At 39.0% G+C, this 144,179-nt stretch overlaps 1 protein-coding gene across 5 annotated transcripts; it reads right to left on the bottom strand.

Annotated features, from left to right (window-relative positions):
* Positions 1 to 31,850: 31,850 nt before the first annotated feature.
* On the bottom strand, positions 31,851 to 142,699 carry VCAN (versican). 5 transcript variants are annotated; one of them, XM_059418192.1, is made up of 15 exons: positions 142,448 to 142,533; positions 130,474 to 130,549; positions 123,969 to 124,346; positions 120,199 to 120,373; positions 119,987 to 120,114; positions 102,177 to 102,470; positions 92,594 to 95,608; positions 69,547 to 74,763; positions 66,119 to 66,232; positions 64,460 to 64,573; positions 59,213 to 59,371; positions 57,866 to 57,948; positions 41,475 to 41,619; positions 33,970 to 34,152; positions 31,851 to 33,824 (listed from the first exon to the last, which is right to left on the bottom strand). In XM_059418192.1, the coding sequence occupies exons 2-15, from the start codon at positions 130,541 to 130,543 to the stop codon at positions 33,697 to 33,699; spliced, it is 10,203 nt and encodes a 3,400-aa protein (XP_059274175.1). In that variant the 5' UTR covers positions 130,544 to 130,549; positions 142,448 to 142,533; the 3' UTR covers positions 31,851 to 33,696. The 5 variants fall into 5 exon arrangements, with proteins under 5 accessions (XP_059274175.1, XP_059274176.1, XP_059274178.1 ...); XM_059418193.1 differs by lacking the exon at positions 142,448 to 142,533 and adding an exon at positions 141,839 to 142,295; XM_059418195.1 differs by lacking the exon at positions 69,547 to 74,763.
* Positions 142,700 to 144,179: the final 1,480 nt, after the last annotated feature.

Below are 144,179 nucleotides of genomic sequence, written 5' to 3'. Positions count from 1 at the left end.
ATGCTATTACTAACCCTAGTTTGCCGATGGGGGAAAAAAAAACTGGAAGTTCAGAAAAGTGTTATCTCTCTCAAGGTCAAACGGCTGATAAAATGCAAGGATGAAAGGATTTCCTCTTCCAACACTCATTTTCCTGGAAGGCAGTTGCAGACCTTAGCTAACTGGTTAGCTAGCTAGACTGAGACAGAGAGTCTGGAGTGTAAAATGATTTTTCTAACACTATGGCAGACAAAGAAAGCATCGTCCAGCAACCAAAAGAAATTTCAAATTAACTCAGAGTCTTTCTTTGAGCAATGCTTCTTAAAATCCCATGTCTTCCCTTTTTCCTTACTGACCACAACTTACCTGGTCCTTTCTCCCTCTAACCCCCCTAAAATCCTCTTTCCCCACTCTAGCCATTCTCGCTCTGTCCCCTTTCCTTCTGTCCTCTTGCCCAGACTTTTTAGGTTCTCCCAATTTTAAATCACAAAAACCAACTATGCAGGACTTTTGTGCCAGTAAAACAAACTTGCCATACACGATAAAGCTCCGGGCCACTCCCCACTGTCCCTGGTGCCTTTGGGCAGTTGCCGCACTGTATCACCAGTCAGCGGCTATGCACAAAACACTGAAGAACCTTCCTCAAGAGAAAAAGGGGAAGAAAACCCCAAACAGGGCAAAGCCAGATCACTCTTCAGTTGGCAGGGAGAAGAAAAAATTTGTGAGTTCCCTATATTAGTCATTTGGGTTCGAGGACATGTATTTGTATGTTTTTTTGCCTCAAGTAACCTTGAATGTCATGAGATTTGGGTTTACTTTATAGTAATAGGAAACCACTGATGACATTTGGTGAAGAAAGTGGTTTAAACCTATCCATGTACATACAAGGTAGTCTGGCTGAAAGCTAAAGGATAGATGGAAGAAATGAAGGGTTACACAGATGGCAAAAGAGACTTTTCTCTCCCTTTTTTCCTCTTCTAGTAATCCTAAGAAGGAGTCTTTGCAAAGAGTCATATACATCAGAGACTTGCTATGAAATAATGCATTAAAGTTTGCATTGTGGAGGCGCCTGGGTGGCTCAGTGGGTAAAGCCTCTGCCTTCGGCTCTTGTCATGATCCCAGGGTTCGGTCCGGGGATTGAGCCCTGCCTCAGGCTGTCTGCTCGGTGGGGAGCCTGCTTCCTCCTTTCTCTCTCTGCCTGCCTTTCTGCCTAACTCTGGTCTCTGTCTGTCAAATAAATAAATCTTAAAAAAAAATAAATAAATAAAGTTGCATTGTGGAAGAAAGTCACTCTTAGCAAGAGAAATGTGGGTTTTGCATCTACTCTGTTTGCAGTCATGGCTAAGACACTCACTTGGAGCTCTTAGACATACTTGGATGAGATTTCAGGGGTGCTAGCCCAGTGCCTGGCACATGGTTATCAATATCTATTCACTGTGAACAATTACCCATTGCAGGAGAGCATGCATGAATGCGTGGGGTTGGTAGTCCTGAGTAGCCAGGTAGGGACATGGACACGGATATCTAATTTATTACTGTTACCTGACTTCATCTGTTCCAATAAGTTGGTGGTTCCAGGAAAAGTGCAGTTTTGATTTAAGCATTAAAAAAAAGTATAAGAAAATCAGGTTTGAGAGGATGGTATTGATAGTGATTTTGGATGTTGGCTGGTTGGTTGTTAGCGTTAGGGCTAGAAGACTTCTATCTTTGTAATTGTCGGCAACTCCCACATGTAGATGAAGAACTGAACTACTATCTTTTACTTAGTCAACTAAATATTATTGGTGGTGACTTTGGTCAGGACCTAGAATAGGGATCGATACAGAGATGACAAAGAAGGAGCGAAATCATAAAGAACCCACAGTCTGGGGTGAACAGTGTAATACACGAGGTGACAGGTGCCATCATTGATGTAGAGACGGCGTCAGAGTAGGCCAAGGTGGGAAGGGGTATAAGAGATATGGCAGAGCACTTCTCAGGGAAGGAAGGAATCTTTAGTTACTGACATTGTTTAGAGTTGCCAGTGCATGGTGATAATAAAAAGCGGCTGACCCCTAGTCAGTTTTATTATTGTTTTTCAATTCTCCACAAACAACATATCCCCTTTTTTGCTTGCTCCCAGGGCAGTGGCTGTCCCCCTCCCACTTCTCCCAGCTTTAGTGTGGATGGCACTGATTCCCACTGCTGTGTGGGCAAAGTGAAAGAAGAGATTGACTTTTTCTGGGGAAGCGACAGAAAGAAGAGCAAGGCCGGTGACATTTACACTGAATTTGGAAAAGAACTAGGAGTTCCCCTAGTTACCTAGAATTAAATAATATGAAATAGGAATTCCCTGCTGGGTTTTGGAACCCATTGTTCTGTGTGGTGTATTACTATTCATTTACCAGTATTACCTTCAGCCGTAGTCAGCTAAGAAGGTAGTACCGTTGCTGGGGCGCCTGGGTCGACTCTTGGTTTAAGAGTCCAACTCTTGGTTTCAGCTGAAGTCATGATCTCAGAGCCGTGGGCTCAAGCCTGGTGTCTGGCTTTGCACTCAGCATGGAGCCTGCTTGAGACTCTCTTTTCCTCTGCCCTTCTCCCCATGCTCTTTCTTTTTTTTTTTTTTTTTTTTTTTTTTTAAGATTTTACTTATTTATTTGACAGAGAGAGATCACAAGTAGGCAGAGAGGCAGGCAGAGAGAGAGAGAGGAGGAAGCAGGCTCCCTGCTGAGCAGAGAGCCCGATGTGGGACTCGATCTCGGGAACTCGAGATCATGACCTGAGCCGAAGGCAGCGGCTTAACCCACTGAGCCACCCAGGTGCCCCTCCCCATGCTCTTTCTATGTCAAATGGGTAAATCTTTAAAAAAAAAAAAAAAAAAAAAAAAAGTACCGCTGCTATTCTTTAACATAACAAGTCAATTATTTGACTCACTCGGTTTTCTCACTCTTGGGAGAGGGAGGGAAAAGAACCCTGTTTTCCATGCGCACGGATGCGGCTTAGTTTCTCCGCGAAGCGGACTCTGAGGCAGAGGCTCACGCGTGGTAAGGATATGAGGAAGTGCCTGCCGAAAGGGGGAGAGAGGAGCAGGGTTCGTTGAGGGAGAACACGAGCTGTGACGTGGGCCTAAGACCAGCTCCAGCTGACCCTGTAGGAAATTCTAGAGTTAAAATGGTCTTTCACGGCAAATGACTGAGCCTTTATATATGACCTGATGGGAGTTGAATGGGAGCCTCCTCAGGGAAGTATGCCCTTGCGTAAGCAGCAACACTTACCTATAGCCAGCCCCAGCCCTGAAATGCTCTGTCCTTTCCCACCTTCTGCCCCATCATTCTAGCAAAAAGGGCCATTTGCCTTCATTTAACCAATTCTTGGCTTCTTAGCATTTGTTCCCTGTGAGAACCACACAGAACCACACTAGATAAAGAGCCAGGCTACCTATCCCCCACTGCCTGGGACTCCTTTGTTCTAGAGATCTTACTTGGTTTAGATAGCTGATCATTTGGACCAATTGTTTGTTTTTGTTTGTTTGCTTTTCCCTTCCTGTGATTTAAATTTCCTCTCTAACGGTTTAAAAATCAGAAATATAAAAAAAAGTGAGCTCTCAAAACCCTAAGTGTCAATCCTCTACCCTCCAATAAGCAGATCTCTTTCTCTCTATCCACAACCTCACGGTATGCTCGCAGTGTGCTGTATAATTTCCAGAAGTTAAAAGGAATGAGCATTTTTTTTTTTAAAGTTCCTGATGTGAGGCCCCTGGGGGCTCTGTTGATTAAGCATCTGACTCTTGATTTCAGCTTAAGTCCTGATCTCAGGGTCATGAGATGGAGCCCCACATTGGTCTCCACACTGGGTGTGGGGCCTGCTTAAGATTCTCTTTCCATCTCCCTCTAAACCCTCACCCTCATGCATGTGCGCTTTCTCACTCTTTACAAAAACAAACAAACAAACAAGTTTCCTGATGGTTATTGCTGAGGGTGTCTTGCAGTCGTAATGAGAACAGCAAGGGTGGGTCCAGCCACAACACTGCTTATGGACAGGCTGAGCCTGGCACAAAACACAAGAGGTCAGTTCTTCCCGAGTTGACCTAGAGATTCAGTGCAATCCCAGCCAAAATCCCAATAAGTTATCTTATGGACATAAACAAACTGATTCTAAAGTTTATATGGAGGGTGAAAGAGACAGAACAGCCAACCCAATATTGAAGGAGAAGAACAAAGTTAAACTGATGTCGCCCAACTTTAAGACTTAACTCTCCAGCTACAGTAATCGAGACAGCGTGGTGTTGCCAAGAGAATGGGAAGACAGACCAAGGAAACCGACTAGGGAGCCCAGAAATAAACATCTATAAATCTAGTCAACTGATCTTTAATTAAGGAGCAAAGGCGGTACAACAGCGCCCCCACCTAACCTGTTGGGGATATATTCCAAGACCTTAGTGGATGCCCAAGACCACAGAAATTACCAAACCCTGTATATGCTATGTTTTTTTCCTCTACATACATACCTGTGATAAAACTTAACTTATAAATTGGGAAAAAGTAAGAAATTAACAATAATGAATAATAAAATAGAATAATTATCATCATATACTATAATAAAAGTTATGTGAATGTGGTCTTTCTCTCTCTCTCTCTTCTGATTATATTCATTCATCTTCTTCTGATTATAATGTAGATGAAAAAATGCCTTTGTGATGAGATGAAGTGAGGTGAATGACATAAGCATTGTGATGTAGCATTAAGCTTCCAATGACCTTCTGACATCAGAAGAAAGATCATCTGTGTCCAGACTGTGTTTGACAGGTTGACTAGAACCACAGACTGTGAAACCATGGATATGGGGGAGGGGACTGATGTACAGTATAGCAAAGGTAATTTCTCCAACAAATGTTGCTGGAACCACTGAACATGCAAAAAATGAATTAGACACAGACATTATAGCCCTCACGAAAATTCACCCAAAATGGATCACAGTCCTAAATGTAAAATGCAAATCTATACAGCTCCTAATAGATCATATAGGAGAAAACCCAGATGACCTTTGGGACAGTGATGCCCTTTTAGAGGCAACAGCAAAGACGTGATCTGTGAAAGAAATAATTGCTAAGCTGGACTTCAATTACAAGTTAAAACTTTAGTTTGTGAAAGACAATGGCAGGAGAACGAGAACACAAGCCACCGAATGGAAAAATATTTACAAAGGATACATCTGATAAAGGACTTTTATTCAAAATATACAAGAACACTTATAATTCAATAAGAAACCAAACAACCTGACTTAAAAGTGGACCAAATTCCTTAACAGACTCCTCACCAAAGAAGATAGACGGATGGCAAATAAGCATAATGATGGATATATGTCACTACATATTTGTTCAAATCCATTGAATACACAACAAAAAGAGTAAACCTAAAGTAAACAATGGACTTTTGGTGATAATCATGTGTCAGTGTGGGTTCAACCCTGGCAAAAAATGTACCATTCTGGTGAGTGATGTTAATGCTGGGAGAGGCCACATGTGTGTGGGCCAGCGGAGAGTTGGGAAATTCTGTACCTTCCTCTCAATTTTTTTATAAACTTAGAAGTGGTCTGCAAAATTAAGTCTGTTTAAAATGTTTTGTTTTGATTTGTTTTATTTCTTCAAGAAGGATTATAGTACGTCACCATTTCTCCTTGCAGGAGAAACACAGTAACAGGGCAGAACACTTCCCCATTTGTGACATCTAGTGGCTCTGCATCTGAATGACAACCTCTTAAAGAAGGAAAATCTGGTAAAGTCAACAGTGGCTCTGCCTGGGTTTTACCAGTTCCTGGAAAAAAAACAGGAAAGCACTCCTAATTCCCCAGAAAAGTTCAGCAGTGTTCTAGTTCCACAGCAAAGTAGATGGAAATAGAAGGTGTTTGTCTATCTGCCGAGTATTTATCTGAATTTAAGAAAGTACAAAAGCAGAGGTGCACCAAAGGTAGGAAATAATAAGAATAGGGAAAAGTGGGAAACCCAGTTCCCATCCTCAGGCTACTTAGCACAAGAAAGGCCATGAAAGAGCCCGCAATCCTCCACAGCAGCATCTTGCCTAGTAGTGGGAGGAAATGCACAGACTGCAACTTCTGGTTAAATGGCTGAGGTATTCCTGGAGGCTGGCTTCCTGGGAGAGAACCGGGGAAACTGACCCAGTCTTCGGTCATTTCTGTGACCATGTTGACTTGGCTAGTTGATATCCTCTTTGTGCTTTTGCATAGGTGATCTCCCTAAATTTAGACCCCACAACAACTCTAGAAGGCAGGTGTTTTACTTCCTTGTTTTGGTAAGTGAGAACACAAAAAAATCTCAGAGAGTCTGTAACCTGCTCTAGTTACAGCTAGAAAGGAGCATTTTGTCGACAACTGATTCCATGTCTCTTTGGCTTCAGGAAGCCATTTTTCTTCCAAAGTGCATTCATCCAGATTATAGCTTTTATAAACTAGTATTCTTTGTTTTTCCACCAGTATTTTCCACTTTTCTAACTCCCCTGCCTTGTAAAAAATAATCTGGGTTTATTGGCTCAGGGGAGGGTTATGGGGAAACAGAAAGCTGTGAACATCAGCAAATATTTGGGAGCAAAAGTCTAAGTTAGGAAGTTAGAGGATTCAGGGCATACAGGAAGAGTGTAGGAAAAGTACCCAGAATTGAGGTGGAGGGAACTGGGTCTACTTCTTTTCTGGAAGGGGTGGGATAAATTTGAGAGAAGACAGGTATGCAATGGAAAGAGAGGCCCTGAGGCTTCTTCCTTGGCAGAGCCATCATGGTAGAAGCATTCATTGTGGAAATGTCCGTAGCATCTCAACTGGTGTATGTAAATATAAACCACCTGTCTGAGAGTCTCACACCCTGTGGTAGGTTGGAAGCTGCTAGAACCATCGGATTTGGAGAGGCCAAGGTCGCAGAGACAAGGCACGTCCCCGAGAGCTGCGTTAGCATGGAGCACAGTTAACACACAGCCCTGGGAGGTGTGGGGAATCTAACTGGACTGGGCTTAAGGGTTTACCCTGGGGAAGAACTGAAGGACTAAATAAATTTCATGTTGGATTACAGAGAAATAAAGGTATATTTAATAGCCACCTTGTATTAGCTTCCTAAGACTGCTGTAATGAATTACCATAAAGTGGGTGGCTTGAGAGGAAAGAAGTGTATTCTCTCGGTTCTGAAGGCTAGAAACACAAAATGACGGGGGCAGCAGGGCTATGCTCCCTCTAAAAACTATAGAGAAAGCTCCCTTTTGGACTCCTCTTGGCTTCTGGTGGTTACCAGTGTACGGGAGGAAAAATAATTTCCCCGGACGATTCTAGGTCTTAGCTGAGAGCCAAGGGTAATATGAGAGAATCACACGGAAGTTTAATAACATGTGCACATGGGAGATATCCCAGGAAAATTGAATAACTTCCCCAAATGGCCCAAGCCATGACCTTAAATCCCATCTCCAGCTCAAAACAGAAGATGTTGGCGGGGGGCCGTTATAAGAGGCGACCAGACAAAGCCCGGTAAGTGAAAGGAGCGAGTGTGGCTAAGCGGATTTGGATTTGCGTCCTTGCTTTCTCCACCGGTAAGAGTTTCTAGAGATTTGGTTATCCTCCTCTTCCTGGTACAGACAGGAAGACACTAGAAACAGAGATTGCCCTTGTAAATGTAAATGTCTCTTACAAAAGGGTAACTTTCACTCAGGCTTCAGAGCATTCCTGTGGCTGCTCCTGCTTAAAATTCATCAACCTAAAATAATCCTTGTGCTAAAGAAGCCTATTTCAGGGCTGTGTGTCCGGAGCCCCTTCACCAACAATCCCCGGCCGTCTCCTTCACACTGTCTCTTTCCCTCTGGGTGTGACCATTTGTGTCCTCTCTTCATCTCATAAGGACGCCAGTCATCAGATCTAGGGTTCCCCCAAACCAGTACGACCTTATCTTACTTCGATCGTGTCCCAAAAGACCCTATTTCTGAATAAATTCCTATCCACAGATTGCAGGAGGTAAGGCTAGAACATCTTTTTCAGGGGTCCACACACCTGAGTCTGTGATCTGGGGTTCCTACCTGCTACACATGTGAGTTTGGTGTGAAGGAGGTGACACCGTGCAGAGCCTTGAAGTCCAGGAGGCTGATCTAGCCAAGTTGATGAACATAGGACCTTGAGCAAGGCAATTAGCCTCTAGTGGTCTTGATAACCTCAACTCTATGGTTGAGATTCTTTCTAGCACTGACGGTTGATTCTACTGGCCCAGAGTGGAGAAGTAGATGAGTCCTCCCCTTGGCCCAGATACAGTGTGGTTTAAGAGGTTATCGCAAGACTCTGCTGGTCCCAGAACACTACCCTCCACCTTCTGATGCTTCCTTCCTCTCCTGTTTTTCTCATCATTAGGATCACAAAGGTAGTAAATGACAAATAAAGTAATACCTTGTGGATTTAGGGTCATCTAGATTCTGGAAAACCAATAGTTCTATTGACAACAGGATTCAGTCCTGAAATGCTGGAACTACAGGGAGAACTGCTTTGTGGGGGGTCAAGCTACATGGTTGCCAAGAGAAACGAGGACATGATTTAGAGAAAACTCTGGGCTTAGGGTCTGCACGATTCCTTTCTTATCATTGCAAATGCATTCCCAAAAGAAAGCAAAGACTGAGGAGAGCCAGAAGCCCAGGGGGAAGGCAGGCCAGCCCAGATTGCCCTACTCCACATCTCTGGGGAGAGCTGGTGAGCCGCTCAGGTGGGCTGGCCCCGAGCCTGCACCAGGAGGAGGCAATGGAGATGTCTCACTCTGTCCTGAAGAGACAGTCTCAAGGATTTCCACAGCCAAAGTCACAGACGTCTTCAGAGGCAGAGGCCTGGCTGAAATCTGGGCTGCTTTTCAATGCCTAAAAGCTCTGTAAGAAGCAAGCAGCACTGAGAAAGGAGGAGGCATCTGAGTGCTGTGGCCAGGAGCTTTGAGTTCTGCAATCAGAAAGGCTGCCTGCGGGCCATGTTTACTAGCTGTGTAACTTCAGGTAAGTTATCGTCTTCTCTAAGCCTCAGATAAAATAAAGATTATTATCCTACAGTCTATCTAGGTGTGCAGTTGTGACACGATATAGGTCAAGTGCTTCATAGAAGCATAAAGGAAGTAGCCAGTTAGTGTTATTATGTTCCAGACACAGAACAGGATACTAAAAATTAAGTGTACTAAGGCCACAAGGTTAAACATATACTTCCAAGGTGAGAATCCAGGGCTGCCGACTCCTTAGTTCTTCCACAAAATAATACAGAAATGAAAAAGGAAAAGCCAGGCACACTTTATTTACTAGTTATCATCATGTTTACCCTGTACCAGGTGCTATTCTAGGCACTTTATAAATACTAAATTACTTAAGCCTCAGAACAATCAATGTAGGCACGATTATTGCCAAGTTATAAATGAGGACAATAAAAACAGAGAAGGTGAGTGACTTGCCCAAGGTCACCCAGGGTCAGTGGGTACTGTGTTGTATCTCAGGGATCTGAGGCAAATTAAAAAAAAATAAATAAGAGTATCATTATATTTAGATCACCTCTCTAGAAACTCATTAACTAAAACATACTCTTTTTTTTAAAAGTATTTTAATTTTTTTGAGACATTTAGTAAACTCGATGGCATGCATAAATCTGAAACTCCCAGTTATCCATGAGTAAAAAAAAGCCTAAAATTCCAGCCTGTGGAACATAAATTGATACTCCACCCAGCTGGTAGAAGTTCCACAAATTGCAAATGCATTTCTGTAAGATAGCTTGTCTTCTGTAAAACAAGTCTTACAGAATTTACCTTATAAACCATATTGCAGGCTCCAAATTTCTAAGTTCCTTAGAAGTTATTTAAAAATTAATCTCAAATGTTCTAAACATCTAACACAAATCATAGCACACATAAATTAATCTATATTTGATGACTTTGGTCTTGCCTATGATTTTCTGTATCTGTCCTACAGTGTGATTTCAAGGCTCACAGCACCTGAAACCTCAAACTCCCTAACAAAAAAGACCCTGATGGGCTCCAGAACTGTGCACTTGGCCCAGAGAAGAGCAAAGCGAGGTTGTCATCCAGCAAAAAAGATGGACTCTCGTAAAGTTGAAAGACTAAGCAAAAGGTGAGCTATGGTACCCTGCTGTAATGCGAGGGAAGAATTCAGGTTATGCCCAAGTGCCTGGCAAGAACTACCAGGCGGAGCAGGGAGGCTGGGGAGAACCATGTCCTTTACTGAGACAAACAACCCGGGAAGAGGGGGAGGTCAGCACACAGCACAGAAATAATTCAGCTTTAGACATACTAAATTTGGAAACCCTATGAGTCATCCAAGTCGATCTAAGTTGCGAAGCTGAGAAATGGGGCCTGGCCTGAGACTACAGACTGAAAGTTTCCAGGATATTGTGGCAGTCATCGGATTTCAATGAGATCACCTACAAAAGGGTTATGGCGTGAGGAGAAGAGAGCAGCTATCGGAGGGTGTGAGGGGCCCCAACATGAAAACGTTGGATAAGGAAAATTAAGTCAACGTATAAGACTAAGAAAAAATGGTCACAGAGGTAGCAGGAATTCCAAGAGTGTATGGCAAGAAAGCCACAGACAGGAATCGGTCAACTGTGTCAAACGTTACTAAGAGAGAGAGTCGAATAAGGACTGAGAGTACCCACAGGAGAAACACCATGGAAGCCACGGGTGATCCCAGCAGGAAGCTTCACAGGAGGAGCGGAATGGAAATTACATGACAGTGAGTTGAAGAGTAATGGGGAGCTCATTCCCGCCATGGCAGTGTCTCATGTATGGGATTCTATGACTGGAACAGTCATAAGAACTGGATAAAAGGTACAAAACAACAGCTCGGGGGAGCCGGCAATATAGGTACTGTAAGCCTTGAGAAGAAAGCATAATATGTGAGCTCCACATTCCCCCCTGCCTTTTTCTCTGAGGTAGTTTTCTACCTTCAAGCATGGGGAAATAGGGCCCACGTAGAGAGTGTCTGTCTTGCAGGGGTGAGGCATGCCAGAAGCAATTTCTGGACAGTGAGAGAAATTCAGAAAAGGGGCCCAGAAACTGATGTACGTATTTCCCACAAGCTGTTGGGCTGTGTCTAAGCTGTGCAGGAGTCCAGTGAGATTCTGCCAAACCAGATGAAAACAGCAGCTGGACAGATAAAAATCTGATCATAGATTTCAGCAGCATGCTGTACAAAGAAAACAGAGTTTAGAATTTAAGCCTTACCAAGGAGGACATGCATTAGTAAACATTATAAAATTTTAGTCAAGGCTTCAGAAGGGGCATGCCTTAGTATAGCAAAGGGAACCCGCAAGAAATAAGGTCAAATAAGGTAAAAAAAAATTTAACAGTCTAGCCCTATGAAAGCCTAAAATCACACCTCAGCAGGATCTGTCTGCCTGCCAAAAACAAACAAAAACCAGCTCTTTTTGAAAGAAATAACAGAGCCTTGACAGTTCTTTTTTTAATCCACGATATCCAAACTTATGAGGCATGCTAATACATGGGACACATTAGGTTTGCTAAAAACCAAGAGAGGGCAAAGAAGATCCACAGGTAATTCATATATTAGAGGAAAAAGTTGGTCAAAGAATAGAAAAGACTGAGCATTAAGCAGAAAAAGTGGAATACATAAAAAAATCAAATGGACATTTTAGAGTCTGAAATTGGGAAAACACTGGGTGGGTTTTACAGCAGACAGAACACAATATGAGCCAGGGTTGGAGAACTGGAAGACAGGTAGATAAGAATATGCAAAACAGAGGCATAAAAAGAAAAAGGAAACAAGACAGAACGTAAGAGACATGTACGGCACAGGCAAAAGGGATAAATCTGTGTAACTGGTGTACTGGGAAGAGGGGGTAAGAGAAGGGGACAAAGGAAAAATTCGGAGGGAATAGTCTATCCCACCATCTTTGCTGCCTTATTTCCGAAGTCATCACTATATCCTGAAGTGATATGTTTTGCTCGAAGCCTGATATCTGGTAAATATCATATTGTAATTTTGAACACCTGCTCTCTTAGTCAGCATGGGTTGCTCTAAAACAAGGTCAGGATTGAGAGGCTTAAACAACACTCATTTATTTCTTACAGTTCTGGAGGCTGGAAAGTGCAAAATCAAGGTGCCGGCAGATTCAGTTCCTCCTAATTAATGATCCTTTCCCTGGTTTGTAAAGGCTGTCCTCTTGCTGTGTGCTCATGTGGTAAAGAGGAAAAAAGAAAGCTCTGGGTTCTCTTTCTCTTCTTATAAGGACACTAACTCCATCCTGGGGCCCCATCCTCATGACCTCATCTAAACCTAATTACCTCCTAAAGGCCCCACATTTATATACTATTGTACTGAGAGTTAGGCTTCAGCATATGAATTTGAGGCGGGGCGGGGGAGGGCACAAACATTCAGCCCGTAACACCTGCTGTGTGCACTCTGCACATGGAATTGAGCCTGAAGGACAGGTCCGTCTGATGCCAGAGTTTAATGATGGCTCCTTGCCAGCATCATCATGCAGCATCCCTCCTCACCCACTTGGCCCTACTCCAAAGCTAATATAGCCTCCATATTCTGTCATAAAGTCAAGCAGACTAGAGCCTGTGGCCCAAATCGAGCCTGCCATTGGGTTTTGTAAATAAATTTTTACTGGAGCCCAGCGGTGCTTCTGTATTTCCGCTCTATCTCTTGCTGCTCTCACACCACCACAGCGGTGCTGAGTATTTCCAAGAGACCGCCTATGGCCAGAGAGGCTAACGGTATTTACTCTGGGCTCCTTCGCAGAAGAAATGCTTGCTGACTCATGCCCTAGCTCACTGTAAAAAGGAATTTGACTGTGACAATGTATGAAACTATTACTGCTATTAATTTCTTCATTAACTAAGTACCATAAACTTATCACTCTTTAACATAAAGTGAGTGATGCTGCTGATTCTGTGGAAGAGAAGAAAGTGGTCGGTGCTCAGGATAGGACATGGTCCAACGTCGGCCATAATGACCAATGCACATAATTAATTTTCTTTTTTTTTTTTTAACATTTTTATTTATTTATTTGACAGAGATCGCAAGTAGGCAGAGAGGTAGGCAGAGAGAGAGGAGGAAGCAGACTCCTTGCTGAGCAGAGAGCCCGATGCGGGGCTTGATCCCAGGACCCTGAGATCATGACCCAAGCTGAAGGCAGAGGCTTTAACCCACTGAGCCACCCAGGCGCCCCCATAATTAATTTTCGACGGAGAGGGTGAAAAAGGTCTCCGAGCATAGAACCCTTTAAGAATGGGGAGGTGATTCGACAGACATCTCCACATTGTGGATCCACTATCTCTCTCAGGTCTACCTCTGTATTATCTCTATCTTTTTCCTCTCTCCCTTCTCTCTCCCACTGCTGTGCACATGGCCTTGCTGTTGTCCACTCGCAAGGAATCACCCATCTTAGAGCCTTTGTGCTGACCACTCCCTCAGCATGGAACACTATTTCCTCTGATATCACTGGAGTTGAATGCCTCATCTCCTTCAAGTTTTTGATCAAACCATTCTTTTTTCCATGTGATCTACCCAGATCCATTGACACAGCTGGCAGCTTGCCTGCCCCCACCACACTTCCTATTATTTTCCCCTAAAGTATTATCAGTTTCTCTACATTGTCATATACTCATTTATTATGTTTATTTGTATTGTGTGTCTACCCCATAATAGGACCTAAGCTCTATGAAGGCAGGAATTATAGGCATTTTTGGTTTTGTCTACTGATGCTTCCAAAAATCACCTAGAACAATGGTTGAAACATTGTTCCTGCCTATCGTATATTTACATATATCTTGAATGAATGAGTGTACATTCACATTTTGTTCTAGGGTCCCAGAAAAACTTTTAAGTCGATTTTTAAAAATAAGTTTATTTATTAATTAATTTATTTTTCAAGTGGGAGGGAGAGTGAGAGAGAGAGAGAGGAGGGAAAGAGAGAGAGAGAGAATCTTAAGTAGGCTCCATCCCCAACACAGAGCCCAATGTGGGGCTCGATCTCAGGACCTAGAGTCCAAGACCTGAGCCGAAATCAAAAGATGCTGAACCAACCGAATCATCCAGGTACCCCTAAGTGAATCTAGAACCAATAATTTAGGACTGGCCCATGGAAGCTTGACTGAGAAAACGATTTTTTCCTTTCCTTTCTTGTCATAATTCTCCCTTTATTTCCTGCTCAATAATAGCAAGTATCCAGAGATTTCTGATGAATGAGATTTTCACAGGTCAAGCCTTCTAAGCAGATTATTAACCAAAATACTTTAATGAAGCTTTTAATCCAATTTAGTACCTAAATGCTGGATGCCAATGCCAGGCCATTGTGGTTAACCTAGTAGTATGGAAGAGTACACTTTGTATTCTGTTAACATCTTTTTTTTAAATAATGATTTTTATTTTCATATATTTGAGAGAGAGAGAGACAGAGATAGCAAGAAAGAGCACCAGCTGAGAGGAGAAGCAGGGAAGAGATAGGGGGCTCATTCCTAGGACCCTGGGATCATGATCTAGCCCAAAGGCAGATGCTTACCTGACTGAGCCACCCAGGCACCCTGATATTCTGTTTACATCTAAAATTCAAATTATGTGATTAAAAAAAATCATTAGTTGATATCCTCCACTTATATTAGAACTAGTTGTTCAGTCTAAATTAGATTTTTTCCCCCTCCTTCCAGGGTATCATTATGTTCTTTATGCCTTACAAATATAATATTATAAATATAATAAAAAATACATTAAATGTATCTAACACAACTTCTTGGAGCCAGATTAGGTCTGACTGCAGAAACTGGCATCACATACTAGAACAATTACCGACAACAAGTTCTTTTTGTTCTTTATTTTGATGACACAAAGGATTAAATAACAAATAATTTTCTAGGCTATAATAATATTATCCATTTTCAGCCTTTTAACTGATGGAGAGGATTTTTTTTTTGTTCTAAATGAAAATAGAAAGTATAATGGCTAGTGGATGACTTCATATCTAATTATCCACATCTTAGTTTGTAGAAAGGCAATTCCAGGTTATTTAAGTTGAAATAGTTTGCCTAGAAATCAATGTAATAGAAGCCTGATTTTTCTATTAAAAAATACCTTCTTTTTTGTTTGTTTTGAACCATATTCAACACTCTAAGTACAGATCTAAGTATAGATTGGATAAATTTTCACATCTATTCAATTTTAGCATTTAAATCTATTTCCAGGGTGGGAGGTAGGGGCACTCTTTTTACAACAAAAACTTTAGTATTGACTGTCAGAACAATTAAATTCTTACTGAGATTACCTTAGCGTGTTTCATTTCTCGCACTCTCTGGTTTAGGGAAAGATTAACAAGAATTGTTCAAAGCACCATGTAGGGTCTAGACACAAGTTGGATTTGGGGTCTCCCAGAAGCATCTACTCTGGGATCTGCCCTAATTCTCCAACCAACTACATCTGAAATAACAAAGATGAGTGCTAGGAAGAGCACGGAAATGCTAAATAGACCCTTCTAAGTTTGCATCCGTACAACACCATGCATGGTATCCCAAGAAGGGAGCATTCTGACTTGGATATCAAGGATCTGGGATACAAATGGAGAGAAAACAAAATAATCTAAATGAATTGCCTTTATCGAGATGCTCTCCGTTTGTTAAAGTCCATACAGAGAACAGTCATTTGGAGCCATAAGGGTCACATATGTGGAATTATTTCATTTCCACCAAGACAGAGAAATGAGGACCAGATTTACTCTACATTTTTAAACAACAACAAAACAGAGAAAATCTATAAAATAAGCGTTTCCAGCACCTGACAAGAGCCCCTGAGAGAGGAGAGACAAATGAAACAACTAAAATGATGCCTTTCCACCTGTATGGCTGAAAGTGGAAATAATTCACAACCTCTGGGAAAACATCTTCAATCATTCTTCTTTCATTTTTCAGAATATGTAAAAGAATCCATTTATTCTACAATAGGCCTTGAGTCCCTTATAATCCTTATAGGCTGTCACAGCCAGTAAAGAAGACAAACAAGAAACAAGTAAACAATGAAATAAGTAACACAATTTCGCTGAGAAAGAGCCTAAAGCCAACAATAAAACAGTAAATGATTCATTGGGACTGAGGACAGAGTATGTGCCTGTTTAGGCATGATAATCCTAAAAGTCATTTTTTAAAAAAAAAAGATTTTATTTATTTATTTGACAGAGACATAGAGAGAGAGCACAAGTAAGCAGAGTGGCAGGCAGAAGGAGAGAGAGAAGCAGGCCCTTCGCCGAGCAGGGAGCCCAATGTGGGGCTCAATTCCAAGATCCTGGAATCATGACCTGAGCTGAAGGCAGCAACCAAGACCTGAGCTGCCTAACTGACTGAGCCACCCAGGCACCCCCTACAAGTCATTTTTAAGAGGGCATTTGAGCTGAGAGACCTGAGAAGTGATGAGCAGAGAGCTATAGAACATTCTGGATATGAAAAACATGACATCAGAAGACCATGAGAGGAGAATGAGACTGAGACAGAAGAACATGGTAATGACGGGAACCTGGTAGAAAATGATTCCAGAACGGCAGGCAAAAGCCCGATCATGCAGGGCCTTAAGGCCCATGGAAAAAGCTTGGTATTTTATTCTAAGTGGATTTACTTTAAATCTAAGAACGTTTTAAGCAAGTGAATGACATGATTAAATTTCAACAAAAAATAATTCACCCTGATTTCTGGGTGGAGAATGGATTATACTGGGTTTGGAGTGAATACTAAGAGCCAACATAGAAGGCAAATTGAAGGCAAGAAACAATGGTGGACCCGAGTGGCAGCTGTAGGTGTGATGAGAAGCAATTAAATTTGGAATACACGTTCAAATTTATATTAAAATATTTCCAACACTGCAGATATGGTTCTAAGTACTTTCATGCGATAGCTCATTTGATACTACAACGGCCATATGATGTGGGCACTATAAATATCCCAATTTTACAGATGAGCAAACGAAGGCACAGCGTAGTTAAGTAACTTGTTGAATATTACAGGTTAAGTAAGAGGTGAAGCCTCTCACAGGGGTCTGGCTCTAGAGTTCCAATCTCTTTACCATTACACAATGTCGTAGAACCCACAGGAACTGCCAATCTCTCACCTAAATCACATTAGCTTTCTTTTGGTTTCTCAGAAATGTCATAGTCTTTTTATTCCCCTGGGGACTTCATATGGGTTTGTGTTCTTTCCCTGAAATGCACCCCCACCAGATTTGATGTCCTGTTTTACTCATTCCTCCTCATCCTTCACACCTTCCCTCCGCTTCAGTGTCACCTCCCTACGGTGGACATTTCATCCTGTCTAGAGTTCCCTCCCTACACTCTTTTCCTTTTTATTACACTACTCTGTTTCTGCCCTCGTAATCTTTTAGTACAATCTATGGTTTACATGTATTTGTGTCCTTTTTCTTCCAGTGTCTTTCTCCAACAACCGTATGATAGACTCTATGACACCAGGGACAGCGTGTGTTTCATTACAGTATTTTTCGGCACCCAACACAGTGTTGAAAACATAGCCATCACTCAGTAAGCCATGGATGAGAAAACCTGAAAATGGAAGCCTAGTTTTTGGTAAAGATAACCGACAGATAACGAGGAATAGAGAGAAAGAGTATATTAAGAAATCGTTTTGTAAACCACGTCACACATTGCTCAAAAGTTTAGAAGAACCGCATATAAGAAGACAGTCATTCTTTCATTCAACGGGTATTATTGGCTAGTTCATAAAGGCCAGGTGTACTTGGTCACTGCAGTAGTAAACAAAACAGACAAAAATACCTGCCCTCCTGGACCATACAATCTAGAGGGAGGTAATAAACAAAATTGATAAACAAATGAAAGGCTAAAAATGAAAAATAAATCAAAGAAGGGAGCCAAGGAGTGTTGAACAAGGGAGTTGGGATTCAGTAGATGTCCAGTGAAGTCTTCACTGAGAAGGTGACATTTTAATACAGATCTGAAGGAGATGAAAGAACAAGCCAAGCAGGTATCTGGAGGCAGAGAGGTCCAGGCAAACAGAACAGCAAGTATAGAGCGCTAAGGTGGGAGCGGACTCAGTACGCTTTAAGGAACAGCAAGAAGACCAGTATGGCTGGAGCCGACTGAACATGAGGCAGAGCAGTAGAAAAAGGAATTAGAGAGGTATTATAGAGGCAGGTGTGCAAAGATCCTCCACAAATTTGGCCCATTTGTGGCCGCCTTTCCAAAAGCTATGGGGAGCCACTGGAGGATATTCAACAGTGGAAGAACATACTCTGACTTAGGTTTTCGTAGTCTAGCTGCTCTGATAAGATTAAACCAAAGTGGAGTCAGGATGGACCCGTGAATCCAGATAGTAAGCTATTGCTTAATCCTGACAAGAGATAACAGCGGCTTGGACCAGTATGTAGCAATGGAGGTGCTGAGCTAGGAAGACAGCGGAGAGATGAGACAGAAGGGAAGGGAAGGAGTTCGTATTGGAACATGTTACATTGGAGATGCCTAGTAACATTCAAGTGGAGATGTAAGATGGGCAACAGCCTTTGTGAGTCTGGAGTTCAAGGAAGACATCCGGGCTGAGTCATAAATATAAACCTGACGTTTACAGTCACAAGAGTCTGTATGAGATTAACAAAAGAAAGTATGTAAGCAGGAAAGATGTAGATGAACCAACAGGGAAAGGAGACACCCAAGGGGTAGAAGAAAAACGAGAAGGATGTGATTCCTGGAAGTGAAATGCAGACAGTGTTTACAGGTGAAGCGACAGTGAATAATCAACTGGATCAAATGTTACTGGCATAAAACACAACCGTTGTGTCCTCCTTGGCTGGGGTTCCTTTGGAAAGTCTTGTCTTTGTCAATTTTAGAACTGGATTTTGCTACCAATCCCCCAATGCAGATAGATGTCAGAGGAAGTTCGAGCTGTTATTTTCCCTGCAGCCTGGTGAATTTTACTGGAGAAGTGCACCCTACAGAATCTGGAATCTTTTCTGTAATTCCTAGACATATGTTTAGCAATAGTGATTACTTGGACTATACTTTTAGAAATCTGCACATTTTTCTGCTCTTCTACAAGATGTATCATTATAAATGATGCCATGCAGGGTCCGAGTTTTCAGGTGGACAATTTCAGAAGCAAAAATCCAGGATGAAAATTTATGGATACAGATATAGACATGGATAAATCATGTATATGCTATGCAAATATTTATTGTATAGTGTCTATTTTTATAGTTATATTTTTATTATATTTACTTTAGTGTGTACATCTCACTGTTCTAATTAGACATTTTTGCATTTAGAAAACAATCAAGTGTGGGGCACCTGGGTGGCTCAGTCAGCTAAGCATCTGACTCTTGATTTCAGCTCAGGTCATGATCTCAGAGTTGTGAGATCCAGCCCCGTGTTGGGCTTACTCACTGGGTGTGGAGCCTGCTTAAGATTCTCTCTCCCTCTGCTGCTCCCCCCCTCCAAATTTTAGAAAACAATCAAGCGATCACATTTTACAAGATAATAACATCCCATTTGAAACTAAAATGCAATTTCATATTCTTTTGAAAGAGTCACCATTTCCACTGAGGTTTGCATTGGCAACATAAGAGTATTAATTCAGTAAAGAAAATTAAATATTAATAAAAGTATGCGATAGATCATGTTCTTTATTTCTTGGATTCAGAGCTTTGTTCTGCTTTTTATTTCAAGTACATGAGGTGAGTGCCGATAAAATAAAATGAAACATAATTTTAAATAAAATTAATTTAAAATAAATGAAAATAGATATATTAGTATGCTCTAATTAATGCCAAATGACAAAAAATAATTTTTGCAGGCTAACTTGAAATGAGCTTTTTTGGATGCATGTAATTATCTGTAGTCTCAATTTTATTTTTAACCACTAACTGCTGGGGCTGACTTCAATTGGCTTCATTTGTGTTTTAAATAATTAGTATTTAATAATGTATTATGCATTACAGGGATAGTCACAGAGAACCCAAGTTTCAATTACCTGCCACTTCAAATTATAGACTCTCGGTAATTAGCTTCTGCCACATAACCCATAATGAAACAGACCAAAGTTAATAGAAAGCAGGAACAAAACTACATAGCCAGTTTGGCATGAGTAGATTTCAAAATAAACCAATTTGTGTGCCTTTTAATGTATTTCTCTGCAGGAATTAGAAAGCTGTCCGGCTAACCTTCCTGAGTCTCCCTAATTTATAATAAAAGAGATAATAATGAAGATAGTGTCTGCCTCGTGGGGGTGACTTATTCACCATGAGAGAGGCATGTAGTTTAGATGTCAGGATTTCATCAACTCCAGTACACAGTACTGTATTTGGAATCAAGTCTGAAGTCCTCGCATGACCTAGGAGGCCTTTTATCCAGGGTTCTCCCAGCCAACTGGAGGATCCAACAGGATCCGTGGGGCTGGAGGAGGGGATCAGATCAGATCTGTGAGGGCAGGGTATGGGGAGGTGGGAAGGCTGGGGAGGGCTGGAGGTGCCTAGCCTCAGCATGCTTTGTAAGTGTACCCAATGGGCAGGTTTGAGAACCCTTGTCCTACAAGATCATGTCCAGAGCTGCACTGCCTGCCAGCTTATAAGAAAGGCAAGTCATCAGGCCCCACACTAGACCAAGTGAATCAGAAGCTGAGAGCAGGACACAGTGCTTTAATAAACCCTCTGGCAGATTTTGATATGCCCTAAAGGATGAAAACCAGCGCTCTAAGCTCTTGCCATTCAGAGCATGTTTTACCTTCCTTCGAGTAACATCAGCACCACGTGGGGGCTTGTTGGACATGCAGAATCTCAGACCTATCCCAGACCTCCTGAAGTAGAGTCTGCATTAGAACAAAATCCCCAGGTGACAGGTAGGCACGTTAAAGTTTGAGAAGCACTACTCTGACATAATCGTTCTCAATCTTGGCTACAAATCGGAAGCATTTGGAGGAGCTGTAAAAATTACAGCTAGGCTGAGCAGGGAGCTCCTGGTTCTCCTATTTCAGCGCACAAAGCTCTACCTTCACCATTTTGCGATAAGCTCTTATTGTAATAAGGGCTCTACTGCAACGAAATGCTTTGGGCTTCATCTACCCTATTTTCACTAGAACAGCCTCATGATGGCTGAAATAACTAAATTAGTACAACTCTTGCTTCTGGCTATGCTCAGAGGGCCTCGCAGTATCCCTAGATCCCAAAGCAGCCTCTGGTTCTTTCTGGGAGTCTTGACACTCTCACAGACACTGTGGTATGTTCCCTAAAGTCCACACTCTGCCAGAGCCACTAGATTTGCTCTGCTCTTCTCCCCCTAACTATGGGTCACACGTCATTCCTTTTATCCCAAAGCCACAGCACTGCAAAAGCCTTGGTTTCAATGTCTCTCAAAAAAAAAAAAAAAAAAGTCCCTCAGCTTCAGTGGTGAGCATAGATGGGGTAGATCCTTGTCCTCCTCCTTCCTCACCAAGAACAGAAATGAAAAACCTTTCCCTTTAGTTTTCAGCGAAATGAGAATTCCCCATAGCAAGGTACATGATTTCCCAGAACTATCTCTTTGGATCTATCAGACACCACCAGATCCTAAACACCGGCTTAGGTCGTGGTAGGAGCAGTTATATTTTGGGAGCAAACTGAGTCCTATCGGAACCAAGGCTCAAGAAGCCCCTTCCAAATTCGATGGAGATGCTGGAGCCCACATTTCCACAGGTGCTGATCTCAGGCAGATCTGCTTCCTGCCACGCCTCACCTGCCACTATTTCCTGTGGTCTGACAATCCCTCCTCCCCTGCACCTTTTGGGGAGTTAACTTAGGATCTTTCCGTGGTGTTCCAGACACAAAGGGGGCTTCCCCATCCACTTGGAGCATTGAGTACACAGTTTCCAACTCCCAAGCAAGGAACTGGCAGACGTAAATACATCAAGTTGGGCCAAAATGTTGTTTGGCACGATGTCAGTATACTGTAAATCAACTTACAAGATGGCAGAAGACATGACTTTAAGAGAAATATTTGAGACAGTGTTTTCAAGAAGATTCTTATTTACCACAGAATTATCGCAAACTACATGCTGCTTGAAAACAAATCTTCCTTTCCACACTCAAACATTTATTTTCGTTCTGAACTCCCAGGCTATTTCTAGTTTCCAGCAAAGTCTGTTTTGTTCCAAAATGTCTTTAATCCTGAAGGAGATGATATATATTTTCAGTGTGTCACTGTAGATGTAGAATGTTCTCAAATTGTTTCGAGAATGCTGAAAACTTTCAAACTTTTCAGGAGCAACTACTGAAAAGCCAGAGGTACCTTGTTTTGTTGTCATAACCTTGTAATAAAGTCAGAAATGAATCAAAGAAAGTCAATAGAATCATTCCTGGGTTATAGTTCCAGCTCAAAAAATATTTGTTGAGTGAATGAAAAAACTGGTGTACAAATGAATCAATTTCTGCTTTTATGTTGGTAGCCTAAACCTAAAGAGATTTCTAAGGGTTATGAAAACTTGGAGCACATTACTTCCCTAATTATTTTCGTTATCTTTTCTTTGAAAGTAAAAAGTTGGATATTTTATTTGACCTCTATTTTCACTTCAAAAATTCGCCTATTCACATACTTAGATAAGCATTCTCAGGACACGTGGTAAAAGTGTATCAGGACTTTACTATTGTGCATGCTATGATATGGGTTATACTTGCAAATTTCCTCCAATACTTTCTTGATCTCTGGGATCAAGTTAAATGGCTATACGGAGATTTGCCCACATCTTTCTGGAAAGCAAATTCTGGTTCGGTTCTAATGACAAATATTTCCTTCGGTTTAACAGGCAAGAGTGGAAGTCACAACATACTGACCTCCAGCAAGAAAGGGCACTGATATTTACTCTGACAACATAGGCTTATTGAGACATGAATTGCACCTGTATTTTTCAAAACATTCACTTCTGTGATAGTCTACAAGTCCCAATAGTCCATATATCCTCATCTGCTAAACCATTCAGCCACTTACCTTAGGTGGCTGACAACCGTGGATGGCACATTCCTGGAGCAGAATGGTGGGAGACAGAGAGGCAAACAGCTTCACCTTTTTCTTCTTTTGTCCTCAGCTTCTGAAGCTACTGGTTAGTAGAGCTGCTCAGTGAATAAAACATAAGTTCTTGATGGCACCTGTGGCAAGGAGGTAACGAGTTTCTGTCTTAGTTTCGGTGTGCTGTTATTAACATCATCCCACTGACCTTAATTTCAACAGGCTCCCCCTTCACTCCCACACCTAAGGAGTAACAATCAAATGTATTAATGAGCTCCAGAGTCCAACTTCCTGGGTATCCCTCCTATCTTATGCACCAAGTGACTTGGGGCTGTCACTGTAAACTCCCTGCTCTTGTTCCTCTGTCAGTAAATAGGAATGACATAACATCAATGTGAATCTTAAGGAAGGTGGTTTGGTCATCCATTGAACAGATGTTTATCGAGTGCCCACTGCATGCCAGGCACTATGCTGGTGTTTGGAACAGAGTGATGATCAAGACAGAAAAGAAAGTCCCTGTGCTCATGGAGCTCACATTATTGTGAGAAGAAACAGTTGGAAATACACTTAGGAGAGTGACTGGTTCCCAATAAACAGTCCTTCTGCACTTAGTGACTGAGCGCTCTTCGGAGTCATGAGGGTTAAAAATAGTGATCTCAAGCAAATACGCTCTTGAACATTTTCTTTCCTAGTCGTGCTTTTCTGTATTTTCCAACACGTTTACAATGAGTGCTGGTTACTTAGGTAACAAAAAGAGCAATGACGTAATTTAACAAATACCTCATGGTGTATACTGGAGAGAGATATGGTTCTGGTAATGATTCCATGAATATCCACTGCCCAGGCTCTTTTCAGCCCTGCGAGCTTTTCTGTTATTTCAGCATCTCTCATCCTTTGGTCTAGTCTCTATCCTGAACCTTCTCCTTTGTGGATGGACAAGAATGTTATTTTTGTGTTTTGATCCTGCATTTAGTTAAAAAAAAAAAATCACTCCAAATTTTTTTCGTCCTTATACAACAAGAAAATCCCAGGCAACTATTTGCCCTATTGCTAGTGAGCTTCAACTATTTATTGTTTTTTCAGAGGAACTGTCTTATATCTTTAGCATAAATCCTTTGTAGTATTTATTTTCCTTAACTATGGATGCTAAATGTTACAATTAATATTTTTCTTCTTTCAGCCTTCATTAGAGCCTCACCAAACCACAACACCTTCTTTTTAATGACACGTTTTGGCTCTACCTAAATTAGTACAACCTTTAACAATCCCAGAAAATGATCTTCCTTTCCTAAATCTTTTCCCAAAACCATGACATTGTTGTGTTACTCTCATTCTGCAGAAATTACTTGGCTATTTATTTTCCTGGGTTACCTTTCTGCTTTGCTCATGACATTCCTTTTTAAATTCCCAAAGTACTCTTTTGTTCTACACATCCTTGTACAAAATAAAAGTATCTGTTAATTTCCACAATACTCTCGGGAGAAAAGACTCAAAGTTAAAAAAATCAAAAGTATTGCCACGTAGTAAGCATTGAAGATATTACTTATAAGAAAGCCTATGTCATACAGGTGTTTTTAAATGTAGGTTTTAAAAAAATTGCACCTCCTTTTAGCGCTAAAACAATATTCCTAAGACCACATGGTACTTGAAAAAAATACAGAAAAATTTTAGCAGTCTCCTTTCCCCCAACATTCAATGCACACCGGTATGTTTCATAAATCCACCTTGCATGTCACTCTGACCCCAGCAAGTCCGATACCATGCATACGCATCACACCATCCCTAGGTGGCGAACTGGAACTGGAGCTGATTTCTCCCTATTCCTCCCCAGTGAGGGAATGGCCCAACCTTTACTTCTGAGAAGGTCAGTTAAGCTTTAACAAAATTATGCTGAGGACTTGAGGGAACAGAAAGATTTCTGACCCAGCCAGGCAACACTTAAAACTGTGTATTTTACTGGACTACTTACAGAGTTTACAGGCTGTTCCAGTGAACTCCACTAGAGGTTTCTCTTCCTTTCAGCACATCTATCACCTCTGTTGAAGAGGGAAGCCCTTCTACCAATTATTTTCCACTCCTTGGAATCAAGACCCCAGAGAAAATGAACAGAATATTTCTTGGGGTTCCCGGTTGGCTCAGTTAGTTAAGTGGCTGCCTTCAGCTCAGATCATGATCCCGAGGTCCTGGGATGGAGCCCCGGATTGGGCTCCCTTCTCAGTGGGAAATCTGCTTCTCCTTCTCCCTCCGCCTGCCACACCCCATGCTTGTGCTCACTCACTCTCTCTTTGACAAGTAAAGGAACAAAATCTTAAAAAAAAAAAAAAAAAAAAAAGAATATTTCTTAAAGTAAAAATTTACTCTAAAAATACATTTTGTAAAAGAAAGTAATATCACCTTCTTAATGGAGACCAGCCCAGCTTTTCTTTTTTACCAATTCATTCCAAGGTAGGTGCTTATTCTTAAACTTGTAGAACTCAAAGACTTACTGAAATGGGTGTTCCAACAACAAAGGGGAAAAAGTCTTCTCTGAAGGATAAAGGCATGCCTCTATCCAGAGAAACAGGATGGGTTGGCAGCTTTAAAATAACCTCCCTTCCCTACTCTTCACACTTTCCCCATATATGGCCATAACACTTTCAAAAATATTGGGGTTTAGCCTCAGAGAAAGTTGTGACACACATGTGTAACTTGACTCCTACTCTTTTCTTCACTCCTAATTGTAAGACAAGCATTGAAAACCAAACCTGCTTATGATTTCAAGCTAAGGAGTGTCATACTTTATTTTGGAAATTTAAGGCAGAGAAAACAACCCCAGGACCAATCAGTTGCCATATGGCTATGTTTATGCACAGCTGGGGCCCGACTGAGAAGACTGGCAGTTACGACAATTACGTGGTTAGTGTTTAGTAGTTGTAAGGAAGGAACTAAAGATAACTAAAGATAAAAGCACACAATAGGAAGAAATCAAGAGGAACTCACACATAGTCTTCCAGACTGTAATGTAGCATGCCCATCCTATGATTGATATGAACTGGATTGCTGCCATAATTTCTCTAAAGAAATGCATCTAAAACACTCTGCCAGTCAGGAATCTAGTAGGAAACAGATGGCATAATCAAATTGGATAACTTAAAGATAGTTTAATAAAGGAACTATTTATAATGGTGGGCAGCTTAAGGAAACCACAATTGGTAGTGCAGTACTAGTGGGCCAATAGTGGTGAGGTCTTACTGCCTCAGTCTTGAAGGGTCAAGAAGAGAGAACAGTTGGAACCAGGGGGCAGAGAAGGTTATCTGGAGATGGGCACCTTGTAGAAGCTAATGACATTATTGCAGGGATAGGGCAGCCTATGAAAATCCCACAGTGTCGGGAAGAAGCCAAGAAGAAACACACGCTGATGTCAGCCTTCTTTCCCTGCGATCACCCACCATTGGTTCCCATGGCTGAACCTGATAGGAACAGTCTCACAGAGTCTCACAGGGCACAAAGCAGGAGGAGAAGGGTATAGAGCATATCTGGAGGGGCAAACGTATGTCTCCTTAAGTCAGATAGTTTTTCTGGTCTTCCACTTCTGCCTTGTACACAACTGGTACAAAGGGAGTCTGGCTTTTGATCAGAGAATGAACAGGAAGCCACGCTGGTCTAATAGAAAGAAAAAAATAAATTTAATGATTGATTTACTTACGATTTAAAAAAAAATCAATTCCTCCATTCTTCTTAGGCACATAACACCTAGAACAGGGTTTTTGGTTTTGTTTCTCCTAAAGCATTTTGGTATACTATGAAATTAGATTTTACTTTGTAGGTCATAGGTTCTGAAGAATTTTGAGCTGGAGAATGCCAAACTCTATTTGCATATTTTAAAGAATGCCTATAGTATTTAAAAGCTGATTTTGAAAGTGATGCGTCTAGAGATAGTAATACTCTTTGAGATATTGAGGACATTTGTGAGAAAGAGAAGGCAAGGGATATGAGAAATTTGCAGAGGTAACATTAATAGGATTCCATTCTTAACTGAATATGAGCATTAAATTATGAGTGCAGAGTGACTCTTAGACTCCTACTTTAAAAAACAACAAACGTGTAGATGGTTATTGGAAGAGGTGGATACTGATTCAATTAGGGACATATGCAGCTAATGTGCCTACAAAATCCAACCAACTGGATACAGACCCATCACACACAAGAAAGAGATATGGAAGTTATCATAATGTAGAAAGTCGTTACGGCAATGATGATGGTAGAATCAGGTAAAGATGGAGGGGAGCACAAAGAGACAGCCAAGAATGGAGGCTTTGGCCAACAACATTTTGAGAAATCAGACCTTTTCCTGTTTTAGTGCCATTGCAAATCTTTCCCATGACTCTAAGCCCCATCAGGGACAGAGACTTGGCCTGTTTTGTTTCTCCTGGAGATCTAGCACGGTGCCTGGCATATGGTTAAGTCCTCGCTACATATTATTGAACAGCTGGTGGGTTCAGCTTGGCTAATGGGCACAGGAGAGGGTGGTCTGATTTGGAACTGGAGTTATTCTGAGATTAATTCACTCCCAAGGATTCTCCCATTTCTGCATTTTTGGGGGGCTCCCCACAGAATCTGAATTTCTTTTCCTCAACTCAGTTGCTGGGAAGTTACAATATATCTTCTTTGCTTCTATTTTTCAATTTTTAACTTTTTCATCAGAATGATTCGTTGAATAATGTAGTTTTTAATTCCTGTATTTCAGACTTCGTTTCAGGCTTAGCCTTTAAGAAATAAATATTTTTAATCATGCTGCTTTATTCACTTCTTTTTGTTTTTGTTTTTTGTTTTCTGTAGAGAAAGATTATCTCACTTTTTTCTTGTAAAACCAGAGGTCCATTCAAAGTTTGGATAGTAATCATCACCAGACTGATAGGACGCATGCTCATAAATATGGAGAGATCATGTACCAAAAATCACAACTACTTTAAGGACTGTGTATCTTAAAGCAGTGGTCTCCAAACCAGGTTGCCTACCAAGATCCCAAGACACGCCCCCCCTCCCCCGCCCCGCCAAAGGGTACATGGGCACAAGAGGGAAGCAATTTCCAAAACTTCCAGTCTTACTTGGCCTCTTGCCTAAGACTCATCTGCCTAAGAAGGTGTCTGTTGTAGAGGCTGTTTGTTCTCTTTTTGCATCTTCTTTACCAGTTCTCATAAACTTCAGTAGGGATCCAAATCATCTGGAATTCTTGTGGAAACCCGGTTGCTCTCCCATTACCAGAATTTCTCTCATTACCAACAAGTAAGGTAGGGTAGGGTCTTGCATTTCTTTTAAGTTTCTAGGTGGTGCTAAAGCTGTTTTTTCAGGAACAAACTTTGAGAGTCAAAGGCTTCAGACAATCAGCCTTTTCCCACTTTACAAAAAACAACCACCACATCAAACACAGTTCCAATCCATCCTGAATCTTAGGAGGCATTTCCATGGAACATGAAAAACTATGAGCAAACAGAACAAACCAAAATTAATTATCCCAATGATAGTGTACAAATCAAATCTTTTTTTAAGGCAGGTGTTTGCAAAAATATTAAGAATGACTTCATTGAGTGGTCAGCTGAAAGATAATTGAAAACAACTTTCAGTACAATGCTATGGGATTTTTGGCACATAATTCAGAAAGAGGTAAAAAAGCTGAGTAACGTTGCACAATAAAACTATGATTTCCATAATTTCCTTGTATGTAAATAAGTTGTCTCAGTGTTTAAATCTGTAAAAACAAAACAGGAACAGAACTGAAGCTAAGCCATGATATATTTCTAGTTCTTAAGTAGTATTTACTCACAGAAATCTGAATTGGGAAAAACAATTCCAATCATCTCACTGAGATGTATTTCTCTATTTTAAAGATTTTATGTATTTATTTGAGAGAGAGTGAGAGCAGGAGAACATGAGCAGGGGGAAGGGTAAGGGGAGAGGTAGAGGGAGAGGGAGAAGCAGACTCCCTCCTGAGCAGGGAGCCAGAAACAGCTCCATCACAGGACCCTGAGCCAAAAGCAGACGCTTAACCCATTGAGCCACACAAGCACCCCTGAGATACATTTCTAATAAAATTTTACAATTTGTATAATTATCTTTCAAGTTCTGTAATAGTGTAATACTGTTTTGATCAATCATATAATCAGTAAATTACAATGATAATTCAGTATGAGAGAAGATTTTAAACTTTTACACTTTACATTCACAAGAATAATTAATTTTCATAAATTTAAGTTTTGATCTCTATATGTTTGATACCTAAATCAGTAGAAGACTTTCAGGCATATAAATGTATAACATTTGTATAAAATTCCATGGGGGGAACTGAAATTAAAAAACAAGTCTAGGGGCACCTGGGTGGCTCAGTGGGTTAAGCCTCTGCCTTCGGCTCAGGTCATGATCTCAGGGTCCTGGGATCAAGCCCCGCATCGGGCTCTCTGCTCAGTGGACAGCCTGCTTCCCCCTCTCTCTCTGCCTGCCTCTCTGCCTATTTGTGATCTCTGTCTGTCAAATAAATAAATAAAATCTTTTTTTTAAAAAGTCTAAAAATAAGAAAAGAAAAATAAAAAATGTCTGACTGTTAAAAGTCTTATTCTTCAAGCATTTTAAAAATGGATAATAGTAGGTATGAAACCACTATGGTATTTAGATTCCACTGAATATATTTAAGAATAATGTTACTTGTTTATTTTAGAATGTCAATATTTAAAATATGCTAAATATATCATCTTTTACAACTGTTTGACTTTATGATGAAAAATGTTTTTGTTGACAACTTAAAATGTGATGGGCATATAAGCTTTAAAATTTTATTTTAGAAGCAACACTACCAAAAATCATTTCAGACTTTCTGCTTTCAGGCAGTAAACTTTTAATCTTTGGCAGGGATCATGTGATAGGCTCAGGCAGAACTCTGAATTAAGTTTTAATTAAAACCCAAGCTTTGCTTATTCTGTAAACACCTCAACAAAAACCATTTCTGTTCTTGTTTGGCATTCGCTCTTTCTTGTCCAGCTGGGATCCAAACATACAGAAATGAGTAATAATGGGAAAAGATTATACAATCTTGAATGACTCACTCAAAGACCTTTATAAACTTTCTATTTAGACTTGTTTTAGAAAAGAATCATTTTCCCAAAGTTTGGTTTGTTTAGCAAATGTAAATTGTGCAAAAAAAAAAAATGCCCAGATATCAGTACAAAAACATTGCTGTGGGCATTTTTCTTCAAAAACCATCTCACTGCATTTGTAATATTAGGAAACACAAAGAGAAATGCATTAAAACACATTGACATCATCAAGTCTGTAACCACTTGATAATAACATATTTCTTTTTCTAATATATATGTTCTTTGCAGATTATTTTCTTGGGAGATATTCATGCTCAGGTTAGGTACAAAATCTACTCTGGACTTTTTGCAAGCTATTACATCTTTTCTGTCCATTTCCAAATTTCCTAACTTTATTGTACATGATATACGACTTCTGGACAATTAGCTCAAGGCTAACCCAGTTCCTATTTCCTGTACTGTATTGAAAATTCACTTAAGATTAGCAAAGGTCTATTGTCTATGACATTAAAATGATATATCCCTCCCTGTACAAATCTCTTACCTCTTTTTCCTTTTAGCTACTCTGGAAGATTACCTCTTCTCAATAGCCCTCAGTGGTAGGGACACATTCTTCTTCCTGATATGCAGTCTAGCCTTTAGAAACAGAAAACCACCTCTGGCTGACTTTGAGTGCAACAAGCCTCCTTAAACTTCTCACTCTGTTCCAGTATTCTGGGTACTAGAACATCCCACAGATTGCATTATTTGCACCTAGATCAATAAAAACTTATGTGATGGGCTTATAAACATCTAATAAGAGTGTACATGCACAAGTAATGAAAATGCTTGTCCACTCCCTTGGGTAATTTCTGTTTAAAGCTCTGGGTAAAAGGTATGACAGACCTGATTGCACATTGTAAGGACAAGCTCAGCAAGGAAAAGAATCTCTTCTGCATCTATTCATGTCCAACTTCCCACATATTTTTGACATTCCAAGAAAAAAACCTCAAAATAATTTTCAACTCGCCTTTGTCCTTTCTGATCTTCTATACAACCTTAGAACATATCATGGATGTGTTCTTCCAAATTATCAGTAAACATATTGAAAAGAATGGGCTGTAAAATAATCCCCATGGGATGCATGCAATATAAAAACTTCCTGTGGGCAGAGACCTCTCTAACTCATTCATTGCTGGATCTCCAGGGCCTAGGAATGTGCCTGACGTAGCAAGTACTCAATCAGTAGTGAAAGAATCCAACATGAAGGAATGGACGGAAATCTGGGTGGACAGAAACTTGATATTTTTGACATCTTCTGATCACTTTTTAGATAGAACCTTCTAGCCAGTAAACCAATCTCTTAAATGTATAACAATTGGAACACAAAATTTTGTATTTTTCTTGAGGATATCATGCAGGCTCTGGAGATTACCTACATTGACTCCAAACTAATTATGTGACTTTGGACCAAGAACTCGAGTTTTCTATGGCTGGTCTCTCATTAATCAGACAGTAACAACACCTGTCTCATAGGCCTGTCGGGAGACGATACACATAAAGCACTTGGCCCGGTTCACAGGAAACACTCTGTAAATGAGGTATCACTTCTCCTACAGCATGTCTCTTTCACATTTGAGATTAATGCCTAACCACGTAGATGTAAACACTATCGGAATTACTCTCTCAGTGTTCGCAGGTATGTATATAATCACTTCTCTGTTAGCCACAAAAATCATTTCATCCAAGCCATCAGCTTGAACTTTGTGATGGAACTAGAACGTAAAAATGTCGGTGCACATTAGCATTTACAGTTGTAAATAACCAGACCAGTCACAGTATAGTAAAAGAAGGACTTTAGGTTTCTTTGGTGAAACAAAAGCAGGTATAAAAAGTTACAAAGGTTTTAGATTTTCATTCACAAAGAAAAAAAAAACAACAGTCATTCACATTTTACACTATACACGTTATAATATAAATACAGGAACGTATTATGTGCATTGTAATGAAGGCGAAACATTGAAACCTAAGATGTCAACACAGTATTGTTCTGTGCTCTGGAACACTCAGAGGTGGATTATACTTGGTGCAGCAACCAAGGGAACTTGCTCAAAGATGCTGAGGATGATGGGAGCCACTGTTGCTCCTTCCAAGCCAAAGGAGGTTTCATGAAAACGAATCCGTGTTGGGTTTGCTCTTTTTTGCATTTTATTCGTTGTCTACTCTTCTCAAGGTTGTTCTAACTGAAACTGGGGAAAGACTCCTAAATGCTTTCTTTCCATTATAGGGTTTTCCTCAAACGTTAAGTGGATAATGACTCAAAGTCATTTTCAGCAGTCACTTTATTCAAATAAAGGGGAGAAAACACAGTAGGAAGAGATAGGGAGAAATGTCAACATGTACACTCCACCTAACAGGAAGAAATACCCACACTCCACGCTTAACTCCTTGCTCAGAAGGGGCAAACACCATTTGCTGAAAGCTATACATTTTCCACTCTTCTCAGAATAAACACTGGATGCGTTCTATCCATCACATTATTTAATCAAGGACAAAATACCTAGATTATATGGTCCCAAACGGTGTAGGGGAAGCAAAAAGGCTAACACTGAAAAATAACTAGCATACTAGGTCAATTTTCAGGTTTGGGGGAAAATAACATCCAATAAATTAAATCAGTATGGCTTACTTCATTTATTTATGTATGCTTCACAGCTGCAGCATTCATACATGAACATTCAAAACTTTATAAAAGATTAAAATGGTTATATATACAAAATTTCTTTCTTTGACTGTGTGTGGCTGTTTTAACAATCCCCCACCCTCCAGAACCCTTAGGTCTATATCCACTTGAAATGTGTTGATCTGTAACCTTGCAAGTTAGTGTTATGAAAGCCATTAAAAAGGAGACCTGGTTGAGTTAATAATTAGCACTTTGACCCCTAAAAAAAATGCTCCTGGTCCTAGAAAAGTCCTCCGTTCAGGCCTTTCTTGTAAGTGAAGAAAAAGGAATGCAGCAAAGAAGAGTTCCACGGTGCAGTCCCTAGTTCTGTGGGGATCCTGTCAGCCAGGCTTCGGCATCACATGGAAGCAAATCGCCCTTATGGCTGACATGGCGCAGTGACCTACGAGACCTTGCGTTTTTGTTAGCTGTCCAGAAAAAGCCGTCCTCAGTCTTGCTGACAAAAGCCAAGGGAAACCGTTTCCAGCCTAAACAAACTACAAAAAGCAGCCGAACCAATGATTAAAGACCTCTGAGGCTCCATAATCATCATTAAATACGCCCAAACTCTGTGTGACTTTTTATTTTATATACAGGATTAAAATCAACATTAAATCATCTTATTTACATTGCCATTGGTGCTGAAATGGAGCTTTTTAAATAGTACAGTAGGCTGGTATACATTATAAAATGCTCTGCACTGGAGGCAAATAGAAAACTAAAGAAATTCGATAGGCTGGAAACGGTGACTTTCTGCCCTCATTTTCTTTCATCTTGTTAGCTTTTCTTCTGAATGCCAATTCTCTCATTTAAAAACGTTTTGGGAGCACAGCAACCCCAAATGACTGGACGGTGGTCCAAAAATCCAAACCAACTGATAATACTTCTAGAGGTGATAGGAAAGGCACAGGAAGTTAGGACTTTGGCTGAAATGATGAAAACACATGTTCGCCATTTTAGGGATCAGCGCCTGGACTCCTGCCACCTCCGGCTCCAACGGTGATCATGTTTTGATGTATTTATTGAATTGTCCTTTGCTGATGAGGAATTTTTAAAGTATTTCTTAGAATAAGTCCTTTGGTATGCAGACGCTACATGGAAGGAAAGAAAGAAAGAAAGAAAACACAACAATATTACTTGCTCCATACCCTAAACTACCAATACCGTAGTCGTAAAATGAGGGTGTCTAGTGGTTGTTATAGCACGGTTGTCCATTCTTTCTAAAGGACCACTTACGGTTCATGCAGGTAATTTTAGGCATAGCCCATCTTCCATTTCCTAGGCAACGGATAGTTGGAAGGTGGCGTTGAATGAAACCATCTTTGCAGTGATATCTAATCAGGGAGTTGATTTCATAACGAGGTTTCATCTTTCCAAAGGTCTTGGCGTTTTCTACAACAGGGGGCTGGCCACAAGCAACTAAAGAAAAGTAAATTGGGTTATTGCCAAATAATCTAAATATTTCTATGAGTATGAATCTTTATTTTTTTCCTCTTTCCCTTTTTCTGCTACCCAGCTAAGTATCCTCCTCAAAGGCAATCATTTAGAATTAAAAAACTGAAAATTTTCAAGAGAAGTACTAAATACTGAGGCTCTGGGCCAAGTTTAAATCTCAGATTATATCACCTTCAGTTGTGCTTTATTAAAGAACCTTTGGGCTAAATGATTATATATGCTTCTATTCATCTGGAAGGGTTACTTTTCTGAAAAATTCCAAATTAAAAATCACCTGTCTCATGCCAACATGTGGCTTTTTGGTATGGTCTCCATCAGCATCCTAAATTTTGTATTTACTACCCATTTTGGAACAATAATGGATTTGTGAAAATTAACTATCACAGTCACATCCCTGAAAAAACTTATAATCTATAGTAACACGTAGTTTTATCATATGGATAAATATGGACAAAACATGGATTTCTAAACAGAAAGAAAAAATTCTTGGTTCCCTTTATGCTTATTTTCTCTGTCTCTTTTCTGCCTGGAAATAGGGGGAAAGTCAGGACACAGCATCCATGTCTCAGTTTTATAACTCACTTATAAATGTCAACTCTTCGGAAGGGTAAAATAAAGGTAAAACTTAGACTATATAACCATCATTCTAAATTTACAATGAAAAGTTCTGAATATCAACACATGTATCAAAGCAGAAATACCAAAAAAGAAACAGCAGTAAAAGAAACCTTGCAATTTTGAAATTCAAAAAGCTGGGAAAATGGATTCAACTGAATTTGTTTTAAACTTACAGTTTTATTCAATATTAGTGCATTTGTTTTAAATGATATACTTCAATAATTAACTTTTATTAAGTTACTGTGTTTTGCTATATGTCTCTAATAAAAAATATATAACTTAACTTCAATATAATTTCCCTAAATAGCACTTCCTTTCCAGTTTACTTTGAGAATTCTGATATCACAAAGCCCATGTCATACGCTCTCATGAAATAATGCAAGCCTTCTAAGGGAAAATGATTACCAGAAACCTTCATACCAAGATGTTTGGATGTCAGCATCCTAATATCAAAAAGTTTACAAACATTAAATTTATTTACGTAGTCAGAAAGCTGTTTACAACTATATTCTTTTGCAATGACAAATGTGGTTTCACGTAAATATTTTGTTCCTCTGATTTACTTCTCCCTGGCAGATCAGCTTAGAACATATTGCCCTCATGACAAAGTTATCTTTAAGGAAACACAATCCAAGCGTATCTTTTTATTCATGTAAGATACTGTCACTAGGATAGAATCTAAAAATAGATTATGATGTCATACTATCTATAACTAAGAAATTAAAAATATTTGTGTATGTGAATATTTGATCTTCACAAATTCCTACAGGATAAACTGCAATGTCTATAAAAAGATGTTATTTTCAATGAGTAAACTACACTATGTATATGGATCAATGATAACTCCAATCTGGAATATCTATAGCCTCTAACTGGTCAAGATACTAGCAAGCATCAGATAGAATGAAACCAAAGAGATCAAAAGGTTAAAAACTACCAATTAGATAACTCATTTATACTTGATTTGGTGCTATGCCAACAAATTAAAAGTTGTATTTATCAATGGATAGATTTCTTCCAAAACTATATACGAAGACTTATGATGAAGCTAAAATAATTCAGTGAGTGCGGTATTGGGAAGGACAGGCAAATAGACCAGAAATAGATCCACATATATATGCTCAATACTTGACAGAAGCAACATGGCAGAAAAGTGAGGGAAAGGTAGTTTTTTCACCTGGACAACTGGGTATTATTATGGATAAAAATGTACTTGGTTTCCTACCTCAAAGTATATATGGGAAATGAATTCTAGAAGATTTAAATATAAGAATAAAGAAGGCAAAAACTATAAAATATTTATAAAACAACATAGAAGATCTTTCTGACTTTAGGGTAGGTAAAAATTTCTTAAGACACAAAAAGATTTGAACCATAAAGGAAATTGCAACAAAATGGAGAATCTGTTCATCAATAAATACCACAGGGTAAAAGTAAAAACAATGTACAAATTGTGATAAGATATATACAACATATATAATTGTCAAAGGATTATAAACTAGGATATAAAAAGGATGATATGTGATATGTGATAAATCATATAAAAGAGAAGCAATCAATTTTTAAAAATAAGGAATGCACATGAACAGAAACTTCACAAAAGGGTATAAATGAAAGACATGTAAGTATATTAAATGATATTCAGGGAAAAGCATCCAAGAAAATGCAAAATAAATCACAAGAGATAACATTTTATACCCACTAGATTGGCAAAAATCTCCAAGTCCAATAATATCAAATGTTAGAGAAGATGTGGAGTAACAGGACCTCTCACAAATGCTGGTGGGACTGCAAATTGGTACAACTACTTTGGAAAACAATCTGGCATTTTCTAGTAAATTTGATGGTACATATGTCCCATGACTCAGCAATGCCACTCCTGGAAAAATACCTTATGAAAGCTCACAAAGGGCTCCTGGGATCAAGTTCAAGAATGTGGATAGAAACAGTGTTCAGGGGCACCTGGGTGGCTCAGTGGGTTAAAGCCTCTGCCTTCGGCTCAGGTCATGATCCCAGGGTCCTGGGATCAAGCCCCACGTCAGGCTCTCTGCTCAGTGGGGAGCCGCTTCCCCCCCCCCCCCCCCTGCCTGCCCCCCCGCCCCCTTTGGATCCCCTTCTTTCAAAAAAAAAAAATCTAAAAAAAAAAAAAAAAAAAAAGAAAGTGTTTATAGTAGCAAAAACACTCAAAATAACCCAGTGTCTACTGACAGGAGAAGTGGTAAATGAAGCATTATATATTAGTTATACATAAAATACTGTAAGCAGAAAAATGAAGAAATACAGCTAAATATATCAATATGGGTAAATCTCACAAATGATGCTGAAAAAAGAAGCAAGTCACAAAATACATATAGGATGATTCTACTTGAAATTCAAAAGTGTGCAAAACAAAACAATTTGTTATTTACAAATGCAAGTATGTGTGATAATACTAAAGAGAAAAGTGAGGGAATTAAGTCATTATCTATGGTTGCAATTGGAATGGGATTGTAAGGGACCTGCAGGGTGCTCCAAAGATGTGTGGACAGGATGCACAGTGTTCTTAAAAAATACACTTGGGGCACCTGGGTGGCTCAGTGGGTTAAAGCCTCTGCCTACGGCTCAGGTCATGATCTCAGGGTCCTGGGATCGAGCCCTGCATCAGGCTCTCCGCTCAGCAGGGAGCCTGCTTCCTCCTCTCTCTCTCTCTCTCTGCCTGCCTCTCTGCCTACTTGTGATCTGTCAAATAAATAAGTAAAATCTTTAAAATAAATAAATAAATAAAATAAAAAATACACACACGCACACGCACGCACGCACACACACGCACGCACATGCACTTTGAGGGTGATGTTGCCAAGAACAACTAGTATCTATTCAAGAACAAGACACCACTGAGAGATTCCTAGTACCGGGAGGTGAGGATGAAACCCCTGCAACACAGAGACCAAGACAGACTACATTAGCAGATAACAGAGGGGTTAAACCACTCTGCTCTTCCCCCAGGACTGCGCAGCACCATGTACAGAGGTCTTCCCTGAGCTGCTGGTTCCCACAGTTGCAAAAAAGAACCCGGGAAAGATAATCAGCCTGCCCCAGCACTATGGGATGCTTTGTGGGAGCCCTACTCTGCTCTTGCACTGCAGGGCTTACAGAGGGATTTTGGGGGTCCAGCCACTGGGAATCCGACTGTGACTGTGAAGGGGGAGGGGCTTGAAATAACCAGCACTTATTAAACTTTAGCAGACTAAATTCATACCTGTACAGCCTCAGGAGTAGCCCCCAGGCAGCAGTTTTGGTTACCTGCTGAGGCCAGGCAGAGGCACACTCTGATCATGGACCTTGGCTGGATACAGATCTGTCTCATTCAGATCCTCAAATGAGTTTTGCCAGGCTAGAGGCTGGCTTGCCCGCATCCAGGCAAGGTGCTGAGTCACAGCCTCATCTGGTATGGAGAGTGTCTTCCAACTCCTCTGATCAGGAGGGCTGATGACAACTCCAAACAACCGAGTTTAAAAAAATGGACAAAGGGCCTGAAGAGACATTTCTTCAAAGATCTATGAAAGGCCAAGAGGTCTGTGAAAAGATGCTCAACAGACTAGTCATGAGGGAAATGCAAATTAAAACCATAATGACATCACCTCACGCCTATTTGAATGGCTATCATCAATAAGACAAGAGATAACATACTGGACAGGATACGGAGAAAAGGGAACCCTTGTGAGATTGTAAATTGGTACAGGTACTAGGAAAGCAGGGAGGAGGTTTGTGGGATCCTCAAAAACGTAAAATTGAATTGCCATATATCCAGCAATTCTGCTTCTGGGAATGTACACAAAAATTACAAAAACACGAACACTAAAAGATATCTGCATCCACCATGTCTACTGCAGCATTATTTACACTAGTCAAGATGTGGAAACAACCTAAGTGTCCAGCAGTGGATGATGGGATAAAGAAGCTGTGGTAGATGTACATACATGTACAGTAGAATATTATTCAGCCATAAAGACTGAGGAAATCATTCTATTTAGGATAACATGAATGGGCCTTGAGGGCATTACACTAAGGGAAGTATGTCAGACGGAGAAAGACAAATACTATATGATCTCCCTTACATGTGGAAGCTAAAGCAAATCTAAAATCCACTTCTAAATATGTGGTTACCAGAGTTGGGGGTAGGAGGTGGGGGAATTGAAGGAAAGTGTCAAAAGGTACAAACTCCCAGTTGTAAGATAAATAAATGGTAAGGATTTAATGTAACGCGAGGACTAACACTGCTGTACGGTACATAGGAAAGCGGATGAGAGTAAAGCCTGAGTTCTCATCACAAGCAGAAAAATTTTTCCCCCTTTACTCTTCTTCCTTTTCTTTTTATTTTATCTACGTGAGAGGACAGATGTTAGCTGAACTGTGGTAATCATTTCATAATATATGTAAATCAAACAGTCACATGGTACGCCTTGAACTTATACAGTGATATCTTTCAATTACCTCTCAGTAAAACTAGGAAATATAATCCTCTTTACAGGTATTTAATTCAAGTAAAATTACTTGGTTCTGTATGTTTAAAGATGTCTAAGATCATCTAAAAGGAGAAATAAGTCTTTTATTAAAGTCTATAGACATTAATAAAATTCCCCAGAGTATTGATTAATAAAGAGTTAAGTCTCTATGACTAAAATGATAGTATGATGATAAAATACAAGAATCATTTTTGTTTTGTTTTGTTTTGTTTTCCCTTTAATGAGGTGGAGTCTCTATTTTACAAATCTCTTTCCCCCTCAGAAAATGCAAACCATAGTGCTGTTTTTGTGAAACATTTGTAGCTATAGGGCTGTGGTGGTCATCCTGGGGCAGTTCTTTTCCTCTCCCTCCCTCCCCAGAAATAGGTGGTAAAGTCTAGAGACACTGATGGTTATTACACAGCAAAGGAGGAGGGTCTGGAGGGGAGGAGACTGCTACTGGCATTCAGTGCACTGAGGGCAAAAATGCTGCAAAACATTCCGCAATGCACAGGACCGCCCCCACAACTAAGCATGATCTGGACCAAAAGTTGAACAGTGATGCTGTTGAGAAATCCTGCTTTAGGAAAAAATAACAGGGGAAATAGATGAATGCTCTCAGATCACAAAGAGAAAAGCGTGACTCCAGGGAACATCTAGAAATGGAAGAAGACAAACATGACATTCAGATTAAGGTGAACAGTTCATCAAAGACTTCTTAGACTAGGAACAGGGAAAACAGCAAACACTTGGTTTGCTATTTTCACGAGTCCCATGGCAAAAGTGCAGAAGTAATGCACGTGGCCAAGGAAGCCGCTCATACAGAAGGATATTCAGAGTTGGTTCTGCTTTAGGTAAGAGAAGAGCAGAGAGAGTGACAAGCTGGTAGCTGAGTTTCATCCGAGCTCTGTGTATCTCAGTGTTTTCTTTCTTCTGATAGAATTTCTTACTATTAGAGTTGAAGTCTTTCCTAAAATATCTACAGAGTGTATATTTTTAGTTGATTATTTTTTATCGAAAGACAAAAAAATCGAATGGATTTCATTTTTTGCATTTGTATTCTTACTCAATGAAAAAGTCTGGGTAAAGTTAGAGGCAAAATTTCATGTTCTAAGACCATTATCAATTGTAAGCAGGTTTAAAAAAAATGTGATGGAATTCCCATTTTTTAAATGAAGAAGTCGGGACAGTGTGCCTTAGAAATTCAAACATACTGGTCAATAATAAAGACTTTTTAAAAATCAGCATTTGTAATTTTATCTATTTAATGTCAACTGAGTAATTTTTATTACAGAACTTACATTTCAAGTGTTATTATTTTATCATACGTTGAAGGTATTCAGCCAGGGAGAGAGCAATGCTGTTTTGGGCTATTGTTTACACCCAAGGAACTCCTAAGGCAATGATGAAAAAATTCAAATGCCTGCCTAGAAAGACCAGGCACTTAACCACAGTGAGGCAAGGAGCAAAGAGCTGGAGACTGTAGTCCCCACGGAAGGAGGATGGTGGTTTTGAGCACTCGTAAATTTGCACATGGACCAAATGTGCAAATGTACCAAATGTACATTTGGTACTGGTACCAAATGTACCAGTTCTTATTTTTTTACAAAAAATCCAGATTATTTTTAATATATCCCAATTTTTTTTGTTGTTCTTTGTTTTTATTTAACAGAGAGAGAGAGAGAGATCACAAGTAGGCAGAGAGGCAGGCAGAGAGGGGGGCAAGAAGCAGGCTCCCTGCTGAGCAGAGCCATCCCAGGACCCTGAGATCATGATCTGAGCCGAAGGCAGATGGTTTAACCCACTGGGCCACCCAAGTGCCTCAATATACCCCAATTTTTAAATGTTGACAACTAATTTTTCTTAATGTTCTCATCAGAATAAGCAGGTAGATAGTCTCTTAGACAGCACTTTGTTTTTCTGAAAGATATTGCCAGGTAGGTTTTTTGTTGTTTTTTTTTTTTAAATATAAACGCTACATTGTTATCTTAGCATCTCACATCTAAAGTAAAGACATTACTGAAAATAAACTTTTCAAATGTACTGGAAGAGTGGAATATTCCAGAGGCAGCAAGAGATACCGTGCATGATATCCAGTTCGTGTCTTGAAGTGATGAAGGTTATTCTTCCTGAATTCACTTGATAACTAAAATGCAGATCAAGTTTTAATTAATTAATCATTACCTGTTCCTTTTTTGCAGGTATAGGTGAGATGATAATTGCAGGGAACATCATTCCACTGGCCGTTCTCATGCCAAATGATTACGACACAATCTTCTCCAGCAGAGAAGAAGCTGTCTGGCTGGTTGGGCCTCCAGTTCTCATATTGCTGTGAAAATGGAGGAAGAACAGAACTAACTACTTGATTGTTAAAAAGTAGCAAATGATAAAACTGACAGAGACATGACATCACAACAGAATTAGAAAGACTCAACTTTTAAACTACCTAACTGAAATTATTTTAATGGTAAAGAAAAAGACTTCTATGCTCCAAGTGGAAAACATCTGTATCTCATTCTCTCTTCAACAAATATGTAATTTCTTTTTCCTTTGACAGTAAGATAGGTCTGAGGAATTTTGTTCTGGTTATCTTAGATGTTTAAATATATAATCAATGCTTGACTTTAGAAATGTAATCATATTATTATTAGATGTAACAATATTAATGGAAGTGGAAATAGAAAAAATCCATCACTCGTCACTCCGTCATGCTTTCTCTCGGGCCTTATGCACAGATATAATTTTATGTAGTTGTGATTATAGTGTAATAGGATTTTTATTCTTCCTTTTACATCTTTATCACTATAAAATGTGTTTTCTTGCCTTATTTAATGTTATTGTTTTTATCTAACAATAATTAAAAGACTGTATTTGGAAAGATAAAGTCAGAGAAGAAAGAACTGTATGTAAGGGTAAGGCAATTGTTTCCAATTCAGGGCATGTCAAAAAACCAACCAACCAAACAACCAACCAACCAAACAAAAAAAGCACAATGGCTACTTTTATGTCTTTTAAAAATGTATAATAAATAGATTAGAGAATATCAATATTTTTTTCTTTCTTCTCAGAAAAACAAATAGCTTTTAAGACCATTACGTATGGTAAAAACCTTGATCTTTGATAAAATAATTTGTGAGAAGATCTAAAGTTTGAAAGCTTCCAGATTAAGAGACCTACTTTTCCTTCAATTTCTTTGCCTCCCTTTGCTTTAAAATCCTCCTTAATCATGCCAAAATTAAGATAGGAGATAAGAGATACCTGCTATGTAAAAAAGAATCTTTGGGAAGTAATAAAATTGGAATGAACCAAGATAAGCTTAATAAAGTTACTGTGGTGTTTTAATTTTTGTTTTGTATTTTTGTGGGTTTTTTGGTTTGTTTGTTTTTACCAAAACACAGAATGAAGGGTGTTTTTATTTTTCTGGTGAAAATCCATGAATTTTATGGACTGAAATCCAATTCTAGTAGCCTGAATGGTACCACTGAATTGGCCTTGGAAAGGTTGTTCACAGGACCAAAGCGTTTTTGACTGGCAGGTCTCCCTGCGACCAGGAACTGACATTTGCTCTAAAATGGGTTTCCAATTATTTCTCCATTTTCTTCTCTTTGCTAACTGACCTCCCTTTTCATCCCTCACCCTCCACTATGTTTGTTCTTTTTGCTATTCTTTTAAAATAGATAATAAACAAGAAAATGGGAAAAGAAAGAAATATAAGTCATATTCAGCCTATTGCTGGTCTATATAACTAAGCGGCCTTTAGCAGATAAATTGAAGAAGGATCAAAATAAAAATTCTTACACTAAATGAAATTAATAAATTAAAAAAAGGAATGCCTTGAAACTAACAAAGATCTGTATTTAATACTTTCTAATGGCCAAAGGTTCCAGAGTTCCCGAGATACTTATGGATATTGGAGCTCAATAATTTCTAGGTAACTTTCTAACTAACCTCTTACATGAAACAAGTAAAAGTCCTCAGAGTTGGAACATTTTTGAAGATCTCAATAGAATGTGCAAATTATGCAATGCTCCCTGCTTTCTTGTCCCTACCCACACTGCTCATGTCTCTTCCTTGCTTTGTCTTCATAACAACTATTAACTTCTCATGTCCCATATAATTTATGCATTGTATTGTTTTCTCCTTAGTAGAATGTAAGCTCATTGATGACATGAATTTGGGAGGTGCCTGGGTGGCTCAGTGGGTTAAAGCCTCTATCTTCAGTTCAGGTCATGATCTCCTGGGATCAAGTCCTGCACTGGGCTCTCTGTTTGCCAAGGAGCCTGCTTCCTCCTCTCTCTCTCTGCCTGTCTCTCTGCCTACTTGTGATCTCTGTCTGTCAAATAAATACATAAAAATGTTAAAAAAAAAAAAAAGACATGAATTTGGGGTTCTTCTGTTTACTACTGTATCCTTAGTGCTGGGAATTATGCCTGCACACACTGGTACTGTTTAATAAATAATTTGATATTTAGGAATAATGAACAATAGCGTGTGTTGCTTTCTTCCTTATTCATATCAACTTCTACTTGAAGATGTTGCTTGCGGCTACCAAATGCTGGGCGAGACAGGCAATACCATTCAGGAAAACAGTTGGTAATACATATCAAGAGCCTCAAAAAGTTCCAACCCTTAGACCCCCTAATTCCACTTCTAAAATTCTATCCTAAAAAGTAATCAGAGATGTGAACAATAGTTTATCCAAAATGTTATTTATACTAGCAGTAAATGGGTAAAAATCTATAGAGTGAATATGTATTCAATAAATTATGGTCAGACAAGTAATATGTTATGTAGCCATTAAATTACTTGTCTGTGAAAAATACATAAGGAGACAGAAAATATTAAAAGATGTGTTAAGTTAAAATTAAAAATCAAAATACTAAAAATATACAATGATCCAAATTTTACAGTTACTCTCAGATATAGCTGTGTGTGTATATGTGTGTGTGCACGCATATGCCCATGTGCATGTCTGTGAAAGACCAAAAGGAAATGCAGCAAAATGTGACAAAGTTTATTTCTGAGTTATATGAGACAGAGATAATATTTTATTCCATATATTCTTATACATTTTTCACTTCCCTAGAGTGAGCATAAATTATTTTTTGAATCGGTAAAAATGAACATTGTAAAATGATCTATACAGCAATCAGAAAGAACTTGTAAAATTCTTAGCTAAACTTTTTCTGATCTAACCTCAACAAATATCACTTCAAGTTACCAGTTACTTGACTGCCATGGATTTTGCAGCTGACATTTCTTCATGATCTGAACAATGATCGTCTCATTTTCACACTGAAATGAGATTCAGATTCCATGCCACTGAAGTGATTCTCAGGGCTTAAGCTGCCCAGACTCAGACCTCTGGTAAAAGATTTAATTGTTTTTGGTAGGAATTACATTTGGCTTGCAACAGTGATTTAAAACCTGTGTTCTGTGTCATTGCTTGGGCAGAACTGTGGCTTAATGGTGCAGGACCAAACTTTGGGTCTGTGGTTTTTACAAGAATGTCTGATACCCACAGGCATGTCACACTATTACCTCATATCTGATAGCTCCATTGTGCAGATTTATTTTGGCTAGGATGCTTTGGTTTTGCTCCATGTTATTGCCTAACTAACTTAGTAAAGGAAACTTCACTTTTCTGAATAACTTTCTTTGTTTCTCCCTGAATTCTTTATAGCTTTATTTTTAATGTCACTTGCAGGAGAAAGGGTATAAAAAATAAATTGTTGACTTCAGGTTTAAAAATGTATATTTTTCACTAAAGTTAAATGTTAGATAGAGATCTCTGCTCAGGACATCAATTCTGAGTTATAAGAATGTAATAGAGCCTCTCTCATATAGGCAGTGTCTTATACATACAGAAATGTAGATTCCTGGAATGAGCAGAGAAAAATACCCCACTCCCATCTTGATGTTTTTTCTTTTCATTTGGAATTCTAAGCAGACATCCTGCGTGATCTTCCCTAAATCAACTCTACTCTAGGGCTGGATGGGCAAACTAAGAATTATTCCAAAAAAGCCAGCATAGTTTGCAGAGAATTCATTTTAACACCATCAACAAAAACAAATGCTGATCAGACCTCTGAATGTCTGTGTCTCAGAGACTCATGTGCCCCAACCCAAACCCCAAACTCTCATTGCCTTGCCAAGAAAGCAGAATTAGATGAAGACTATATCTGAAAAGAGAACGCTAAATTACTTTGCATTTTCATTCTCTTCTACGGTAAAGAAAATCATGACATAAGACTCAAGTAGTTGACATAGAAGAAGCCTCCTCAAGGTAGAAAAATTTCTAAATCGTCTATAACAAACTTGTATATTATTTTGTATCAGTATGAAATTGCTTCATGTTGTCTACTGTATGACAAAGAGTTCCAGTTAAATGACTCTTCTCTGTATCTGTAGAAAACAAAAGTGCCAAAAAAGACAACTATTTCAATTAAATCGGATTTAATAACTTTTCAGTTATTGCTTTCTCTTTCTTTTTCCCCCAAATGGGTTCAAACAAGTCAACTGCCAAAAGCATAAAATGATTCAAAAAATCCTGGCCACAATCCAACAGCAAAGCATGGTTCTCTCACATGAAAATTGTCTCCACAAACCAGAGAACTCATTTTGAATCAGTCCTGATATCAAGAAGAAAAACTCAGAAGAGACCGAAGTTATTCACCAAAATCTATCAAACTTTATAGATGTTTAGCTTACGTTGTTCCAAATAATCTGCATTTTATTGTAAAAAATTTGTTTCTGTCTCACCTTAACATAAAACCAAAGAATTAACCTGCAAGTCCTCTGGAGCACACAAGAATTTCCTGTCTGCCAAAACTCTTCGCTCTCAGCAAGGGACCTCAATTTCACAGACCTACAAGGGACCTGACTCATTCTTCTCAAGCAGCATGGCTGAAGAGATATTTTCTCTTCCCAGTGCTTTGCAAGTCTCCAACTTGATTCCATAAACACACTGAGAAGGATAAAGTGTGTGTGTGTGTGTGTTTGGGGGTAGAGGTGGGGTCTCTGCTTTGGAAAGTTATTAACAACCTACTCAAGTTAGATAGGGTTGACATCCTTTCAAGGTGAATCTCTGGTTATATAGTGTCTAGGAGTCCCAACTATCATTCAGAGATACCGGACACACTTTTTATCTTTAAAATACACACCACGTGGCCATGATCAATGGCCCTAAAATCTCAGCAGATAACTGGTATCACAGGCATGAACAAAACAAATTGATGATAAAAATGTAATGAGACTAAATTGACCTTTTCCTTATGTGGAGATGGATAACTGCCTTTTTTTTCTGAGGTTAAAAAAGCATTATTTCAGAAATATACAAGATTTAGAAATAAACCAGGTCCTTTGCTTTGCTTTAGAAAAGGAGTTTCTTGGGTTCAGCTTTGAGCATGGCTCTCAGTTAAAGAAAAGAAACAAGATATCCAGTATTACTCAGTTACTGCTGGGATAGTCACAACCCAGCTGGTCCTTTACTTGATACATATATAAGCAAATCCATTTAGGAGGAAAAATGCTAACAGCTAGGTGGTGAAAAGGAAAGATGGAAGCAAGGGAGGTTCTTGAAACACAGACTGACTTAGCCTTATCCCTCCATGTAACATTCCCAAGAGTATGTTTGGAAAAAACAAGTTTTTTTAAAAAAACATCTTTCCAAGAGAGTGTCAATTCAAAAACCAAAACTTTGAAGGTACAAGGTCATTTTCAACCTCTAGTAGAGAAAGAATCCCAGAAACATTGAACTCTTATTTTTAATTTTAATTTTAAATCCCTTCTATCAGCATCTTAAAACAAAGAAGTTTTCAAAGCAACTGGTCCTATTCAAACTTCATTGATAATTAACTCTTCTCTGTATCTGACCCATTTCAAATTCTTTTCACTGAGTTTTAGGATTTCTTAACTTGGACAAATAACTATAAAGAATAATCAGCGGCACTACTATTTCTCCTAAAAAGTTAGATACTCTTTAGAATTTTTTGATTTCCTCTTTACTAAAAAGAAAGCAGAATTTTCACAGATACTAAATAAAATTGAAGTTCATCTTTTTGTGAAAAAAAAAAAAAAGGTGAGATTTACCACTATCAGTCACAAACACAGAAATACAGATACACAGAGACACACAGACCCCTACAAATACAGTACTTCTTGACACTAGAGAAGAATTATCTAGGATAATTAGAAAGGCCTCCTATTTCCACAGAACTATGTGGCAGATAGTTCCACCATAAATACAATACAGAAGATCCAACATGTTTAAATTGATAGAGGAATAAATAGCAATAGACCTCTTGAGGTGCTAAAATCAAGCTATCTACTAGAAAGACATGAGCAGTAATTGAAGAATTCTTACACACTAGTAAACAACTGAGTACGGTTCAAGTTTGAACCCGAGAAAGAAGTACAAATTATTTCATATTATGGATCTTTAGGGTCTCTTGTTATGACTGAAACTGCAAATCTTGAATCTGCAGCCACCAAGGACCCACACTCTATTTGTCTATCTATCTATATATCAACCTATCATCTATTTATTTATCATCCACCTATCCACCTATTTAGCTATACTTCTTCAGCTTAGACAGAGTCACTTTTTATTCTTTAAAATTCCCTATAATTTAGATTATCTTAAATGGCCAATTAAAGCCTCTGTGTTTTAGAACTATTATGGATTTTGCCAAGTACACTTAATAAATCATACACATTCCATTGATAAAAACCATTCTTGACATTTGTCCAGTGAAGCTGTCCTGTGGCATAATATATTATTGTACTTGTTGGGAAAACTTCCTAAGTCTTCCAGCTATAATTTAGAATCTTTTTCCATGAAGGGTCTAGTCACTGCTTTCTACTTACTCTCCCTCCCCCAAACACTGTTAATTTAATTCACTGTAAAAAGTTTCACAAGAAAACCAAAAAAGTCCTCCAGGTTCACATACCAGTGAAACTGGCCAAGGAAAACTTTCCACTGTGTTCTCATACTGTGTATGAAGTGAAGATATGGGAAAGACTGGATCCAGTATTTGCCTCAGTTGTTGGGAACTTACTAAGCAGGTGGCTCCGTGTGTTAGCCTCAGAGTGCATTTGAAAAATCATCTAATTTCACATCTAACTTTTAAGTTCACAGTATAATGCAGACCACACTAGAATTTTTACACTCAAAACTACTCAGGAACTTACTTCACGGGGAATATACTATATTCTTACTAGATCTAAGTGGAGTTCTGGGTATGTGGTTTGAAACACAAAATACGATATGGCCACTAGGTGGTGATCTCTATCCATTATTATATTATGAATTGCCAACCAAGTTACTTAAAATTTAAAATACCCTCCTCCATCAGGATTATTTCCTTCCTGTGGCAAGATTAAAGGGTTATCTGTGGTATGTCCTCTCAGTTTTGTGAGGGAAAGCATAAAGAGAATATTTTGCTAGAAGACGGACCTCAGCTAAACAGGATTTACCCATGAGATTGCTTTCTCTTTTGCTTTAGGTCATGGCAGCTATAATCTGAATTTTCTATCTGATTGGAAAGTTCATCTATAATAGTTGATTTTTCTCCATTTTTCCTTTTAAAATTACCAGATTATTTATGTTTACATCAGTGGTGAAACTGCACTGGAAGCAATGCCGAATATATATTCTCCACCCCAAATCCTTACGGCAGGGCGGATCATAGACAAATACCTATCTGTGCACGCAAATTAATGTCTGCAGTGTGATTCACATGTTTTTTTTTTTTAGGCAAAAACGTACCCAGACTAGCCACAAAAAGTGGCACCTGGACTCAGAGCTGATTTCTCTCTGCAAAGCCCTGTCTGTCATCACCTGGCACTGAGGGTGCCATGGCTGTGCTCTCACAGCTCCAAGTAACACCCAAACACAGGCGATGCCAAGGAAAAACAGATAACCGCTAAGTATAAAAGCAAACTCCACAAATAGAAAACGCTTTCCCAAGAGGACTGCTTCCCCATTTGAAACATACGCTGATAAGAAACCACCTTTTCACAAAATACAGAACTCAGAATAATTGCTCTGGGTTACCCCCAGCCTTTCAGAACAGAGGTCAAACGGTTATCTGCACGGAAGTTAGGAGGACTACTTATTACAGAAATCAAAACATTTGGTAACTTTAAAATGCCTTTGTGCCCCCTAGATGGCTGTGGTACACAATAGGCGTTTGTTTCCAGTCTGTGGAGGGTATATTTCACTTTGTTTTATTTAACTCCTGGGGGCAAATGACCTGCCTTCCAGGAGAGATACACCTCTTCTGATCCTGATACTTGCTTAAGGTTACTCTGGCCGGGGCCTGCTTTATTTATGTTTTCAGGGAGGTTACGGTTTTCCTGTTGTCTTTCACACCAAAAGGAAAAGAGCAGCTTTGTTTTTAATGGAGAAAGAGACATTTGTTTTGGTGTCATTGCCCTGGGCTGGCAGGCTGGAGTTGGAGCCTACAAACTTAAATATGCTGAAGGGAAGAAAAACTAACTTGGGGTCTCCTGATAGTTGTTAAAGTGCCAATATGCCCATTATTTTGCTAGCTGGCAAGTGTCTGTGCGGGAGAGACAATCTGGCAGCTCTCGAGTCCAGCACTAATCTCGTGTAATAGCATGAGCTCACTGGCCTGCAAAGCTGTAATTATCAACAGCATTTTCCAAAGGATGTGAGTTCCTCCCACTGTGAGAGCACTTGGGTGGGTGGGGGGATGGTGCAGACAGAGCCCCAAGGAGCCCTTTGCATTTAACTCCCATCTGAAATGGTGCTGGTGGGTTCCTTCACCCCAAGCTTGTTTGCAAAGGTCTTCAGTCAGGAAGTGCTAGGATCCCATCCGCATGCAGTGGGAAACTGCCAAAACCCATTCTACATTTTTGTTTGCCTTTTCCGTGAATTGCGCTAAAGCAATTAGCAATTAAATGTAAATTTCTGTATGGGATTTTAGAGGTTCACAGAGCACTGCTGGAAAAGCCTCCATGAGAAGGACCTACTGCATTGATAATTTTCTGAAGGGTAATCTCGTCAATGATGAAATGATTTTCCAGTGATGGGTAAGTGTTCTTCCAGCTACGTGACCTATCATTAGCTATGTGCACTCAAGGAAAGGCAAGGCAGAGATGAGGGTTTTGAGTTCTGGAACCACTCTGTGACTTGTTTTATTTCACATGCAGAATCACAAGAACCAGTTCTTGGTTTCCAATCAAGCTGAACTGCAACACAAGTACGAGTTTTTATTAAGAGCTCAGTGGTCTTTTGCAGAACAGAAACTGAGAATTCTTTCACTCATGAGTAATGTGTTAAAGGATGAGGAAACAGCATATGTTTTCCTTGGCTTTTAGGTTAATATAATGAAGCCTGTGAGGCTTAACATAATTAAATTAATGTTGATATGCAGTGTGACTTGTTCACAGAGAAGTGGCATTGGACTCGGAGCTCAAGCCACACCACAGCGGACACACATCCATCTGCAAATAATTTTTCAAAAGTCTTCTAACATTTTCAGGTAGAAAAAGTAAAACTGGAGTTTTTGGTTTGGGGCTTTTGTTTTTCATTGTTTTCTGCCAAATTGTGGGCAATCTTTTCAAAAAAGCAGAAACCTACAAACAAGCTTGGAAAACAGTGGGAATTAGTTCATACTCTTGATTCTCTTTTCAATGTCCAAGACATCTGGGAAAGGGAGGAGGTAGGAACCTTTGTGTTTATAAAAGGGGAATAATACAGTCCTGCAGAAGAAAAATAATGGTTTATGACCTGCGACTTGTTACTCCTTTTCTCTGCCCCTTTTAAGTGTCTCTTCCTGAGTTTAGGGCTATTTCTTTATGGTTTCGACCTTTTTTCAAAGCTGGGTTTTCTCACAATACTTTGTGTGACAGACTGACATGTTTATTTATGAAAAAAGGGACGTCTGTATTTGAAGTCAATCCACAAATCTGGCTCTTCTCATGCATCAACTCTAACCAGGAGGGTAACCCATTGTCCCAAAATCCAGGTGTGCAGCTTGCCAGTGCTGAACCATGCTTATCCAAAAAAAAAAAAAAAAAAAGCAAAATTCACTTATTTTCCAGAAAGAGCTTTCAAGTGCAAAAACACAACAATTAGCCTTTTGCAATCTGTCTCATAACTATCAGGAGGTAAGATGAGTTGGTTAGAGCTAGAAAATAAGGTATTTATGGTTCTGTGAATTAGGAACGCGTTTGAGAACTTGCTGGGTGGAATGAGACAAGTGCAGAGAAGAAATTTTTGTTTCCTCCAGCAGTATGCTGGAAAGTAAAGGAGGCCAGGATACTTCCTGGGAAGCTGACAAACCAGCAGGCAGCTTCTCCTGGCAAGGCAGAGTGCCGACAGAATAGAGATGGCAGAAGGAAATGTGTAAGGGGCATAGGAAAAAAAAATTTTTTTTAATGCCTAAGAATAAAGTCAGGGATTTTTTTTTTTTTTTTCACCAAACAAATCAAACTTTGGAAGTTCTTCAATATTTTTAAAAGGGAACTGGATTGTCAGTTCCGTTCAATCCTCAACCTCTGGCCAACACTATCTAAGGTGACGTTTTTCTTTGAACTGACCGCTTCTGATCCACTGAAGCATCCAATCCCCAGTGGTGAGGGGTAAGCTTTGATGGTGCTGCAGAAACTCACTAAAGAGAAGAGAGAAGGGACCAGATTTTCCTGTCAGAATTTCTTCCTGATGGTCAGAGAGAGGAGGGAGCAAGACAGTAACAGTTGTCACCTGAGGGCCACAGGTTGATGTTAAACCATCAGCTGCAGAGATCTGTTATACAAAGTAGTGTCATGAAGGCACCTAATAGTGTCTAGTCCCTAATTGTGCTATCCACAGACACACCATAGTCTATAGTTGAAAAGAAAGTTGTGGAAATGATTTTGCTAGGAAACACATAGACAGGGCAGGATAAATGACTCCAAAGTATTCCTGATGTCTGCCTCTCTCTGTGTTTGAAAGAACAGACCCAGAGAGAAGGTGAATAAATGAAGCTCTGTCCAGCCTCAGGCAACCAATTCATTTTTGGTCGACCAATCTATAATAAAATGATCTGATAACATTCAGCAGTAAAATTTTCTTTTGCTTGTTTTTGGATAACAAGGTTTTGTTTGTTTGTTTGTTTTTTGTTTTTTAAGTCATTTTTCTTTAGAAAGTGCAATGACAGAATGTGTGCCTATCTTGAAAAAAAAAATTCTCTTCTAAGTTTTGAGTAATTGTTGGTTTCCTAAAGCTTCATGGAAAATCTGTCCTGATATAACTCAAACCCGCAGGGGTGGCAGAGGCTGAAAAGTTTGCTTCCCATTTTTTTCTTCCCAGAGCTTATTGTAAATGTATTCTTGGGACAATCATGGACAAGACTGTCATCATTTCTAGTAGGCACATCTGTTTTCCTTTGGGTTAATAACTTTTGTAAGATGTATTATACCCAGCAGTATATATCTGTCTGGGGAGAACGTTTTTTTTCTTTTCACCATTTTTGAAATCTCACCTACTATGTTTTAAGTTTTTCATACTGGTACAACATTAAATAAAATATTTAACTTAGATGAACAAGAATTGTCATAAAGAGAGTCTGCTAAAATGACTCATGTAATGACTCAACATGTAACAGTAAGTTGGCCATTTAATGACTCAACATGTAACAGTAAGTTGGTTAAGCAATGTATAAATATTAATTATCATTAAAAAATTATTAAGTATCGGGGCGCCTGGGTGGCTCAGTGGGTTAAAGCCTCTGCTTTTGGCTCAGGTCATGATCCCAGGGTCCTGGGATCGAGCCCCACATCGGGCTCTCTGCTCAGCAGGGAGCCTGCTTCCTTCTCTCTCTCCCTGCCTCTCTGCCTACTTGTGATCTCTGTCTGTCAAATAAATAAATAAAAATCTTAAAAAAAAATTATTAAGTATCTATTTTTGTCAACAATTCTGCCAGGTGCTGAAAAAATAGAGATGAAAGTTACTCCCTGATTTAGAAAGCTCAGTGGCAGGAAGTCAGCCCCACAGGGGATGGTGGTAAGATGGCAAAGGGACACAAGGGGCTTCTGGAACACAGTGGAGGAGCTCTTAGTCACACCCAAATGGGTAGTCTTCCAAGACGAAGGAGAGTCAGCTAAACATGGCATTTGAACATTAATTAAATAAAATTAGGACAAGAGATAAGAACATTCTAAGCACTAGGGCAAGGCTATGCAAAGAAATTCAGGAGTTAGGTGTCATGGCTCATTCCAGGAACTGTGAATATTTTGAGATGATATAGCTTAGGAAGGCAGGTGGAATTGTTGGGCTTGGTATAGCACACTAATAATCAGAATTTTATATTGAAGGCAAGAGGAGGGTATACAAAATTTCAAAAAGAGAGTAACAAGAGTTCATAGCACAGGGAGAGGCAGTTCATAGGCACTGGAAACCAGATCTGGGGGAAACACTTCAGACTAGTCATTCATTTAACAATTAGGTTAAAGAAAGAACTTAAAAGTCAGCTAAAAGTGTAGAAGCTAGATAAGAAATGTTTGTTTAAGTTTGCCAGCTTTAATGTGTATTTAACTTGGATGGTTTAACTTAGTGTCTTTGAAGACATTACTTGGGTGACAAGAAAAGTAATTCATTATTGAAGCTATTTGTCAGTTTCTAATAAAGCACTTGGGGCATTTCACTGTTAAGAGATCAATAGTCAAGTTAAAGAATAACTCATTAGTAGAAAACCAAGGGACAAATTGAAATGTGACTAGTTATTTGAAAACCAAGTAACAAAATAAAAATTGAAATGTGTTAGGAGAAAATAACCTTAATGGAAATCACAAGGGTAAGGCTAGACCCAGTCTCTGCATTGAGTACACTTTTGTGAAACTTATTGGGTAAACACCCCAAATAATAATAAAAAAGGACTTCAAAGAAACAACAAAAGCAGGAATATGGCATGTTATCGACACCATATTATATGGGCCAATAATGTGGAATGGGTCCATCAGAATCTGAAGAACAAGGCAATTTAGATAACTCAGCCAAATAACATTATTAATTTAGTATAAGCATATCAATTGATTTAGTCTAGCTAGAAAGCATAATCATGTAAATATGATATAATTACACTGCAAGCTTATTGGAAGCACAGTTTTATTATTTCAAGAAAAGAAATTATTGAGACTGAAAAACCTAATATAAACTAGTTTGTTTTTACTGAATTGTAGGACCGAATAATAAAAGATGATATATGGTAACTATCAAAAGTTCTTTTTATTTTAATACTGCTCTACCTCCCAAGGAGAATAAGCTCTACTAAATCTTTCAAACAAAAAATGGGGGCAAAGGGGAGAGGGGAGAAATTTAAAACATAAACAAAGTCCTTAAAATTGCACACAGTCAAGGTAACACCATTTCCAAGTGTAAGCAGATACTGCTTTCCCTTGAAAACGTAGCGTTTACCATTAGGGATTTTTTCAAAGGCAAAGACACTTGGAGTAAACAGCGAAACAAAGAAGACCTATTTTATTCAAAGCCTGCAAACATATGGAACCTGTTAAGGGGATGGTGGCTGCAGACAGAACTACAAACGAGTTTAAGAGACACCTAGGCCGTCTCAGAAAGGAAGGGATAGAGGCAGTCGAGGGTGGTTACAAAAGCAGAGTGGGCCAGAGATCAGTCAAATGGGAGGGAGACAGGCTGTTGGGCAGATGGTCTTTTCTGTTCCAAAATGTTCAAAGTTAGGGACACTCCTTAGCACACTTTTATTTGACACAAAGAGGGAATTAAGAAGAGACCAAGGATCTGTTAGAGTGCTTTCTGGATTTGCTTGTGTCATTTCTTTGATACATTTTCCTTGTTTATGTAATTCATCTGCTGCCTTCTTCAAACTGAGGGCTTCGTTTGATGCTTTCTTCATAACCTTTGGGTTTTAATGTAAAAATGTAAACTAATTTAGGGTAAGGTTCACAGGAACACGAGGGATGTTATCTTCCTCTGGAAAATTTCCAGAAGATCAAGATTTGTTTCTTGCAAAGTGTAATGCTTGCTTATTTACTAAGTTGAAGACCAGTCTAGACCATGGAAATGGCAATGAAGTTATTTTTTTACAGTATTTTTCATAGTCCATTAAAAATTAATGGACACAGAAAAAAAAAAATCGTTGAGTTGGTTTGCTTTGGCATAGTGGAATAGTGACATTTGATGAGTGAAGCTCCCCTGAATGGCACTTGGCAGGAGAGAAAGGTTCCCTGAGATGTTTTAGAGACCCCAACACAGCTACCAGCTACAAGCCGATTTCAGTGTCATTAACCAAGCTCATAGGTAGTATATGGCCTTGTCCCAGACACCATAAGAAAGAAAAGCAAGCACGAGAACCACTTCTTTGAAAAGTTGAACTGCTAATGTCTAGAAACATACAAAAATGCCATGAGTGAAAACAAATCAATTCTATATAATCAACAACATATTGGAAGTTGGGGACTTTGTCTAATCAGAGCGGTATGTAGCAGATGACAGACTTCACATACATTATATCTGGCCAAATGCAGCTATTCCAGGCTCAGGGCAAGAACACACATGGACACCATGAGATAAGTTGTGGTCAAGGTCTGCAAGGCACAAGTAAGGACCAACCAGAGCCCTACCTGAGTCCTTGGCTTTCTAGCTTCTGTAATACGGTTGGGACCTCACAGGACCCGCACTTTTCAGCGGGCTATGTATAAAGGAAAGTGTGTGGGAGGAAGATCAACAGAGGGTCTTCAGACCCAAATAATCCCATAGGAACGAAATATTCTTTCCACAAAAGAAAACTCGACAAATGTCTATACTTTATAAAAACACATCAACAAAATTATAAAAACAGTTTTAACATACAGGGAAAAAATCCTTTAGTTTTTATGTTCATATATATATTAAATTAATAAAAGCAAAATAGTCCACCTTCAGTTAAAATTAATATAGAAGAACTCATGGCCTACTAACCCATTAATCTAACTGACCAAAATTATGTCCCCTGAAATTACTATTCATTTTAGCAAAATAAAAATAAGCAGATGCTACAACTGCAGATATACCATCCAGTTAGGACCATTATAAAACAAGGAGTATTGATCCAGAGGATGTGGTTCACATATCTTAGTGGGAATGTATTTCATGGACAATCTACCTTCCTTGTTTTTTCTGCATCTTGCCAAATGACCTACATTTGGACCTGAGTGACAACAGTCCAGATTAAAGATAAGGCGTGATGACACAGAGAGGGGAGGCCAGATTTTGTTTCAGGGTTGCTAAAGGCAAAATGTAATAAGGGATATAATTTCAAGTCAACGAGGTGCCAGCCAAAATAAAGCATGGCTTTGGAGACTGGCTTCAACACTTAACAGCACTGTGACTCTGGGCAAAAATTTCCAGCCTAACTGACCTTCCCTTTCTATACCTATAAAACACTTCATACCTCTCTTACAGATTATTGTGGGGAATACATGAATGCAAGGTGCTGAGTATAGCAACCGACACAAAGACGAACTGAGCGGTACGTCCGTAAGAACATAGAAAAGCTTCAGCAGACAGAGTAGAACATCCAAAAGCAGAAATTCCTTCGGCATCTGTTCTAAGGATGAACTCTACATTTTGCCAAACTCATTGAATCCATATGAGTGGCAAGTAATGAATGAAATTTAGGCACCTAAATAAATTCACACAAAGAGCTTAAACATTATTTTCAATTCTTCCTGTTATTTATCTAATTTAGAATTGAATTTATACTTATTGTCCAGCCCAATGGATCCCAACTTGTCTGCATTTCAGAGTCACCTGGAGAACACGTGGAAAATACAGCCAGCCATCGGCTTGTAGCTTTAAAAAGCAAAGTGGGGTTTTGCTTTAATGAATTTGAGTTGATGCCTAGGCACCAGTTGTTAAATTATGTTCCCAGGTGATTCTAATGAACAGCCAGTACCTAGAACCACTAGTATATAGCTAACCACACTTGAACTATTTTTAAAAAATTATACTCATAATTATTCAGAGTAGTGACTCCAAACAGGTTCAGCTGTCCCAAGAATCTTATTTCAGCCAATTCAAGTTTGGGGCCAGTGTTACCATTCTACTTCTTTCTTTAAGAGGCAGAAAAAGCTTAAAATATATAATTAGTCAGCAGAGTTTGAATGGAAGAAAATCCACAAGATCATAATTCAGCAATCTTTTTTAAGATGAAAAAAATGAGCATCTTGGTTTGGATAAAAATGAGCCATGCCCCATAGATTTCCAGTGCAGTTATATAAGAGGGAAAGGTAGATTTTTTTTTCAAGGCCTTTTCTCTTACATTTATTCTTTCCCCCCTTTTCTTTAAGCCATAAAAAGCAAAGATAACCATCTGAAAGATAAACCTGAGGCAATTCTGCTGCTGATGTGGTTTTCCAGTTCAATGGACTCTGATACACTCCTCTTTCAAAGAGAGCCACAATGACTCTGTTCTAACACTCATCTATCTTACTGAGTAAACCTGAGCAAGTCACTTAATAGGTCTCAATCAAGTACGCCCCCTGTAAAATGCAATCAGCACATGCTACTAAGTTCCCAGAATTGGTGTCATTTTTCATAAGCAACTTACCAGTGTGCTGCCATCAGTCCAACGGAAGTCATGTTCAAACATCTTGTCATTGAGGCCTATCCACTGATAGTCATGGCCCACGCCTAAGAGAAGGGAAACAACAGATATTTTTACCCATAGATGGATGAAATGTATTAAAACTATTCTCAGAGTGAATCATGCATCCTCTTTTCTGGCTGGAATTTTATTTAGTTGCTCATAAAAATCTCTCATGGTCTAGCTATCTTTTGTTCTTCTGCCCAATGTGCTTTAAACTAAAAAGCTAATTCACAAACATTGAGAAACATTAAAATATCAGACATAAGAAAATAATTTCCCTAGCAGTTTACTATAATTAAATATTTTTCCTTCCTTACTCATGATAAAAAAAAACTTTCCATTTTTTTTAAATTAAGCTATGCCATTGGCAAAAATTCAGTGACCCAATAAAATGTGACAGATCATTCCCATGCTAGCCTCACTTTGGAAGCCACATGTTTCTTCTTAAAGCATTTTAAACAGCGAATACCTAGACCAGACAGTTCTATAAAATTGTCTTCAAAAATAATTAATTTCATCATGAGATGAGTCACTGACAAGAAAACCATGCAAGAAAGTTAATTGAACCTCTGTACAGATTGCTACCTAACAACCAAACTTCTGAAAGGCAGCAGGCATTATGAGAACATATTTAATAGGGCATTGAATGATGCTTCATATAAAAAAAAAAACCTTCTACATATTTGCTACATAAAAGCTAGCTGCCCTTCTCTTTGCTATAGTTTAAGTTATTCAGCAGGGCTGGTAGTAAAGCTTCATTCGCTTTCACTCTCCATTTGTTCATGTTCTTAACATGAAACCCACTTTCTGTGGCCTAAAATCATTATCAGCATGGATGAGAACCAATTTTATGCAGAGGGTAGGATTAGGTTGCTATTGACAATTCAATTTTAATGAGTGGGATAAAAAGAACTGAAAGCAATTTTCTCCTTAACTCTGGACAACATGTGCACATCTTCAAAATAGAACTACGAAGGCAGCCGTGACAAGAGTGAGATGGAACCATAGAAGTGGCCATTTTCATAAGTCAGAAAATGATCGAGGAGCAACGTCATTGGACTCCACCTGCAGCAGGCTGTTTCACCCACTATCGCTGAAGACCAGGAAATGCTTTCCTCTGTTAGAGATGAGTGTTTCTCAAAGTCGGGGTCTCACGTAGGAGAGATGGTTTTAAGTAGTTCAGAAGAGGGATTTAATAAGTTGAACTGCCATGGAGGAAGCTACATCTGTTCGGTTAGATACAGAGAAAAGGAAGAAGTAGGGACACAGAGCAAAGCTTCAGGAACCCTGCATCTATTTGGTACATACGGTTCACAAACATCTGTTCTTCATGAGACAGGATGCTTGTGAGATGCGCGCCCTGCAGACGGCACTCCCGTTCAGCTGCATCCCATGTGCGCCGATGGGCGAAGTATTTGTAGCACTGCCCTTGGAATTTGTGCCAGCCGTAGTCACACGTCTCTGTGTCTGGAAGAAACAAGGCAGGGGCTTAGTAACTTCACCTACGTCACTCAATCTAGCCTCACGGATCTGAGCGTTGGTAAGAAGACCTAAGCCAGTATCAGTGCAATGTCCCTGAAGTTACATGTTAATAAATTTGGTCATGATGACAAAGAAAGTATGATAAAGCCAGCTCGCTGACTCCTGCCAAGTGGGTGGCTGTATGTCTCTGGACGGAAGAAGCAGTATCTTAACTGCAGTTTCTTTGTTTAGAGCCAGTGTCAGCAGGAAAGAAAACTAGCAGAGGGGCCAGACAAAACTTCTCAGGACGCAATGTCTACTGACTCACTTGTGAAGCGACTGGGGCTAAATCCTCACCAACACAACTTTTCTGAAGAGAGCCATTCAAGTGATAAGATAAGAATTCTGGCTAATAGGATTATGAATGCCCTATTTGAATAAGGACTTCAAAGGCTCAGTAAGTAGTTCCTTTACCGCTTCCCAGAGAGATCCGCTGGGTGGCCACAGGATCTTGTCAAATAAGATTTACAAAGAGGAAAAAAAAAATGTCATCAGTAGGCAGCTTATGGGATATAGCTAGGACTGCTGGCCTTTCTCTGAGGGAGAGGAAATATAAGTAACTCTCTGTGTAAATGCGTCAGGATTTTAAGTTTCTTTTAAGTTTCTTAAGAATTAAATAACTTGGGTGCCTGGGAGGCTCAGTGGGTTAAGCCTCTGCCTTCGGCTCAGGTCATGATCTCAGGGTCCTGGGATCAAGCCCCGCATTGGGCTCTCTGCTCAGCGGGCAGCCTGCTTCCCTTCCCCTTTCTCTGCCTGCCTCTCTGCCTACTTGTGATCTCTGTCAAATAAATAAATAAAATCTTTTTTAAAAAAAGAATTAAATAACTTAAGTTCTTCAACTTCATGCCCACCTTCCACCAAGCCATACACACACACTCATATATATATATATATATGTCTGTTTATATATGTGTACATTATAACCAGTGTCCTGGTAGGATGTCAACATTTTTCAAATAAATCTAAATTTTACACTGACAGGAAGCTTCGACTGTACTTTCTAGATTCTAGCATGCCAGTTTTTAAATACTTTTACAGGAAAGTAGTTGGCTCAACGGTACGTATTCAATTATGATCACTGGAAATACTTTTGACTATCACAAAACATACCTCACAAACCCACTGCACTAGTTCCATGCAAACACTAACAGAACTGCAAAGTTTATAGAATTTAGGCACCAAGAAAATTCCAGATCACCTAGGAACTGCCCTCCCTTACTCTAATCTTCCTGGTTGATGAAGGAAACAAAATCCTTCTAGATGAAATACATGCTTTCAGTATACGTCAGACCTGGGGGCCGAACTGATAGTCAGATCGACTCCTGTCTGTCACACCACTCGCTCCTCTTTCTGTAATTGTGGGAAAGTATGCATTCTGAGAGCTTTTCATGTTTTCCTGGCTCCAGGGATTTTGACCATCGTCATACAACAGATGCAGCTTATCTCGGAGAGCGGGCTTTATTTCAGTTTAGTCTATCCGGCTTCTTGTTTGGTTATGGCCAGCTGACTAACTGGTTTAGATACTGCGCTCTGGAAGTCTGAGTTTTACTAAAGTGTTTCTGGAGACCACCAAATCTTACAGGAAAAGAATCAAGGCACAGCTAGATGATTTGGGATTAAAGTAGTCCCCAAGGATGAAGTGCAGTTGGGGGACTTAGATGCTCTAAATTTCCTTTTGCGATGTTCCCCGTGGAAGGATTTAGAGGTGAGGTAGGAGGGGTGGGGAGGAAATGGATCTTCATATTTGAGGGAGTTAGTTTATAAAGAAGGAGAACTGGAAAGATTTTTTAGAAAACTCTACTGCCAAAGTCAGTAATGTGATATCATAGCAGCATAGCTTGCCTTAACCATGGAAATTAATAATATTTTAAGACACAACTTAAAATTCAAGAGGATCCCTACCTTTCCGAATAAGACATTAGGAAAAAAAAAATTCTACTACACCCTCATATCCTCTTTTAACCCAATGGTTTAGTCCAGTCTTCTTTCTTTGTGTTTTATCATTAAAACAGATTATCATTAAGTATTTTTTTCTCTTACACCAAAAAACCCAAGGGATCATAAAATTCAGATGCATCACCACATCATTGGTATAATGCCTTCTTCAGTTAACAGGTGCATATATTCCTATTAGAACACAGGTCCAAATGAGACTGCTTGTTGGTTTTTGCTAATTTTTTTTTATTCATCTATCCTACTGAAGCCATAGACTTACGGTCCTAATGATTATGAATATATGCACAAACACTACTTAACAAAGTGACTCTTTATTGAATAAAAGCCAAATATCCACGTGGATTTACTTAATTATTATTCATGAAGTCACTAAATATGTAATGAAGGACTAGGCATCCCACAGCATCTTCTAGGATGCTATTCTGATAGCAGTTATTAGAAGCAGTGTGTTTTTCCAATCTCACCTAAAAAGAGCACGATACACATTTCATTCATTAAAAGCAACACATATGGGTGATATTTTTGTAAAAATCATCCGACATAGGGAAATACTTCTTACGCTTTAAGACTATTATAATGCATAGGTTATATCACAAAGACCCACATTTAGTTGTGTGCTGGCTACCTGTGTGTGTTGTAAGGGAAGGTGTGACAGCTCCCGTTCATTACTACAGAAGCCAAAACTATCACTTTTAAACAGTTTTACTAAAAATGTATTCTCTTTATGTCATGTAGGTAACTTTTTCAACATCTGGGACATAGAGCTGTCAAGCCTTAAGAAACTGTTAACATTTTGGTGCTTTTCACTGGTGAGCCCTACCCCCCACTTTGGTTTGGGGCAACCTGTGTGTACAGAATTGTCTCCATACTATTCTAAGATTCCCCTTCTAGAGTTTATATTGGTTATCACTACCAAAATAGGTCCCTTATTCCAGAGTTGCTGGGAGTTGGGAAGTTACTAATACAGGGAAGAAAAGGTCAGCTAAAGAAACAACAACCCAGTCATTGCTGAAATTTGGATAGAAAACTGTTTAGACAACAATGCTGCTGTTAATGAAAAAAACATTTGTTCTTAGGCAACCTGCAAAGAGGAGAAAAAAATCTTTCAGGGTCCTGGCAATAAATCACAGAAGCACAGCTGCGCTGGGTAAACAGACCGGGAAAGCTGTTTCTCAACAAATAGTGGTGATGAACGTATACTCGCTTTAAGACAAAACAGAATGTACCTGAAAAGTGGTACTACAAATGAGAGAAGAAAAGCAAAACCTTTTTAATATACATGTAAATAAAATGCTTATCTGTAAGAGTTACTTTGAAAGTGTGAAGATACTGAGATAAACCTGGGCCTTATAAGGCAGCCTAGGTTCATTTTTCCTACTCTCTAATTTACTAGCTGTGTGACCTTGAATACATCACTTCTCCGAGCCTCAATTTCTGGCCCATTTAGCCACACAGAGATACTGTCAACTAAACGAAATGATGCACCTGGGAACATCTGATAAACTATAAGGCATTCAACAAATAGCATCTCTTTTTATTCCCTGCCAAGAATTAAGCTGAGTCACCCAGACTGGGGATCTTGTCTAGTTTGCTCCAAGTTCTACCTCCAGTACCCAGGATAGCACTTGGAAGACAGCAGGTGCTCCGTAAACATTTGCTTAATGAGTGATTTTTTTGAATTGCTGCTCGGACTGGGAACTAAGGGAAGCCAGGATCGTTATAGCATATGTGATATAACAAGGATCTCACCCTCATGTTTTCTTTAAGAAATGGCATCTTTCTGGGGGCGCCTGGGTGGCTCAGTGGGTTAAGCCTCTGCCTTTGGCTCAGGTCATGATCCCAGGGTCCTGGGATCGAGCCCCGCATCGGGCTTCCTGCTCAGTGGGGAGCCTGCTTCCCTTCCTCTTTCTCTGCCTGCTTCTCTGCCTACTTGTGATCTCTTGTCTGTCAAATAAATAAATAAATAATCTTAAAAAAAATAAAATAAAAAGAAACGGCATCTTTCTTACTGTTTTCCTTAAGAAAAGGATGAAACTGGTTCGTTTTCATATTTACCTTTTAAATTTGCTAAACAGACTCATCCTATGCAACTAGGGGAAAAAAAAACTAGAAATGAAGTCATTACCTACCCTTTTTGATTGGCAGTTCAATACGTGTTGCTTTGGGTTTTGTTCTAATTGTGGTGACGTTTGGATTAACACTGTAAAGCAGAATGTGGGGCCAGACCAATGTGTCTGAGTGTCTAATGCATTTTCATTCTGTCTGGTGGAATGGAAGTTTGGCACTGGGTATTTTTGTCGAAGCCAAACCACTGTATGACTTTAAGTAAAGGAAATCGAAATTTCAAAGCTGAGTGTAGCTGAACGTGCAATCTGTTTCTGATTGATGACTAAGAAATGTTACCATTAACCACCTAAAATACATTCTCAGGTTGGCCATAAAATACCAATTACAGGGATCATGAGATTCAAGCAATCACGAACACAGGCCTTTGTTTCATTCAGAAAAAGCAGATGCTTCTTGTAGTAGGAAAATTCCCCGTTGAGCAGACTTACAATACCTTTTATGTAACATTTACCAAGCCAAAGCTAATGTATTCTAACAACTATACCAATGCATTCTCCAGAGATGACTGATGATGAAAAATAAGCCCATTGACTCCCAAGTGCTTAGGAGGAGAAAATAAAGGCAGCTAGCACTGAATTCGATACTCCTTGGTACAAGCTACACAGATGGATTAAGGTCAATGCTTATTTTGTCCTCAGTAAGAATACGGACAACAAAGTTCCCTTTGTGAGCTAGATGTCCTTAAATTCAGCTCAGTGTGCCTGTCTGCAATTTTGCTCTATCAGCAAAACAGCAGTGATTAAATCAAATGCTGTTTTCCATGGGCTATGGACACATAAGGACACCGAACATACTTAGGTAACCTGTGAATTTCCTTTGCAGGAAAAAACACGCCGTATGGCCTACATTCCTGAAAACATCCAAATAATTGTGCCAAAAAACCATCCAGAAGTAACATTTGAAATGAAATAGCTATCCTGTTCATCCTACAGATGTTGCATGAGCTCTTACCTTGTTCACAAAGTGCACCAACATAGCTCGGAAGGCAGAGGCACCTGAACGTATTAAAACCATCAACGCACGTGGCTCCATTGCGACAGGGGTTAGAGTGACATTCATCAAAATCTGAAATAAAATCATAAAAGGCCACAAAAATACTTTCAGAAAAGGTCAAGGATCCTACTTAGTGTTAGGTTGCCAGATAAAGAACAGAAAGAACAGCCAGTTAAATGTCAATTTCAGATTTAAAGAAAATAATAATTTTTTAGTATAAATCTATCCCATGCTGTATTTAGGGTTACTTACACTCAAAAATTATTCTTTTCTTTTAACCTGAAATTCAAATTTAACTGACCTTCCTGCACTTGATTTCCTAAATCTGGCAACCCTAAAAAAATTTCAGTTACTCATAGGGGGGTCATTTTCTCCATTGCTTTTAGATGGGCACATGAATCCTAGAAATGACAAAGAAATCCCTGGAACATTCTACCCTCAATCTTAGCTCACGCTCTGATTACCCTACCTGTGGAATACTGAAGACACGTGACTGGCCTGACTAGAGCTTTTCCTTTCCAATCCATCCTTCATTCTGCTGACTGTCATCTCCTTCAAACCCAGACATGATCATTTACTCTTTGGCTTTCAAACCTTCAAGAGATCCAACTGCCCAGGGCAGAGATCTTCCAAGTGTAGTCCCTGGACCAGCAGAATCAGCATCACCTGAGAATGTCAGAGAGGCACATTCCCAGTGGCCCCCCAACCAGACCTACAGAATCAGACCTTGGGGCGGGGGGATGGGAACAACTGGTACTGTAGAAGCCCTGCCCATGATTTTGATGCCCACTGAAGTCTTAAAAATCCCTCTATTAGAGTAGGAAGTAAATTCGTCTGTACATTGGATTCAGAACCTTCTCAGACCTACCCATATCCACCCGCCTTTCAAGGACTTTCTCCCACAAACCCATACATAGGCATGCCTGAACACTCGCAGTCACCTAAATGTATTCTGCCATCTGTGGTGTCTGTGCCTTTGTTTGCTGTGTGTAAGTCTTGTCCCACCAGCTTTTTTTTTTTTTTTTTAAGAAAAGGAAACCTACATAAAAGTGAGAGTAAAAGGAACTGATTTAGTAAAGAGACAATGATACTCCTTGAAACCCAAAATGAAGAAGACAACAGCCTCAAAACTTATGCAGGTAGAGGTGCGTTAGGCTGGCCTCTGGAGAGAACTAGATAGAGAAGGATCTTGCCCATCCCGCCTCAGAGGAGCAAGTTAATTCAAAACACAAAAACTAAACGCCTTCATTTTTAAATACAGCTTTCTAAATTTTTTTGTGTATTTAAATTGATTATTGATATGCAGATTTGGGGAAAGAGATTAAAATAGTTCCTTACTATTTAGGCAACTAGACATTTGTAAAGCCTATCTGTAGAAACTTTAAAAAGACACTGTTCACCTCACTGAGCTTCACTGAGTTTTGGGTGTATTAACAAAATTCAGCAAACACCTGTCCCCATTTTCCAGACTCCACTTAAATTACTCTATGATTTTAACGTTATTTAACAAATAATTCATTTACACATGGCTTTCTCTGAAATCCTCTGAGCAATATAAATTCTGCCCAATATGTCTTCTGGAAAAGCATTACACTCTTTCAGACAAGAACATCTTACCAAGTTCACACTGGTCGCCACTGAATCCCGGCACACAGGTGCACACATAGGAAGTGTCAGTAGGGTAACAGGTGCCTCCATTAAGGCACGGGTTCGTTTTGCAACGATCAGGTCCTACCATATTCAGGAAAGTAAGAAAAGCAATTAGGCTCATATCCAGGTTTCCATGTTTTGCAGCATAAATTGCCACTGATTGCTACCATAATATAAGCTTTACCATAGCAATTTAGATACTATGCATAAAAATTAACATTAACTTTACTCTCTGGAGTGTTTCTTGGCATTATAACTAATCATTACAAATTGCATCTATTCATTTCTGGGATTCAGTCATCATTATTTCTAAGCAATATTTTGTACAGTATCTGGCAACTAATATATTCTACTGCAGATTTAGTCGGCATGATAATGGCAATTGATTTTAGTCAAAAATGATTACACATATGTGCACAGTGAATGGAAAATGTATTCTTTTAAACGAGGTTAGTTCATGTGAAATGGTTGGATACACAAAACATGCATTCTTTTTAGCAGTTTGGCTTGTTATCGTCATTTGAATTATTATTGCCTTTTACCACTTAATGCTCAGAAACTGTTTTTCTTCGAAAGTGTGCACTGAAGTCTCTTCTGCTACATTAATATGCTTTTTCCAAAAACACGTTCCAAATGTACTCCTTTAAACTATACTTGAAGAAAAGCAACACATAAATTAAGCTCTACTGTATAAAAACAGACCCAAAGACAATAATCTCACCTAAAATGAGACCCCCAATTTTTTTGAAGCCCCCAATTTTTATTACAGTTTTTCTTATTAGAACACAAATAAAATCGACACTCCTAGAAGATAAATGTAAAGGCCAGAGACACAAATTTCTGAGAAACACTTTAAGATATGTTTCCTAAAGGCAAATATTTTTACAATACTTTAAGCACATATATTATTCTGTGGTATTGCTTGGATAATTGTATTTAAATGAGTTGCTTCTATTTATTATTTGAATTTTTCAGAATTGCTTTTGTTTCAAAATGTTTAAAAATTCAGATGAGAGTCGAAAGTCTTACAAAATAATTGAGACAAATAGGTTATATATGGAATAAAAACCATATTTTCACGAATCTTTAGTCCTGAAACCCTGAAGTAATTACACATGAAAAAAAGATATCTACTTATGAAGCACAAACTTAAGGAACATTCAAGTAAAGGAAGCACTGCTCTAGAAGGTAACTGAACCTTTCCACACAACAAAGTCAAACTCAAACTATCTGAATGTAAAGTAAATTCTGGACTATGAGAAAGACTTGACACATAAGGCATTCACATGCATGAGTTCAACATTATAATCAGGTTGATTCAGATGCTTACACCTACACCACTAATTTTTCTAAGACTCTTTCTCTTATAGTTCTAAAAATATGCAAAATCTCCCTAGCCATTTTAGCCTTTTGCCTTTGAAAGGACACTGCTTCTCTGTCAAGGACACCATCCACAACACATCTACACGCTGCCCTCGAAGCAAAACCAAAATGACACATATGTGACAGTGCTTGATAAAACTGTGACGTGCCACACAAATGTGAAGTATTATCATTTTTCCCACCACAGACTCCAGACACCGTGCTGAGACTATGACAAGGACTTGGCAAGAGAGTGGGTCCTCTGTGAACCCAAAGTAGTTTAGATCAAGAGAAAAGTTTATTTTGACGAATTCTGTTCTTCCCTAAACAGTCTGTATTACTCTCTGAAAGTTGAACCTACGAGAGAGAAACCAGGCAATCCAATGTGAGCTACTGTTTACCGAATTCGCCTAAGGTCACAATTTGCTTTGCAATGAAGACGCAGGCTCTCATTCTAGGTAAATCCTGTGGTCTGGATGGATTACTGGCACAAATTTCTCATCCATCAGTCAAACCTAACTCTCTATGGCTTACCCATGATTTCTGTATTGTATTTCATCAACCTGAGGAACTTTCAACTAAATTATAAGAGAATAAATATTGGCCAGATTACTAGGTTATCATTTACAGACTAAATATAGAATGACAGGAACAACAACAAAAATCCATCAACCACCTCCAATTAACTGTATTCACCAAATACTCTAAGTCATTTATAAAAGTTGCACTTTATGATTGATTATTTTAGTCTATCTGAAGCACAACAAACAGAGAACCATTAGTGGCAAAAAGATAACATTGAAACGATGGGAAGAATAACTCCAAGTATTGCCATGCTGTAAAATATATTCATTAAAATAAAACATATTTTCAACAACACAGCCCTTGAAGTATGGATTTTTATTTATTTTCTTTTTCTCTAGGTCACTAGGTGGGAAGGGCTATTTGTGAATTCCACTGACATTGTTATTTAAGTAACATTATTAGAAAATACCCCATTAAAGAAGATTTGTCAGCATTATCAAGCTAGATTAAAAGGACAATAAATTTTACAAAGTAAATATTTTAAGATATCTAGCTTATAAATAATTAAATATCAATTATTCATTTTTATACTATATTAATTGGTAACCAGCAAAGAGCAATGAAAAGACCATGACTTTGGAGTGGAGCTGATCTGGGTTCAAATCCCACCAATGCCGTGGTATGTGTGGTTATGCAACCCCAAACAAATTACAGAACTTCTCTGAACATCCACATCCTACCCTTTTAAGTAGGGATAATAATATGGGGATGATGATTATAATAACATAGCATTTTTGTGAAGATCATGTAAGAGAGTCTGTATGAACCAATATCAAATTCATGCTTGCTGTCCATTTAGTTAAAAGAAAAAAAGGTCCTCTTTTGACAGGCAGGATGCAAATATATACCCCCTTCCCCTTCCGCGCCCCCACCCCTGGCTAGGCACTGTGCTAGAAGCATTATACAGATTATTGGGAACAAGGACATTACACAAAAGTATGAACTGATAACTGATATTGCACAAACTATGTGGGTGTTTATTAGACTTATTTACCACTCAAAAATGTTTAAAGGCCTGACAGATTTTGATATTGCCATAATAGCACCTGTCAATGAGAGATTTTTAAAAATGGGATTTCCCCCTCTGTTTTTAAACTAAGATGTGTTTTTAAACTAAGGGCATATGACAAAGCAATATTTTAGTTATAAGTAAAACCAAATTGAATTTTTATACCATTAACAATTTCACTTTTTCTATTTCATAATTGTATGTTGTTTCTAAAACCCAGAAAAATACAAAGAATATCTATAAAGCCCAGAAATACTCTACACTTATTTTCTTTGCCTCTAATTATGGACTCAGTAATGTGGCCTGTCCCATGGTTATGCGAATAATATAACAAGCTCCACTGATTTAATATCACAATAAAAACTATATGCATAGATGTGTCAGGAAACAGGGACTGTTTCCAAGTTTGGAAACAGATTTATCAATGTTGTGACCTTACCTGGTAAATAGACTGCTGTGCCTTCCACTGACTCCTCATTAATGCCAATCAGGAAACCGGTTTCATTAGAAGTTTCCAGAAGGGAAAATGATGGTGTTGGAAGCTCAGTATTTAACTCTGCAATGCTTACTGTTGCCTGATTATTGGAATCAAGAATTCTTGTCGTTACTTGCTGTTCTGATGTTGGTACTGCGTGATCCTCCCCTCTGATCAAAGCTGTATGGGTTTCAGGGTTTATTTCCAGAGAGGAAGGAACAGTGGGCCACTCAGAAGTCTGTGGGCTAGGCTGAGGCACGACATCTGCCTCAACTCCATAAATCGCAGAAGCAGAAGTAGAATGTGGCCACGGTGTAGCACCTTCTAACTTAGATTCACCTGCAGTTGTGACCATAGTTCCAGGCTCAGGGGTTCTAATATTGCTCGTCATTATTTCTCCAGAAAGTTGAATATTGGCTTGGGTTTGGGAATCTTGGAGAATCTCAGTTCCTTCTTCAGCAGTCAGTTCTGTGGAAGAAGCTTCCATTTGTTCTAATAACTTAGGATGACTTTCATCTTCTGAAGGTTCTAATCCAGTGTCAGGAGATAAGGATGGAGGCTCGGTTATGTGAAGGAGCTCTTCATTCAATGATGTGAAAGTCACTTCCATATCTGCCAGACTTCCTGGAGACTTCTGAAATGTGGCAGCATCTGTACCAGGCAGAGTACTTGCTGCATGGTCCTCTGTGTGTTCAGAGGCTCCACTGCCCAAGTAGACAGTGAGAAGAGATGATGGTGTCTGAGAGGATAACTTTTCAGAAGCTGAAACTGCTGATGTTGTATCAGTGTAATCCGAGGGATTGGATCCTTCCATCAGGTTGGGTGCCTCTGTTAAACTCTGAGCCATAAGGTGGATAGTACCAATACTTACGTAGGGTGTAGGATCAATCAGTGCCTCCTCAGATCCTGATGAGAATTCTGGCTGAAAAGAAGGACCTACATTTTTCTTTTCATCATACTCATCCTGTGTCTCCAAATGGCCCAATGTTGATATTACTTCACTTTGGTCTGCAATAGCTTGACCATCAGACAAAGTACTTGATTCAAAGATGTCATCTAGGACTTTTGCTTCACTTTTCGGTTCTTCAATCTCTGGATTAACTGTGGCAGATGTACTAGGAAGGAGCAGGGATGTTGCTGTGGGAAGCAAAATATCTAATTCTGCTTCTGTGCTAGGAAGAGGGAGCCCAGGTGTGAAGGTAAAGCCCATGGGATCTAAGTGGCTTCTGTCTTCGGAAGGCATTGATTCATTATATGTTGTCTGCATGTAGTTAGCCAGAATAGGGTCACCAGAACCCTCAAAGTTTTCCTCAGTTAAAGAAAGGTTAACAGCTGCCTCATACTTCTCTTGAACTTGAGTGCTTTCTTCGCTACTGCCAAGTGGTCCTGATAGTACCTCTGGATCTATGTCCGTTTGCATTCCAAGGATGTCTACATATATAGGTTTACTGTGATCAATATCTATGATAGTATTTTTATCTGATGTCAGCTCAGGCAGAATTTCAAGAATGGTACTCTCTGTAATTGTCAATATTAAATCCTTGTCCTCTTTGTCCAGATCTATAAGGATGTTTTCAGTGGTTTTTCTTCTGTTAGGTTTTACGGTGGAATCCTCAAATCCTCTGAGATGGTCTTGGAAACTATCTGCAGCATCTTCTGTGGCCCTCTCATATAACACTGTATTTGACAGTGTGCTAGTTGGATCAGGGGAGCTTTCATTCTGCTCTAAATGAAGAGGCAGCAACATTGAAACTGTTGGGAATCCATCAACAGTAACAGCTTCAGCACTTGGAACCTCAGGATGTTTTTCCAGGGATCTATCAGAAACAAATGTGGTGCTTCCTTGCCTGCTTGCCTGAGTAGTTCCAGAAGTGTGGACTAAATCAACCATATCCAATTCCCCAGATCCCTCTCCAGAATGTTCATAAAGCAAGTCAGATGGTTTTGGTGCTGATGTAACAAATCCTGTTGCTGTTTCAAGACCATACGTTCTAGCCAGAAAATCAGAGGGAGGGACTGGTGTTTCTTTTGTTTCCACTGTTGAAGAATTCTCATCAGAGACTTGTTCAGTCACTGGTTGTGGTCTACTAGTCTGGATTTCTTCCGCCCAACCGTGGGTCTGATTTTGAGGATGTTCAGTATCTGTGGAGAAAGTGAGAGTTGCCATAGAAGGTCCTTCAGTTCTGGTGTCACTTAAAATTTTTAGTAAGGTTGTGGACGTTGTCTCACCATCTTCAGAGAGGCTGTCTGTTTTGGAAATGGGTGGTCTAACTTCATTTGCTACATTTTCCATTTTCTCATAGTCTTTTGTTGTATCACTTATGAGGCCAGTTTCTAAACTCTCCATGCGAGAAGCTTGGGGAGAGAATGTGGTAATGATTTGCTCCATTTCAGTAAAATTCACTGATGCTGTAACTTCTTCTCCTGATCCCAGTCCGGAGAATAAAAGATCAGCATCTGACTCTATCATTGTTGGCCTCACAACTTTGGGAAAAGGTTTTACAATTTCCTCCTTTTGGACTGGAGAACCTGTAACTAAACTTTCAGCTGATACAGATTCAGTCACTGAGGTAGTAGCTAAGAAAAAATGGGATTTTTCAGTAACTTCAGGGAGAGCAGTATAGCGTTCCAAGCCCTTTAACTCTAGATCTGGAGTAGACAAATCAGCGAAGGAAATGCCTTCCTTCTCCATTTCCTCAGCAGTACTGTCAGTCCTCTTCACTGTTAGTGTAGAATAATCTGTGGATTGGAGTCCAGTTTCAGTAAATGTCTGTGAATCAAACATTGTTTGTTCTGGTGCAACTGGACTTTGAGGGGATTCAAAAGACTTTGGCTCCTGAATCTTTTCCTCTGATGCTGTCTCACTTTCAATTCTTTGCCTTACAGGGTTGACTTCTTGCATAGACCATAATTTGGCTGGCTCCATAGTCTGGGGAAAGTTCACTGAAACTGTGCCACTGACTGTCATTTCCACCTTTTCTGTTGTGGCTTCAGTACCTTCAGCTTCTGCTATTGGTAAAATCGTGGTCCTTTCATTGGCTTCATTAATAGCATCTTCTTCTCCCAATCCTTGGTCAACGAATGGGGAGTCTGTACCAGAAACATTCCCCACAGCACTAGGAAACACTTGGTCCACAGAGCTGCTTACTGAGACCAGCTGCTCCCCTGAGCCCTCAGCTGAGGCTGTGAACTCTTCCCAAGGGAAGGTGGAAGTGCCGACCGAGGTACTCCTCAGTCCTTCTGAGTCCGCTCTGTGGTTGGTGTGATCTGAAGCAGGTATTACAGATGATGAAATCTGGGTATCCTGAAATGCTGCATCTCCAGAGCTTTCCATCATTACCGTTCCTTCTTTTGCTATGGGATAATTTACTGTTGAGTACTCTCTAAAGTCACCACTGAAATCTTCTTCCAAAGGAAAATCTGTAGAAAAGCCCTTTATTCCTGGCCCAGGATTTTGTTCTCCTGAGACTTCTGAAATCAAGATTTCTTTGGATGTTTGGCTTACAATTTCAGCAACCTCTCTGTCCATTATAGTACTCAAAACTAATCCTGTTGGCTCAAAAGGGAATATAGTTTCCACATGGGGAGACATAGTGCCAGCTGCTTCCTTCCTGGTTGGACTTTCAGACTCTAAATTTAATGAAAATGAAGACACAGTGACTGTTTCTGGGTCAGCAGCAGCTTCTCCAGAGCCTGGCTCCATAGAGAGAGAGGCGGGGCTCCCTGGAATAGTGGATTGCCCCTCCTGAACCTCAGGTTGACTGCTACTGCTGGGCTTAGCAGTCTGTGCGCTCAGACTGTCTAAAACATTTGATTCTTTAAAGACAAGAGTAGAACTTATCATTTCATTTTCAGACTCTGTGGGATTTGTCGAGAACATAAAACTGTTCCTGGTAGCAGACGCTGAATCACTAGATGTTGGTTCACTTGAGCTTTCTAATTCAGAAGGTAAAATCAATTGATCTGATCTTGGTGTTGATGAATATACCTGAACTGTAGAAGCTATACCTGCGGTTCCCTCCTCATCTTTCCTTTTCTTTCCTTCAAGAGATGTACTGAAGACCCACTCAGAAGTGTCTGCTTCCCCTCCAAATTTGGTAGGTGCTACTTCTGCAGAAGGTTGTTGAGAAACGGAGTAAAAGGTTGTTGCAGAAATATCAAAAAGACCTTCTGTGATCATGATCTTGCTGGTGTCTAAAGTAACCAGTGTATCCGTAGTATTTCTCTGTGATAAATCAGTTGTCAAAGTGAACATTTTCTTTTTATCTTCTTCGGCTTCTCCAGAGCCTTCTGGAAATGGAATTGAAGGACTTCCTGAGAGCTCTACATTTTCTCTAGGGGTTGTTTCTACCCAGCTTTCTACAGTGGACAATGGGCCATCAGGAAAGGCATTTCCTGTGAAGGCAACTGATACTTCCTCTGAAACATCTGCTGACACAGAACTTGGAACTATACTTGGAGTATATGCGATAGAAGTACTTTTGTCGGCCTCTTCATCAAATGTTCCTTCAGTAGCCCTCGAAAAGATTTTTTGAGATTCTTGGTCAATGGCAGCATCTCCTGAAGACTCTTCAGAAAACAGAGTTACAGGTTTCATATGTTCATGAACCAGATTATCAAGTTGAGACCCTCTCTCTGTGACTGATTCTGGCCCCTCTGTGGCTTCTCCCTCATGGAACGGGACTGTGGGGAAAACATCAGGCTCACCACTTGAAAAATGTTCGGGTGTTTCAGGGTAAGTCTCGGGCTTCCACGTAAGTTCAAATGACTCAGTTGTTTCTTTCGATTCATTAGGCTGCACGGCGGTAGACAATCCAGTCTCCGTGATCACAAACATATGTGTTTCACTCTCACTGCTGTCTGAAAAATTTTGAGAAGGTGCAACACTCTCAAACTGGCCACGCCTAGCTTCTGCTGCTTCTGGGTCTTTGGGCACGGTGGTAACTAGCTGCTTCCCGTTAATGTACTGCACTGATGGGGTGGTCGTGACGTCCGTAGCGTTTGCACACTCTTCGTCTTCCTCTTCGTCTTCTTCACTGTGGTACAAATCTATTTCAATAAACTCGGGTAAAATTTCAGCAATTAGCTCGTGCTCTGGATCTGTTTCTTCACTACAAGGTTCATCTTCTTTAGATTCTGAATCTATTGGATGACCACTTACACTCAAATCACTCATTCGACCTGAAAAAAACAAAGAGTTTTCACAATACTTGAATAGAAGATTTGGCAGTGTACGACAGAAGAAATCGACAGCAAGGCTGGCTGATCATGCACACAAAGAAGAATTCGAATCTTTTCACATAGAGTGCAACTACCCTTCTACACGTGGTTCTCAGTCTCCAAATCTGTGGATTCACATTAACAATCGGAAAAATAAACCCAATATAAGATTATAGGAACAGGTTATGAGAACTCTTCAACATGCTTAACAAAGCAAGGCCCTTAAAATGAAACAAGGAGTCACATATATGCATTGTAATTGTGAAATGTGGGAATTCATGTGAACTGCAAAAAAAAAAAGAAAAATTAAGACCATTTCACCAAATCATACAGAAAAAGTAAGCGATTATTGTTTTATGTAAGGGGAGTTTGAGACACCCTCAATTCGATAAGGAAATGAGAAGAGATTCCTTCTCTTGCCATAATCTGTCCTAGAGAAGACTGGTTTCAGGAAAGTAAAAGAGAGGTTTCTTTACAGATCTTTCACAGTGCAACCACAGCCCCTCCCCAGTGTAACAGTGAGACAAAATTTAGCTGCAAAGGCTGTAGCCATGGGCCAGACACACGGGCAGGAAGCCATACATAAAGGCTCCACGCAGGGAGAGCTCACTGAGAACACCAAGAAGGAAGGAAGGGCCCACCACACTTCACACCTTTGTCCTTCGTGAGAGGTGATCTGGATTGGGTCAGTTACAGTTCTTTTTATTAACATTTCTCCAAGGGAAGTTCAGGAGTCACATCTAAACATCTGAACTAGCACACTTTAAATAACACATATCCTGAGAACACTCTCTTGTAAATTGTAAATTGCTATAAGGTACCAACCACTAAGCTCAATGGACTCTTGTGCTTCCAGAAATACACCAGCCTAATGCCTTGTCTGGGCACCAGGAAGGAGGAAATTCTGGGCCATCACTTTTATCAAAGTGTAATTCAGTTGTCCTAGGAGAGATTTCTGCCAGTGCAACTGTCCTCGTCCCAGTGTCACGGGAGTGCGAAAAGGTACCTGTGCATGCAAGGGCCCGTGAGAAGACAGAGAGCAGCACGGAGGACTGCACAGTATCTCACTCTCCCACCCCAGGAATACTGTTGCAGAATTAATTTTCAGCCGAGCCCCAATTCATGCCACATACACTCAGGTGAAACCGAGAAGCTTACAGAAAGAATAATTATGACGGAGCCAGCCCTGTCGCCCTTTGGTAGGAAGATTGTTCCTGGAGCAAGAAGCCACTTCTTTCCATGTATGAAAAGATCAACATCAATCATTTACTGAAAAAGTTAGACGAGAAAAAACGGGTCTTGCTTGTATTCCTCATGCACCAAAATAAATTCAGAAGTACAGGAACTACCAATAAAAACTCTAAGAAGCTCCTCTATGTTTTTAACTACAGTTTGCATAGAAAACAGAAGACCACAGAACTTTTATGTAACTGGAAGACATATATTATCTACCTTTATCCCTTTCACCCTACTAAAAGCAAAACAAAACAAAACTCTTCTCTGTATCCCATCACATCTTCACTGCGCAATCTCCATAAAATAGCACTTGTATAAGGCTGGGTTATTCTTACCCTAACCATATGTCCTATAACCAAATCTCCCTCTCATTCTACCTCAGACATTCTGCCTTTCAACTATGGAAACAAAGGCTCATGGGTATTCAAATGAATAAAAAATTCTTCTACCATAAGAAAAATGAGATCAACACATAACTCTAGCATATTATGAAAATATAAAATGAAGACAAATGATTTCTGCCACAGATGCTGCAGCAACTCCTAATTGCCAAACAAGAACATGACTAAATGCCTTACTTTTTTCAAAAAATATAATTAGAAGCATAAGTTTGTTCAATATTACATCACCGAAGTTGTTATTGTGCTCTTGCAGTGTCTCATGGTGTGTATGTTTTAGAAGAGGACACTTTTAAAATCTTCAGATAACATCTCTTAATAGTGCTTGCAATGAAGCCCACTGCTTCGCTATGAAAAAAGTGATTATATATGCATATGTATATGAGAATACATTTTAAACACCTTTGTACAAATGAATCTTTTCAAATATCATATCAGCAATTTTATCTAATCACCAAATTAAGTAGTCTCTCATTGCTAATACCATTTTAACATACTCAAGGTAAGCCAGACTCAGGAAAACTATTTTGTACAACTTTATAGCATCTAACTGGAGCTTCAAAAGTATGCCTATCTTCAACTGCTAATATTCTCATTTTACATTCAACCTTTTGCATTAGGTTTCATGAGGTGGAAATAAAACTAGGATTCACATCAAGAAGTATCACACGCATGGACACTAAATTCACACAGAATCTTTCATTTAAATATGGAAAGAATTTTATTTTATTTTATTTATTTTTTTTAAATATGGAAAGAATTTTAAATAAGAAACACAGGTCTGTGTCAAGCATAGAAAGAATCCCCACCACATTTTTTACTGTTTTATAAATAATGAAGGTAAAACTAACCATTCAGCCAAGCTTCTCCAAACAAACATAGGATAAATAAGGAAATGACTGTTTGATAGTGTTTATTTATAAACTCCTAGGCCAGGAACAGGGTAAATAATACTCATCGCCTGCATAGGTTTTTATAGGGTTCTAAATAAATTCCTTACTTTAAAAATTAGTAAAAAAAGAAAAACCGACTTAAACATATCCCATCACCTTCTTAGTGAGTAAAAATGGAGGTCCCATCAGTGAAGGATGGTGGTAGCTCTAAAAATAAGTGGGGTAAAGAAAAGCAGAGAGAGAAAGAGAGAGAGAGACAGAGACACTAAAATGTGTCACTGCATTAACTCTCAGCGTGTCAAAGGAACTGACATGTCATGATGTTCACTTAAGTGTTTTACAAAGGAATGAATAAGTTAAAATAAAATGTTTTCTTTCCCCTAGAATAGAAAACAAAGAAGAACTATAATTGTAAATCAGCAATTTATATCCTAATTTCATTGACTATCAATTCTTATTAAATCTACTTAATTCAATTAATAAAACACCCTGGCATTTACTTTGTTTTTCTAATTTTAGTTCCAATGAACAAAGTGTAACACTGTTTTAGTCCAGTTTCCACTTAGATAATGAACTTCCACATTTCGTATTGCACATGAATCTATGGGGACCTCCCTTAGCACTTCAGACCATCATATCAGAATATTTTACTCAAAGATTCAACTGTTAGATGCAATATATTCAATTTTCTAACCTAAGTAAATATCAAAATATTTCTATCACAGCTTTACAAACATAGCAGAGTTGGCCTTTGCATCTTGGTTTTTGCACATAAAATTAAATTCACTATCACAACCACGCACGCCACCCAACTGTATTATCTTCCCAGAGGACAACTGACTGCATAAAATGTACTACCTATTATGTGTGAGACTGTATTGCAGATGCTTGAAACTCTGTAGAGACCTAGAACCTCCAAGAATATCTTCCAAGTCTGTTTGTCTGCCTGCCTGCCTCTTTCTCTTTTTCAAACAAACGCTCTTTCCAAGAGGTTAAAAAAATGGCCTTATTACACTCGTTTCTCTTAATTTGAAAAGGAAAATTTGGGGGTGTACATATTGCAAATGTACCAATCATTACATTTAACCTAGGATTCCTTCTCGCACCTGCCTCCCAAGTGTCTGATCTGACTTACGCTCAGAATAGTAGAAAACACAGAAGCATCTTAAGCTGTTTTGTCTTTTGCTTCTCATTATACCATGAAGCTGGTGACCACCAAAGAACTATCAGCACATTACACTAAACAGTGACTGAGAAGAAGAGAGAGATTTTAACATGTGCTCATTTGATCTGTATCACAAAAATGATCTACTAGAGGGGAATTCTTAAATAAAACCGATACAAAATAACAGTTGAAATTATTTTGTTTCCTTTTTCCACAGTCTCACAACTAAGTGATTAATATTCATTGTTTAAGTAAGTTGTGTCAGTTTCCAAATGCTTTCATCAGATTTCTTAATATTGTTTTGAGGGTGAGGGAAATGTTCATTTTCTAGGGCTTTAAACATATTTTTTTCCCACCAACAAATTCTCTACAGATCAATCTACATTTTATTCTGTCAGTGTGGCTAATGTGTTCCCATACTTTAAAAATCTCACAGGGGGTGTGGAGCTCTGAAATCTACCCCGCATGGATGCGTGAGTTCTTTGCCATCATCCTATATTCCTGTTATGGCTACCGGACATCTCACCCAGATTCCCCTTTGCTCCTTTTTATTATTCAGTCTTTAAAATTATTTCTTCATCCCTCTTTCTTGTTACTACCATCACCCACCACCCATGTTATTAGACAGTTATAAGCACTATCATGATTGCAAACCATATAAGTTTCTTTATAGGTTGTGGTGGGGAGACACCTGTGCATTGTAAAAGCAGGTATCTTACTCCAAAATCATGATCTGCTCTAGTTCCTATTAACAGTGCAACCTAATGGAGTAATTAACATTCCCAGCTCTTAGATGAACAAGTCCTTATAAAAGACTCTCTATTTTAGAATTTTATTCTAAGGATAATATAACTTTTATTTGGATTTCAAGAGTCAAACCACAGAACTCTACACAGTGTATGTATAATCTGTTCTATGTTTATACAAATGTATTTTAACAGCTTGACTTGAATATACTAGTTTCACAGTTAATAGAATTTTTAATGGCATTTCACAAACACTTAATTGCTAGCTGGCCTCAAATTATTCACCAAGTATTTTTAAGTACTTCGTGGCAGAATTTTGTGGACATAGCACAATCTTCCAGTCATGCTGTTAGTGGACACAAAACATTGTTGCTAAGATGCATCGGCAGCTGGCTAAGGTTCACATTCTCTTTGGGGAATTTTACAATTTAAGTTTAAGAGCTTTTAATTAAATATAACTATATACCAATTTACTCAGCAGAGATATAGTAGGATCACATTTCTTTAGTAAAATGGATTTCATTTTAATGTGCAACAAAAATAGTTTGTTCCCTTATTTTAAAAATAAAATAGGCAACCATACTGAAGTGGCTGAGCAATACTTACAGAATTTAAATAGAGAAAGTCTGAAGTTCTTTAAGATGTTTATATGTTTTCTGACACTTTATCTATAGGTCCAGGAACCAGACAGAAAAAAAACGCCTCAACTTTCTTCATATTTGATGTGTTCTTAATTTAAAATACAATGCTGGCAGCTCAGGAAGCAAAGAAAATCACCTAATGTAAATTTCTTTTTTTTAAAGATTTTATTTATTTTAGAAAAACAGAAAGTGAGCACAAGCAGGGGGAGGGCCAGAGGGAGAAGGAGAAGCAGGCTCCCAGATGAGCAGGGAGCCCAACATGGGGCTTGATCCGGGAACCCTGGGATTATGACCTGAGCTGCAATCAGATGCTTAATTGTCTGAGCCACCCAGGTGCTTCCAGCTAATAGAAATTTCAATCAGATTGTTTCAGATATCCTAAATCCCCCAGTAGTCTCAAAATTTGAGACACTAAAAATGGTGCTGACTCAATATGCTACAAAAATTGAGGTTGGTAACTGAGGTATAAACACCCTCCCCAAATCTCTTCAGATATGTTTGAACCCTTAATTACCTCAATAACTGAAAATTAAGAGATATTTACATCAATACTCAATCTCCTCAGAGATAAGAGAGACTAATCTGAACGTTGGGAGACCAGCACTGGACTCTGTGACCCATACCTCCCTATTAACTCTGCTAGCTGAGGTTCATGTGGTGCATCTCCCAAGCATGTTACCGTAGACTGGCAGCCTACTCCTGCTGAGTGGGAGCTTGATATTTTTTAATTCATGAATTTTACACCCACAAAGAGTAAAACATGTGTATAAACAACATAAGCGTTTCTGATGACCTCACTTTAAAGAGGCAGACATATTATGAGGATGATAAAAATCATCTCTTTTCCCCAACTTGAGATAATCCCCTAATAATGCTATTCCTTCAAGCGGAAAGAATGTGTTTAGATAGAGTCATCTGGTCTAAGTGTGCTCAAAGAGACATCACCAAGTGTGAGCTCTTCTTACTTACAGAAAAGCCCTAGGGGAGTTTGCAACTTCCAATATTTAAAGAGCACGGGCTTTCCTGGAGAACAATCAAGTAAGTTTGGGACCTTCAAGCATTTCTGAACAATGAGACAAGATCAAGAACTATATGAAAGAGAAGTAAGCCAGGTTATTTAGGTTTCAAAGTTGCTTAAAAATATAACAATAAGAACCAACCATAGGCAGTATATTTATTATCCTTTTCACTTTACTTCTCCAACATTGTGAAAGTCTTTGACATATGATAGATAGATAGATAGATAGATACCAAATATCCTAACACCAGAAAAATGCTTTGGTCAGAATCAAGGATGTAAAATTTAAGTAAAAGCTTTGAGTAAAGTAAAACAAATGCCTCTCATAAATATGTTTATACTTCTTTTCTAAGACCTCTAAATTATCACTGGTAAGGTAAACTTTACCAGACACCATTTTATTTTTAATTATGTTACTCCTTTCTTTAATAGTCAATAGCAGCTTCTGCTCACCTCTTCTATCTGACTTCTTCAACAGGGCATTTGAACGGTCCCATGATAAATATGTCCCATATTTATCCTCTTCCTTCAGTTCTCTGTTAGAATTCTGTGCTGCCTTGGAGCCCAGCAACTCCATGTCCCCATCTTATTATACTCCTCATTCCTGGCTCAACTTCTGTTCAAGAAGAGCCCTCCGACCCCCAACTTGGAATGCTTCTAAATCCTCCTTTGAACTTGACCTTGCATTTATAAATGATCCAGCTTAAGCCCTCAGTTCTCTAGGACATCTTCTCTAAAACTCCTCAGCCCAAACTGGTTTTATCTTTGATTTGTATGCCACAGGACTTAGGTCATATCATTTCTTATGTATAGATTCCTTAGCTGTGTTTGTATTTTTGTCTTACTGTCCATTCTAAATTCTGTATTCTGTAATTAAATTGCATGGAGAGATCCATTAAACATGAATGACCTTCATACTCTTGCCACTCAACCCCTCTTTGAGAATTTTGTTGGCAGAATGTCTGCTCAGTTTTTTATCATCAAGAAGGAAAACGTTAACATTCTATTACAGTTTGATACCTCCTTTGAAAGATGTGAATTTTGGGCTGAAGAAATTGCTGTCCTTTGATTGCAGTAGCAGATCAAATTCTGAGATACCTAAAGAATCATACTGATAATGCAAACAGTAAAGACTCTTCTGTATATAAAAATCCAGATAATCTAAATGGGAAGACATGGTTTCAAAAAAAAAAAAAATTTTTTTTTTAATCATTCACCTTCTTTCCAAATCCAGTATTCCATATAGGCTTATATCAGCGTGGTAATCACCATTTTTCTTAATGTAAATGTATAATGAACAAAGTCACTTCGGTAGTAGAGTCAAAAGAATCCCTAAGCCAGGGGCACCTGGGTGGCTCAGTGGGTTAAAGCTCCTGCTTTTGGCTCGGGTCATGATCCCAGGGTTCTGGGCTCTCTGCTCAGTGGGGAGCCTGCTCCCCCCCCATAAATAAATAATAATAAGAAGAAAATAAAATCTTAAAAAAAAAAAAAGAATCCCTAAGCCATAACCATATGTATTTTCTTATAGTTTCCATGTTGATATAGAGAAGGTAACATGGATACAGCAAAGTAAGGTATGCAGTCTGGGTAATTCAAGATGTATTTTCCACCCCTTACCATTACTTCTAATTCAATTACAATTATTCAGGAATTTTTTTTTTAATTTTATTTATTTATTTGTCAGAGAGAGTGAGCACAGGCAGACAGAGTGGCAGGCAGAGGCAGAGGGAGAAGCAGGCTCCCCGCTGAGCAAGGAGCCCAATGTGGGACTCGATCCCAGGATGCTGGGATCATGACCTGAGCCAAAGGCAGCCCCTTAACCAACTGAGCCACCCAGGCGTCCCTGCTGGAAACTTTTTTTTAAAAAACATGTATTTTAGGGGCACCTGGTGGCTCAGTGTGTTAAAGCCTCTGCCTTTGACTCAGGTCATGATCCCAGAGTCCTGGGATCGAGCCCAGCATCGGGCTCTCTACTCAGCAGGAAGCCTGCTTCCCTTCCTCTCTCTCCGCCTGCCTCTCTACCTACTTGTGATCTTTCTCTATCTGTCAAATAAATAAAATTTTTTTAAAAAATTGGAAAAAAACCCCACATATATATTTTAATGATATTTGATTCTGTTTTCTTCCTTACTTAAAGATGCCAACATTCATTTTAACACTTATGACAAAATCTACCTTTCCCAAAACGTGATCAAAGAACACCATTTCACTCAAAGGAGACTGAATCAGACATATTCTTTTTCTCCTTAAAACTGGTCAAGTATAGCTTAACTGGCAGAAGCTTAAAGCATCCCCTTCTGCAGGACTGCCTACTTCAGCCAACTGTCTGCACGTCAGAAAGCCTTTACTTTACTGATGCTCAACACTCACTGTGTATCAAAATCACGCTTTAAAAAATACAGATATCTAGTAATGAAAAATAAATGAAGGAAATTTAAGAAAAGAAAATAACCAAAAGTACAAATGTCTGAGCCCTCCCACTAGAAATCCAAATTTAAGTTGTCTGTGAGGGATGGAGACATGGGCATTTTTACTTAGAGGCTCCCGGGTCATTCTAATAGTCAGCAAGGGTTGAGAAGTGGTGTTGGCAATATTTATGCACTTGGCCATTTCCTGGTGTTTCTCAAACCCCCGTGCTTAGAATGGCGTCACTTTTGGTTAGCTGCCTGGTGCCTGGTTAATGTAGCTCTGGGCCCTCCCAGGCAAGCAGAGTGGTTGCTCAGTAAGGGAATGAGTGCCCAGAGTTTCCTGTGAAGCAAAATCTAAAGATGCTTCTTCTATTAATTTATTTTGTATCATGTCTAGTTTTCTCTTTTTACTAAAACAAGCAAATAGTCTTTATTATATGCTTTTGCTTACTAATTATTTAAAGTTGCCTTCCCTGTTAAGCAATAGATTGCATTATCTTTTCTCCAGCCGCACAATAGCTTGACTGAATGACTTTACTTCCACACCTCCAATTATTTCCTGGAAGTGAGTGTGAAGAGATGGGAAGAGAATGTTTCATCTGCAGACAGTACAATGGCTTCCCTACAGAGCAGAGTAAGGTGAGTGCGCAGCATAGTGAAAAATGCTAACTATAGTATATTCTGTTATACTCTACAGAAATATACCTTAATATATTTCCTTTTCCTTTTTCAACCTAAGAAAACCAAAACCTTCAGAAACCTACTCTTTGCAGCACATGGCCAAAGCAACTAAATCACCCTGTGAGAAACCAAGAAGACTACAGGACAAAGCCAAAAGATGAAGCCACCAGAAGCCGGTCAATTATGCACGTGTGCAAGCACATCTGGACATAATATCATGACACAATAGGTCAAATTTTTACAGACACAGATGCTGAAATATAATTAAACTTTCCCTCTCACTCTAGAGAGTCTTCCTTTCATACTTACACTTTAAATTATTTATGGAGAAATACTTTGTCCACTATTACAATAATTCCAACAAGTATTTAGAAGGCCTATCATAATTTATTTTCCTCCCAAGAGTCAAATCATTCTTTTTATGACAATTACAGCCTTCTTACCAATAGACAGGTGTTTTCCTCCTGATCTGTACTCAAAAAGTCTAAATACCCACATACCTCTCCAAGGAACACCATTTTTAATACAATAAAACTGGTTCTTAGTTGTTCATATGATGCTCTGGGATGAAAGACTATTTTACATTTTCTATCACCTCAGTTATGGTGTTAACAATTCAAAGCACTTTGATACAAATGAAAAAATATATACAACAGTTTTCACCAAAACACATCCCCAATCCCTACCTCTTGGCCAATGCCCCCTTCTTGGAATCATTCGACCAATGAAGCAGCTGAATAGGCAACTCTTCTCAGACCTGACTGACCCCCCTCACTGAGGTGTAATGTCACACATTCTGTAAACTGATGCAAATAGGCAATGCCTTATTAAAAACATACAATTTTCAGCTTTACGACATAAAAATGAAACACCAGAGAGCATTTCTTTTTCCTTTTCTTTTATCCCTTTTGCTCCTTTCACGATGCACGTCTCTCCCCTTGGCTTCATCCCTTCCCTCAGAAATGTTCTGAACACTGTCTGGGCCCATGAATACATTTTTTATTCATTGCACAAATGAATGATCTAAGAGCTATTAAGAAAGAAGAATGTAATCCCTGTGTAGAGAACTGAGGGTTTCCTTGACAACAACAAAAAGACAGCAGGGAATGCCCATGCATTCCATGAATATGCAAGAAGAGACTAGGCCTAGTACCTGGAAAAAATTTATAAAGAATTTGTGAAAAGACCTTTTGCTTTGGAAAAAAAAAAATTAAATGGGTGGTTATCAAAATCATAAGCCCAACTCTCACACATGAAGAAATAGCAGGAAGCTAATAAATTCTACATATAGGTGCTGTAGAATCAATACTACATTTAAATTTTAAATAAGGGTTGCAGCTGCCTCTGATTTGCACCCAAAATGGCATCACCCTAGACAAACACAATTCATAGAGGATTAAAATTTTAACAAGCTCTTACAGTCACAGGAATACTACAGTAAGTTATATTTGGCTCCCTATGAATCGAAATCTGAAATTTTTAAGATAATTTAATTTTTTTTACCTTTTTCCAGTACAAAACAATCTGTAAGTGTCCCTACACGTAGAAGTCCAGAATAAAATAACTGCTAACGCAGAGAGGGTATTAATTTGTACTCCGTAGTCCCCATGTGCCGGGCACTACATGGAGTGCTTTGTTGTCACAGGAATATTTGTGTGATGTGCCTACCACAGTGACCGACAAGCCCTCGAAGAGATCTCTTCCTCCTCTAAGAAACCTGGTGAGTTTGTGGTATTATACATTTTAAATGTTATAACAACTGAGACCTCCTGAGATAAAGCAATCTTTAAGACCAAACAGATGGAAATCACAATGCTGACAATGAACTCAGGCCTGTTTCCAAAGGCTCCTTCCAGGACGTCAACTACCTCTGCCATCGATCTTATGGGGCGAACTGACCACCCATCCACATTCATTCAGAGAATCACAGAATGGGCTTCAAGAATCTAGTTCTAGTGGAGAATCTTATGTGTGGTCATTACTTGACTACTTGTTGAATAAATGAGAAAACATCTATCTGTGTATTTTGTGTATAGGTGTGTATACATGTATGTGTGTGTACATATACACACGTGATCATCTTGTCTCATGGTCCCTGCGATTTGGAAAAAAGAGTATGTGTCAAAGTTTAGGAAACATTCCTTCTACACAGTAATAGCCATTAGGTCTAATTTACTGGCAAAAATATTCTGACGGTGAACCTAAGAAATTTCTGGGTCCACACTGCAGATAAGCCAAGGAGAGACTGACTCCAGACTCGCCAACTTCTAGCCCTTGCTTCTGTAATACTACTGAATTAAGATAGCGTAAACCTTTAGCTCACCTTTTAGAGTACACAGCCCACTCTTTAAAAAGCAGTTCCATGCCATTTAACTTTACAAATTATAAGTGTAACTCTGAACCATGATACTTCATGGGAATATATTTTGAAAAGTTAAACATACTTAACCTACAGGAGATGCTGTATTTGTCAAAAAGCACGAATCACTGAAACACAGGAAAGTCTTATGAGAGCACTCCCTCCTGAAGAAGTTGGCTGAATATTTGGTGTTCACCCACCTGCACAGGTTTCTAGGTGAACACTAAGAAGGCATTCATCTTCTGGAGTGGGCCGTGCCCCTCTGTTATCCAAGTGTGATTTAGAAAAAAGCCTGATTATGCTTGTGGCTCCTTAGCTCCACTGATGAGTCTCTGCTGGGCAGCAAGAGGCTGGCTAATAACTGGCTTCCAGTCATTTGTTTTTGATCTTCCTCTCCAACAAGGACTAGCTGAAGTTTCTCCCTTCTCATAAAATAGTCTCTGGCTTCCTGTCTTCATTGATTACTTCCTTCGCGGATCTCAACTGCCATTTATAGTTGGTATCATGTTACCTAGTGTGTAACTGTATTTTTCTGTACTGTAATTATACCTGATTGTGTTAATGCTGGCTTCCCAGAATGCGTTTAAAGTCCTTTGGAGCAGAGCCTATGGTTTATGTTTATTTTGTGTCTCTTTTAATATCTGTCAAAGGACTAGGAATGCTGTAGCTTTAACTAAAGATAAATCTTGCTTGACCGTGCTCTGCTGGAAGACAGTGTGTGCCTTTCTCTGAGTTCATTGCCAGTGACAGCTAAGTGGCATTTGTCTTTAGATAATGTCGCACCTCCGTAGTAGTTTTGAGAACTCCTAAGTTGTAACTGCAAATGCTATTTTCAGAAAGAAGAAGCTCATTTTAGGAAGATAACAAAGGTCTTTTTAGCTATCTATGGGACATGTCTTTTATTAAACTTCAACCTGTGAAGAAACAATTTCGGTTTCTTCAATTTTTCCTTGAGGTGAGTGGGTTGGTTAATCAAACATTCATAGAGCATTTTAAAAATTGAGGGTCTATTGTGTGCTTGTGTATGTGTGTCTACATGTGAGTGGTGTGCATATTATGTGTGACACATACAAAATACTACATTTAGAAGGACTTTTTAGAAAGGTAACCTTTGATCTGCAATACAGGGTTAAACTCACTAATCATTTATAAACATTAGGGTCAATTTTTTTCTTCAAAGTGTAGAAACAAAGGGAAAATATAGCCTCTTCCCTTTTCATTTTATTTAACTAATGGAAGAGGAACTTAATCCTTTTCCAGATTTCAGGCAGTAAAGGAGGGATGGGAGAAGCCATCCTAATTCCCTGCAGAAAGAAATGTGCTTCTCTGTCAGGGAGCCACAGCGGAAGCCCAGCAAAAAGAACCACTCATGTGTGCAAGCACCAGCCCCAACCAATTTCAGGGGTGTGCTCCAAAATTCTACTGGGAAGAAGCAGCCCAGACCCAGGCCTACCAATTTCAGGGTGCTGTTCTCTTGACACAGCAGATATCTGAACAGCATACGTTGTCCCCCATATTAGCAGCAAACTAAACCTAACACATGCCTCCATTCGCCCACTGGCAATACTTTCCCTAGTTGTCTCACAACCGATCTCCAAAGCTTAAACATGAAAACAGATGTAAATTGTGCCCTGAAAGTATCAAGCTCTGCAAGCTTCATGATGACTGAGCTCTGCACATGCATGTGATATTCTGAAATGTAACTATGTACTACCTTGATGACACATAGGCATCAATGAGATTGAAAGTAGATTTGCAGGTGCCTGGGTGACTCAGTAGGTTAAGTGTCTGCCTTGGGCCCAGGTCATGATCCCAGGGTCCTGGGATGGAGCCCTGCATAGGGTCCCTGCTAAGCAGGGAGCCTGCTTCTCTCTCTCCCTTTGCCTGCCCCTCCCCTTGCTTGTGCCCATGCTCTCTCTCTCTCGCTCTTTCAAATAAGTAAATAACATCTTTGGGGGAAAAAAACAAACAAACCCTAGATTTGCCTAGTTTGCTTAATAAAGCATCATACAAAGTTATTCAAAGGTAAATATCAATGGATGCGTATGATGATAGTGAGATAAAGTATTGATAATCAGACCAATTTAAAAAATGCTTTTACATTAAAAAGATCAGTTCATTCAAGAATGAATAATTGCTGATGATTGCTTTTGAATTAGCTAGATGACAGTATTCTTTTTCTAGCCGTGGTCTGAGGTACTTATTATTTTAGAAACTACCACAAGTTAAGAGAGAAGTCCCAAGAAATTGGGGGTCCTGATCTCCTTTTGCAAACGTCAACCAGAACAATGCAGCATTGCTGGTATAGTGGTGAGTATAGCTGCCTGTCAGATATTAACCAGGGGAGCCACTTTTTATCTCCTCAAGATGTTAGGTTTTGTTTGAAGAAAGGAATCTGTTCCTATAATTAAAAAATTTTAAAGCAATTTTTCTACATAATCCATTCTATCAAAATGAAAAATGTGTGATTTTGAAAAATTATATGAAGCAATCTCATATAAACATTGCCTTTTAAAAAATGCAATGAGATAAATACTGCCATTTTGCCAGGTGTCTATTTCCTGTTCTCAGAACCAACGCCCTTATTCTTCATTCTCTCCCCAATGCCTTCAGCTTTATGTACATTTCTCCAAAGTACAAACAAAAATGCAGGAAGAATTAATCATATAAGTGTTATTTCTCAATGATATAAGCAATAAGGTGCCATAATTTTCGATACAGAAACTGAGCAAAATGAATTCTAAGATAGAGGCCAAAATTATTTCTCAACATCTCATTAATCTCTAATATCATTATATTAATAATTTCATCAATATTTTAATATCTGTATCATTTTAGTTTAGTATTGGCTTTACACCTGCCCTGCACTTAGATATAAATTATAAACTAGCAAAAACCAATGTTTGATGAAACAAATAACATCGAGCTGGCCTGACAAATAATATGGAATATATATGAACTCATTAAAAAAAACTAATAAACCATCCATTTTAAGGTTATAACTATGAGCATTTGCATAATAATGTTTGAATTTAATATCTGTACATTTCCAAATAATTCTTTGGTTTAATGATAACAGCACACCAGTTTTTAAAGACATTCACAGTTCTGTCACACTAATGTGACATTTTTGATGATTTAGAGGAGCGTTCTTTAAAAAAAAAAAAAAACAGAATTGAAGAAACTATTCCCACACCACTAAATCCTGTAGACTTCATATGTGTTCACAAAGAAAGCCTTTCAATAATTTTTCAAAATGCAGGTGTGCAAATTACTCCTGAAGTAGACAGGAGTCATGTTTTCAGTATCCCCTGAACCACTGTTAAACACACCCCATAGCATTTTTCAGCTCATAAAACTTTTATGAGCTGAAAAGTTCCTTCAGATTTTTTTTTTTACTGCTAACTACAGTTGCCCTCCAGCAACAGTACCTTAAGTTGCTATTAAGATCCATTTCAGCAAATATAACATAAACGTTTCTTGAGTAGCATGTTTCGTTTCATGATAGTTAAAAAAAAAAAAAGTCAAGATTTATGAGACTTGCTGAGCATAGCAAAAACTTATGAATGCCTCGGTGTAGTGTAGCATGGGTGGCATTTTTGCTTGCTTGGATATACAGTATATGTAGAGGTCGGTTCTATGTTTGTGAATAGATTTATACAAGTTCATACATGAACCAAGGATTTTCCAATCTGGAAAAATGTGGCTTGACACATAAAGAAGTTGGTTTCCAGGCACATATATATTTTTCCTTATTAATGTACACCTGCCTTAGAACCCATTAATTTAACATCTGCTTTAACATTTTCCCTTGCCAAAGTTCAAGATGCTTGAAAAATTAAATTTCTCATAGAAAACAAGTAAAATTTGTAAAAGTAAGCAGCTGGTTCTGAGTAAACCTCATTGTCTTGTCAAGAAATAATCAGCGCTTTTAGTCTTCAGAAGAATGACATATATAAAACATACAAAAATGACAGATGAAAGAGAGAGACAGAGAAATGAGGGAGGGATCTAGATAGATACAGGCTCTATACCAACGCACCCCACCATACACACATTGGAATCTGGTCCTGATGGGGGTATCCAACAATTCCCTTTCCACAGTTTTCTGACCTACTGTTATAACACTGAAGAAAAACTGGTTTGGAAGCAAATCATGATCCCATGTTTTAAAAGTGGAAGAAGGAAGAGGACATACCTAGGCATGTTTCTCAGACCCAGTTGAATTAAGTTAACAACTCCAATATAAACACACACCTTTGTATAAATGGGTTCTGGATCAGGTGACTCAGACCCTCCATTCAAGTCACCATTTACCAACTTAGATTTTTTTTTTTCTGATGACTGTCAATGCTTCCAGGGAGATCAAGTAGCACATCTTCTATTTTATAATTTGATCACCTTAACCTTATCACACAATTTCCCATTTTAAGAGATTTTAAATGCAGACTAGTTTTTACTGTTTTCTCTACTATTTGAATCAATTTAGTATCTACACGAACTTGAGAGTCATCTAAATTGGGAAAAACTTCTGCAGTCATTCACTCAAGCATTTTTTAAAAATTCTAAAATTAAGTCCTAGCAGTAATTCCCTTTCACTTTGGCTTTTTGTTTTTCATAGTAATATTATCTTGTCACTTTTCCAACCCTACTAACATCAGTCCTCATTTCCACTACTTGTCAACTCATCTTCTCCCTCTGATCCCAGTTTCAAGAGGTGGAAAAGGAAGGTAAGAGACAGGAGACATGATACAGTTTCCAAGAAACGCCTTCATTAGCAGGACAGTATTGTCCAATCCTGGTCTCTTTCAACCATATGAGAAAGTGGGGATTAACAGTAATACTCTGGGAATGTATTTCCTTCTATTTGTTGCTCCGCAAGAGCTTTTACACGAGCACATTCTGGATACCAGAAGCATGAAGTTTCCACCTACAACACTGGAAGCCAGCAGACATGACAACAGAGTTACCTGTTTGTTTCCAACAGGTGCACTCCTGAACACTCTAATGAGGAGAGAGACACTCTTAAGAAAATGACACCCCTAAAGGAATATCCCAACAACAAGAAAGAAAATGTGGTGCTTAAAAAAAAGAAAGAAAGAAAAAAAAAATTCTTCTAGTCCAACCTCTTAAACCCCAGTCAAGGAAAAAAATAACTATTCATTCTTTCAATTCACATATTCAAACTAGAATATAGCAACTTCACTAAAATCAGTGATCTCAACTTCTAAATTAAAAAGATACAAACCTGAATTGATCTATTAAACTGTATTCACTATGTGTCCTCAGCTCAGCTTACCAAAGTCAAAGATGGTGTGGTTTGACCTTTAGGAAGGAATAAGTTATGTTCGATAATGAAAATTGCAAATATTATTCAACGTTAAGCAGCAGTTTTTAAGAATTTTTGCCCGAGAGAAAAATAAAATATTTGAGTAGAATATAAGGCAATCGCAAAAATTCCTAGAGATGAAAACAATTAAATCATAAAATAAATAGCATCAACAGCCTGGTTTTTAGGGAACAGAGGTAAAGCTGACGTACCCATATCTGAAATTATATGTGACACAATGAACTACAGCATTTTTTTTTTTTTTTAGGACTGAGCTAGGGCGCATTTGTTCTAAACATGTAAAGCCTCATTAAAATACCCAAGGACAACAGCTTAACAGTATGCTGAACTGGTATTAAAATAACATTTCAACTACAGACAAGCTATACAACAAATCTATAACATTTCAACTACAGACAAGCTATACAACAAACCTAAAAAATCCTGGGAAAGAAATAAACCAAAGCAAACTTTTAGACATCCTTCTACCAGCCCAAGACATGTGCAATACAGTTTTAGCTGTCCACAATGTAAGTACTGAAGGTTAATAGTTAAAGACCAATGGAATGTTAACACAGTCTAGTACTACACTTGAGTAGTAATGCATGGAAAGACACTGAAATTAAAACACTTTGTTCTGCATGTTCTGGAGTGATGTAACAGTGATGATTGGTTATATTAGATGACAAAGCAGGGCTTCTTAGGACTTTTAAAACACAATCGTATCTAACATTCTTCCAAATAACATATTTTTCCAATTCTTGTACAAATATATGAAACTAAAATACAGAATTTTTTTTCACACTCCAGTTATCTTCTAATGGCAGCATTTGGCATGTTGATTTTTTTCCCAAAAGTAATTTTCAAGATAAAATGCTGATTGCCTTGACTGGCATGTCTAGAAAGCAAAGACTTACCTGTCTTATTTTCTCTGACCTCAATAATATAAACATTAATGTCGGGGCGGAATTTTGTCCCTGCTGGGGGTTCTGGAGTGGAAATTGCCTGAGGTCTGAGGGCCTCTTTGCCTTCCACAGTGGGTGGTCTTGCTGGCTGTGTAGCGGAGGGAGTACTTGAAGTTGTGAAATACTCTCTGTCAATATCAGTTTCTGTTTCCTTTCCTACAACATCCTCCAGGGTAGTGGGAGGAACACGAGATGTTGATTCTCCAATGATTACCATGTCATGGGTTGTTTCTTCTCCAGGCTCCCTGTCAATGAGAGGCGGTTTCTCAGTGGGTCCTGGGGATGGCTTGGATGCTGACGTGGTATGGGGTCTTTCTGTTGAAGTGAAGGCAGCAGCCGTGATATTACTTGGAACTGTGGCTTTAATTGTTGAAAATTCTGGGAGTTCTGTGGCTGTGGGCTTTTCGAATAATCCTGAGCCTACATCAATATAATCTAGGAATGCTTTCTCTCTTTTCTCAGTAGTGGTTTCTTCTATCAGCTGGGTAACATGGGTGCTGAACGGTGATACAAATTCCCCTGGACTAGCACTTTCTGTCTCATACTTCTCTTCAGGCTCTGGACTCAAAGACACCGTTGGTCCTATGCTTGGTGTTAGGGTTACCACTTCATCTGTTTCTGCTTTGTGCTCAGGGACAGCACCAGGTGGATAATACATACTGTGCTCAATTTTTCCAACTGGAGTTGTTTCAACAACTGGGACTCTATCAGAAGCTGTCACCAACTTGTGTTCAGAGACTGTGTATGGTGGCCTGTCATGCTCTTGTTTACCCACAGCTGTTGTTGCCTCCTCAGCTGTGGCAGCTGTAGAACTGAGAGTAGGAACTGGCTTCTCTGTGGTTGCTTCTTTCCAAGGGAACTCTTCCTGACCTCTTCCCTGTGTGATTTCTATTGTTGTTCTTACAGTTTCAGGGGAAATGGTTGCTTCCAGGTGAGTCTGATTAACGACATGTATGTCTTGAGAGGGTTCACCTAGAACTTCACCTTCTGGTGGAAGAGAAGGTACCAACACTCCCCATTCTGTCTTGGGAATTACAGAAAGAGGAATGGTATGGGAGCTGTCTACATAAGCAGTAGGTTCTTGGGTGCTAGTATAATTAACAAATGCCAATCCTTCCACGTCTGAAGTGTCTACAAATTGGGGGACAGCAGATACTGGCTTAGAGACATCCATATCTTCCTCATCCAAAGCACTTCCTTCTGTGGTTGCATAAATAACTTGGCCTTCCACACTTGTGGTAGGTGGAACTCTTTCCTTGGTTGTAGAATCTCTCAAAGTCGGCTTTTCTGCAATACCAATTAATGTAGTTGGCTGAAATCCAACTGTGACTTTCCCATGCATGTCTGTTGTATCTTCCTTAGCAAACTCTTCTAATGGCTTTTGAGTACTATCTGGGATAAGAGTAAATTCATCTCCTTCACCTTCAGTGAAACTTGGGATTTCCTTATCCTTCCCACTCACTTCTGTAGTGGTGAGTAAGGCAGGGGGCAATTTTGGAGGACCTTCATCTTCTGTGGGTTCTAAAGGCTTCACTGTTGTATTATCTTCATCCCATGCCCATTTTGATACAGTGACCACCTCCACAGTTACAGTGCTGTGGCTCACATTCAGTGTTGTAATACCCTCATCATACTTTGTAGTATCTTGATAGCCATCTGTGTCCAATTCAACCAGTGTTGTTGTAGAGTCTTCCTCCGCATCTCCTGCCTCTGTTGGCACCACATGTAGCTTTGCTGTTGTCAGTGTTGGGGAATCAAAAGATCTGGTCATTTCTACTGAAGACTCTGTAAGATGAACTTCCTCTGAAGAAGCCGTAGAGAACTTCATTCCAGAGAAGCCTTCCTCCTCTATCTTTCCTATAAATGGATCTTTGGTGATCTTTTCCTGTATCTCATCATCAGTGTAAGTAACTGTTCTCATCTCTGGCCTAAGTATTTCTGTTCTCTCTCTTCCTTCTGACATTTCTGTTTGTGGAGAGGGATAAATAACTGTAGGTATTCCCTTGACTAATCTTTTATCACCAGAATAAGGAAACAATTCTACTTCTGTACGATGCTGTGATGGGAAAGGTGTGGTGGACACATACTGGCCCAAAATATCTTTAGTTATCCTTCCATTAGTTTGTTTCTCTTCCCAGTTGTCTGTGGATGATCTGTCACTGTCAGGCATAGTTACAGGTGAAACAATTGTAGACTCTGATAATGTCTCCCTGTCCTCTAGTGGAATGGAGGTGGTATCTTCTGAAGTCTTTGACACTGTAACAACTTCAGGTATTTGGCTAAAGGTCAAGGTGCTCTGAGCAGATCTAACTGTAAATGTTCTGTCTTCGCTGTCATCTTCTCCCACGGTGAATCCATAGTGACTTGTGGTCAGAGATTCAGAAATAGGACTTACTGTTCTCTTTTCAGTTTTGGAATCCAGGGTCATTGTTGTAGACACAAATGGTATTTCAGTTACAGACAATTCCTTGGAAGGAATGTGCTTTGAGATTTCCACTGATGTTACCAAGGGACCCACTTCTATTTGTTCAATCTGTGTAACTGACTCTTGGGTTTGTATGTCTTCCCTGACACCATCCCATGAATCGGTAGCATGATGGGAGATGAGAGTTGTACTCTGGGGTACTTCTTTCTGAATTTCAGGTATGTCTGGCTTTCCGCGTGGTTCTAAAGCTGAAGGTGAGTAGTAGTCCATATCCAAAGGCTTCATGGTAATCCCAGGTGTGGATGATTCGGTGGCTGATCCGTGTGTGACAGCTTGAGCCTGAACTATGGTTTTCTGCTCAAAATTGAATATATTTCCTACAGGAGGGGACTTTGTTGTAATGATAGGTAATTCGGTGATTAGAGGGATGATCGGTGTTGTTCTTTCAGGTACCATTTGCAGTTCTTCAGAAAGATTGGATGATGCAGTTTCTGTAAGAATATTCAGTTCGATGGTTGTAGCCTCTGATATATTCTGTTTAGCTAGAAAAATAATTTCAAAGAGTTGATTAGACAAGTCACTAATAAAAAGTTGTATGTCCAGTGTTTGTGAAGTGCTGCTGTGTATATTGGGGTGACCCAGAAGTGTTCTGTGACGAAGGGCATCTAGAAACTATAATTACATTAACTCAAGGGCAGACATTTGAACATATCATAGTCACAAACTCATCATTTGTTTTACATGGTAAGGCTTATCACTGCTTTCACCCATAAGGATGAATGGCTGCTTTCGGTTAAGGAAAATGAATATGTTGTAGTTTTAAGACAAGGAGAAGTCCAAAACCATATAAACGCAGAGTTTGGAAACAGTAGCTAGGTTACTTATCAGAAACTACAGCAGCAACTTGGGGCCTACTAGGAAAACGTGGTAATACTGTTCTGAAGGCTTCTTCTGTCCGCTGCCTCTTCTCCCTCCTTCTCAAGTTGTGCTCTGTCTCAGGGGAGAGGGAGTGCCTCAGGTTGCAAAACAACAAAAAATCCACATCAAATGTACCCGAGTTACATATAAACTATTACATTGTCCATAACGTGGAGGGCTTCATAAAAACAGGATATTAAACTTTTTAGTACCACCCTTTACTTGAGTCCAGGTGTTGGGACATTTGTCTCTACCTTCATTTCAAGTCTGCAGTGTAGTCTTGGGTTTCTAATAAACAATAAGACATTTCTGGCAGAGGCTGCTTGGCATTTGTGATAGATTCACATTTTGCTCTATGTTCTACACACTACATTTGTAACTCTTACAAGGGTCTTGGTTCCAGGCTTACTTTAGCATGAAACTCAAAAGTCGAACAGGAAGTGAAGTACCCACATGATGTATTTTAGGTCTGTAATTACAAATCACTGGAAACAACCCTGAGCATCAGAAAGAATGGGCTCAGGCAATAAAAAGTAACATGTCATCATAAAATGCTACATTATAATACCTCCAGATTTACAGAGGATGGCCTCTCCTTTTTAAAGAAATTTAAACTGAGTAGCTAAGTGACAATGTTGTAGACAACAAGATTCTTCTTCAACATAGGGAAAATGCAGCAGAGCTTAGCATGCAGAGATTTTGTTTCTTACCAAAAAATTAGATTTTCAAAAATTTAACTAGTCACCACTAAACTCAGAAAGAACTGTTCTAAAGAAACCTGTAGTCATTGTCTCACCACATCCAGTATGACTTAAAACTAGCTGTATGGGGGAATACCTGTTCTCCCTGATGAGAGTTGTCACATCTGTAGTATCTGTAATATCTGTGTCTAACTCTCAATAATCCCCAAACAGTAGTCCTTGGAAAACTAAACTGGGTATCTTTGCACTCCACCTATCCTGTTAAAACTTAATTATATTAGGGCAGTGAAACTGCTGTGTCTGATACAAGAATCATAAATATATGTTGTTATGTAATTGTCCAAACCCACAGAACGTAGAGTACAAAGGATAAAACTTTACCTACTATGAACTTCGATTTATGGTATGCCCACATGTGTTCATCAGCTGCAACAAATGCACCATTTTGGTGGGCAATGCTCATAATAGGGGAGGCTGTGCACAACAAGGGACAGGGGTACATAGGAAATCTAACTACTCTGAAACCTAAAACTGCTTTAAAAACTAACATCTATCATAATAATTTGAGGACAAAATGATGTGATTTTGTTGTAAATCAGACTTGAGTTATAACAGGTTCTTTATTTTTGGTTCGGATGAGCTGTTATTAGCTGTGGTCATACCCCAGACCATTCTGAAGCCCAGATTCACTAATTTTAGAATGAAAACTTGGTGGCCATTTACATTATGGTATCATTTAAATATTCTCCAAAGTCTGCACTATTTACCTGATACTATTTTATGCTGGAACAAAACTAAACAAAAATAATTGGACTCTTCAGAAACATTAAGTAATTTTTTTCTCCTCATAAGAAAATCTTTTTCTATATGCATTTCCTGGAAGAAGATTTGGTCTATTTTGATTGACATGAACAACTTAAGGAACCAAAGTGTGACTGATATCTCTCTTTTAATTCAATTCTCTATCCTCTGAAATTCCACAACTATTACCTCATTTCACTGCCAAATATTATGTCCATCTTCTAACAGTTTTCTTTGGAGAAATAGTAAAATGTACATACAGAGAAAGTTCCCGTGGAAACATAACATAATCACTTATCACACTTCATATTAGAGAAAAAATAATCACATTACTGTTAATAACCGCAAAAGAGCTAATTTTCCTTTTTTCCTCTTATTTCCATGGCTGATGAAATTAACTTAAAAGGAGATAATATGGCATTAGGGCTAAACAGAAGGCCTGTGTATCAGGTTGTCCCACGTTCCAACCCAAGTTCTGGGCTAGCATCTTCTTACAATGCTGTGAAAATACTTTTGTAGTGTTTTAAAAATAAAGGATTCAGATTTTAAAATCTAAATTGTACGTCATTGCCGATTATTACTGTATCATTGGTGTTGCCTTTGTCTAGTCCTGGAACATAGTAAAGTGACAGCAATATGTCTCAGAGAATCCCCCTTACAAAGTCAGGATTTATGTGATTTAGTTTTCAAAAATCAAAAATAAGGGTTTTTAATAATTTTAGAGCTCTGTTTAAAAGTCTGCTTATAATTAAGTTAATTAATTCTACTATTTGGAATGGAAAACCTCAGACTTCTTTGGGGTTGGGTGGCTTTTTCGTCAACTTAACAGCTGACTTCCATCATAACTCAGAATATCTGATCATTGTTTCAACCACTCCAAAAAAAGGAAATAATTTTAAAAACCACAAGTATCTACAAAGAGATATCTTAAGGATAAATGCTAATATATTAATGGTGACTATTACAAAGGTGAACATGGAACTCCAAGTTATGCCAAAAGTGTCCTTCCAAAAGAATTCACGTAGAGAAATTTTTGAATTGGAAAACTACCAGTGTTCCTTTAGTTTCATTATTAAGGAAGCCAACAGAAATCAGCATATTTCTTTTCCCACAAAAGCTCCCTTCCAATCTTTGCAGCTGTCTGCCACACAGATGTTTTGCATCACTGTACTTATGGTATTTTATGTCCTATGGACTCTCTTTTCTTTGCTTCTGTTATAAGACATGAGGCAGATTTTCCCAATAAAATATAAAGATCCTGTTAGCAGCATGATAGTCAATTTAACGCACACCCGTACCGCCCACTTTATATGAAAGTGACTAATTTCAAATTAGTTCTTCTATATGAAAAGGTTTCCTATGTAAATAACTGTAAACATAAGAATTCACAAATAGAGTGGATATACAATAAGTTGATTCGGACTTCATTGTTAAATACAGAGTAAAGGCTGGAACAATGGCATTAGATGCAAACTCTTATTAAAAAGTTTTACGAGTGATTAAATGCCAACAGACTGAAATTCAATAAACAGAAAACATATTTAAAATACCATTTCGGGAAGGTTTAGTTTTGGTGCCTACAGTCAGATTATGGTCGAGGGCACAGAAAGGATCACAAGCACACCATAGGGTAGAAGAGCAGGTCAACTTGAACGTGAACAAATATGTAAGAAGTATAGCATATGAAGTGGCGGGAAATTATTTAGCCTTCTCTAAATCATAATTCTAGTTCCTAGCTTAATCAAACAGAGGGATTTAAAAAAATTGAGGGTTCAAAGCTAGATCACATAGATGACCAAACACTTACAAATAAGAATTTCAAAACAAGAAAATTATTTCAGTTGAGGAAGATGCTGAGGGACAACTGAACAACTGTGTTCAGTTCAATAATAGAAATAGGTGTTATTTAGAGTTTGGTCTCCAACTTAAAAAGGAAAAATGGGCACTAAGTCCAATGCAATGAATTTGGATAATTAGAAAAACTATCCAACGACGATGGTAATAGAATATGAGAATGGGTTTTCTAGGAAACATGCTCTATCTCCCTGTACTGGAGAGCATTAATAACATAACATGAGAGATTATCCTGAGTCTTGAGTGGCTCTGATTCACTTAAATTTGGGGATGTATGGATGATTTTCCAAAGCCCTAACTCTCTTTGACAGAACTTGCTTAACTTTGAAGTCAAAGAAAAATGAAAGGTGCACAATTAAGTTTAATCATCACAGGTAAATACACAGGAAAATTTCATTTCACAAATGTACTAATTTCCTTGTTTTTCATTCTGCTTGACATGAATAGATTCTAATTATGCTTGTCATTGGCTATTGTTAATATTCTATTCAGTGATGGTAGAAGGAAAAGAGAATGAAAGCAAAGTGAGGTTTGGTATTTTTCATTCACCAAGAAGTGTCTTTAAAAGCCCCTTCTACATTCGGTAAAAAGCAAGCAAGAGAAATATGGTTCTATTTCTAAATTCCTCTACTTAACCAACCAGCAGTATATCTCCGAAATCGCATCTGGAGCTATTGCTGAGGTCACAACTCATACATCTTACCCTAAGTATTTAGCCACCACTCAACTATGTGGCAAAATTGAATAACAGTCAAGTCATTTGAGAATATTTTTTAAATTCCTTTAAGGATATACACTAAGAGAATCCTTGGGAAACAGAATTAAGAAATTTTGGGAAGCTATTGGCCCTGTGTATGGTTTAGGAAATATTTTTATGTTATGACTAAGCCTTCTAAATCTTTTAGATGCTGAATACATTTTGAATATAATAGGCCTTAGGGAAGAAATAAACAAGAATCTAACCCTTAGATTAGATTTAGATTAGCTTAGATTATGCTTTGGTTTGGAAAAAAACCAAAATTTGAACCATGATATTTGGAAGTTATATATTTCCAAGTTCTATAGATTCAAATGAATTAGAAAAAAAACTGGACCTAAACTTTTCAAACTTTTGTCAGATTTTACATAGGTTTTTAGCAGGTGGTGGTTATTGTATTTGAAACTAAGTATCTTGTCATTTCATGTGTTCATGTGAATTCCTCATTTAAATAAATAATTTAAAAGACATCAGGATGAATTCTTTGTGGCTACAGATAGCCTTCGGTTTAAGTTTTACCCTCAGGGAGGAAAAAAAAGTGTTGTTTAAAAGTTCTCTCTTGCCAGTTTTATCAAGCACAATTGAGCAAGGTAGCCAAGTTGGATAATTCCACTCCTTCCCTAATTAAACCTCTCTAACCCTGTCCCCCGGAAACCAATCTGACTTCCGTTCTTAATCATAGTCACTTAATGAAAAACTGATTTTAGAGCTTCAACTACTTGAGAGTCACTGTTAAAAGAATGTCTATGTTTCTACTTTTAGAGATAGGCGTTCCTTTTTAATGTTTCTTTTGCTGAAAATAACTAAGGAAGAGCTTTTCTTTTGTTTCAGAGTCTAGGGACAAAAGTCAGTATTTTCAAGTGGCTTTTTATGGCCAGCTTGTATTGCACTGATACCCAACACACGGCTTTCACACTGAGAAAGCTGAGTCCATGGGAGGGGATGTGGGCAGAGGCAGCTCAGAAGGGAGGCAGCGGCACTTGAGAACACTTTTCCGCCGCACTAATGCCTCTTTTACTCAGACATCCTAGCTGTGACTTTTTGGTTGATCTAAAGAATGCTTGTTTATTTCACTTTAGAAACCAACTACATAATATGCTAGTATATTTTCTATTCATTTATTATGTATTGCTACGACAAAGTATATTGGAAACTTGGTAAAACCTTTTACTATATTTCAATATAACGTGGCTCTACTTTGAACATAACTCACCCCAAATGTTAGGAAATCTTTGTTTAGCTGTCACAACAATATAGATCCTTCAGTAAAAATCACAATGAGACTCTGGATTACTCGCTTGTTTGATCAAGCATCCTACAAGCACAATATTATATCATGTGACTACTACTGCTGAAATAATTTAAGGACATCTGAAAATTCTAAATAATTATATCATGAATGTGGAGAGATGTTACTTAAGATCACTTTTAAAGAGCAAACCTAACTGAAGATAGCCTACGTTACACCTTTCAAAGAAAACAGACCGTACTTCAATATGATACTAGAGAATTGGTGATTAGAAGGCACACATTTTCATTACTTGAATTAAAATCAGATAAAAGGAGATACTTATTTATAGCATGGTTTCCTGTTAGGTATTAACTGAATGTTATGATTATCCATCTCTGTTCCAAGTACTTACCTGCAGTTACTGAAACTGGAATTCTCCACCATTTCAAAGAAAGACATACCAAAAATAAAATATGCAAAATTCAAGGATTCAACTCAGCCACAGTTGGCCTCAAAATTACAGCACCAATAATCTAATTACATTTAAGGACTGCAATTAATGTTAAAAAGAAACACAAAAAATCTAATCAGAAATATGTTCTGTGGTTCTAGGTACAAAGGAGCACAGTTAAGAACCTAACTTGACATTCCTCACCACCTCTAAAAGAACATCTGTCAAACTTCCTGTTGTTTTAACTGTATCACTGCCATTTATTGGCTTTTGAAAGTCACTGAACTGTTTCCATTCTGTGTGTACACTGCAAGACATGGAATCCATTCCCATTGCTAGATGAACACCAAGTATTTTTTTAAAATCTGTAATTTTTAAAAAGGTATCAAACACTTACGTTTAAAGCAGTAGGCATCAAATCTGCTATCAGGGGTAGGGAAGCCTGTCTGGTTCTCAAAACGATACAGGGTTCTCACCCCAAGTAAACCACCTCCACACTGGGCCCTGGCCACAGTCACAGGGTGGCGAACGCTGGCGTCGGACAGCCACCCATAATCGCACTGGTCAAAGCCATTCCTCCAAGCGGCTTGGAGTTCCCCCACTGTTGCCAGCCGGGCGTCCTGGTTTTCACACTCTTCTTCAGCCTCCTCAAAGGTAAGTTTATCAGGAGCAGTGATATGGAATACTTCACCTGAAATAAGGAGGGGAAAAAACACAACAACAAACTTAAGTTTTACTATTCATTCCCTTCTAATTTAGGGGTGGGCGGGGAGTACAAGAAGAAGGATATAATGCTTTTTTCATGTCAAGGTAGCAGCTTCTGATACTTTAAAGCAGTAAACAGCATGGTTACTCAATTTTGTCACTATTAATGTGACACATCCCAGAAAAGTTCACATATATTAACTTTATTATCAAATGACTGCTTCTATGGGCCATGGGTATACAGAAGCAACCATTTGATAATAAAGTTACAGTCAGTTCTTTAAAATGAACAAATCTTTTCCATTGATTCTTTGGACTACTATCTGGGAAAAGAGTTTTCTCTTCAGCAAAAGAGCAGGCTGGAAAGGGAAACTGCACCGAAATGTCACCCAGGTTATTTCATGTTGTTTCACCTGAAATCAAACAGTAGCTCTTAAACCCTCCTTCTCACCTATCACTACCATCAAAATGGATGAGCTCCCATCAAATTAAAAAACAAAACAAGGCAAACTCCAGGGTTTAAAGATGGGAAGGGACAGAAGCAAGATGGATTCCATGATTGCTATGTCAGAGACTAAGAGTGCATGGAGGCCAGTTAACTTAGCTCCCACTCAACTGGCCCAAGTGACCAAGGTCCCCCTGGAGGAAGTGGCTTTTTTTTTTCTTTTTCCTCTTTATGTATTTTTTTAATTGTGTATGTTAGTCACCATACAGTATGTCATTAGTTTCTGATGTACTGTTCCATGATTCATTGTTTGCATATAGCACACCCAGTGCTCCATGCAATTCATGCCCTCCTTAATACCCATTACCAGACTCACCCACCCCCTCTCTTCTAAAACTCTCCATTTGTTTTCTGGAATCCATAGTCTCTCATGGTTTATCTCCCACTCCGATTTCTCCCCTTTCATTTTTCCTTTCTCCTAATGTCCTCCATGCTATCCTTACGTTCCACAAATAAGTGAAGCCATATAATTGACTTTCTCTAATTGACTATTTGATTTATTTCACTTAGCACAATCTCCTCCAGTCCCATCCATGTTAATGAAAAAGTTGGGTGTTCATCCTTTCCGATGGCTGAGTAATATTCCATTGTGTATATGGACCACATCTTCTTTATCCATTTGTTTGTTGAAGGGCATCTTGGCTCTTTCCACATTTTGGCTACTGTGGACATTGCTGCCATGAACATTAGGGTACATATAGCCCTTCTTTTCACTGCATCTGTATCTTTGGGGTAAATACCCATTAGTGCAATTGCCGGATCATAGGGTAGCTCTATTTTTAATTTTTTTGAGGAACCTTAACAATTTTCCAATGTGGCTGTACCAATTTACATTCCCACCAACAATGTAAGAGAGTTCCCCTTTCTCCACAATTTCTCCATTTGTTGTTTCTTGCCTTGTCGATTTTTGCCATTCTAACTGGTATAATACTGATTTTGTGGTTTTGATTTGAATTTCCCTGATGGCTAATGATGATGATCAATTTTTCACATGTCTGTTAGCCATTTGCATGTCTTCTGTGGAGAAATGCCTGCTCAAGAAGACACAAAAGGATGGAAGAACATTCCATGCTCATGGATCGGAAGAATAAACATTGTTAAAATGACTATGCTACCTAGAGCATCTATACTTTCAATGCCATCCCAATCAGAATACCAGTGGCATTTTTCAAAATGCTGGAACAAACAATCCTAAAATCTGTATGGAACCAGAAAAGACCCCAAATCTCCCAGAAAAATGTTGAAAAAGAAAACAAAGCTGAGGGGGATCACGTTGCCTGATTTCAAGCTACATTACAAAGGTGTGGTCACCAAGACAGCATGGTACTGGCATAAAAACAGACACAGACCAATGAAACAGAATAGAGAGGCCAGATATGGACCCTCAACTCTATGGTCAACTAATCTTCAACAAAGCAGGAAAAAAAATCCAATGGAAGAAAAGATAGTCTCTCTTCAATAAATGGTGTTGGGAAAATTGTACAGCTATATACAGAAGAATGAAACTGGACCATTCTTTTACACCATACACAAAGATAAACTCTAAATGGATGAATGACCTCAGTGTGAGACAGGAATCCATCAAAATCCTAGAGGAGAACATAGGCAGTAATCTCCTTGACATCAACCACAGCAACTTCTTTCAAGACACGTCTCCAAAAGCAAGGGAAACAAAAGCGAAAATGAACTATTGGGACTTCATCAATATAAAAAGCTTCCACACAGCAAAGGAAGCAGTCAACAGAACAAAGAGAGAACCCACAGAATGGGAGAAGATATGTGCAAATGACACTACAGACAAAGGGCTGATATCCAAGGTCTATAAAGAACTTCTCAAACTCAACACCCCAAAAAAATAGGTAAGTCAAAAACCGGGCAGAACGGGCATGTTTTTATTTGCTACTCAACTCTGCTCAGTTGCTACTCACTCTGCCCAGGGTGCAACCTCTCACAATCTGTCTGCTCAGAAGAGGGGCCCTTTTCCAGGTCTCACAAAGACACCACATGTGCTAGCAGGGGCTCTAACCATGTTTGAGAAACTCTTCTATTTGCTTACTGATTAACAAAGAAAGGCTTAACGTTTACTTTGCCCATCACCCAGCCCAATTAGCAGAGAATCTGTTCATAATAACTTAACATGTCACAATAAAATATTCTGGAAATGCTAGAGACTTCGTTAAATTGGTACTTAGGGAGCTAACAAAACAACTGGCAGATCTAAATTCAATGCAAATTAAACGATGCCTCTCACATTTGAGCACAAGTGGCTCAAAGACAGAGGCAGGATGAGAGAGTGCCTAAGCAAATAGAGCAGGCAGAAAGAATAGACAATGAGGCAGGGAGGAAGCTACAATATTGATAGCCCCTTACTACAGCAGCGGCGGGTCCCGGTCTGCCTCTCCCTGAGACCGCTTTCTGATTCTATGATATATTAGACAACGGGGACTCCAGAGCTCTCAGGATTCAGCTCTTTTCACCTGACTGAAGGCAGATGTAACAGGCAATTGTTTAAAATGAATAGAGCCATTACTCTTTCTCAGTGTGCAATAGCTTTATAAAACAAGAAAAATTAGTGATGGGAAAAAATGGTCAAATCACACACGTCAGCTTTTGTCACTAGGAATCTAAAATAGGCCAAATCCCTGTAAGAGCTATTTGAAGAAGAGAGAACGAAATGACTTCTACCTGATGGAAAAAAAGTAAGGGAAAGTGGGAATGGGTTTTTGTCTTTAACTGTGTATGTAGGCTGGCAAGGAAAGCAATCTCAAATCCAAAAATACACCGTAAGACCGTAAGTTGCTGCTCCCCATTCCTGCACCATCTCCCTCCCTTAGAAGTTGTAAAAGCATAAGGGTCACAGTCCCACTTACGGAGTAGATCTTCAATAATCCTCGCTAAGTGAATGGCATTTCAAGTTCTTGTTAAGGAACAGGGTGCTCTTTTTCTTCCACCCTCCCCAAGCAGCACATTCAAAAAAGCTGCCTGCTGCAGAGCTTTGGGGAGCTGCGGTCCAAGAACAGCTGATTCATCTCACCTATGGATTTGGCTTAAAGCAACAAGGGGAAAGGCAGACAGAGAGACTGGGTCTGTGTGCTCCTGAGCAGCCTCATTCACTTCAAAGGAAGGCGAGTGTGAAAGAGGGCAGCGCGCCAGACTGCTTGCCTCTAAGGTAGAGCACTTGCATTTGTTATTACAGCTGGAATATCTTTCTGAGGCCTTAGTTCCCTGCATTGTGACGTACTGCAACTTCGAGGTGAATGACTGCTCCTTTATACTAATGAGAGTGATCAGCCAACCAGAGCAGACAGAGAACTGGAATTGGGAGAGTAAAAGTCTGCTACTGCAAACAGCAGTGCCAGCCTGTATGTGGGGGGAAATCAACTTCTCCAACTGCGGCCAGACCAAAGGGCTAATGAGGGAAAATGACAGCATGATTTCATGGGTAACTGGTTTCCCCTCTTAAACAGCAAACATGTTTGGGGTGTTAAAGGAAAGAAAGGTTTCAGAATATGCTGATCGGTTAAAAAGAGAATTCCCTTATTATTATTATTAAATCTATACAGATCTACTTATAGAATTTTTATATAGACATTCATTAGATCTGACTATATTGCAGTCAATTATTTAATTCATTTGTTTGGAAGATATAATTTCCATCCACCTATTCAGTACCCATAAAATGATTATTTATTTGATTAAATTCTATTATCCACAACACCACCTGTTTTCCTTTATACGTAGGAACTTTTCAAACACTGAAAATAAAATTTTAAAAAAATGAAAAAGCTGTCATTATTGGGTTTCATTCAACTCAGATTTAAAAAAAAAAAAAGATTTCACTGCCACTGAGTTTAAGGTGAGAATCAAAATAATTCATTTATAAAGATATATATATTAAATTATTTTATTTTAAGAAGATGAAAAGAAAAATATTTATTTTAACTCTGTTCCAAAAAGTAAATATCTAAGACCTCCTAAATCATGATTCTTTAACATGAACATTACTTTGCCCACTTAGAAAATCTAATAATATAGTAAAGCACCTACAGTATAGAATTACCTTACTGTATCCTGAAGCTGTTACAATTAACACTCAATCCACACCAAAAATGGCAAGTCAAATAACCAAACTTTGCTCTTCATATGTATTAACCTCAAAATATTAAGGCCTGGACATCTTATACTTTTGAGAAATATGCAAGAATATCCTAGCATATGGGCGCCTGGGTGGCTCAGTGGGTTAAGCCGCTGCCTTCAGCTCAGGTCATGATCTCAGGGTCCTGGGATCAAGCCCCGCATGGGGCTCTCTGCTCAGCGGGGAGCCTGCTTCCTCCTCTCTCTCTGCCTGCCTCTCTGCCTACTTGTAATCTCTCTCTGTCAAATAAATAAATAAAAAATCTTTAAAAGAATATCCTAGCATCTGTTTTATACTGAAACCCAAACCAGAAAATAGAAAAGGTAAGTCGATAGGTAATGCATAGCAGTAATTGAACTAATCCATATTACTAAGTGTCTTGGATTCCTAAGACATCTATGACCAGCGGAGAAGTACTTTTCTGTTGTTGTTGTTCATTAGATGCTTGGTTTTCCTTAATAATCCTTTGACATTTTATATCTTTTATCTAACATAATACAAACATAGGTGACTTATCTAAAGTCCAGAGATAAGGGCAAATAAGGCACCAAAGAACCAAGAGAAAGAGAAAGCAAATCTGGGAAATTAAGAAAAGCCACTCAGTGCATTCACTTAGTTTCTCTCTCTACAACATGACTTAAGTGGTCAGGTTGTGTAAGTGCCTGCCCTGAAGTTATCTTAAAAGCACCTTTTTTTGCCTCAGATGTATGTAATAAAAGTTCCTTCTGAATCACAGTACTGCTTTAGAGAGGGAGAGGAAGCAAATCTTTTGTGAGATAAAATGCCTATTTTATTAGCACAGGACAAGGCTGTGTTCTCGTCCTACCTCTGCATACTTGGAACTAAGCCATTTAATGTTCCTTAGATTTACTGGATAGTTGCATTCTCGGATGGCAAAAATTACTTTCACAAGTTGACAATGAGTCCACTCTCTAAGTTCCAGAAGTAGCCTCTTCAAGGTAGCTACATCTACAAGACACTTATCATCAAACTGGTAACTAGAGTATAGATTTGGAACCTGTTTGTAAATGTTATCTACCTGTGAGAAAATACTTAATTTTTCTCTAAAGAGAACAAATAAAATGTCAGGAAAGAAATACACAAAATGTTTACATATAATTATTTAACATAAGAGGTCAAGTTAATTTAAGTTGGCATAAGTAAGAATTCATTGAGGTATATACATATATGCTCACTTTAGTACACATGTGAGATACAATAATGCAGAATGGAGGATTGCACACATAGGATAATGTTCATATTCATCTGAAAAACATATATGTGGTATCTTAATGCATATTTTCCCAAATCTCAAGTTAAATGTCCCTGGTTTGAATTATTACTGTTATTTCAACTTTCTAGGGATGTCCTAGAAGAAACTGGAAGACACCGCTGGTGAGACTTTAATATCTGGTGACATCCCACAAACTAAATTTACCTTAATCATGGGAATTAACATCATCAGAAATATTCAGGAAAAAAAATACTTTATTTGACGACTAACTGCCTCAAGACTCCGTGGAAATTGGACCATGCATGTTCTTTTTCCCACACTTCTGATTGCTAAATGGAAAAGTGGTTTCTTGGCAGACTAAAAAATGACACACTCTAAAATGGCAAGCAATGATGAAAACAAATCAAACACTGAGATGACCCACACTGTTCAAAAGCTAGAGTTTACAACCAGGAGTAACTCAGAACAACTACTAGAGAGCCTGGTTCTAGAGCAAAGTGAGGATCAGTTCTTACTCTCCTGCCGACAATTCCCTGTGAATACCAAGAGAAAAAGGGAATTGGCAAGGGCAGGACATACATAATTACTCCATTCCCCGCTGCACTCAGCAGCCAGGTAGCCAAAACCAAAAATCCCACAATTTTTCTCACTGGGTATATTTGTTGGGTAATGTGATAAGTGTTTATTGTTTGTTTCTGTTTACTTGTGCTCATAACCCTTCTATCATGAACTGTCCAGTCTGAAAATAACTTCTTATAAACTAATCATATTTCCCTTTATCCATTTAAAAAGGACTCTCTGATTTTTTTTTTTTTTCACTTTAAGGAAGTTCAAGATTTGTCAATGTTACTACATTGTCTTGCTATTTAAGTTATACTAAAGTAACAAATATATGTAATGGTAGTTACAGTAAGTAAGCTGGAAGCAATCACCTGAAGGAGCTTCTAAATGCCAATATAATAAAATCACTTATGGCAAGTATCCTGATAATAAAAGCAATTCAGCATAATTATTGCTAGCTTTGAAGTTTTGGACTTTTAAGTTTCAAAGGAGGTTTCTTTTTTCTTTTCTTTCTCTCCATGTCTCTCCTGTCCTCTCACACTCTTTCATTCTTGGTCTTTTTCTGACTCCGTCTATATACACACAATCAAAGCATTGAAGACTAGTGCCCATTATACTCTGGATCACAAAATCCATCAGTTGTACCTGTTTGATTAACAGCTAACTTACACTGCTATATAATCTTTTGAGGGCCGATATTTAAAGATAACTCAAAAGCATGTCAGTTTCCCTAAGATTTGATCCTTTAACCTGCTCGAAGATCAAACTTCCATCACGATGACAAGAAAATCTCAGGGGCTGCCAACATAATTTTGCTCCATCTCTAGTTCTAGGCTGGCAGTGTTTCCAATATGGGGGCAATGGGATTGTAAAGACAGATCAGCACCTTTCAGATTTCTCACTTTTCTTAGGCTGAAGGAGAAGCATGATGTGGCTTAGAACATAGATAGAATTTTGAATTTATAGCTTCTTCTTCTTTTTTTAATATTTTATTTATTTATTTGACAGAGATCACATGTAGGCAGAGAGGCAGGCAGAGAGAGAGGAGAAAGTAGGCTCTCCCTGCTAAGCAGAGAGTCCGATGTGGGGCTCGATCCCAGGACCCTGGGATCATGACCTGAGCCGAAGGCAGAGGCTTTAACGCACTGAGCCACCCAGGCGCCCCTGAATTTTTAACTTCTAATTACTAAAGAATTGTCATCAACTGGCTCTGATAGTCAGTTAACGTGCTCTAAGTCAGATAACAATTCATGAGAAAAGGATTATTATACAAGATCTTGTGTATGTCAATTTCAAGGGCTTAAAGAGATAGGAAGTCCCACTAAAATTTAAACATATTTTTATGGTTTTTCAGGATGTCAGATCTCATTCCTTCCCACTGACAGAGCAGTAAGATTTTAATTAGAGTGAGAAAGAAGTTCTAAAAAATTTCTGGATGTCTGAGTCTTCAAAATATGTGAGATTGAATGTGTTATTTGATTTGACAGGCACAGTATGGCTGCAGGTCAACACAGGACGATCAGCCTAGTTTGGCTTTTTTTTTTCTTTTTACTTTTCACAGATGAAAGGTAAATGGCCACTGTATTTCCTAAGAAGCTCTTTCAGTTCAGAACTCCAAAAGATCCTGACATTAAAACCTTAGAGCAAATGACCGTCACACGCTTCAAGGGATGTATATCATGGCAAGTCTACTTATGGTAAGATTATAAATGAAAGGGTCTATATATAGAAAATCTTAAGAATGCCATTAAAAAACTATTAGAACAAATAAACAAGTTCAGCAGAGTTGCAGGATACAAGGTACAAGACCAATATATAAATGCATTTCCATATACTTCCCACAAACAGAAAAAGAAATAAAGAAAACTCCATTTTCATTTGCATTAAAAATAACAAAATATTTAGGATGAAATTTGAGAAAAGTACTGTAAAATTTATACTCTGAAAGGTATAAAACACTGATGAAAGAAATTAAAGACAGTCTTTTTTTTTAAAGATTTTATTTATTTATTTGACAGACAGAGATCACAAGTAGACAGAGAGGCAGGCAGAGAAAGAGGAGGAAGCAGGCTCCCCGCTGAGCAGAGAACCTGAAGAGGGGCTTGATCCCAGGACACTGGGATCATGACCTGAGCTGAAGGCAGAGGCTTTAACCCACTGAGCCACTCAGGTGCCCCAAAGACAGTCTTAAGAACGAAAAAAATCCCATATTCATGGATCAGAAGATTTATTATGGTTTTAGATGGCAATACTCTTCAAATTGATCTAGAGATTCAACACAATCCCTATCAGAAGCCCAGCTGGCCTCTTTGTAGAAATGGAGAAGCTGATCCTAAAATTCATATGAGAACTCAAGGAACCCAGAATAACTAAAATGATTTTGAAAAAGAACACAGAGGTCTCATACTTTCCAATTTCAAAATTTACTACAAAGCAATAGTAATCAAGACAATGTGGGGCTGACATAAGTACAGACACATAGATCAATGGAAACAAACACATATATCTATGATGAGTTGATTTTCAAAAAGGTGCCAAGGCCATTAAATAGGGGAAAGAATAGCCTTTTCAACAAATGGTGCGGGGACAACTAGATGTCCACATGCTAAAAAATGAATCTGGACTCTTAACTCATACTACATACAAAATTAACTCAAAATTAATCAAAAGAAAAGTAAAACTTAAAACTTGTAAAACTTGTAGAAGAAAATACAGAAGCAAGCCTTCATGACTAAGGATTTGGCAGTGTTTTCTTAGATATGACATCAAAAGTACAAACAAACAAGAACATATAGCTAAACTGGACTTCATTAAAATTCAAAAATTTTGCATGTCAAAGCACCCTACTGAGAAAGTAAAAACGACAACTCATGGAATGGGAAAAAATAGGTGCAAATCTTCTGAGAAGAGGCTTTAATCTAGAGTATATAAAGAACTCTTGTGACTCAACAACAAAAAGACATTCCAGTTACAAATGGGTAAAGGTTCTCAACAGACATTTCTTTTTTTTTTTAAAGTGAGGTTTCAGTGACATACATTATATTCATTTCAGGGGTACAACATGATGATTGAATATTTGTATATATTGCAAAATGATCACTATAGTAAGTCTAATTAATATCCATTACCACACATTGTAACTATATCTGTAACTGATATTTTTTCTTATGATGAGAACTTTTAATTTTTACTCTCTGGGCAACTTTCAGATATGCAATATAATATAATTAACTATGGTTGCCATGGTGTATATTACATCATCATGACTTGTTCATTTTATAACTAGACTGGAATAGACATTTCTCTGAGAAGATATATAAATGGTCAATAAGCGCACGGAAAGTCGCTTAACATCATTAGCCATAAAAGAAGTACAAATTAAAACCACAATGAAATATTATTGCACACATGTTAGGATGGTTGCAATCAAAATCTCAGATAAAAACAAGTGTGGGCAAGGATGGGAAAGAACCAGGATCCCATTATAGTGCTGGTGAGAACTGAAAATGGTGTGGCCACACTGGAAAACAGGCTAGCAGTTCCTCAAAAAGTTAAAAACAGAATTACCATTTAATCCAGCAATTCTAATCATTACAACACAATGAATAAACAATCATTACTCAAGAATTAAGATATTCTTATTGGAGAAATCAGAGATTTAGGAGAGCATGAAGAACATTTTCTCTCTTCTTGGTTGTTAAGACTACTGCTCTGCTGGGGTATTCTGTGGTGGCCACAAGAGTTTACCACAGTGGAATAGGAAAAAGGGTATATCCCATTATGGCAAAAAGAAGAGTTAAAAAAAGGAAATACTTGGGGCGCCTGGGTGGCTCAGTAGGTTAAGCCTCTGCCTTCAGCTCAGGTCATCTTAGGGTTCTGGGATTGAGCCCTGTGTTGGGCTCTCTGCTCAACCGGGAGTCTGCTTCCCCTTCTCTCTCTGCCTGCCTCTCTCCCTACTTGTAATTTCTCTCTCTGTCAAATAAATAAATAAAATCTTTATTTAAAAAAAAAAAAAGGAAATACTTGACAAGGTTTTCACAAAGATTGAGTTATATAATAATACAACCAAACAATAAATGGTTTCCTTCCTTACCTTACCCATGGAGCTACTTCACAGTCAGCCTATGGAAATCATTGTACTGAATGAGGATATCATTTTCCAGAGGGGCTGCCATTGTGCCATGCCTGGTCGCTTTCCTCACTGACTCTTAGCTACACTGTTCAAAACTCCCAAGGTCAGTTTCAGGTGCCTAGCAGGACATGTTAATTTCCAAAGCCTATGTAAAAAGCCACAGCCACAGCTATGATGTATGGTTCTACACATTCTACAGAGAATAAATGAAAAGATTTCAGCATCTTCTAGCACCAAACCAGAGTGAACTAAAGTGAAGAGGTTCTGTAATCCAGAATCAATATTTGAATCATCCACTGAACCACAGTGAGCAGGAAGCTCTTCTAGCTGACGTGGGACTTTTTAACTGAAAAAGACCAGTATCACTAATTCTTAGATCACTCCCACTGGTGAAATATTTTGTAGATTATATCCTGTGAATCCCATTAAAATTAAAAGTCAATCTGAGAGGGGAGCCTGGGTGGCTCAGTGGGTTAAAGCCTCTGCCTTTGGCGCAGGTCACGATCCCAGAGTCCTGGGATCAAGCCTCGCATCAGGCTCTCTGCTCAGCGGGGAGCCTGCTTCCTCCCTCTCTCTCTGCCTGCCTCTTTGCCTACTTGTGATCTCTATCAAATAAATAAATAAAATCTTAAAAAAAAAAAAGTCAACCCAAGAATCTACAAGCAGGAAGTCACACAATTCCCAGATTTGATATCTGATTTTTGTCCAATCAAAGCCTCCCAAAAAAGCCTGAATCTTTAAGTTCTGCTTAAGACCTGTTTAATGACATTTGGGCCTTTACCTAAATTCTTAGCTAAAATCTAAAGGAGAACATATGATAACAAAAAGGAAAGGTTATTTTTTGGTTCTAGGCATAGAAGTATTACATGGTCATGAAGGTGATAGAAATATCTTGGATTTTGACATGAGGAAACACTATAAAAATTAACCTGTAAATTGCCAGTAGGAACAAAGGAACCAATCCCAATGATTGGCTAGGGTGGCAAGAAAGGAAAATTACTGTGAGAAGCTGGAAAAGAGAAAAAAGTATCTCTAGGAAGGAATTCTAATGGACGCCATGGAAAAGAATGACAGGAGCAATTCAGTGAGAAAAATTCATACCATGGTGATCCAATACAGATTAAAAAAATAGATTCTTAGTAAATTTGGTGAACAAAGTGAAGCATTTTTTTTTCAAATATTATAGAAATGGAAGGGTAGTGGTATTGTATTCCAAAAGAGACAAAGTCTGAAGAAATAATACAATTACCACCAAGTATTTCTTGAGTAACTATTATGTTTGTATTAATGGAATAGATCTTTCATTGTGATTGAGAGGGGCAGAGAAGATGTGTATGGCCTCTTCTCTATCATCAATTATAGAAGTTTTGCAACACAAAACAAACAGATCACATTTTGCATTCTGTGACTAAAACGCAACTAAAGGACAGTTAAATGCCAAACACGTGGAACTAACTCTATGAGAAGACCAGTTCAGACTAAGGGAATCCTGTGATCTGGAAGAGCCAAAGGTAGGCTCTTGGAGGTAATAAGTTTTCAGGCACAGGAAAGAGCAGAGTGTTGGAAAGCTGAGGGGTCTATGTGCTCGGAGAGGACCAAAGCAGAACTGCAGGTAGGAGCAAATGCAGGGCCTGTGGAGGGCCCGTGCACGTGTCATGTTGGAAAGAGGGAGACAAGGTTGAACTGGTTATTCTCCAGCCAGGTTTGAGGGACTTCAAAGCTCATGCAATGTTTATGCTTGAGGAGGAAGATGACAGAAATCTCAACCACAGGATGTTGAGTAGAAGAAGAACATGGACATGGTGTTGGAGCGCTTTGATGGTTGTGAAACAGGCCCTTTGAAGGTCTGTTAAAGGCACAGGGATTATCTGTGAGAATCAAAACCACAGATGAGAAACAGAAATGATTCAAAAACTAGAAACATGGGTATGGAAATCAGAAGAGGATTCAGGGCTAAACAAGAAAAACCAGAAACTAATATTTCCATTTTCACTTATTTGTTATCTTGGTGTACTTTCATGACCCATTCATCCCAAAAGGCATTTGATTTTCAGTTTACCTGCAAGAACAAATTTGACATTTAACAAACTAATAAGGACACTGGAGCAATGAAAATTTGGGAAACAGGTAGAGGAGCAGTTAAGCCTGGATAGAGGTGAAGTTCTCCAAGGGGTAAGTGCAAAGCAAAGTGAGTAGAGTGGGCACTTTTAGGCTGTAGGTTAATTCAGTAATTCAAAATTTATTCAACTCTATCTGTGGAGCATGGACATAGTAGGGATATACATGGTTCCTTCCCTCCTAGAAGCCACAGTCTTTTTTTTTACTTAAGATTTTTTTTAATTTTTTATTTATTTGACAAACAGAGATCACAAGTAGGCAGAGAGGCAGGCAGAGACAGAGGAGGAAGCAGGCTCCCTGCTAAGCAGAGAGCCCGATGCGGGGCTCAATCCCAGGACCCTGGGATCATGACCCGAGCCAAAGGCAGAGGCTTAACCCACTGAGCCACCCAGGTGCCCCTAGAAGCCACAGTCTTATGGGAGAGTTAGAGGCATACGCAAACATTTGGGGGTGGTTATAGTCATATAATCAAGATTTGGAGATGTAAAGGTGAGAAAGATCAACTAGGACTTAGGAAGAGGATATGAGATGAAGGAGAAAGCCCATAATACAGACACATCAAAGTGCTGGGAACCTTACGTGAAAGCCACGAAATCAGAATAGTAGGGTACTAGTATTCCAGGAGAAGTAACAGCCAAAGGGTAGAGTTGCAGAGAAAATACAGGCCACGGAAGGATGAGATGTAAGTCCCCAAGTTTGCCTATATCAGAGGTGCAAGGAGCTCTTAGATCAGTCATCTGTCAGGTCTAGGTCTGAGACTGGAAGTATTGACTCATTTGCAAGGAAACTAAGCAGGTCACCCGTGAAAATGAAAGCAGTCTGACCTCACCTATCACCATTCTTTCCAACATTCTCTTATTGATCTTATTTAGGATAGTCTTTTGTTTGTTTTGTTTTTGTTTTATTTTTCTATGACACACATACTTCCTATCAAACTGCCAGTTTTAGCACAGAAATGCATTAATTCACAAAGCACTCTCAGAATTATTTAAATGTCCCACTGGCATGACCTCCTACGGGGAATCAGATACTAGATTAATTCCTGAACACTGTTAGTCAAGAATATAATATTCTAATCAGAGAATAAACTGATGTTAAACTATTTAGGAGGGATAACACAAAAGAATTCTATTTTTGCCACTGTATTAATTTTAATTCTTCAGTAATATTTAAGCAATTTATTGTATTCAAAATGCTTTGACATGAAAGTCATCCTTCTCATAAAGTGAGCCATTTCCAGTTATTTTCTATATACTTCAAAGCACCATGACTGAAACTTTGACAGAGCTTTGCACTCAGAACATCTCAGAAAAATTCTAGTTTGTTTTTTCAAAGATCTTTTTTTTTTTTAATTTGACAGACAGAGATCACAAGTAGGCAGAGGCAGGCAGAGAGAGAGAGGAGAAAGCAGGCTCCCTGCTGAGCAGAAAGCCTGATGCAGGGCAGCGGGGCTCAACTCCAGGGTCCTGAGATCATAACCTGAGCTGAAGGCAGAGGTTTTAACCCACTGAGCCACCCAAGAGCCCCTGAAAAATTCTAGTTTTAAGAAAATTCAAGAGAAGAAATTTTACAGTCTGTCAGGATTGTTTCTACATTTTGTAGTATTCATTATCAGAAAAAATTTCCTTATATTGACCCTAATTCACGGAGTTGCAATTTTAAGTCATTTCTTCTTTTTATGAATTCAGAGGAAATAAAACCTTTCATATAACCATCATCTATATTTATTGAGCAGTTAGTTTGAGACACCCACTGTGATAAAAGCTTTACACATTAACTCACTTCATCTTCATACCTTAATTAAAAAGTAAATATTCTAATTGTCCCCATGTCAGAGGAAAAGAAACTGAAACAGAGGTAAAGCCTTGCTCAGGATCTCACAATTAGTAAGTAACAGAGCTGGCATTCAGTTGAGGTCCTTTCTGTTCTTAATCACAGGGACCTTAACTGCCTCCCTAGACTCCTCTCTCAGCATTGTCTTGATCACTCCTAAATAACTCCAATCCTTGACTCAATTTTCTAAACTGTATAATCATCTCAACTCTATTCTAAATGCTCTCAAAGTTTTCCAAAACTACGTTTCCGGGAAACTCAAATTAAACTTTCTAATAAGGAACCCTCTCAATGTTTTCCAAAGCTACCTTACCAGGAAACACAGATTAAATTTTCTAATAAGGATTATTTTGTGATTACACTATCTTAATTTCTAGATTTCCCACTTTAGAATCTTGATTCCCTTAATTTCTTGGTAACAGTGTTCTGTTACTGAATCATGGCTAATAAGCCAACACAATATCTAGACCATTTCCAAGAATACAGGTTAATACTGGAATCCTGGTTTGTGGATATAGCTAATACAATAGCTGTTTTACATTTAGTAAGTTATTTTTAAAAATAGAATTGAATATCGTATTTGTATGTATATCTGTGCTATAATCACCATCTTAGAATATGAACCAGATTAGTTTTTTTTCCTCCCTTAAACTAGCTGGATCTAACAGAGTATAATTATTTGACTTTTATAAAGAAATATATACATCAGAATGAATATGACATTATTCAAGAAGAAAGAGGAAAAAAGGGTTGACATTCTATCAACTAAATATCTTTCATTTTAAATGACTAAATTAAAACAAATTAATTACCATTTTAAACTATGCTATTTATTTTATACTTAATTGACTTTTTCATGAGCCATCTGGAATAATTTGGCTTCTGATCTAAAGTTATTGCGCCTTAGTTCATATCTGGCTATGTGTTCCATCACATGCATTCTGACTGCATCAATATCTCTATTTTTTGATGTCTCTCACACACACTTAGCTGTCAAAAACACAATAAAATAGAGGTGGCAATTATGATACCCATGAATACAGTGATAAATCTCTCTCACGAGGAATGTTGGCTTACTTTCAAATAATCTGTCATCGATGTGGCAATTGAAACATCAGATGTAACTTTATATAGTCAACTTTCCACAAGAGTTTTTTATCAATTCAGAGTTCAGCCAATGGCCTTTACTTCAAAGAGAGACACACACTTCAGTAAAGGAGGAGGGAGACCTTTACAAGAGTGATCTTTTGATCTTCCTCATTCATCCCCAGTCGCACAGGCCTTTCTAACCTCCCCCACCATACCAGTCCAATTTCAGGTCAAGAAAGAAAAGATCAGTGTCCAAAGATTTGCAGATTATTCCAAGGGACAACAAACAAGGAAGAGAAAATTTCTAGAACAATGTCATTGTAAAAATACTGAATATCCTTCAGAACTGGGGGCACCTGGGTGGCTCAGCGGGTTAAAGCCTTTGCCTTTGGCTCAGGTCATGATCCCAGGGTCCTGGGATTGAGCCCTACATCAGGTCGCTGCTCAGCAGGGAGCCTGCTTCCTCCTTTCTCTCTGCCTGCCTCTCTGCCTACTTGTGATCTCTGTCTGTCAAATAAATAAATAAAATCTTAAAAAAAAAAAAAAGCCTGTTAAATTCCTTCTATAAAACAATGAAAAGCCTTTTTACTCTGCTCACAGAAATTTCAGTCAGTGCTTGAATTAGTTATACTGATTCTTCTGCCTTTCTCTTTCAACATTTATGTGCCCAAACAAAAACATTCAAATTCTGTGTGTATATATATATTGTTTATATCCAAAATTCAATGTGCATATCATATATATATCATAGGATGGGTTTGGTATGTTTTCCCTTTGTCTCTATAAAAAAAGGAAATTGCTAGTATCTGAAGTTCTCATTTAGAAAATACATTTATCAGTTTTAAAGTAAAGTTATAATAAGAATGGTAAGATGCTAGGGAACCACAATTAAGCCAGCCTGCTTATTCAAATTTAGTCAGGTCATTAGGAAAATATAAGCTGCTTAGTTGATAGCTTTCAGTCTCTGAGGTGGTTTATTCAAGTCACAGAATCATAGAATTTTAATGTTGGAAGGGACCATGGAAATTATCTAGTCCAACGTCTTTATTTTACACATAAGAAAACTGAGATTATTCTTTCTATATGTACCCAGCCAAAATTAAAAGTGTAACTCAATTCAAAACTCCCCTTTATATAGTTCGACTTTAGGCTGCCTGTTAATAAAAAGGAGACCCTATTTCAAAAGTCACAGAAACTTCTGTTCCATGTGTCTTATAATAAAACTGTACTGTGCCCCTTGGGTGCCATCATTGAACTCATACCTGTCTTTAAGAGACTCTAACTCATGCTAAATGAGAAATAATAGAGCCAAACTCATTCGGGCTTTAGACCTCTTAAAAGCAAGGCCTCTGGCTTCATATCCCTAACAACTAGCACAGCACCCAGCATACTACACAGTTGGTTGGTGGTTTCTTTAATGAATGAATGATTGCTCTGAATATTAGTGCAGCAACATTAACAGAAGAACTTGAGAAACCCTCCTGGGCTAGTTTCAGCTATTTAGTTGAGGTTCAGGGTGTTTATCAGCCCTTGGATTCACAGTGGTTTGTCATCACAGGATTTTACCTGAAGTTCTCACAAGAATAGGTACCACCCGTAGAGCCTTCTATTCTTAAGGCTCTAAAAGTGTACTGGAAACAGTCCAATAGCAGCATGCCTGAAAGAAAACCTGCCATTAACTGAAGACATTTCTAACCTGCATAACCATTTGCACACTCCTCCTTCTCTTTCCACTTTAATTTGAGCTTATTTCACCACAATCATACGGTAATTTAAACTAAATGGTGCTGTTTGGAATCCAAACAAGCATGGAAACTTGTTCTATTCCTACGTGCTCCCAGTCTGTCTTCAATTTTCTTAGTTCGAAGGAAGCGTTAGAAATTTAAACATCATACCATCCAGGTGGTCCACGTAGCAGTACACGTCGTACGTTTCATGAGGTGAACGGAATCCGTAGGTCCTGACTCCTTCCTTCCCCATCATATCTCCATAACAGCCTACTCGGGGAGCCCGGATGGGATACCTGGGGAAATAAAGGATGAGTAAGTCGCATTTATCCTTCCTCTCAAATTAATGAATTATAGCCTGTGGCCCCCAGACCTCTCACCTGACGGTCTGATCAGAAAGCCAGCCTGCATCACACTGCTCAAATCCATCTTCATAGGCGGCATAGAGCTGCTCTGGGGTTGCTATGACTGCTCCAACGTCCAAACAAGCCTTCTGTGCAGCCTCAAAATTCAGAGTATACCTGCTAGTCGCCGCTCTGTAGTGAAACACAACCCCTGCCAAGAGAGCAGCAAGCAATTACAGGCAGGTTCAAATATCCCCCCATACTTCTCGAAGATTCTTACCAGAGCAATACATCAGATTCATTGCTCACATGGTCAGAGCAATATGGTGATCTTTCATTTTCACTTGGTATAACACTACACAAAATTATGGTGATGTGAGGAGCCCCAGAAATGCCATTCACCCAGGTGTCCTATTCTGCTCCACTAGAAAGTTTCCCAGACAGAAATTTTCTATTCTCATGAAGACAATATAAAAAAAAGATTTAAGCGATTAAATGCCACTTGGTGGATAGTTGTTCTAATTACAGGTAGTATTCACACTGTCATGGGAACACTGGACAACCAAAGGGAGTCAGTACTGCAGGAGATACAAAGAGTCAAGGGGGCCACAGGATCAACTTGCCCTACTTCATGATTTTACGCTGGGCCAACTCAAGAGAGGCATGTGGAACATTCACCAACACACTTCCTCGAAACATAAAACATTGAGATATTTACTTCCAGAAACAATGTACTGAGAAGGAAAAGACACTGGAATGTGTATGAGTGGGAAGGCTTATTCCTGTCCCTAATTTGTTCCTTAACCATGTATTGAGTTAATCTCCCCCCACTATAAAGTGTAACAGATATTGCTTATGTTACCTGATATGAAAGTCAAATTATGTAAAGACTTTAAAAATGCTGGATCATCTACTGACCACTACCCAATGTTCATCATACTTACCATCTGGCTAGCATAACTGAGAGTTTATACTAAGACAAATAAAAATGTGTATTTTTTTAAAAGATTCTAGTTATTTATTTGACAGACAGCGATCACAAGTGGGCAGAGAGGCAGGCAGAGAGGGGGGGGGGGGAAGCAGGCTCCCCACTGAGCAAAGAGCCTGATGGAGGACTCGATCCTAGGACCCTGGGATCATGACCTAAGCTGAAGGCAGAGGCTTTAACCCACTGAGCCACCCAGGCATCCCTAAAATGTATGATTTTTATCTCAAAGGACTGAAGTAAAGTTCCCAAAACTCCCCTGAGTTGAAGCTAGACATTTTGGTACTTGCCTCAAATTCCACTTTGCTGTGTGTTGGGAATTGCTGTAATCTAGTGGTTCTTGAACAGTACTCTAGGGCTCAAGGAATTGTCAAAGAGCTAAGGGAAGAGCAGCTGAGGCGTGATTCGGGGGAGGGGTGTAGCTTTGGTCCTCTCCCTCCATTTCAACAGGAGCATCTCTATTTTTAACTGGAGTAAATATGGTGACTCATTTCTACAAGACTTCAAAGTGAGTCAAGGTAAAGTAACTGGGAAGTCACTGGAAAATAGAAATTGGGGCAACTGGGTCTTATGGATGAGACTTTATTAAGAATTATATTGCCGGGGCACCTGGGTGGCTCAGTTGATTGAGTGACTGACTCTTCGCTTCAGCTGAGGTCATGATCTCAGGGTTGTGAGACTGAGTCTGGTGCCAGGTTCTATCCTCAGTGCAAGTCTGCGTAGGATTCTCTCCTTCTCCCTTAGTTCCCCCCCACCTCAAATCAGTCAGTCAATCAATCTATCTACCTACCTATCTTTTTTTTTTTTTAAGATTATATTGCCTAGGACCACTTTTATTTTATTATGCAGTATGAATTTGGTTCCCAAGATACCTTTCACTCTCTTTTTTTCCTAGTGATTCCCTGGGGATAACAACAGTCTATATCCCACAGCCTGACTTCTAGCTATAAGACTGTCTTCCACATGCTCATCAGTAGATTGTTTTCTTCTCCCAAGACAGGTTTGTGCCAATAAAATGATGCAGTGGGACAGACTAGCCACATCACAGAAAAGCACCTCTGGTAAGTGTCAACACAAAAAAGACCTGTATGGTCACCAAGTAGAGGCACTGACAATTAACATTCATTTTCCCATTTCCAATACTGCAATGAAAAATTCATCAGATGCCTTTCAGAAAATTCATACCTCTATAGAACTACTCTAAAATCGTGCTATCTGTTAAGTATGAGATATAGTTTATAATGATCTCTAGGGCTTAAGTAAGAATTTGAATGGTTTTAGATTAGTCTTATGTTGATCAAAGCTTCAAACAGTCCTCTTGGTAATTAAAAATCTTCCATGTCCACTGAACACTGGCAGTAAGGGGGCACAGAGGGGCCTCTAAAAGCAGGGCAGTGAGTATCAGTTGGTATAAATATCTGCAATTGTAGGGATAATTAAAGACCTCATGGGGCTAAGGAGATTAAGTGGAGGATTTTCATTGTTTCAGAGGGGCAAGGGGCAAATCCATTGCTAATTCTTTAATGATGAAAATAGTAAGAAGTTGTTAAACTCCTGTTCGGGATTTAAAAAACATATATATATATATATATATATATATATAGTGTGTATCTACCACTACTTTATATATTTATAATTTATTAATAATCTATATGCTTATACAAGATACAAAGGTAATATACACACATATAAACACAGACACACAGAAATAGAAAAATATCAGTAGAACAAAACAGTCCTAGGCTAACTGAAATAAATAATAAAAAGGTTAAAAGAATGAAGAGCCCAGGATATTTTGTGGATGCGTGGACAACATAAAATCTCCTAGATTGGTAGGAGAGAGTAACAGAATCTGAACATAAAAGGATGTGCAGAAAATTAATTCATTGCATCTGAAATTCAAAGTATTTCCTTTTGGCTACACAAGAAAGTTTTAATAAAACCCTTTGTATATGTTTCTGAAAGGTAAATATTTTATAGGGAAATGGAGGGATGGAAGAAAAATCTGTTCCATCATGTCTGGATATTAGAATTTTGCTTAATAACTTGCCAAAATATTCTGTTTCCAAGAGCTATGGTATTATGTGTGTACCCAATTAAAGCAATTTTTCTTTGCTTTGTCTCCTAACTTAAATTCAAATGACATATAAACCACCACTGAAAAGGGGCTAAAATGAAAATGCTTCATCTTAAGACTTAATGTATAACAGCTAGTGTATTACCCTTTGTAAAAATTCACTGAATTTTATTTTGTTCCGATTCAAATGTTTATTAAGTCTTCGTCTTTCTAAGGCACTGTGAAAAGTACCATGATACTTATTAAGTGCCTCATTTCTTCAACATAAGATGGGATTTATATTTCTTAAAAACAAACTCAAAGGTTTTAATAATCATGCTAGGACACCGAGAAAAAAGGAGAAAAGGTAGTGTGTGCATGTGTGTGTGTAAATGTACATACACACCTATTGTAAAAATTAAACTGTAGATCAGCCTTTATGGTCTTAAAAAGTCATCATTGTTAGGTCTCAGTAATGAAGTAATAATTCTTAAGCTATTTATCTTGTCTTCAGGTATTCATTATTCCCATGATACTGCACTTGACTGTTACTGAGTCAGTGAAGTTGCTGTGCAAAAAGTCACCTTCCTTGACCCTTGTAGAAATAACAGCTCGTTTTTGGTGAAAGGCATGAACTATTTAAATGACTGATGTTTCTTGCACTTGTCCAAACCCTGAACTATAGTTACTTTGGGTACTGTTTCACAATACTTCTGAACCAGGTATCATGTTACACTACTGTCTTCCAGATCTGGAAAGCCTTACCATCCACCGCCAACGACACTGTGTCTTGTGTGTCTTCAATCCCATACATGACGTCACAGCGGTACAGACCCGCATCACTGGCACGCAGTTTGACCATGGTGAGTGAGGCATCACCCACTACCTCGGAATGTGTGGGCACTGACACTCTTCCTTTATAGCCTTGACCAATCTTGATATTCCCGTTTTGGGCTACAAGAACAGTAGTCTCCTTCAGATCTTTCCCATTCTTGTCCAATTCGATCTTAGACCACTTGATTCTGAGAAATTCACTGGAGGTGTTGTAACCGGGTGGTAAGGTAGGCAGGGTTGAAAAATGACAAGGTAGGTTGACTTTTCCAGACAGGGAGCCTTTGACAGGTGGGCTTTCTTGCACTTTGACTAGAAGAAAGAGAAAATACCAAATTAACAGTCCTAGAAAACTCAGCTGAGTCTATTAAATAAGTGAATGGAGGGACCTGGGTGGCTCAGTTGTTAGGCATCTGCCTTTGGCTCAGGTCATGATCCCAGGGTCCTGGGATGGAGCCCCACATCAGGCTCTCTGCTCAGCAGAAGTGTGCTTTTCCCCTCTCCCACCACCTGCTTGTGTTCCCTCTCTCACTATGTCTTTCTCTGTCAAATAAATAAATAAATAATCTTCAAAAAATTTATAAGTAAGTGAATGGATAAGAAACCCTTGCCTTGGTTGGTTATACCTTCAATATGTGAGGTAATTAGGATGATTTTATATATAAAGAATAGTATATAATTTTAATAATGTTTTACAACAAAGACAGGGATTCATAATGCTCATCTTTATGTACTAAAAATACAGCATTTATTTTGAAGTATTTGTAACTTGGTGTTCAACAGGAACAGAAAAAGTGACAGAATAAGGCGTGTGTGTATAGGAAAGCAAGCAATCAAGGGCAAGAGACTAAATCAGCAACGCAGGTTTCAAAGACTGGACCAATGTCAGGAAAAGCAGTTGAAAGGCAAATTTATGTCTACAGGTCAGAAGAGGAAAAACATTTAAGATAACTGCCACATTACCTTAGAGGAAATGAAAATAAAATCCAAAGAGGAAGTGAAAATTTTTAAAATGTACTTCAGTAGACTGGAGCAGGAGGAAGTCTAACACTTGAAGGACCCTCATTTGGTTCAGTGTTTGAACCAAAGGCTTTCATCATAATGACAAATCCAGCTGCAATCACTTTGCAGTGAAACATTACCTCTCAATTATATCCTGGGGGGAAATTTTGGTCTGTTCATCCAATGCATGTAAAATATTATTCTGCACAATGTCTTTCTGTTTAAACCCTTAAACTTTTAATAAGAAAGAATACCTTGACTGCAATTTAATACTATCACATGCAAAAAAAAAAGAAAGAAAGAACTTTTTTTTTTTTTTTTTGCATGTGATAGTATTAAATTGCAGTCAAGGTATTCTTTCTTTTCTTTGATTCTTACAGGAATCCATACCTCTTTCTTTCCTCTTCCCCTTCATCTTCCAGTTCGTACTAATTGGCTAGACAATGTGTTGGCAATAACAATAGAAATTATGTCAATACACAAGCAATCCTACTTCATGAAAATATGATGAACAAGTTAATAGTAGCCTCCAGATGGAGTGAAATAATATTTCTTAATTAACAAAATGACATGTGTCTAACACCTAGTGTGTTAGTAAATGTATTGACAACACACATCTCAATAGAGACATGCATCAGAAATGATATAGTTGTCAACACAGCACTGAGGATTCAGGTGGGGATATGTCATTTTGAAAATTGCAGGACAATATGGAGATACCATGGACTTTAAGAAAAAAGTAATCTCTACTATTAAAGATTGAAATTTAACTTCAAGATGACTGGCCTATAAAACCTTTCATAGGATACAAATAAATCTAAAGTAATCAATACAGTATTTTATTGAATTTGATAGAAATCACTCACATATTTCTAATTTATAATAGTCATTGCTGTCATGCATTTCTTTGTCATCTTACTAATCTATATATAACTTGTCCCAAGACAGTTTTTTTTTTTTAAGATTTTATTTATTTATTTGACAGAGAGATCACAAGTAGGCAGAGAGGCAGGCAGAGACAGAGGGGAAAGCAGGCTCCCTGCTGAATAGAGAGCCCTGATGCAGGGCTTGATCCCAGGACCCTGAGATCATAACCTGAGTGGAAGGCAAAGGCTTTAACCCACTGAGACACCCAGGTTCCCTCCAAAACAGTTTTTAAGGCACTTAACAAAATTAAATAAAAATAAAATATACTATTAACTGCACTAAGTTCTTCTTTAAGATGTTACTAAGATCATTATCATCCTGGAATATAGTACCAAGGGAACAATTCCATTCTATTAGGTCCTTGGCTTACTAAATAAATTATCTTACTTAAAGCTAACTCTCAGAGTGAAACTAGCCGAATCACCTACTATGGCTGCTCCACTGAGAGGAAGTTACATTCAAGCTCCCAGCTGGCTGGTTACAGACCTGGGTGAGAACACAAGTCTCCTCACAACTAATCAAGGAATCTTTCAGGTTTTGAATTTACTGCATTCTTCCCCTATCCCTAAATTAGTTTTGGTTCCTTTGCAGAGTCTATACCCATCCAATTTCTATCCCATCTTATTTCTATTCCATCCTATTTCTTTAATTGCTATCAGCACTGACAGCTCTCAGTAATTTCATGATCTTTTATGTAAATCTATAGAGTCCACAGGGGGCTTCCTACCTGATTCATAAATCTTTAATTTGCGCCCCATTAAGGAGATGATGACAACACAAAGTTTTTTTTTGCCAAGAAAGGGGTTCTGAGAAGGGAAGGGGTAAGAATTTTATGATCTAAAAATCTCCTAATTTACATTTATATGTCCTAGGAAATCCCATCTTCCTTCTTGAGGAATTATTTAGATGATTAACTTCACCACAAACAAAATATTGCTCTTTTAATGGAGAATAAACAGTTTTGCCACCAACCTCAATTATTATATAAACTATAAGATTCTTTATCACTACCTTAAAAATGAATTTAAGATAAATGTTCAATTCTGTAATATTTATTACTAAATTTTAATTTTTTTCACAATTTTAGACGTGTAGAGGCAGAAATGAGAGTCAGTCAAATCTATTCAGTTGTGTGGTTTCTGAGAGCATTGCTCAATAACTGTGCTATTATGAAAAAATATATCAGAACAAAATGATGTCAAAAGGCAAATTTCCCAAGGGTTATTTATTGCTCTAGATGTTTATAGATATAAGAAAATTAAAAGCTTCAGTTGGATACAAATATATATTCATGTAGAATCCAATCTTAACAACAGGATTAACAAGAAGCTGTGTGGTCAAGTCTTTTGTGTATAAAATCTTGAGTCTTAATGCACTGCGTCGCAAGAACTAAGTTCACTGAATCTTAAATATTTTAAGGAAGATATTTAGTAGTTCAGAAGATAAAGTTTATAGACCATGCATATTTTTAAAAAATGTTACCTGCAAGAAGTTGTCTGGAATTGTGAACAATGCAAGTAATAAAAATGAATGTTAACAAAAAGTTCACTGTTCCCACCAGATGGTTTGTGGTCCAAATGAGTGTAGTGAGGGAGAAATCTCTGAATAATGAATGATCATTTACCCTTCTTTCTCTGTCAGTAAATTCAGTGGAAAATAATGACGTAAATTCCATCTACACAATTTTAAGATTTTATTTAATTATTTGACAGAGAGAGGGAGATGTCACAAGTAGGCAGAGGGGGAGGGGGAAGCAGGCTCCCCGCCAAGCAGAGAGCCCGATGCGGGGCTTGATCCAGGACCCTGAGACCATGATCTGAGCTGAAGGCAGAGGCTTAACCCACTGAGCCACCCAGGTGCCCCCCATCTACACAATTTGACCATACACACACACACACACACCCCTTGGCCAAATAAATGTCAGATTGAGAATATGGGAATTTATTACTTTCTCGGGCGATAAATATCACTCTCTTGTTCATTCATTTACTCATAACTGTGCATGTCTCATTACAGTATTAGAGGAATAGCCAAGCAACCAGGTCAACACTAGATAATCAGTATAATAGATATTGTTAAAGCTCAGAGCTCTTTTTACATTAAAATAAAGCCATTAACCAGGGGACAAGGTATCCATTAATGTTAGTTATTGATCTTTTGAATGCCTAGGAATAAACAGAGAAAAGCTTAAGATGACAATACTTGTGTTGACTCATAATAAATTACTGCAGTGTATCCCACTATGACCTTGGCAAATCTGTTTTATGTGGATATGTTTTCAACTCTTACCCGTCATATGAAAAAATTAATTTCTTCTGAAATCAGCCCCTAATTACATCTCTTAATTATGATCACAGATGTGCAAAGAACTTGAATCTTGGCATAAAGTATAATACAGTGGTTAAGAGCATGGACTATGGAGCCTGCCCAGGTTCAACTCCAGGCTTCATAACTAAACTGCTGTGTGAACTTCTATATTAGCTATGCCTCTAAACCTTTTGATAGTACAGTTTCCTCATCTGCCAAATGGGGAGAAGAGAATCGTCTGTCTTATTGGAAAGTTAAGATTCAATAAATTAACTATGTAAAAAACTCAGAAGAAGGCCTGACATGTAGAAATTATTCAATACTGCTAGTTATTATTATTATTATTATTATTATTATTATTATTTTAAAATACTATCAAGGAGCTATATCACACGTGTTTTGGGATTTTCCCCATTGTTTGTGTGAGTTCTTGCTTTGTTTTAAGCAGAAGATCTAAACTATTTTAAGTGTCCCTCAAAGTTCTCCCACTCTTTTCTCTGTTATTCCTATTCTGTTATTACCCAACTAAACCAACTCCATTTTCCATATTTCCTTTCTGTGTTCTCCCTTGTCACTGGATGCTATTATTCTTCCCTGCCTGTGACCTTCACCTTTACTTCCCGAAAACACTGAAGAAGACAGTGTCTGGCTGTTCATAGGTTGGTGGAGCCCAAACTCTGACAGCCATCGTGGTCATTCATATCTCGGTTTAAATGTTACTTTCTCCAAAGAGGTCTTCTCACCTTCCCCCAACCCAGGCCATTCTTTTTTTTTTTTTAAGATTTTATTTATTTATTTGAGAGAGAGACAGTGAGAGAGAACATGAGTGAGGAGAAGGTCAGAGAGAGAAGCAGACTCCCCATGGAGCTGGGAACCCGATGCGGGACTCGATCCCGGGACTCCGGGATCATGACCTGAGCCAAAGGCAGTCGTCCAACCAACTGAGCCACCCAGGCGTCCCCAGGCCATCCTTTATCATATCATTCAGCTTTATTTTCCTCAGTCTGAAAGTACCTGGATTATTAGTTTCCTTCTTTATTGCCTGCATCATATAACTAGGAGACTGAGTTTAATGAAATCCAGGACAATATATGGCTTGTCCACTGGTATATCCCCAGATACCCATAATGTAAGCTGGCACATAGAAAGTAATCAAACAATATTGTTAGCAAGTAGACATAGGAATGGGTAGGAGAATGCATTGATGAATGAACAGATGGATAGATAGATAAAATGATACTTAAGTTTTGAGTCTTGAAGAATGAATTGAAGAGGAACTGTAGAGAACAAGAGAAGGAATTACATGTCAAAAACCAGGGAGTCTATGGTGAGTGCTGTTAAGTGTGTAAGCCTGATGATTCACAGACCTGTACCCCTGGGGCTAATAATACATTACATGTTAATTAAAGCAAACAAACAAATAGGGGGGGGAGAAGCCACAACTACTGAGTATGAAAGTCTATGCATGGAATTGCAAATTAGTTCAGAGAGTCTGAAGCATAGAATAAGTGTGAGAAGGAACTGGAAGCTGTCTGGAGAGGAGCAAATCATTGAAACTCAGGGCAGTATCTTTTCTCATGGACTACAGTCCAGGAATTTGGAATTATAGAACCTTCATTAAGTAGATATATAATTTAAAGCTGAGAAAAACAGTGCATGTGCACTTACCCAGTTACTTCATAAGGGAGAGAGAGAGAAAAGAAAAAAGAAGAGAAGAGAAGAGAAATACAGGTGTGGGTAAAAACTTGGTTGTCAGCCTGCTCTTTGTCTTTTTCTTTTCTTTTTTTTTTCTTTTTTCTTTTTTTTTTTTGGTCTGTTTGACTTCTCAAACTGTGGCCTCCTAAGGATTTGATAGGCTTTCTTTTCTTTATAGGAAAGTCTTAGAGTATATTGAAGAAGACAGATTTTAAAAATATGTCCAACGCCACATATGAACTTTTTTGCAGTCTAAAAGTAACCTGGGAATTTTCTGAAAACCCATTTGCTTCTTTGGCATTCTATTCAGTATTTCATTTTGACTGATTTGTTTAAAACCATTTATTAAATAAAAAATAAATATTTCAGCTGAAAGTGTTCAGCGCTATAAATCCCTAAATAGATAAAAAATTAATTCTTTATACTAGTGGCCCCATATTGCCATTCAACGCCTTAGTATTTATATTTTTATTTCACTAAGCACCAAATAAATTGTTATCACACTCACCTTTATGTAGTGCATGGGTTGCTATTAAGGTAGAACATATCCATAAGATGCTTTTTATGTTTATCAACATCTTGTCCTAGGAACGAAGAAAAACACAAAGGAAACCATAAGCATTCAGGTTTGTGGTGGGCCATAAATCACGTGCTATTTGCGCTGTGTATGTAATAAGAGTACAAGAACCAGCTTCTCTTAGATTGTAAAAACAAGAGAGAACTTGTAATAGGAAAAGTCATCCAAACACTTTAATTATTAGTTTGACTCTAAATAACCAAAATAACCCCAGAACCCACTTTGGGAACATATAACAATAGGCATGTGTGGGACAGCCACAACCGGGTAGGCTGTAGAAAGAACAATTGAGACCACAGCCCAAGTAACTTAGTGGCTAGAAACTGGCACAAAGTGGGAGGGGTGACCACAACGTCTATTTAGAAACAGGAAGCTGGTCACAGATGGAGCAGAAAAAGATGGGGAAGCAATAGGCAGAGATGCTGAAAGAAAGGGATTCGTATCAGATGTAAGATGGGAAGGACCATGGTGGTGTCTCCTGCACATGGTATCAAAACAGGGAATAAGGACTTCAGCAGGCTTTTTAAAGCACAGACTCAATTTAGTTTCTTGGAGGCTGAACAAACAAAACAAATGTATTATAAGGAGCTGTTAATTACAAAAAGACCAGTGCTTGCCATGAGTTTTAAAGCATTTCCAATTGTTCTAGGGGTGAAAAAAGAAAGAAAATACTGTTCTGAGAGTCAAGGAACCCTGCCCTGGCTTTGTCGTTAATTTATTGTGTGACTTAATGGGGGAGACATTTAATAGCCTGGGTCTCAGGATGGCCCCTTCCAGCTCGAATTTCTATGAAGCTTTAATTATGAGGTGGATAAGTACCAATGTTGGGGACCATCTGGAAAACAAAAAGCCAATCTCAGAAGAACTATAGATTATTTGGTCCCCATGGTTTTCCCCTTCTCAGCTACATTTAGAACTCTTCTGTATAAGCATTGCTGGTTGGCTACCCCGTAGCCATTCTTCTTTCTCCTTGCTAAGAAACTCCCGTTCCATTTTCCTGTATTTCACAGCCATACAACTTAGAGAAGCCTGAGTCAAACCCAGCCCAAGGGAATGATCTTGATTGTCCTAAGTCAGTCACACTGCTCCCATTCCTTTCTCCAGATTGGTTTTGGAATGAGTAGATGAAGCAGTCTTAACTAATGAGATGTGAGGAGATTTCAGGTGTGAGGGATGGAGGGGATGCTCCTGGGAAAGGTACATTCATCTTAAGAACAGAAAGAAAGGAAGAGATGGTTGCTTTGCTTCATTGAATACTGAAACAATAGGCTATTTTTTCTCCTACTATTGTAGCCATCTTGTATCCATGAGTGTGTAAGATAGCTTCTAGGGATGAAGCTGAGAAAGAATCAGGAGAGCTAGGGCTTAAGCCCTCACGCATTAGGCCTAGAGTAGACTGTACCTTTGGACTTTCTTTTTATATGAAATAATAAACTCCTTTATTATTTAAAGCCAATAAAACCAGGGATTTTTGTTACTTGTAGCTGAAAGCATTGCAACTGACACATTCGAAATGGTGTCCTAAATAACTTCCTAATATTGTCCATAGAGAGTACATAAATTCTGTATGATTTAGGAAATCTATATTGAAAATAAGTAAATGCTATAAGAATCCAAGCCCAATTTGGATTCAAGTTCAATTTCATAATTATAACAGCTAGTCCTTTTTCCTTGATATTCTTCTTTATTTGATTGTCTTTATCTTGAAATAAGCATTAGAAACTCTCTACAGCAAAATCCTAAAGAGCATCTTTTAAACCTAATAAATTGTATATCTGTTTTCCATCTATAAGCCATTTGAAAACTCACAATGAAAAGCATATAGTTGATAATCCTTGATACAGATAATTAACCTTAATAATTAAGTTTATTATTCATCATATAATTACTGGGATATGTAGCAGACACTACTAAACGCTAACTGGAAAATCTGGTTTCTACATGTCTGTATTTCTTATAAGCTACTACAGCAAGTAGGAAGTATATACTACAGTATTTTAGGGGAAAAAAAAAGAAGACTTCAATTCAACATATTCTATAGTTTAAAGTTGCTGAAGTGAAATTTCAGGTTGTACCATAAAAAAATCTATTAAAGAAAATGCATTTCATGAATATTAAATGAATATACTCACAAACAATAATTTCCTATTGTCATTAGAGAAAAACTGTCCTCAATTTTTTTCTTTTTTTTTTCCACGAAACTTTTATTTTATAAGCATATAAGTCTCCACCTGAATTCAAGTTCTGAATCCTTTACTTATACTCTGCAGTTTGGAGGTAAATTACTAACTCTCTCATTTTCAGTAGCTTTCAAATTGTGAAAAGTAGTACTTAACTGTTGGAGTCAATGTGAGGATAAAATAATGCATATGAAATATAGCTCAGGGATACACACTGTATTCAGTACTCAATATTTCTTACTAAAATTACTAATTCAGATTTTCTACAGATGTTCTCTTCCTGCTTTCATATCACTAGTAGCAAAAAGAAAAGTATTTGAAGTTGTTGGATTTAAAAATTATAACATGCGTTGCCACTATAAAAGCAGGGGATACGTTTATACTTACAATATATTGCCCTATAACTTACTGCTGTGTGCCTTGCTTGAAAACATGTTTTATCTTCTCTGTAGAACAGTAGGCATTGGAGAACAGAGCTAGTATCACATTCAATTTATTAATTCCTGTAATATTCCCATAATATTTCCACAGAGCCAGCTTCAGAGTAGACCCTTGAGGAAGGTTTAGAGACCAAATGCAGAACCATTGCCTCCACCTCCTCTTCTGAAACATGCTTTGAAGCAAAGTGCCAACAATCTCTTATGAATATGGGCAAGTAGGCTAACTGAATGTGAAATCCGTTTACACTAGTCCAGTTGACTATTCATCATGTCATGGTAATATCTGATGTTTGTCAATATTTGGACATCGGTGTTAGATCCCATAACAGAATCAGAGAAGGTGTGACCTTGACCCAGGAATGGATCTTCTGCAACCAGATTTCCTCTCCAAGGCCAGTACTCAAAGTCTAACTTTCTGTGTCAGGCTTCATCCTTATAAAAGCGTCTTTTTTTTTTTTTTTTTTTTTTTTTTTTTTTAAGGAGAAAGGAAAATGTTCTTTCATCTATATAACAAGTATACTCATCACTTGCCTTAAGATTGCCCCAAGACAAGGCTAGGGAAGGAAGCTGGTACGTTAAAAATACAAGGGAGAGATAAGTTATTTCTTAAATATACTTACATAAATATATTTTAATAAATATCCAACATCCAAAAATTGGAATTTTCACAGTAAGTTTTGGATCTCTTTTCGAAAAAACAGATTAAACAACTCTAGGTCCATATTCTTGCTGGCCAGTCATCAGCACTAGGCAAGGAACAAGCTCTCTCACCCTGGCTCTGTGCACTCAAGGTCATCATTGGCCCCACTCAGCTTCTCATCCATTTCTACTTCATGCCTGTTCCCTTCAGGCACCTGATTTAAAGAATGGTCATTTATCTCTTTCATAAACATGTCAGAGTGCTTTTACGCATCTTAATCGCCTTAGAACTACATTTCTGTGCCCTCTTCCTTGGAGTCTATGGGCATTCATCCCATTTCTCTAATTTTCTTAAGGCTGTGTCCATGTTCATGGTTGTTAAGGCACTCTTATTTACCTTTTGCACTTGATCTTACTAAATAAGAAACCTTCTAAAACCTCTTTCTTTTTTTTTTCAGCACCACTCTAACCCCCACTTCTATTCTTCCCTCTTCCATGTTGGTCTTGTAAGCATAATCTGCTAGTGATAACAAGTCTGTCTGCATGGACAGACCTAGGAGATATGAAAGCCAGTGCCTATATTTAGCATGCACTCTAGTGAAGTCAGTGAGAAGAGGAGAAAGTCATGGAATAATCAAGGCACAGCCGACTGAAGCTATTTAATTGCCTGGGAGACACAAGAGACAAGGTTAACAGGACTCCTAGACATGAGGAATATCTGCAAAATGGGTAAGGGTCATGCCAAGGATGGGCTGCCTTGCAGAAAGAGAGTCAAGGTTCTAGTAAACAGATATTTAATATTCTCTGAGCTAAGGATGACTTAAGGATACAAACATAGCAATTTTGTCTTCTAATCTTCAAATTAGTTATTCTAGACAACAATTGTCTAGGACACCTCAATCACAAGGTGGATATAAGGTGCCTACCATATTGCTCCTGGGTGCAATGCAGAGAGAATATTGTGGTTTAAGGAGGAAATCCTATAAATTTACTTCACAAAAGTAATTGCACCATGTGAATTTATCACTAACCTGTGACTGGATTTCTGAAAACGGCATTCTCTACTCCCTTTGCTATGCTCTATTTTCATCATAGCACATATCATTTTATATATATATATATTTATACACACACACACACACACACACACACACAAATATTAGGAATTGCCTTTCTTTACCCACCATAATATAAGCTGTGAGAGAGCAGACTTTGGTGTTTTGTTCATTGCTCAGGACACTCAGTAAAATATGCTCATTTTTTTAGATAATAAGATGCATATTATAAACAGTTTGTAATGTATGTTATGTAAGATGAATGTTATAAACACTGTAACTTAGAAATATAGTTTTTCTGGGTTGTTTTTAACAGCTGTATAGTTTTCTATTAAATGAATGCAGCATCTTTCATTTCACCAGCTCCTATGATAAGCCTTTAAGCTGGTTTCACATTTATGCTATTAGAAATCATCCCTGTCCATTTGTCTTGGGTGACACTTGTACCAATATCTCATATGACAATGTCTAGAAGAGAACTGCTGGGTCAAAGAGTATATGCATTTTTAAAATTTTCTAGTAGCTCTTACCAAATTATTTTATAAAGAAGATGACCCTGGGGCACCTGGGTGGCTCAGTGGGTTAAGCCTCTGCCTTCTTCTCGGGTCATGGTCTCAGGGTCCTGCGATCAAGCCCTGCATCGGGCTCTCTGCTCAGCTGGGAGCCTGCTTCTCCCACCTCTCTCTCTCTGCCTGCCTCTCTGTCTACTTGTGACCTCTCTTTCTGTCAAATAAATAAATAAAATCTTAAAAAAAAAAAAGAAGAAGAAGAAGATGACCCTATTTTATTGCCACAGTAGTATGTAAGAGATCCACTTTCTCTACAACCTGGCTGACACAACCTTCATCAAACTTCTTTATCTTTAGTGCTGTGAATGAAAAAATAGTGCAGTATATCATTGTTTTTTAATTACTATTTTTTAAAATTACTATTTCTTTAATTATAAATGAGACTACGCAATTTCTCATATGATTAAAAATACATTTATTCTTCTGCCAACTGCCTGTATTTCTCATTTGATTTTTTTGGGGGGGGATGGTGGGTTGTGGTCCTTTACTTATCTGTAAAAGTTCTTGTTGTATCAAAAGAGTTATTAGCTCTTTGTCTCTCATATGTTGCAGATATTTTCCAAAGGTGTTGTTTTGTGTAAATAATTTAACTGTTACTTACTCATACTTATCAGTCTTCTAGGATGACTTCTGGATTTTACCTTTTTTTTTTTTTTTTAAGATTTTCTCTATTTATTTGACAGACAGAGATCAGAAGTAGGCAGAGAGACAGGCAGAGAGGAGGCAGAGAGGAGGAAGCAGGCCCCCTGCTGAGCAGAGAGCCCGATGTGGGGCTCGATCCCAGGACCCTGAGATCATGACCTGAGCCGAAGGCAGAGGATCAACCCACTGAGCCACCCAGGCGCCCCTGGATTTTACCTTTTGCTTAGAAAAGGTTTCTCAACTTCTATTTTATTATTTTAAAAGCCCTGTCATTTCTTCTAGTTTTTTGTTTTTAAATTTTATTTCAGTTTTTAGAGAGAGAGAGAGAGAACATGTACAAGCTGGGGGGAAGTGGGGCAGAAGGAGAGGGAGAGAGAGAGAGAGAGACTCTCAAGCAGGCTCCACACCCAGGATGGAGCCCCACATGGAGCTGGATCTCATGACTCTCAGATCAGGACCTGAGTCAAAACCAAGAGTAGGAAGCTTAACCGACTGAGCCACCCAGGTGCCTCCTTCCAGTTATTTTTTTAATATCATTCTTTACATCTCATTTTTGGTCATCTTAACTTTTTATGAGGATAAGAAATGAAGTAGAGATTGACTATTACTCTGAGTCGACCAATCAGTTGTTCCCAAATCATTTGTTGAATAACCCTTCTTTTCCACTGTATTTCCATGCCTATTTTAGTATATTTCTGGACTCTACCTCCTGTTCAGTGAAACTAGAAAATTCTTAAAGCAAAATGCTCCTATCTAACTCACTTTATAGATTCATAGGAAAGATGTGATTTAGGTAAGTGTTTTTATTGAGATTATTGAATTAGATCAATATCAGTCCCAAGGATACAATATTAACACCACTTATTTGTATAGTTTTCCATTTGCCAAAGCTTTCCCACAGATAGTCACACTTTTGATGTGTATAACTGTATATGCATTTAATAGATTCTGACATCAAGCTTTTGATTCCAAGTCTAGTGTGCCTTCTGCCACACCACAGGTAATAGCAACTCAGTAATTTAATAATAAAAAATAATTTAATAATAAAAAATATTGTTACATTATATATGTGTTTATTATAAGCTATGTGATCTCATTTTTATAGACATAAACAACTCTCAGAATTCTTAAAAGAATGAGGTAGGAAATATGTAGATAAAGAAATGAGATAAATTTAAACAGATGTGCATTCACACACTTTTATATTTCATAGATCTATCAGGAGGAGTTGCAGGAAACATAATAGACAAACACATTCAACAAAGTTACTTTGCACTGACCACTGAACTACAACCACCCTGGTACATTCAATGATAAGAACATAGCAGAGTAAAAAAACAAACCAAGCAAACAAAAATCCAAACACTGGAGAATACATATAAATAATATATAAACACATAAATATATATTTATGAATAGGGGGTATGGGGGAGTGGGTGTAATTTACTAAATCTAGGCTACCAGAGGAAATAGGCAAAAACTCACTAATTGAAGCAGAGCTTGACCAAGATGTTTATCTTTAGAGCCACCTGGGTGGCTGTTGGTTAAGTGTCTGCTTTTGGCTCAGGTCATGATCCCAGGGTTCTGGGATGGAGTCCCACATTCGGCTCCTTGCTTAGCAGGGAGTCTGCTTCTCCTTCTCCCTCAGTCTGCTACTCCCCCTGTGTGTGTGCGCTCTCTCTCTCTGACAAACAAACAAAAAGACATTTATCTCTACTTCCTCCTGTTATTTTTTATTCTTTTTAAAAGATTTTATGTTTTTATTTGAGAGAGAGAGAAAGAGCAGGGGAAGGGAGAGAAGCAGACGCCCCACTTAGTGGAGAGCCCCATGTTGGGCTTGATCCCAGGACCCTAAACCATGATGTGAGCCGAAGGCAGCCGGTCAACCAACTGCACCCGGGCGCCCATCTACTTCCTCTTGTTCTGATTGCCAATCAGAGGGAGTACCAGCGTTGTGTTTTCTGGTAAAGTACAGACCTATGCAACAATCAGCATGTTTTCTCAGACTGGAGCAACTCACCCTCAACAATCAGTGTTTGTAAGTCCTAACTAGTTTCCCTAGGTGGGTGGTGAATAATCGCCTACTGTCACTGAGTCGTCTCAAGAGAACCCATGTATCTTGAGAAGTTGGGTCAGTCCTACTACAGTAGGAAAGAAAAGCTTGGTTGTATGACTATTGGAAGACAGCTTTAGTGGATCTTTATGCTCTCAAAGGCTCTGATGCTCAATTAGTGAACATTCATCAACCACAAAGTACTTAACGCATAATAATAAGGTGAGGAAAGAAAGAACAAAGACTATATTTTTAACATTAATCATATTCAGCCTTAAGTTAGCTTTTTAGGTCTTTCGCAAACAGAATTTACAAGCATGCCGACTCAGGTATCCTAGAATTTCAGAGACATTCTCCGGTTTGCAAGCACAGAGAAAAATTAAAGGAAACCTACACTTGTAAACATGTAACTAACTCTAAGGGGATTCTTTTCAAACTTCACTTTTTAAAGAAGAAACAATTTAGGAGTAATTTTTAATTTATCTACTAGGAAAATAAAATAAAAGTTTGAATTCTGACATAAATCCTTAGATGGTCTTATTCTTATCCCTCTTCCCACCACCCACGAGATTAAGGACTGTGGACTTCCTGCTGGAGGGAGTAATTGCTCAATCACTTTGGAATCCACTGGAACTCTTTGCTGTATTAGTTTGGACAGACATATACAATTGTGAAATCTTCCTTTCCTTTACTGAGAGATTGCACTAGAAGTCAGTCCCTGAGTCCTTCTGCCTGATATGCTCTTATATCCAAGTTACATATTCTCAGGACTGGAAACAGATTTCATCTTAGAAATATAGTTCTTTCTTCCATTGATGCCTTACCATTTTTACATTAGACTCACAACATCCTATTTCAGGACTTCACATGAATATTTTCATGATATGTTTTGCATAGTGGACAAGCGGTACTTAAAATAATTAAGGTCCTAGCTTTTAGAAAGAGACAGAAAGATAGGGAAAGCCTATCAGTTAGATAATCAGAATTTGAGATCTCAGAGATCCTTAAAACCCAGTTCTCTGAAGTAAAGCGAGGAAGCAGGAGGGTTTAAAATGCAGCTTTAAGTGACAGCGTCCAGACTGTGCAGCGATCCCCCAAGTCATTAGCTCCGTCACTTCATAAATGTGTACTGAGCTGCCACTGTGCGCCAGACCCGTGCTAAGGGTCCTAATGCACAGGGACCTGAGTTACACTCGCAGCCCCTTAATGTTGGTGCTCGTTGGAATTACATCAGCCCGGTCAAATGGCAATCGTTTGCCGTTCTAGACGCACTCTTTACGACAGTGTGGAGGTGACTACCCTATAATGGACTAAAAACAAACCTTAAACTTACTTGAACGTATTTGCAAAGTCAATGTATGAAACACAGAAAAAACTCGTATCATTTTTCTGTCAAAAAAACTTTGCTTGAAGTCAATCTTTACTTCCTCCCTGATGCGGGGCAAAACTCCTCCTACCACTCCCAAGAAGCAAGAAAAAAAAATTTTTTTTTCTTTTCAAACTGCTAGAGTGTTTAGCACCTTTTGGACAGAAGTCCGGGAGGCTCCCGCAGCAGCCCTCAGCCCGAGCGCAGAGGACGCGACCGCAGAGCTTCCGCCAGTGAGCCCCGCCCAGCCTTGCCCCGCCCCCGCCGATAGCGCAAGGCCCCGCCCCCACTGGCCTCAGGGCGGGGACCCGAGGCGCCGCGCCAGTTTCTGACTGGGCGGACTGCCGGTTCGGCGGAGCGGTTGTCTCAGCGCCCAAGTCACACCCGTCTAGGGCCGGGAACTAAAGCCCCAGCCCACGTGGCGGCGGCTGGAGAACTCCGGCGCAGCGAGGAGCGCCCGGCGCGGTTCCCATCTCCGCGCCTGCGGAGCGAGCGGGGGTCGGCCCGAAGATCTAGCCGCTTTAAAGGGCTAGTTTCTCCCCTACCCTTCCATCCTACCACGCCGCTTTAGTCGCGTTTGTTGTCACTTATTAAAATATATCTTAAAGCAAGACTCGAAATTCAGCCTCAAACTTCAAAACGTACCCTGCCTGTCCTCTCCTGGCTGTCGGCGTCCATCAGCCCCATCTCCGCTCCTTCCTGACTCAGACTTCCTCCCCTATACCTTTCTTTACCCTTCCCTTCTCTTCTTTTTCCTCCCGGCGCACTCCTTCCCCTAAATGTCCATATTTGATGTGTGTCTTGAAATGGGTTAACTTTAAACTTTGGATTAGGGGCCTTTCTTTTGCCATATCCTGGGGCGGGCCCTAGTATCGGGCTCAAGTGGTCAAGGGCCTTAGTAAAGTTTCCAAAAGTAAAGCATTCTGTATTATATTTCTTAAAGTGATGCCTAAGATAGAACATCAAGCCTTCCAAAACTTGGATCCGCCCCTGGCCATGTGCGTTCCTCCACCAAGCCCAGAGCTCTGCGCACATCCGCGAGGACTCGCGAGCAAGCGCTTCTGCACTTTGCAAAGACAAAGTCTCCTTTCAGGGTCCTCCAAATCCCTAGATTTACGCAGAGTCTGAAATAGAAAACTAACGACTAAAGGGTCTTCACCCTTGAATGTATAGCGGTAAGGTGGCTCTCTTCGTTTTTGGTGGGGGGTTGTGGGGCTCGGTTTTCTCCACCTGTGCTGCATTTTTCCATCAGGGGGCGCCCACAGCCGCCACAAAACACCCTATTCCTAGACATCTGGGTTCTGCAAGCCCTAAGCACGCCTACTGGGGGGCAGATCCGAGGGAGCTCACCGCCTCTCTCGCTCCTCCCTCCTAGCCTGCCTCGGCGGACCCGGGAGGCAGGGATTTCACACTAGCCATTCATTTGTCAGCCGTGGGGGAGGGGACGCAGGAGAGAGAGTCACTGAGAAGAGGCTGGGAGAGGGGAAGGGAGGCACAGAAGATGGAGACAGAAAAGGGAGACACAAAGATGAGAAACGGGACACAGCGAGGCTGTCTTTCAGTCTGTGGGTGTGCGCACGGTGGGACAGATCTCCAGGCGTTGCGTAGGTTTCTCCCCCCTCCCGCAGCATCTCCCGGGGACAAGCAGGACTTGCTGGGGGCGCAGCTGGATCGGAAAGCAAATAGTTTAAGCTGTGACACTGTATTTCTAACCCGCTCTGCGAAGCCTAACACAGAGACCGCTCCACGCCCAGTGACACAGACAGCATGCCGGGACAACCCTGTGGCCCCCAAATCCGCATGCACTGGGGATGTCGCCCCGCGGCGCCCACACTTCTGTAGGGTGGTGGGACGCTCCAGCCTAGGGCGTCCCCCAGCGCTCCCGACACACGCTCTCCTTGGCTGGGGGACTAGCCAGTAAAGTTGCTCAACTACAGCGAAGAGCTGGGAGGGGGTGGGGAGATGGAAGGAAAAGAAGGGGTTGTAGTCGGGGCGAAAAAAGGCTGGTCCTAGAGGCCCCAGATTCGGGTCCCCGCGCCACCTTTGTCTGGAGAGCGCTCTGAGCGCTGGTTTGCTCGTTGAGACCAGAATGGAAGCCTCCACTTCGCTCTTCTGGGTGAGATAAAATTCTTGCACATCGCTGATGGTTCAAGGCAAGCTTTTCCCGCCCAGGCTCTTCCCAGACCGCCGCGGCACTCCAACAACCCCACCCCCATCCCCTGCTCCTTCCCGGCCGGCCCCTGTGCTCCGCGAGCAGGACAAAAGAACCCAGGGGCACCAGGGAGGGCCTTGACAGACCCCAAGTCTCCAAAGAGACGCAGCCGGGGGACCCCGCACATCCCCCGGCCGTACCTCTTTCCAGACTGCTTGCGGACAGAGAGGGTCACGTCCGCCCAGGTCCCGGGCTGCTGTGTCGCCGGATTGTCCTGTCAGGAGCTGCCCTGGAGCAGCATTCCAGGAACGCCGGGCACTGACCACACACCAGGGTCCCTGGAGCCAGGTGGCCCGCACCAAGGCGGCTTCGGGGACTTGCAAGTGGACAAGTCTCAGGAGTCCCCATTCAAACTTTTGCCTCGAGCAGGTTAACAAAAAAGCTCAAGGTGCCAGCGGCCCCTCCAGCTCTCCAGCACAAGACCCCAAGACTTTTCTAAGGGTTCTCTACAATTCTCTTCCCTCCCTTCCCCCAATTCCGTTAGTCCTTCTACCCCCACCCCATTCCGAGCTTCTTTTGTCTGGATCTTTTTCATCACCGCGGTCCCTCGGTATTCCTCTCCCCAAACGTCCTTCTGAAAGTTACCTGCATTTTTAAAGTGCATAGATTCTCTTAACTTTGCCTTACAGCTAGATCTCTTCGCCTTAATTAAAGCTTTCTACCAATTACAATGTACTTCGTTTTTCTAAGCTCGCTCGTTTTTGTTGTTGTTTTTTTTTTTTAAGGGGGAACAAAAGAAACGTGATTACCTTGAAAGGCGGCTTATTGCAGTTTGGGGGAAAAAATCACCGCAGCGCTGCGCGAATGGGCTCGGTGTTGCCGGGGCGGGTCACATAGGAAGCTCGGTGGCCTGGGGAAGGGTACGGAGGGTGCGGGACGGTGCTGAAGGATGCAGGAGGATGCGGGGCTGGCCGCAGATCCCGGTCCCAGCGCCAGTCCACAGCACCTAGTGTTCGCGGCTGTTGCTCCCGCCCGCCTGGAGTTCTTCCCCAGAAAGGCTCGGGGCAGCTCGCCTGCAAGTTCAAATGCGGGTTGTGACACCCATCATCATTATATCACTGTACCGTCAGCACCGAGGAGGAGACTCAGCGAGGAGGAGGAGGAGGAAGAGGAGGAGGGTTCATTCACAGGCTCCTGAAGCGCTCGGCAGCTTCAGCCACTCCTAAAAGCCAAGGCTTGGATAGCAGGCAGAGGGGCGGAAAGGCAGCTCCCCGCGCCTGCGGTAGGGACCGCCTGCCTCCCTCCTCAGGCACTCCCACCTCTCGGCGTTTCTTCCTGACAAGAAGTACCAATCGGCTTGGGGACAGCAGCGCTCCCCATTCAGCGACTCACTAAGTAACATCGCGCTGAGCGCACGGAAACCACTGCCCTCCCACCCCTCCCCACCCCCACTTCCCCGCCCCCTGTGCTGCCAGTTCTGGGATTCGGGAAAGGAGCCCCCAGGCTCTTGTGGGGCAGGCCAACACTAGACGACTGAGCCCCCTCAGCTCTTGGGAGCGAATGAAACTCTGTAAAATCAGGAGAGAACTTGGTTACAGCTTGTTTATGCGGCCACAGAACCTGCCTGTCCCATCTGAGGGAAGTGTCAGGCTTGCGCCGCCTGCCAACCTGAAAGAGACACTGAGAAAAGGAGATCCTTCTAAGACCTTGAGAGAAAGTGTAAGAACGGCCTTACCCGGGAACTGCCCAAAGGGGAGCCCAACGTCAGAGCGCAATTTGCAAAGACCCTGGTAATAAAGGCTTGAACAGGAAATTCCCCCAAGCAAATCCCCTGTTGGATTTAAACAGATTCTCTAACTCTGCCACAAACGTACAGAAGTCTAGATTTTGCTTTCTTCCTTCTTTCTTTCCCTCCGTTTTTTAAAGTGTCCCTTATGGTAGAATATTTAATAATTTTTCTGAGTAACAGAGACTCCCTGGATGTACCAATCCTCCCCTTTGTGGTCAGGAAATGGGACCACAGTCTTTCTTGAGTTTTTGTGATTTTTGTTTTCAGCCAGGCTGACCAACTATGTAAACAACATCAACACAAGGAAGAGTCCCCTGCATTGTGTTACAAAAGGTTTCCTAAAGGACCTTAGAGAGCAAAGGGTCAACCAGTTAACACAAAGGATTTCTGCCTCTTAGAAAAGAGGGACTTTGTATTTTCCTTTTCTTTGAAGTCAAGTATGAGTTTATACAATGGGAACAAAATAAGTCCAAGGTGCACCTCAGTTTCGACATGGGGGATGCTGGAGTGGATAGCAAATTTTTCTTTCTACACAAACATGGAAGTATCCTCACGGTTTTCCTCTCTGAAGTCTCTACTTAGAAAATTCTATCAAATACACAGTGATGATTAAAGAAAAAAGTCCAGTTCCACTCTGAATTTCTTTGAGCGAGTTGGCCTTAGATTCATACTTTAAAACTTGTAGCAGCTTAGACTTCTGTGCACGCACATTTATAATGTTTCTTTTCTAAGTTTCTTTCTCAAGTTGTATG

This window comes from Mustela nigripes, chromosome 12, assembly GCF_022355385.1.
Source record: "Mustela nigripes isolate SB6536 chromosome 12, MUSNIG.SB6536, whole genome shotgun sequence".
Classification (NCBI taxonomy): domain Eukaryota; kingdom Metazoa; phylum Chordata; class Mammalia; order Carnivora; family Mustelidae; genus Mustela; species Mustela nigripes.
Note: the sequence above shows the minus strand (reverse complement) of the source record. Positions and strands in the feature narration are given on the sequence as shown.

What these genes read in the sequence shown, in the direction of transcription:
- VCAN (XM_059418192.1), bottom strand. Translation starts at nt 130,543, where the DNA reads ATGTTGATAAACATAAAAAGCATCTTATGGATATGTTCTACCTTAATA. An exon ending in CTACGTGGACCACCTGGATG is followed by an intron (nt 102,471 to 119,986) that starts GTATGATGTTTA and finishes TCCTTATTTCAG; the next exon opens with GTGAAGTATTCCATATCACT. An exon ending in TAAAATTACCTGCATGAACC is followed by an intron (nt 33,825 to 33,969) that starts GTAAGTGGTCCT and finishes CCTTCCATGTAG; the next exon opens with CGTCTGCATACCAAAGGACT.